Below are 144,179 nucleotides of genomic sequence, written 5' to 3'. Positions count from 1 at the left end.
AGTTAATGGTTTTTTTTCTTCCCCAAGGTAATATCCTCCCTTGCCTGATGCTTAGCTTTGGAGAGAGAGGGGGGTTAATATCAAAACCAATAGCATCAGGCCCCTTTGAACGTAATCTAGAACGGAGGGGGTATCGTGGAACAGAGCATGAAGGAGAGCTAGATGACGAGGGTAGAGGGACCTCAGATATGAAGGGTTGTGGAATAGAGAAGATAAGAAGCAGAAACGACAAAGGGCAGAGTTGATTAATGGGAGGTTGAAGGGGTATATGGGGATGGGGGGATGCCAGGGTTTGAGGAGGGCTAAGAGAAACATCCAAGGGAATCATGAATCTATCCAAAGAAGAGATGGTAGGAGAGCAAATAGATCCAGTTACGATGAAAGCAAAAGAGTGAGGAGGAATAGCCATGCCCTTGGAAAAGGCATCCCCTATGGCCGCCTGAGCTCTCATCAAAGGTGGAGAAGGTGGCCGGAGTGGAGCTTTACCACTCTTCTTCTTTGCTTTTTTCTCGAGACCTTTGTCTACTTCTGTGATCTTCTGCTGAGCTTGTTCTTTTACCACTGTAAAGGTCTAAGGAGGGTCCTGAGTGATTAAAATATCTGGGCTTTCCCTGCTGGCCTCTGACCTTCCTTATTGATCAGGGGGCAATCTTTGTATACGTGGCCTACCTTGTGACATCTTCGACATTGATAGGGGACTCCTTCGTTGTCCAATTGTTGTTTCGAGTGACAGACCTCCATTGTATGGTAATATGCTCATGTAATCCCCCTCTGGTGTCCATATGCACTAAAATCCTAGCATAGGCCATCTTGCTCGTGGATTGATTGGTCTTATCGTACTCCATAGAGGTGCCAAGGGAATTGCCAATACGACGAAAGATGTCTTTGAACCAGAAATGTTATCGGAGCCCTGACAGTCTGATCCAAATAAGGCCAACCCCTATCTGCTCTGTTTCTGGATAAAAAAGAGGTGTCCATCTCTTCAGAAGAACGGGCGCGTGCTCGAAATGCCAGTAAGATGATAAAACCAAGTTTGTACGGTCAGACCTAGTGAACCTTAACGCGAACCAGCCTCTTACGAAGGTCTGCACCATGGGGAGGTCAGCCAAATGTTGTCCCCATACCTCAGAGGCCTATTGTTTCAGACGGTCCACTGTGTAGCTTCAGCCCCGAATTCTTCCGACCAAAACTCTATCCGCGAGATCCATTGTTTCACCCAACTAAATGTCCTCCTCGAGCCTGAGTACAATGTCTCCTAATTTAGATCTGAGGCATTTGGATTTTCTGAGAAACCTTTGCTTCATGCATGAGTCCTCTTGATGATCGGAGCTATCCTTGGGTACAGAGGGGGCCTCGGGAGGAGGAAGGGGTGCTGAAGGGAGAGTGCCCGAAAGAGGAAGGATATTCGAGTAACTGCCAGAAAATGGAGCAGGAGAAAGAAAAGTGTGTAGGGGATCCAGATCTGCGATGGAGGATGAGTCGGGAAGTGAGGATGGGAGTCCAAAAGATTGTGGGAGAGAGTATAGATCTGGATAGTTTTCCCCTAGGGTTAGGGTTAAGGCAAATTGAGGCGAACCATTGTGTGGAAGGAGACAGCGGGGGAGTCGAAAGAGATGGCCCGGTTTGAGGGTCATCTGGTAGAGTCACTAGGTGATTTAAGGGACCCGAAAATGGAGGAAAGCCGACAAGGGTTTCGTTCAGGTTGCAAGAAAACGGGATCAGACTTTACCTTGCTGAATGCGGGGTCATCCAGATTGAGTTTCCCGCTAGAGTATCCTCCGAATAATCTACCAAATTGAGGTCCATCGCTGTCAAAAGAAGCAGTTTGCCAGCTGCCCTTAGGTAGACTGGCAGGGGAGCAGCAAGAAAATGGGCGAGGGTATACCGCAACTATGTCGCTGATCATAATTCAGGTTGACGATCACGGAAGTGAGGAAACAGTGAAGAGAAACTAGCCTACCCGTCAATGAAAAGTGCAAGTCTTCAGGAGCCTGCCTGCTGCAGCGTAATACTGCAGCCACAAACCCTCACGCATATTCACCTTCGTGCTCCATCCTCTGGTCTTTTCGAGTTTTTTGAGAATCATAGAGGGTTTTCATACACTATATTATGATATATATTAATATATTATGATATATAATTAACTCTAGATATATATGGAGGGAAGAAAAAAGATATAGAGATAGAGAGTGACATGGGAGGGGAGACAGAGGGAGGTGGGAGTGAAAGGGAGAGAGTCGAAGGAAGAGAGGGAGGATGTGAGAGGAGAAGGAGAGAGGGAGGGGGAGAGTGAGGGAGGTAAGAAGAAAGAAATATAGAAAGAAAGGTGAAGAGAGAGGGAGGTAAGAAGAAAGAAATAGAGAGAGAAAGGTGGAGAGAGAGAGGGAGTGATGTAGATGATGATTTCTAATCCTATTTGATTGCTTGCACTAGATGCATTGATTTTTGGTGTAGATGTTGCTTTCTATAATATTTGATTGCTTTTTCTTGATGTATTGATCTTTGTGTAGATGATGTTTTCTAATCCTAATTGATTTCTTGCACTAGATGCATTGATCTTTGTGTAGATGATGTTTTCTAATCCTAATTGATTTCTTGCACTGATGCATTGATTTTAGCATAGATGTTAATCTCTAATTGATTGCTTGCACTAGATGCATGAATTCTATTGTAGATGTTGATTTCTAGGCTTATTTGATTGCTTGCATTAGATGCACTCATTTTAGTGTAGATGTTGTTTTCTAATCCTATTCAATTTCTTGCATTAGATGGATTAGGTGTTGTTAATCTTGAGGCTGTAAATTATTTAAAACATTTTTCAAGATTAAATGGAGGGGGGAATAGGGGGAAGAACATTTCTTGCAATAGATGCATTTATTTCAGTGTATATGGTGATTTCTAATCCTATTTGATTGCTTGCACTAGATGCATTGATTTTATTGTAGATGTTGATTTCTAATTATATTTGATTTCTTGAACTAGATGTATTAATTTGAATGTAGATATTAATTTCTAATCCTATTTTATTTCTTACACTAGATGCATTGATTTTAGTGTAGATGTGGATTTCTAATCCCGTTTGATTTCTTGCACTAAATGCATTGATTTCAATGTAGATGTCGATTTCTAATCTCATTTGATTTGTTTCATTAGATGAATTGATTTCAGTGTAGATGTTTTTTTCTAATACTATTTAATTGCTTGCATTAGATGTTAATCTTGAGGCTATATATTATTAAAAAAATATTTTTCAAGATATATTTAGTAATACCTAGAGGGACACTATTAAGAATTGTTTAGCTGTCAAAAGTTGCGATACCTAGAATTAAAATGAAATAGATGTGCAGAATCAATCTTCCTACAAAGTGCAAATTAATCCTTAACAAGATCGCCTCCCTTCTTCATCGCCAACTAATTACTAATAGACAATTACATATATTCAAAATTACTAATAGAAAATTGCCTACAACAATGCATTCAAAATATTTATAAGAGGAAAAAATATATTTATAAACATTCAAAACAAATCAAAATATTCTTAAAAGAGATGTAATAATTGTTTGGATGTAAAGATTTTATAAAATATGTTCACTCATTAAAAAAATTAAAAAATACATAATTTCTTGATCTTGCAAAATAGAAGATAGATAAAAAAATCATCAAAATATTCTTGAAGGAAATAAATTATTTCAAACATTAGAAAAGAAACAAATTATTTCAAGAGTAATATTGACATAGTAAATTATTAAAACTACTCATCAAGATATATTTAGTAATACCTAGAGGGACACTATTAAGAATTAATTATTTGTCAGAAGTTGTGATACCTAAAATTAAATGAAATAGATGTAGTATCAATCCTCCTACAAACTATTGAAAATATTGTCTCTCTTCTTCATCACCAACTAGTTATTAATAGAAAATTACATACACATATAAAAATATAACATAACAATTGTAACATTCACAAACACTACCATCCAAATCCAAACATGTAAACACACAAACCACTCAAAACATCCAAAAACAGATGTACAAACCATTCAAGGCAAGCAACACAAACTAAATTAAAGAAGAGAATGATATGGTCATGCCAAGAAAAGAAAACATAATGTGAATTTTAAAGTTAATCTCAAACATATATATAATAATGATGATCTAAAAATGTGACATTGTTGCCCTCAATTGGAACCAACTTAGATCCATCTAACACTGGATCTATCATGTGCCGAGAGGGATCAAATCCCTTGAGGTGCAAACCTTTCCTAATTTTCTACACTCCAAAAATAAGGTTTTCACCTCGAGGTATTTGATCCCTCTGGATGCATGATAGCAATTTTATTAGAAAAAAAATGATCATTGAAACCCCCATAGAAACTATAAAAAAGTAAGAGAAAAATGGATGAAATCACTACCCATACCTACAAGTATGTGGCTGCTAGTGAGAACTCATTAAACATGGATAAAAATAGAACTTTGAGGGGGACAAAATATATAATTTTTCCCGAATTCAAGTCAAGGAATCATGCATAAGGCCATCAAATCATTGCAAGATAAAGACAAAGCCAAAGATAATAAGGCAATTGTGACAATTCAAATTCGGGACAAAATATGAGAAAACCTAAAATTCACATACAATAAAACTTTACATGAAACATATAAGACATCCCTCTTTCTCCTTGCCTTATTCTAGAATTTCCTCATACACCATAATGTCAAAATCCTAATATTTCCTCATTAACCTAACATCTTGCTCCCTATAAGACTTCCCCAAAATAATAAAATGAATAGAGTATAGTATATGACAAAAAAATACAACAACTTGATCCTCCGTTATATATACACTAGGTGAGGAAGGGTAACATAATAAGGAAATAATCCCATGCAAGTGAAACACCTTCCAAGCATGATCCTCCTTGAGGTCAATACCCATTCTCTAAGATGGTGCACTATTTAGCAAGGTATAAAGTCCAAAGCTTCCTCTTTGATGCTTTACTATCTAAGTTCCATTAGGCAAGAAAATTCTCCTCTAACTATGTGCCACATGTCCCCAATGTTGTTTCATGTATACCAATGTGGTCACAAAAGCTCTAATTCTTCTCAATATATGTGTCTTTACCAACCTACATAAATTTTTATCCTCAACAAAAGAATTCCTAAGCCATGTTTCGAACCCCCAAGGTATATATCACATGGTCCCAAGCTCTAAGGGTTAATTCCACCCCCCTTACATGTTCATTAATATCATCTAAAGTGTAAGTTGGGGATTTACTAGAGAGGTGCACACATTTTCAAGTAACGAATGCTTCAATGCCAGATATAGAGGCTCATACTTTTGGTTGTTGGTATTTCAAAATAGGTATGCTATTCTAGCAAGATGGAGGAAGGATATTTTAATTTTTCTATGGTAATGGATATACAAATTTTAGTTTCATAGCGAATTGATGGGAATTAGGAAAATATGAAAAATCTTGTAGAAAGGGATTGTTAGCTTATGTGATTACTTGAGAAATATTTCAACTTTCTAGGAGATCAGTATGTATCTTATCCTCTCTGCTGGGTGTGTGTTATACTCTTTCCATGACTAGCCCCATGGGTGGGGGGGTCATAGAGGGGGTGATAACCCCCCTATTCGTTGCTTCGGGTGTAGTAGGGGGGTGGCAGACCCCCTCTATGGGGCTCGGGGTAATGCCCTTGGGATTTTTTTTTTGGATCCTATATTAGGTCGGCAGACTTACCTATGGTTTTGTGCGTGGTTTTCGTACATGGTTTTGGGCATAATGGTTTTTTGCCCATGGTATTTTGTAGATCCGGTCAAGGGAACTACAATTATGTTCTAATTCAGGGTTAATGGATTGGGGTTTATGGATGCTTCAGCATGTATATATATGTATTGTAACATTGAAAGGAACATAATGAAAAATCAATTTGGTAGTCTCGGTTTTGGTATCCAGGGGAAAATATTTATGTTTATTTGTTTTATGTTCTATGCTCTCGCCATTGTTTATTTTTTGTTTATGGGGTCCGGGGTAACGCCCCGGAAAAGTTTGGTTTTGGACCCTATGTTAGGTTGGGTGGACCCACCTATGGTTTTGTGCATGATTTTCGCACATATTTTTTGGACGCGATGGTTATCGGTCCATGGTATTGGACGCGATGGTTTTTTGGTCCACGGTATTAGATGCTTCGGCATGTATAAATATGTATTATAACATTGAAAGGAACATACTGAAAAATCAAGCTGGTAGTCCCGGTTTTGGGATCCAGTGGGAAAATCTCTGTGTATATGTGTTTTATGTGTTATGCTCTCGCATTGTTTATTTTTCTGTGTTTTAGAATCTGTATGCAAGTAATTTCTGTATGGGGTTAAAAACTACAATGAAATTGTATTATAGACCCAAGTTAAATAAACGAGTATGCTTAATAAATTGTCAATAATACATTCTACTCAATGTTCACAAATATTTTAAAATAAAATTTCAGTGTCTTACAAGACGCCTTCAGATATTGCTTTCCAAACTCTAAGTTTTCAGGAGAAATCAATAAAAACAAGAAGTAAATGGAATTAGGACACTACACTCATTCATATTGTCACATTGAAAGATTATCAAATCCTTGGCCTCTCCAAGGTTATTGTTCATCATTCCAAGCATATTTTCATGGGATCAAGGATATTCTTTTGCAATAGACTCTAGGTATTTGGGTGGGAATAAAGAGTTATATTATATAGTTAGAATTAATAAATTCAGGTTAGTTCAATGAGAAAGAATGGCAAGAAGTCAAAGAAGCATAAAGGTATATTTATGGACTATATAAATTTATTCAAGAAGGATAGTTCTATAGAAGTTATTGTGGTAGGGGTTCATAAGATATTTGATTCTAGTTCGCCGTTTAATAGAGCTAACAAAGAATGCAATGTGAGGACATATGTAGACAACATTGCGGTGCAAATATGGCAACCCTAGAATCAATGAGGAATAGAATCTAGTGGCACACCCTGATAATTATTTATTTGTAAATTACTCATGTAGCTATCAATCAATTCCCCACCGGATGCAGGTGCATAGATGGAGAACAAATTTCAAGGAAGATTGGATCAAGAGCTTGCCAATGTGATGGGATGATCACGTGATGATGTTGGGTGAAATTTTAAATGTTTTGTAGATATTTACATTTGGAAATGGTTTTTTTTTTTTTTTAGAGGAAATATTTCCTAATGTAAATGTAATTTTGGTTTCCCATATTTTGTGAGAAGGGGAAACAAATCATCACTTGTGCCTCTTGGTTATTACATGTAGCTTTATTTTCAGAGAGGAAGAGTGTTTGAGAAGAGTGTGTGCAGCAGAGGAGAAGTGTAGTGGAAGAATAGAGGAGAAGCTCTAGTGCTAGGAGAAGAGGCAGAGGATGAGAGGCTTGGGCTACACATACCCACATTATAAATCTAGCCAATTTAATGTATGTCTAGATTTGATTAATGAATAGTTTGTTTAATTCCTCCATGCTTATTTATTTCTCTATCTGTATAATGTTAACTTGATTAGTTAAGGGAAACACTTGTTGAGTCGATTTATAGTAAGAATCTGAATGTGGTTGAGAAATGTGTCATGGTTGTATGCCTTTGTATCAAATTGATGCTTTGGTTGAAATGTAATTTGGAGTTGAATATAATTACCTATGCATATGGGTCAGAGATCATGTGAGGAATCATGGTTGCCATCATTGTATGCTTATGGATTGTGTTCCATTTTTGTTTGATCTATGTGTATTACTTATCTTTAAAAGTGTTAATCTTACTCAATTGAGTTGTATTGAGAATCTGCACGTTGGAGCCTCCATCGTGGTGTGGTGTCCCTTGGCGTATTAATTTTTGTTGTGTCAGCTTAAAACTTGAGGAAGAAAGTGCCCATGCATTCTGGAGATTAGTGGGTGTGTGGGTTTTGTGATGTGGAACCCATCAGTAAAAACAAAGCACCATTATTCAGATGCAGTCATGCCGTATTGACTAGAATATGATGTCTTAGTTTGGTTATATATTCCCTTGAGGTTAGAGTGAGCAACCACACATGTAGATTATTGTTGTGTTGTTGTGGTCATAGAGTGTTTATGCATGGAGAAAACCAGAGCACCATGTTTTATTAGTATGTTGTCCAAAAACTTGCAAATTTGTTTCAACTCGATAAGTGTGAGTTAGAATGGTAAATCCCCATGAAGGAGGGCATATGCGGTCGTGTGTAATTTTAATGAGTGACTCACGGCCGTATAGATTCAATTGAGAGCAATGCTGAGTCAGTTTAGTTTCCTGGAATACAAAAAGATGGAGTTCCAAAAGCGCTGGAAAAATATTTTGGAGTGCCTATAGGTTTTTTAAGAGCGTTGTAAAAATATTTTGTAGCGCCTACACCATGTTTTTTTAGGGTTGCGTGTGATTTGTTGAAATCTTATTTTGGCCAGCATGATGTACCATTGATAATTTGAATCCCATGTGAGTTAGTCGAGGTGAGAAGAAGGGTTTGAAGGCTTGAGAGAGGCCTCATACAATTTTGGAAGAGGAAACCTCCATTCATATTTTGGCTACATACTTCAAACTAATTTCTGAATTTCTAGAATTGGATTCTACAACACAGCGTTATGCTTATGAGTTGGAGTATCCTAGGTTATGAGCATCTAGGGAAACCTGAATTGTCCCCATCAAGTGGTATCAAGCTCAACGATGTTTTTGGATAATGTCAGAGCCACTGGAAGGTTTAATCTTTACAAATCTTGGAGAAAGATACAAGAAACTCGTGGATGAAGCAAAGTTTACAATAGGTTGAGGTAAGTATGTTGAATTGAGATTTTCTAAGTGTGAGCTATTGTGAAAACTTAGTGGAGAGTGTCTACCTTGAAGTAGAACTAATTTCTCCTTGGTGATGCAATCAAAATAAAAAAGATTGGATAGTGGATACGCTTGCATGTTTGAAGACAACTTGACCATCAAAAGAGGTTGAAGAGAAAAGGAACCTTATAGTAGTAAGTGAGGTGATTGAAGGGGAGTGAAGATTTGATATTATCTTGAGAAAGAATAAGTGCATTGGTTGGAGAGGAATAAATTTAGCAAGTAGTGGAAGATGAGATATCGTTATAGATCTTATAAGATTTAATATAGTGTTTTTTCTAACTTGGTCATTAAAAAAGTTGTGTTTGCAAGATTGAATTAGTAGTAGATGTCATAGCAAGTAAGCTATGTCAAAGGAGAAGGAGCAATAAAAGCACTTGGATGAAGAAATGATGACACAACTCGACAACAAAACTAAGAAGAGTGAGTGGTTGAATATGCAATAACAAAGGACTTTGAAAGCTGAGGAGCAAGCATTTACAAGAAGAGGTTCTAATTTAGAGAAATTAGATAAGAGAAGATACCAGGAGGATGACTGGTATGGGTGACAAGTAGCAAAATTGTTACAAGAAGGTATTTTCATAGCTCACTAGTAGGCAAGGAGAATTTAGCACGAGAAAGAGATGAAGATGATTTTTATTAGTCATAGTAGGGGTTTAGAGGAAAGTCATAAGCAAAAGAAGAAAAATGCCAAGGGAATTGGACCCAAAGGAATGAGTGATGAAGGATTTGGAGAGGAGAAGGTTGGGTTGAGGATAGAACTCAATCATGTGAAACAATTGTTATGAGGAAGTAAAGATGACTTTAGTTATGAGTAGGAAGAATGATGTTGAACAGGAAGTTCTGTATCAACAAAGGGATGACAACAGTAAGAATATTTTTGCAACAGAAATTGTGTGTTCAAGTGAATATTGAGCAAGGAGGTAATGGTCGCATTTTTAAAGTTAATTGTGGATTTAGTGTTGATTACATGTAGTAGTGATGAATGTTTGTAGTTGAGGATGATGACAAGGAACCTTATGGTAGAAAGTGAGGAAGAACAACAAAGTTCTTAGAGGAAGAGGGTGAGTCAATTGCATGCAGAATCTAGAAGAGAAAAGAGTGCTCAGATGAAGATTCTAGAGCAAGGATCCAGCAAAAATATTGGGAGAAGACTAGGCAAGGAAGATCTTAGTATGGTATTTACAAACAGGTTGATGGAGTCAGCGTGTTGCAATGGCTTGTGTGCAAATCACTGAGCAGGGATGAGCTCATAGAAGAAGGATATTTTTTATTATTGAAAGTATTTTCTTTACTAACCTTTGTAGTAACAACATAATCTACTTTCGTTGTTGAAAGTGCAACAATTTTTTGCAAATTTGAAACCTAATTGACAGTTGTTCCACCTATAGTAAACACATACCATGTGGTGCTCCTCCTATTATCTTTGTCACCTGCCATATATGCATTAACATATCCCTATAGAGAAATGTTTAAAGGTCCAAAACATAATGCTTTATTTTTGGCACCTCTCAAATGCTCGAGAATCCACTTCACTTCCATCCAATTCTCTTTTCCTGGATTATTCATATACCTGGTTACAAATCCCACTACATATGTAATATAAGGTCTTGTGTAGACCATTGCATACATTAAGCTTCCAATAGCTAATGTGTAAGGAAATTTACACATATAATCCATCTCTTCCTAGGTCTTGGGACATATCTCCTTACTTATTTTTAAATGGCTAGCCAAAGGTGTACAAACTAGTTTTTCATTCTTCATATTAAATATTTCCACCACCTTCTCTATGTACCCACTCTGAGACAATGTTAATTTACATTTTTTCCTGTCTCTCGTTATTATCATACAAAGGATTTGTTTTGCAACACCCAAACACTTCATTGCAAATGAATTTAATAATTTTCCTTTGAGCAAATTTATTTCGTGCATGTTAGATCCTGCAACAAGCATGTCATCTATATACAATAGCAATATAATATAGCTTCCATCATTTTTCCTTTTAAAATAAACACAATGGTTAGAGTCACATCTAGTATAACCTTGTTCAAACATAAACCTCTCAAATTTTAGATACCACTGCCTTGGAGCCTGTTTTAATCCATACAATCTCTTCTTCAATTTTCACACTTTCTTATTCCCTTTGATCTCATACTCTTGTGGTTGTGTTGTGCTCTACAACAACCCCCCATTTCATATCATTTTTATTCCCAAAACTATCATATGAAATGGGTCCCTTTAGATTTTAATTGGTATCAATATTGTATTATTTAAAAGGGTCCGAAAACCAAATGAAAACATTATAAAAAACCTTTTTGAAAAACCCATTTTGATCAAATAAATCAATCTTTTATCATTGCGATAAAGCGATCGCAAGATCGCATATCGCAATGACATAAGGAACATAATTAAATGGTACATTGGTTTTCGCCGATGCGATATCGCTATCGGCTATCGGTAATGCTCTATGCACATTCTTAAAGCACCCCCAGGCCATTCCCCCGATGCGATGTGATATCGCTATCGACAATCAACGATTTACTATCCATGTCTCATGTAATGCCAATTCCCCCGATGCGATGCGATATCGCTATCGGCAATCGGGGTTTTCAAAAGGTGTCAATATAAGAGGTTTAAGCTTTCCTCGATGGCCGATTGCGATAAAGCGCAGATTTCAAAAAAGCCGTTAAAATGAAGGGATATCACGATCAATTCATATTAAAATCTTGATCTGTCCAACAATGATTCACCTGCGCTCAACCGCCAAAACATCTACAACACGCTTAAATGAATCATTCGGCCGATTAATGATATAATGGGCATTTAAGGATTGGCAGGTTTTAAATGGCCATTTAATGTAATTGTAAGTCCTCAAATCTTCCCATGGATTGTATCCGCGCCCATTTTAAAAGTTAATCTCTCACCACGCATCGGTCAATATATCTCATCCATTGAAGTTTTCATTGCCAATTCTTTGTGTTATGTTTATTTTCGCTTCTGTGCAGAATTCATCCAAAGAAGAAAACTCAAGCAAAATGGGGAAGAAATCTAAGAAGACCACAGGTGCTTCTGTTGCGCCAGCCGCAGGACAAGTTGTCGATGATCCCTCAAACAAAAAAAAAGGATTGATTTCGGATACTACATGTTCTGGTCTCGGCAGAACTACTTGGCAAAGCACCTACAACTTGATTGAAGTTGAAGAACCCAAAGTGACAACAGTAGAAGCTACTGCAGATTCAACTCGGAAATCTGATGCCACTCTAAAGGACTTAGCTGACTCCTTCCTTCATCAGATAGCAGCTAGGGAACAAATTCTCCCATACATAGATGTAGTGTGGTGGGAAATTGAGGAAATCCCAATCCTGGATAGAACCTTCAGCACCAGAGACGAGAGAATTTTCAGGTCATTCAAAGCTAATGATCTAAGGCAAATGTATCATTTTCCTGAGCCAGAGAAGACATACAATAAGGCGTTCCTGAAAAAATTCCGAAACAAGAACGAAGTTGAATCCGAACCCATCCGGGATTGGAGACAAAATCCGGCAAAGCACAAACATGAATCTTCCGGTAAGTACTCGGTTGATTCCTTGGCTTCTCCTTATTGCTACGCTGGAATAATGATGTGTAGATTGTGGGGATTGCATGACTCTTCTAATTTCACTATAGAAATGGTTCCCTTAATGGAAGCTGCATGCAACAGTATAATAATGGATTGGGCCACTATTCTCTCAAATAAACTAGCCAAAGCTGTTCTTGAGTTTAGGAATAAGACTCGCATCTCTGAAAGGATAATTCCCCCATTTTATTACAGTGCCTATATTTTAGATACCTTGTGTTTTAATTCTGAATTTCCCGTGCTCGGCTGGAGGTGGACGCCACAAGACTCCATGCCTATTCACATTTACCACCAGAAATTATGGAAATCCTCTTACAAGCACCATATGTACCAAGTCTGCAATGGCTTTATGTCGCCTATTTATTATTCTATTTTTAAGAAACCCATTCCCAAGATTTCCTACCAAGTTGGGATTGATTTAACAGTAGTAGGGAGCTGGTTTGGAGAGGAGAAGTTCACTTATATAAGAGTTTTCGGTAGCCAAGCCGAACCTCATGTTATCCCTTTATACATACCTGATAAACTGTTGGCAAGGGAAATCTCTTACCAGATTATTGCTGAGAGTGTTACACAAACTCTCAAGAAAAATAAGAAGCAGGGCTGGCCCTCTTTTCCTTTGAGATGCGGTGTCTATACCTTGCATGATCTCAAACATGTAGAAAAAGAAGCTACAAAGATTAAATCATTGACTCTAGCAACTCTTCCAAATAGGCAATTTGATCCAAACAAAGTTGCCTATAATGCACTAGAACAGGCCAAATTGTCAAAATTTGATCATAAAGAAGATATGTTTGACGACCTATTCTCTTCAGCTGAGTCAATAATGCAAGTTAAAACATTGGCCAAAATGAAATATCATGATGAAGGGTTGACTGAATTTAACAGACTTAGAGAACAAAGGTTGCAAACTCTGCCTCTAGATCTATTAGCAACAACCCCAGCAACATCGTCAAGTGAACCTGAACGGCAACAGTCAAAGGAACCTCCAGTTACAACAAAAGAACAAGAGAAGCCACAGGAGGAAAATCAGAAGAAAGAGCATGAGAATCAGCAGAAGAAAGAGCAAGAAAAAGTGCGGGAGGAGACCCAAACTGAAAAGGAAAAACAGACCAACATTGAAATAAATGTGGATACTCATATCGATCCTAAATTGCTCCAGGAATGGAAGCAATTTGATTCCATTATGAGTGGTCTGGAATGTTCAAAGGACACTGACAGTTCAAAGGCAACAGACACACAGGAAATCACTTCACCACAGGTTCTAAGTGGAACCAGCGGCCCACCCATTTCTAAAGAGATAGAGATAATACCAAAGGACCCCTCCGACCAAATCATTTTGCAGGTAGAAGAGATTCCTCCCCTGGATGTCTTCTACAGCCCAAGGCATAAAGCTGTAGTTAAACGACAAAGGAAAAGAAGAAGGACTGATCAACCTTCCCTTTTCCCAAAACAGACGGTCATGGGCAATGTGGTTTGGAAGGAGGAATTTGACCCCTCCGATGACCTGACAAAACTGTCTCAATATGCTAGAGCTTATTCGGCAGCGACAATAGATAAGGCATCAGAGGTAAGCCTTTTATTGAAAACAAAGGATCAGGAGATTTTCTCATTACAGGCACAACTAACTGAAGCAAAGCAAAAAGCGGAGCAGGCAGAGCAACAATTGTTGACACAGCAGCAATTAAACAATCAACTAACTCAACAATTGCAGGCAGAAAAACAAAGGATTGACCACAGCGCAATCCAAAAGCAGAAAGAATTGTCAAAGGCCTTAGTGCAATTGAAGGTAGCGAATGAGAAAATGCTGAAGTCAAAAGATGAACAAATCTCTTAGCTATCAGCACATATTGAAAAGACAAAGGGCGTTCCACAAGTAGCTGAATTTAGAGCAGAAGCACTACAGATAAATACTGCATTGATAGCCCAAATTAAGCTTCTATGTCAACAAACCGCCCAAGCAGAGCCACTGTGCGAATTAGCGGCATCCATAAGTAATAAAGTAGACAAGGCTAGGACTGAATTGGATCAAGCTGAAGAAACAATAGCTGCATTTCTCGACTGGCAAGATTTTGATCAAGGACAAGCGACGAATTTACCAAGAATCTTAGAGTCACATAAAGATATACTCTTTACAGAATGGCAGTCCCAGTTAATGAAAGCAGAGAGGGCGGTATCAAGATGCAAATCAACTTCAAGCAATTTAGTTGAATTAGTCAATAACACTCTCTACTTATCAAACATGATTTCCCAATGCACACCAGGAAAGTTGACAACGATGAAAACATTGGAGCAATCATGTTATCCAGATCTAGAGGAAAAGGGGAGATTAATCGCTGGGATTAACGGCTTAACCTGGGACACCTATTGGTTCTTCTTGGTAAAGCCGCACACACAGAGATCCACCCTCAAGTGCCTTATGGATGCAATCGGGTATATTATCCCCGATATTCAAGATACCACCTATGCCGCCCAGCTCAGCTCGCGCCTCAACAGACCACCCGAAGTGGAGCCAATGCTTGCTATAAGTCAGCTCAGATTTAAAGGCAAACAACCTACTTGATGATTCATGCCGCCGACTACCAGATTGCTGAAGAAAATAGGATCAAAATCAATTGATACCAATTAAGTAGGATTTCTGTTTTATAGATAGTTAGATTAATTAAGTATTTATAGACCCTTTCATTGTTTTGGAAAGGGTCGTAAAGTTTTGTACTTGACTTAAAGACTGAAGTTGCACTATTGTGCTTCAGTCGTATTCTTTTATGAAACTGGACCAGTTATTCTAAATTTGACAAGGAAACTTTTATGCAATTGTGCACTATTGTCTTTGTTTGAGAGTGTTTCTGCGTTGAAGGAAGAATCTCAAGTAGCGATTGATATTGGGAGTGTCTAGCAGCTCATATGGTACTTTTATCCATGTTTGAATTCATTCTTTTCGTATGAATTGTTATTTGATTATCTTTGCTATTATCGAATATATATGTGCATTAACAGCAGTTCTGTATTTCTTCCACTATTGGATGTTTATGGTGTGCTTTCCTTTTAATCATATATGTGTCGATGATATAAATGACAAGTGTAGTAATATTTCTTTAATCGCTTTGCTTAACTATTTAAGTAAAGTAATCCTTGAATGCATTAATGTCCATGTCTGTTAGATGGAGTCATCTATATGCCTGTCCATAGACACAGATCATCAAGCGCTACACTTTAAAGTGCAATAGTTCCCGGGATAAATAATAGTTCTTTTATTTTGCTGGTAGATTTAGTTATTCACCTATCATTATATTAGTCAATCAATTATCCATTCATCCCGTTTATTCATAGCTGGGAAACTGGTCCCATTATCCCCAGTCGGAGCCACCATTCCAAATGGAAAAGGAGATGTACTAAGGTCCGGACCGGGTGGTTATCCCCCAATGTTGTTGCAGCGATTTTCGAGGCCTCAACATTTTTGGCGCTAGAAATAGGGCTCAACTGTGAATGGCACACAAACCAAAATCTGCAAGCCATTCTAAGAGTAATTCTCCCTCTGTATCCCCTCGGACTTCCCAATTGCATGCTGGTTCTCCAGTATCCAAACAAGAAGAAGAGGAATCAACTACCACTGCTCAAACTTATCATACTCCAGAATAATTAAGTCTTGAATCCCCTGAAGTCCAGTCTCTTATCCACAAACTTCAGAGCTTCTCGATTTCACCACAGAAATCTGAGGTATCACAAAGCAGTGCGACTTCGCAGTTCAATTTACCTCACCCTCTCACCAGACTTCAGAGTGAAAAGCTCGGTATTGGACCCACTAAGTTCCCTTTACCCAAAAGGAAAAAGGCGAAGAAATATACTTAAGGATCTGACAATGAAGAAGCTTTCATCCACATCCTCCATTGCATCTTCCTCTCTGCAAAGTCAACCATCCACTCCCCCATTACATATTGTTGTTCATCAGGGATTAGGAGCTTTAACATCCCAACCTGCTCACTCCTCAACATTATTTCCTTCCCAGACATCTGGAATTCCAACAGTAGTATCATCCACTACTGCCATTACAATGGCAGATCCATGGACCAGGCCTGGTGCAGTCAATATGCCTACACCATTGCATCCATTACCAGATGCTCCTGGAAAATGGCTACCCAAGTTTAACCCAGATGATGGGACCCAGGCTGAGGAACACATTAATAATTTCATGTTGGCAGTCAACTTGAAAGGAGTAACAGAACAAGATGTTGTTGTTAGACTTTTCCCTTACACCTTGCAAGGATCAGCAGGATCTTGGTATTTTTATTTACCTTCTGGTTCCATTACCAGTTGGAACACTTGCCAAGAGCAGTTTCTTACCAAATATGGAGATGATAGGTCTTTGGCTACCCTAATAAACGATCTCTCCAATCTTAGGATAGAGCATAAGGAACTAATTAAGGAATTTAATGCTAGATTCAATAAACTCCTGAATAAAATCCCAACGACCTCCAAACCAAGTGAACAAATTCGAAGCGAATGGTATATAACCGCCCTACCTGCCAATATAGCCATTTTTGTAGATAGGGCTGTGAAACCTACCTTAGCCGAAAATATGAAAGAAGCACTTGCTGTGGAGAAACGTATCAATGCTCTAGAAAAGAAAGCTGCTCTGGAAGACATAAAAGCCAAAAAAGTCTCTTTCAAAGATGACTCAAGGAAGAAAACCCCAAAAGACCCATATGACATGGAGGGTTTGCAAAAAGTCCTAAAAACTTTGTCTAATGAAATGGTTGAAATAAAGAAACAGGTAGCCGAAACCTCAACCAAAAGACCCTTTAGGACTTATAAGAAAACTGAATCAAAGCCACTGAATGTCATATCTAATGCAGATTCAGAGCAAGAAGAAGAGGAAGAGGAAACAATCTCACCAACTGATGATGAAGAAGTAGTAGAATGTCATGGAATGTGGGATTTTATACTCCCCAACTCCGATACCGATAATGAAGAAGAAGCATTCCCGGTCACTACTAGGAGTAAAAGTACTTCCGAACTTGTTCAGGCAACGTCAAAGAAAAGGAGTGCAGGAGCTGCTACAACAAAGGAAAAAATACCTGCAAAGAAATCACATGCAACAGTTCCCCAAGACCAACCTTCAACTTCTAATACTCCTTCAACATCAAAAACATTAGTGGTATCCGATTCAATGGAGTACAATATTGATGATGACATGAAGAAAACTAAAGCAAACATTACTATGTTTGAACTTAGTAAATTAAAACATCAGCAGAAATTGCTTCTCAAAGAATTGAATGTTTTTCCTTCTTCACCTCTTCCCAGTGCTAAAGCTGCTAATGGTTCAGGGCAACCTCCTCCTGGTATGGTTGAAGCTACCGACTCGGTTCTGATTGGAGATAGATCAAACTCTCATACTCCACCTTTCCTTCTAACCTATGAGATCTACAACAGAAACCTGCACAACTGTTTGATTGACTCAGGGGCATCTTCTAACATAATGTCAGCTTCAGTTTGTTCCAAACTGAATATTGAACCCCAGAAGTCTGCTATTCACATTGTACAGTTGGACAGGACCAAAGTACAGGTTGTGGGAGAGATTAATTCTGTAACTATCAGGTTATCTGCTGATCCCAGAGTAGTACAAAGGATTGATATCCTAATAGCCGATATACCTGAATTTTACGGTTTAATCTTGAGTATGGATTGGTCTGAAAAGCTACATGGGTATATTTCTACTGATTGGTCACATATGTGGCTTCCCTATAAGGGTAAGCCAAATCAATGATCGAGAAAAACATATGACCCATACAATTACTGAATTTGAGCAAGAAAACCAACCTGTAGCATTTAATAACAACATTTTGTGGAATTATTCATCTGAGTCATTCTTTGGTAACTTTACTGCCCAGTCATCCCCTTTCTCAGTAAACCATTTTACATCTCAGATTGAGAATTTTTCACAAATAGATAGGTCTAGATGTTTCAATGATACTGAGAAAACTGTAAATACAATTGTTAATACTTCTTTATTTTGGTCGTTATATTTCGATGGGTCCAAGTCTAGTGAGGGCTCAGGAGCAGGATGTATTTTGGTTAGCCCACAAGGAGAAAAAATGATGTTGTCTTGTAGGCTGGAATTTGAATGCACTAACAATACAGCCGAATATGAAGCCTTAGTCCAAGGACTGTATAAAGAAATCGGCCTTAAAGTGCAATATTTAAAGGTATTCGACGATTCTGAAATTATTATCAAACAGGTGAGAAATACAATTCATTGTCTTTCAAATCATCTTAAACATTATCAATCGCTAGTACAAGAACTCACCTCACACTTTTCGACATTCAATATTTCCTCCATCCCTAGGTCTCAAAACTCGGCAGCCGACCTGCTAGCTAATGTAGCTTCCAAGCTCCTACCTTCTGAAGACTACAACCCAGATAGATTTTCAGTAGAATTGCTTTTTAGGCCATCAATTCCTGACAATGTCACTAATTGGAGAGTATTCAACCATGATGAGGATATTTTACAATTCTTAACTTCTGAAAAGTCCTATGATAATCAAATTATTGAGGAAAATGAGCATGACTTTCAAATGAGAGAAACACCTCAGGAAAATTCAATTCCTAAGCCTGTGGTAAAGCTCGAGGATCTTTATGATATTAAAGACAGGTTTAAACCTGTGACTAATGCAAAGCTCCAAAGCTCTACCCTAAGGTTTGAGTTGATAAATCTTGGTACTGAGCAAGCTCCTCAAAATATTAATTTAGGATTAAGACTTTCCTTGGAAGAGAAAGAGGCATTCATTAAACTGTTAAGGAAAAATAAACAGGTTTTTGCTTGGAAATATGATGATTTGAAGACATATGATACATCTATTATCCAGCATACCATTCCAGTGCTTCCTGATTAGAAACCAATTCAACAGAAGTTAAGAAAAATACATCCAAGCTTAGAGAGTCAAATAAAAACTGAACTTAACAAACTCTTGAAAGCCAAGATTATTTTTCCAGTCCGACACTCAAACTGGGTCTCCAATATGGTGCCAGTCAGAAAGAAAAATGACGACATTCGGATTTGTATTGATTTCAGAAATTTGAACAAAGCAAGACTAAAAGACAATTTCCCATTACCTACCATGGAGCAAATACTCCAATCAGTAGCAGGCTCTGAATTAATGTCCTTTCTAGACGGTTTCTCAGGATATAACCAAATTTTGGTTCATCCTTATGACCAACTTAAAACCACATTCAGAACAAAATGGGGAACATATGCATATTAGAAAATGCCTTTCGGATTTATTAATGCAGGAGCGACATTCCAAAGAGCAATGGATACAACTTTTAAAGGGATGATTAATAGAACAGTAGTCGTCTATCTAGACGATATTACTGTATTATCTAAAGAGAGGTCCAATCATTTGCATGACCTAAATCAAATCTTTCAACGCTGCAAAAGATATGGTATTTCTCTTAACCCTAAAAAATCTTTCTTTGCTCTTGACCAAGGAAAACTCTTAGGCTTTATTGTATCTAAAAATGGCATTTATATTGATCCTGATCGGATCAAATAAATCTTTGAAATCCCTTTCCCACATAATAAGAAATCCATGTAGTCATTTTTAGGCCAAATCAATTTTGTTAAAAGGTTTGTTCCAGATTTTTCTCAAATTATTTTGCCACTTCAAACTATGATCAAGAAAAATTCAGTCTTTAAGTGGGGATCACCAGAAAAAGAAGCGTTTGATTTAATCAAGCAATCAATAATCAATGCCCCAGCCTTAAATACTCCCAATTTTTCTAATCATTTTACATTATACACTATCGCATCCACCTCGTCTTATGCAGTAGTACTCACGCAGCTCAACGATCACAATTTGGAAGCACCCATTTCATTTTTTAGTTCAAATCTTCAGGGTGCTGAATTGAATTACTCCGAAGTAGAAAAACAAGCCTTTTCTGTATTTAAAACGGTCAAACATTATAGACCCTTCCTTTTGAAAACCCACACAAAAGTTATAGTTCCTTTCCCTGCAATTAGGCAACTATTAATCCAAAGAGAACTGGGTGAAAAAAGGGCAAACTAGGTCACAACGCTTCAAGAATATGACTTAGAAATTAAGCCAGCAAAGATTGTTAGGGGCCAAGGTTTTTGCAGGTTATTGGCAGAAGCATCCAACATTCCAGAATCAAGTGATACAGATCAAACTGAAGAAATCAACCAGATAAGTGTTACTGATTCTGAGTCTCAATATGCAGATTTAATCTTTTATTTGAAAAATGGTTATGCACCTCCTAACCTGTCTTACAAAAACAAAAGGGCCATTAGGTTAAAAGCGAAAATTTTTACAATTATTGATGATGTGCTTTTTAGGCAGAATTATGATTCAATCTTATTAAGATGCCTTGAGAAACCTGAAGCACAAAAAGTTTTGCAGGAGTTACATGATGGACCAGCAAGAGGACATTTTGGAGCTGACACAATAGCTCACAAAATTATTCATGCTGGATACTATTGGCCCACTCTGTTTAGAGATGCCCATGAGTATGTAAGGAAATGTCGCAATTGTCAAAATTCTAGTGGAAGACAACGAAAATCAGCTTTCCCACTGCAACCAGTCAACATTGAACAACCATTTGAGCAATGGGGATTGGACATCATTGGGGAAATTACTCCACCTTCTTCCAAACAGCATAAGTATATCCTTACTGCTACCGATTATTTTACTAAGTGGGTTGAAGCAATTCCTTTGAAGACAGCAAATTCTGAAGCAATCATTGAATTCATAGATCAATTCATCATTACCAGGTTTGGTGTCCCAAATGCTCTAGTTTTTGATAATGCATCTTATTTCTCAGGCAATGATATGTTTGATTTCACTATTAAAAGAGGATTTAAATTGAAATATTCTGCTAATTACTATCCCCAGGGTAATGGTTTAGCAGAGTCTACCAATAAAAATCTGATCAAAATCATTAAGCGAACTATCGAACAGAATCATAAAAACTGGCACAAATCCTTAATTTTTGCATTATGGGCTGATAGGATAACATAGAAAGATTCTATAGGATCTTCTCTGTTCAATCTTGTGTATGGAAAAGAAGCAGTACTACCCACAAATCTTGTTCTTCCTTCTTTAGCCCTAGTTCAATTCATTGAGAAAAGTCCTTTCTTCTATTCGGCTTAGACATGATCAAATTCTAAAATTAGAAGAGGAAAGAGAAAAAGCCAGGGTTATTCATGCCAAACATCAGCAAATCATCAAGGAAGCTTTTGATTCAGTCTCATCCGGTTCAAAACAATTTCAAGTCGGTGATTTGGTTCTGAAATGGGACAAAGCCTATGAGGACAAGGGAAAACACACCAAGTTCCAAAAGATGTGGCTTGGACCATTTTAGATCTATGAGAAGATAGGCCATTCAACCTTCATATTGCAAGATTTATCAGGTTTGAGAGATTCTCTCCCTGTTAATGGCATTATCTTGAAGAAATTATTTTATTGAGGAGGTAACCCCTTCTCCTTTTAGTTTAATAGAGTTTTGTAGTTTGTAGGATTTTTAGAAAATAATGTTGTAAGGTATCCTCCATTGACCTTTGCTGTGTTTGAAAACTTGATCCACAAAAGTAATATGATATTTGCTTTTAAAATAATAGAAGTCTTAACCGAAAGGGATAATTTCTAGGAAACTGGGTATCATTGTATTCTGAAACCACACTTCAAGTTCTGTAAACTCCTCTCAAAGTTTAGAAGTATTGTAAATCATTTTCTGTTTTCAAATAGGTCACAAAAGGTTATCAATATCAAGATAGAAGCTAATCCAACTTCAACATCTTCAACTCTTACCTTGTCATCCATCTACTCTTAAGGAGAAAATTGTCCATCCCATTCACCAAAGTTTATGATTATTCAGAATGTTATTCTAAAATTTTTTGATATAAAAGATAAGAGGTCTTATTACAAGCCTGCTTACCATGATCATAGGGAAATAGTCTAACCGACATTACCAAGACTGCATACCATAACAGGGTAATGGCTTAAAGAATTATAAGACAAGGGGTCTCATCACGAGCCGACTTGTTCGGTTAGATTACTACCAGTGAATGGCATTGTCAATAGATGGCTATCAAACCATGACAATGGCTTTTTATCTTATCAATAACCAAAAAAGGAAAAGAAATACAAAATATGAAAACATATTTTGAATTCATTCTGTTAATCACACTCTTAATTGGATGGGACAATGGACAACAACATGGTTAAAAGGTATCCCTGTCGAAACTATGAACGTTTGCTGGCAGCAGAGGCTCTACCTATGACAGACGAGTTCACTATAAAAGCTGATTTGGAAAGGTTTTCTGTTTTATCATTATAAACCAATAAAGGCCTATTTAAAACTTAGAATGTATCTATTTTCTTAAAAAGAGAGGAAATTAGCAAAAATAGTTTCATTTTACTCGGAAAACATATATACCTAGCTATATTAGAATTTTCCCCTTTGATTAGAACTCTATTTTGAAAAAGTTTAAGTATTTTTATACTTTTCATAGATCACTGTTTCTTCCAGCGAATCGCCAATTGTTGTGCTCTACAACAACCCCCCATTTCATATCATTTTTATTCCCAAAACTATCATATGAAATGGGTCCCTTTAGATTTTAATTGGTATCAATGTTGTATTATTTAAAAGGGTCCGAAAACCAAATGAAAACATTATAAAAAACCTTTTTGAATAACTCATTTTGATCAAATAAATCAATCTTTTATCATTGCGATAAAGCGATCGCAAGATCGCATATCACAATGACATAAGGAACATAATTAAATGGTACATTGGTTTCCGCCGATGCGATATCGCTATCGGCTATCGGCAATGCTCTATGCACATTCTTAAAGCGCCCCTAGGCCATTCCCCCGATGCGATGCGATATCGCTATCGGCAATCGGCGATTTAATATCCATGTCTCATGTAATGCCAATTCCCCCGATGCGATGCGATATCGCTATCGGCGATCGGGGTTTTCAAAAGGTGTCAATATAAGAGGTTTAAGCTTTCCCCGATGGCCAATTGTGATAAAGCACAGATTTCAAAAAAGCCGTTAAAATGAAGGGATATCACGATCAATTCATATTAAAAGCTTGATCTGTCCAACAATGATTCACCTGCGCTCAACCGCCAAAACATCTACAACACGCTTAAATGAATCATTCGGCCGATTAATGATATAATGGGCATTTAAGGATTGGCAGGTTTTAAACGGCCATTTAATGTAATTGTAAGTCCTAAAATCTTCCCATGGATTGTATCCGCGCCCATTTTAAAAGTTAATCTCTCACCACGCATCGGTCAATATATCTCATCCATTGAAGTTTTCATTGCCAATTCTCTGTGTTACGTTTATTTTCGCTTCTGTGCATAATTCATCCAAAGAAGAAAACTCAGGCAAAATGGGGAAGAAATCTAAGAATACCACATGTGCTTCTATTGCGCCAGCCACAGGACAAGCTGTCGCTGATCCCTCAAACAAAAAGAAAGGATTTATTTCGGATACTACATGTTCTGGTCTCGGCAGAACTACTTGGTAAAGCACCTACAACTTGATTGAAGTTGAAGAACCCAAAGTGACAACAGTAGAAGCTACTGCAGATTCAACTCGGAAATCTGATGCCACTCTAAAGGACTTAGCTGACTCCTTCCTTCATCGGATAGCAGCTAGGGAACAAATTCTCCCATACATAGATGTAGTGCGGTGGGCAATTGAGGAAATCCCAATGCTGGATAGAACCTTCAGCACCAGAGACGGGAGAATTTTCGGGTCATTCAAAGCTGATGATCTAAGGCAAATGTATCATTTTCCTGAGCTAGAGAAGACATACAATAAGGCGTTCCTGGAAAAATTCCGAAACGAGAACGAAGTTGAATCCGAACCCATCTGGGATTGGAGACAAAATCCGGCGAAGAAAAAACATGAATCTTTCGGTAAGTACTCGGTTGATTCCTTGGCTTCTCCTTATTGCTACGCTGGAATAATGATGTGTAGATTGTGGGGATTTCATGACTCTTCTAATTTCACTATAGAAATGGTTCCCTTAATGGAAGCTGCACTATTCTCTCAGATAAACTAGCCAAAGTTGTTCTTGAGTTTAGGAATAAGACTCGCATCTCTGAAAGGATAATTCCACCATTTTATTACAGTGCCTATATTTTAGTTACCTTGTGTTTTAATTCTGAATTTCCCGTGCTCGGCTGGAGGTGGACGCCACAAGACTCCATGCCTATTCACATTTACCACCAGAAATTATGGAAATCCTCTTACAAGCACCATCTGTACCAAGTTTGCAATGGCTTTATGTTGCCTATTTATTATTCTATTTTTGATAAACCCATTCCCAAGATTTCCTACCAAGCTGGGATTGATTTAATAGCAGTAGGGAGCTAGTTTGGAGAGGAGAATTTCACTTATATAAGAGTTTTCGGTAGCCAAGCCGAACCTCATGTTCTCCCTTTATACATACCTGATAAACTGTTGGCAAGGGAAATCTCTTACCAGATTATTGCTGAGAGTGTTACACAGACTCTCAAGAAAAATAAGAAGCAGGGCTGGCCCTCTTTTCCTTTGAGATGCGGTGTCTATACCTTGCATGATCTCAAACATGAAGAAAAAGAAGCTACAAAGATTAAATCATTAACTCTAGCAACTCTTCCAAATAGGCAATTTGATCCAAAAAAAGTTGCCTATAATGCACTAGAACATGCCAAATTGTCAAAATTTGATCATAAAGAAGATATGTTTGACGACCTGTTCTCTTCAGCTGAGTCAATAATGCATGTTAAAACATTGGCCAAAATGAAATATCATGATGAAGGGTTGACTGAATTTAACAGACTTAGAGAACAAAGGTTGCAAACTCTGCCTCTAGATCTATTAGCAACAACCCCAACAACATCGTCAAGTGAGCCTGAACGGAAACAGTCAAAGGAACCTCCAGTTACAACAAAAGAACAAGAGAAGCCACAGGAGGAAAATCAGAAGAAAGAGCATGAGAATCAGCAGAAGAAAGAGCAAGAAAAAGTGCGGGAGGAGGCCCAAACTGAAAAGGAAAAACAGACCAACATTGAAATAAATGTGGATACTCATATCGTTCCTAAATTGCTCCAGGAATGGAAGCAATTTGATTCCATTATGAGTGGTCTGGAATGTTCAAAGGACACTAACACTTCAAAGGCAACAGACACACAGGAAATCACTTCACCACAGGTTCTAAGTGGAACCAGCGGCCCACCCATTTCTAAAGAGATAGATATAATACCAAAGGACCCCTCCGACCAAATCATTTGCAGGTAGAAGAGATTCCTCCCCTAGATGTCTTCTACAGCCCAAGGCATAAAGCTGTAGTTAAACGACAAAGGAAAAGAAGAAGGACTGATCAACCTTCCCTTTTCCCAGAACAGACGGTCATGGGCAATGTGGTTTGGAAGGAGGAATTTGACCCCTCCGATGACCTGACAAAACTGTCTCAATATGCTGGAGCTTATTCGGCAGCGACAATAGATAAGGCATCAGAGGTAAGCCTTTTACTGAAAACAAAGGATCAGGAGATTTTCTCGTTACAGGCACAGCTAACTGAAGCAAAGCAAAAAGTGGAGCAGGCAGAGCAGCAATTGTTGACACAGCAACAATTAAACAATCAACTAACTCAACAATTGCAGGTAGAAAAACAAAGGATTGACCACAGCGCAATCCAAAAGCAGAAATAATTGTCAGAGGCCTTAGCGCAATTGAAGGCAGCGAATGAGAAAATGCTGAAGTCAAAAGATGAAAAAATCGCTCAGCTATCAGCACAGATTGAAAAGACAAAGGGCGTTCCACAAGTAGCTGAATTTAGAGCAGAAGCACTACAGATAAATACTGCATTGATAGCCAAAATTAAGCTTCTATGTCAACAAATCGCCCAAGAAGAGCCACTGTGCGAATTAGCGGCATCCATAAGTAATAAAGTAGACAAGGCTAGGACTGAATTGGATCAAGCTGAAGAAACAATAGCTGCATTTCTCGACTGGCAAGATTCTGATCAAGGACAAGCAACGAATTTACCAAGAATCTTAGAGTCACATAAAGATATACTCTTTACAGAATGGCAGTCCTAGTTAATGAAAGCAGAGAGGGCGGTTTCAAGATGCAAATCAACTTCAAGCAATTTAGTTGAATTATTCAATAACACTCTATACTTATCAAACATGATTTCCCAATGCACACCAGGAAAGTTGACAACGATGAAAACATTGGAGCAATCATGTTATCCAGATCTAGAGGAAAAGGGGAGATTAATCACTGGGATTAACAGCTTAACCTGGGACACCTATTGGTTCTTCTTGGTAAAGCCGCACACACAGAGAGCCGCCCTCAAGTGCCTTACGGATGCAATCGGGTATATTATCCCTGATATTCAGGATGCCACCTATGCCGCCCAGCTCAGCTCGCGCCTCAACAGACCACCCGAAGTGGAGCCAATGCTTGCTATAAGTCAGCTCAGATTTAAAGGCAAACAACCTACTTGATCATTCATGCCGCCGACTACCAGATTGCTGAAGAAAATAGGATCAAAAACAATTGATACCAATGAAGTAGGATTTCTGTTTTATAGATAGTTAGATTAATTAAGTATTTATAGACCCTTTCATTGTTTTGGAAAGGGTCGTAAAGTTTTGTACTTGACTTAAATACTGAAGTTGCACTATTGTGCTTAAGCCGTATTCTTTTATGAAACTGGACCAGTTATTCTAAATTTGACAAGGAAGCTTTTATGCAATTGTGCACTATTGTCTTTGTTTGAGAGTGTTTCTGCGTTGAAGGAAGAATCTCAAGTAGCGATTGATATTGGGAGTGTCTAGCAGCTCATATGGTACTTTTATCCATGTCTGAATTCATTCTTTTTGTATGAATTGTTATTTGATTATCTTTGCTATTATCGAATATATATATGTGCATTAACAACAGTTTTGTATTTCTTCCACTATTGGATGTTTATGGTGTGCTTTCCTTTTAATCATATATGTGTCGATGATATAAATGACAAGTGTAGTAATATTGCTTTAATCGCTTTTTTTAACTATTTAAGTAAAGTAATCCTTGAATGCATTAATGTCCATGTCTGTTAGATGGAGTAATCTATATGCCTGTCCATAGACACAGATCATCAAACGCTACACTTTAAAGTGCAATAGTTCCCGGGATAAATAATAGTTCTTTTATTTTGCTGGTAGATTTATTTATTCACCTATCATTAGATTAGTCAATCAATTATCCATTCATCCCGTTTATTCATAGCTGGGAAACTGGTCCCATTATCCCCAGTCGGAGCCACCATTCCAAACGGAAAAGGAGCTGTACTAAGGTCCGGACCGGGTGGTTATCCCCCAATGTTGTTGCAGCGATTTTTGAGGCCTCAACAGGTTGTTGCATATATATTTACTCCTCTGATTCCCCATGGAGAAAGGTTGTCTTTACATCTAACTGCTCAAGATGCAAATCTTCTATTGCCACTAGACTTAAAATAGTTCTTATTGAAGTCATTTTAACAAAAAGAGAAAATAATTCATCAAAGTGTATACCTTTATTTTATGCAAACACCTTCACCAAAAATATAGACTTATACCTTGTTTTAACTCCATTTTCTTCCCTCAACTTATAAACCCATTTATTCTTCTATGTTGTTTTACTTGCAAGAAACTTGATTAAGTCCCAATTCTAGTTATGCATCAAGGACTCCATCTCTTCTTCCACGACTTGCTCCCACTTCTTCCTGGTTTATACCTGCAATGGTTCTTCATATCTTTCCGGTTAACCAGAATCAATCAACAATACATAATATAATGAAGGAGAGTATCTTTCATGGGGTCTACTTATCCTAGTATATCTTTTAACACCACTTTCAGGTGTTTGAGGTGCCTGTTGCTATTGTGGTTGTTGTTTTGGATGTTCATCATTATGATTTTTAGGCACCTTTACCTTTTTTGTTATCTCATCAAGCACTGTGTATTCTTTGTTTTCTTCTTCCTGTTTTTGTCCTTTCTTTTGATCCTTATACAAGAACTTTTCATTGAATATGACATCTCTTCTCCTAATGATTTTGTGATTTTCATAATCATATAAGTGATAACCAAAATCATTTACACCATATCTAATAAAGGTACATTTCTTTGATTTCGCCTCAATGTTTGGTCCATTTTATTTATTGATGTGGACAAAGGCTTCCCAACCGAAAGTCTCAAAAAATGATTAGTTTACCTTTTTACATGTCCATGCCTCCTCTAGAATACCACCATCCAAGGAACTTGAAGGCCCTCTCTTTATTAGATAAAAAATAGTATGTACAACATATGCCAAAATTTGTAAGGGAAATACTGCATGCTATCTCATGCATCTTTCACACTCTATGATTGTCTTGTTCATCCTTTTTGAAATACCATTTTCCTGTGGTTTTCTTGGAGCTGTTTTTTTCGCTGTGAATTTCATGATCTAAATAGTAGTTATCAAACTATTTTCCGTAGTATTCACCTCCATTGTTTGATCTAAGACACTTCAACTTCTTTCCTATATCATTCTCAAGCAAAGCTTTCCATTCCTTGAAAGTATCAAATACATCAAATTTATTTCGAAGACAATAAATCCATGTTTTCCTAGTTGCATCATCAATAAAAGTAACATAGTAGCGAGAGCCATCGAGAGATGATACCTACACAAATCCCCATACATTTGTATGCACAAGCTTTAATTTTTCTCTCTTCTTGTCCTTTCCAACTGTGATAAATATGAATTTATTTTGTTTTCTATAAACACAATTTTCACAGAAATCCAAATCAACATGCTTCAAACTTGGTAACAAATTTCTTGAGTGAACAATATGCATCCTTTATCACTCATGTTCCCAATCCTATGATGCCAGAATGTCGTATTTTCTCATGTGGAGGTTAAAACATTAACATAATTGGAATTTTCATTGCATAAATACAATGTACTAACCTTTTATCTTTTTGTTATTACCAGGGCTCCTTTAGTGGCCTTCCATGTTTTGTCTATAAAAGTAGTTACACAACCTTCACCTACCAATTGCCCTATTGAAATTAGGTTTTTATTTAGATCTAGAACATGCCTTACCTCCTTCAATAACCATTGGTTTCCATTTTGTTTCTTTATAAAAATATTACCCATTCTAATGATTTTACAAGGTTTATCATCACCTAAATGAACATGTTCAAAATCTCCTTGAACATAGTCATGAAAATGTTTCCTATCAGGTGTAGCATGGAATGATTCCCCTGAATCAAACATGCAGACATCAATAATATTCTCTAATGAAATAAGCAAAGCATATTGCAACACATTACCTCTCAAATTCGCTTCATTATTATTCTCTTGTTGTCCATCTCCTTCTTTTCCCTTCCGAGATTTACAATCTTTCTTTAAGTGTCGTTTCTTCCCACATTTCCAATGAACTATCCATGACCTCGATTTGGATTTGACTTTTCTTGACTTACTGTTATTTCCTGGGATCCTTCCTCTTTCCATTTTTCTTCCCCTAGTCTTTGCAGTCAAAACATTACTTGATGTGTCACTAGATCTTTTCCATTGCATTTCCTTGATAAGGATGAAACCAACAAAATCATTAAATTTTAAAGTACTAGATCTAGAGACAAAGTTACTAAAATCCATAACTATGCCATTCCAATTTTCTATAAATGCGCACAAAAATAATAGAGCCCTAACTTCATCATCAAATTTTAGCCCTACGTAACTTAACTGACTAGTATTTGTATTAAGCTCATTTAAATGATAATCAAAAGATCTACCTTCTGACATCTTCATATTAAATAGACGCTTCCTAAGAAATACCTTATTTGAAGCTGATGGTTTTTCATATAGTTTGGCCAATGACGTCGCTAAACCTTATGTTTTCATTTCCTTTGAAATGTTAAATTCCATCGACACTGCCTGTATCGTTCCTAGTACCTTTTTGTCAAGAATCTCCCATTTCCGTCTGTCATACTCATCGATTTCTTTTATTTTCCGCTCAATGGTAAGTAAAAATCTTTTTGATACAAATAATCTTCCATATACAACTTCCACAACTCTAGTTTTGGTCGGTAAATTTCTTGACCCTAAACCTACCATCTTCTTCCATTGCTCCCACTCGAACCAGGAACCCTTCTCTCTTGTGCGCTCATCATGCAAATAAACCTTCAACTATGATACCCATTGTTAGAAATTAATTAGCAGAGCAATGAAATAAAAAAATATTGTGAAAACACAAATACATAAATGTGTAGAACAAGGGAGACACAAATATATGTGGTTCACCCAATTTGGGCTACGTCCACAGAGAAACAACCACACCTTCCTTTTATATTATCCAACAAAATGAAGAGATACAACCTACAACATACCCAATCTAATTTCCTCTTTGCTGTCACACAGTCTCCTTTCTCTTGCTCGCTCAGAATAATAATACACATCCATAATACAATTCCCTCATATAAATCCATGGGTTGTCTTATATGAAAAAAACCTAAATTCAACATAACTTCCAGTGTCAGATCATCCTCTTAATGAACGACCCATATTGAATACAAAATTACAATATTTTACAAGTCCCCCCTTGGACCCCCTAGAAAGAAATAGTGTGGAGCCTGAATCAGGAAGATAATCAGGCTCCACATCCAACAACTAAGACAAAGATAAATCCTCAGTGGACGAAAAGCTTGAGGGAGTTGAGTTGCAACCATGGAAGAATAGCCTAAGGGTGATGAAGTAGATGAAGATTTGAGGAGCATCCTAAAGACAAAAAATTTCATCCAATGACTGAGTTAGAATATGAAATAGAAAAAAGGAAAGCAGGAAGGTATAGTTGGTTATGTGAAGAGACAACCTATGATTCTATGAAAATTTTTGGTAAGTTTGAATAGTTCGACAACGAGTAAAAGTTCAAAGTTTTTATTGGAAGCAGTAGAAGAAGGTACAAGTTGATTAAGGATCATGTAAGAGATTTGTTTCACTTTGCAGGTAGTCGTAGAGGAAGGCGAGGATATTATCAGCAACCCAGAGCAGAGAGCGCTCACAAGTTTTTGGAGAAGAGAACTAGGAAGATGCAAAAAGCCCAAACTTAGGAGGAAGTTTGGTGACGTATCATGTAGCAAGGTGGAGACTTGTTATTGCAGAGTCGTGTTGCAGCTCATGAGTTGAGGTTGTCACAAGAAGACAAGATGCATATGACCAGGATGTCTTATATTTTCATACCTTGGCAGTCTGATGAAGGTGGACAGATGGAGCAAAAAGTTTGAGGAAGAATGGACCGAGAGATTTCCAATGTGATGGGCTGGTCACATGATGATGTTGGGTGAAGTTTTAATTTTTTTTGAAGATATTTACCTTTAGAAATGGTTTTTTTTATTTAAAGGAAATATTTCCTAATGTAAATGTAATTGTAGTTTCCCATATTTTGTCAGAGGGGGAAACAAATCATCACTTGTGACTCTTAGTTATCCCATGTATCTTTCTTTTTAGAGAGAAAGAGTCTTTGAGAAGAGTGTGTGTAGTAGAGGAGAAGTGTAGTGGAACAAGAGAGGAGAAGCTCTAGTGATAGGAGAAGAGAAATAGGATGAGAGGCATGGGCTACACATGCCCACATTGTAAATTTGACCAGTTTAATGCATGTCTGGATTTTATTAATGAACAATTTGTTTAATCCCTCTGTACTTGTTTATTTATTTTTCTGTATAATGTTAACATGATTTGTCGAGGGCTGCACTTGTTGAGTCAATTTATAGTAATAATATGAATGTGGTTGAGAAACGTGTCATGGTTGTATGCCTTTTTATCAAATCAATGCTTTGGTTGAAATGTAATTTGGGGTTGAATATAGTTACCTATGCATATGGGCTATAAATCATGTGAGGAAGCATGGTTTCCATCGTTGTCTGCTTATGGACTATGCTCCATTCTGGTTTGATATCTGTGTATTGCTTATCTTTGAAAGTGTGTACTTACTCCATTGAGATGTATTCAGAATCTGCATGTTGAAGCCTCCATCATTATGTCCCTTGGTATATTGATTCCTGTTGTGTCAGACTAAATATTGAGGAAGAAAATGCTCATGTGTTTTCGAGATTAGTGGGTGTGTGGGTTTTGTGATGTGGAACCCATTAGTAAAAACAAAACACCACTGTTCGGATGTAGCCACACTCTGTTAACTGGAATATGAAATTTTAGTTTGGTTATATATTCCCCTAAGGTTAGAGTGAGAAACCGCACCTGTAGTTTATTGTTGAGTCATTGTGGTCGTAGAGTGTTTACACATGGAGAAAACTAGAGTACCCTGTTTTGTTAATATGTTGTCCAAAACCCTGCAAATTTGTTTCTACTTGGTAAGTGTGAGTTGGAATGGTAAATCCCCATGAGGGAGGGCATATGAGGTCATGTGTAGTGTTAAGGAGTGACTCAAGGACATGTAGAGTCGAATTGGGAGCAAGTTCGAGTTGGTTCAGCTTCTTGGAATACGAAAATACAAAGTTCTAGAAGTGATGGAAAAATATTTTGCAACATGTTTTTTAAGAGTGTTAGAAAAATATTTTGCAGTGCCTACTACAAGCATTTTTAGGCTACATGTGAGCTCTTGAAATCTTGTTTTGGCTATCATGATGTGCCATTGATAAGTTGAAGCCCATATGATTTATTTGAGGTGAGAAGAAGGGTTAGAAGGATTGATAGAGTTATCTCATAACATTTTGGCAAAGGAAACCTCCATTCATATTTTGACTGCATACTTCAAATTAATTTCTAATTTTCCAGAATTGGATTCTACACATAGATTTGTGCTTGTGGGTTGGAGTATCATGGGTTATGGCAAGCCGGGGTAACCCAACCTATCCCCATCACCACTTCAATCAAAGCACATATCAATGCAAATCCATTTGAAAATATAAGGCAATATGCTTGGCCCTAAACAACTTAGATATATATATATATATATATATATATATATATATATATATATATATATGAATGTAGTAGTAGGTATATAGGGGTTGACTTTAAGTCAAATAATATTGGATTTTAATCATTCTAGTTGAATTGATCTATAAACTTCCATGGATATTCCATTGGAATAGTTAATCACAAAATATATAATAAAGTACTACATCTACGCTATGTATATTAATTTTCCTTTAGATTTTAGATTCTTTTATAGTTGATTTTATGTTTAAATTAAATAAATAGTCAAAATGCAAGAAAGGGATAATAGAAAGAAATACGCATACACCATTCACCATAGAGACAATATTTTCCCCTAGGAAACCCTCATGAGAGAAAACCAAGCTAGGATGTGAGGCTTCTCTATTATATTTTCTCTAGTATGGAAATATGTAAGTACAAAGGAAGGGGTACCCTCTAAGGAGTTATCTAAGACATTTGGCTTATATAGATGTTAGAGAAATTTAATCCCCTCTATTATACTCTGTAACATCTCACTCTGAGTTTCTCTATTAAAACATGGAAAAAATTACAATAGCATATAATGGAAGCCCTACTGCTCATAAAAACCCATATTTAACATAAACCAATAGCCAACTTGGGGGAAGATTTGACTCCCTCAACCCTCAACTAGTGTTACTATTTTGGACCTTCTAGAGTCTTCTTTAAATCCTACACATGTCTAGCCTACATATGCATGAGTAATAGGGGTTGAAGTTGCATCCTCTCATACCATGGTGGTTAACACAATATGTCAACTTGCGAGAAGTGTAACTTTTGCATACAAACTATGTTTGATGCAATTCTTGAACTATTGGAAAGGTAATTGAGTGTATAATAATTTCAAAGTGTGTGATGCAAGTGATAGTTATTTTAACACCAAAAAGTCTATTTTAATTCCTCAAAATGACTCCACAAGGTTTTAGATCATAGTTTTCCAAAATGGGCATCGTAATTAAAATGACCCTACAAGTTGATTCCTCCAATTATTTCCACCACAAAATCATCAACATAGATAAAAAATAATATAACGATCCAACATGGATAATATTTCCCCATTTACGTAGACTTGTCCCCAAAATATTTACTAAATGAGGTGAGAAAATTTTTCCTCTACCTTCTCCTTGAAGTACCATTTAGATTTACTTGGAATTTGTCCTTTTAGCCCAATATTCCAAAGGTCATGTTGTCCCTATCTTATATTTTTGGACATATTCTAAAAAATTGTGTCCTCTACCAACTCTACCTGATCATATAGTTTTAAGTCCTCTATTGAAAGTGGGACCTTCTCCTCCTCTTCATCCAGTATGGAAGGCTCGTAGAGTTTGAGTTTATCCACATTCACTAATAATCAAATTTTCATGTACGAGGGTAGAATAAGTCTATAGCCATTATCTCCCACTCAAAATGACTTCTTTATTCTATGTCAATCATGCTTTTCCTAGCCTTATATTTATTCTCTAACTTCTTAAACATATCATATACTTGTAAATGGACTCACATAATCTTCTCAAAATTATCTTTTTCTCTTCTTGTGACTTCTATGAGGCCCTCCCTTACTCCTTATTGTTATCCATATACAACATCCAAGAGTGAAGGTAGTAAATATCCAAAGTAGGTTTCAAAAGGGGACTTACTGGTAGACGTGTGGGCTTCTCTATTATAAAAGTATCCTATATATATTGGGCTTTCATCCTAGGCATTTGGATGCCTCTTATTGTAGCCCATCAAAAGTTGCACCAAAATCTTATTTACTACTTCTTTCTTCCTATTTGTCTATGGATGGAATGATGTTAACCTCTTCAACTTTGTGTTGAGCTTCACCGACACCATAGTCCAAAATGCAATGAGAAATATAGTGTCCCAATTCGAAATTATGCTCCTTTGTATTGGAAAGTGAATCCAAACCTATTCAAAGAGAAATTTTGCTACTTCCTTCCCTTTAATGGTATTTTCATATGGAATGAGGATTCATATCTTACTAAAATTTTCAACTACCACAAATAGGTAGTCAAGTCCCTTCTTGGTTATTAATAAACCTCCCACAAAATTCATGGAAATAATTTTTCAAGGATATGTGGGTATTGTTAGTGTCAGTATTTCCAGCCTTCCTACAGTGATCAAATATGCTCTTACAAAGTGGTTTCAGAGTGTCAAGGTCAAATTTTGTCATTTTAGTGAGTCTTCAAGCAAAATTTGGTCACTAGGCATTAGGTCTAGGGTATGCTTTCACACTTTTCAAAGTTGTCCAAATGTCAGTCCATGTCATCATTCAGCTGAGCCTATCATCATTCAGAGGGTTGCTATCATCATATTAGGTTCCATTGGGTCATGTTACACCTTATTCATGCTTCAGTTGTGCCTAGGCAAGGTCATTTCCCTCTCCTAGGGTTTTGAAGGAAATTTCTCTTGGATGGTCAAATCATCGGCAAAAATTGTATCCAGATGTTCATACACCTTCCCCTATCCTTAAAGTACCTTACCAAATACTTCCCATCACTGAGATCCCCCAAATTCCTCATTTTTGCACAAACCCTAGTTTCTAGCTACAACCTGGCAATTTTCTAGGTTTGGCCTGTGTCTTGCCCTTTTGGACCCCTTCCCCTCGCTCAATCTTTGAGATTCCAATTTCTCCTGTTTCCTAACATCCCTCCCTACTTCCAAAACTTTCCCCAAGAATTTAGAAGCCCCCTATCCCCTTCATTTCGCTCCATTTCGACAAAATTCCTTATTTCACACATCGGGACAAGCCGCACTCAAATGATGTTCCAGAGCAATAAAATATGAATTTTGGAAAAATGAGAGAGGTTTTTGTCCATAACATGCCAAAGAAGAAAAACCTCCTTCACTTTTTGCACAGGTGTCATGGTTTTAGAGAAATGTCAAAATTACAATCGTCGGATCCAAGGCGGTTGGCCAAAGCACAAAAACGAAGGAAAACGCCCGATCCACTCCAAATTTTGGCCAAAGCCTCTTTGACTGAGCATGGTACTTGATTGGTGACTCCCAGCCCAAATTTCAAGAAATTTGGAGAAAATTTTGTCATTTGTGAATTTTTTATGCAATTTGCAGGTTTTTCCCATTAACGGGTCTCACCCCCCGCGCGACCCTTCATCATGGCAACTCCATTTGGAAAAAACTCAGCATTTCCAGATTTTTCATGCAAAGTTACACATGCTCATGGATGGACTTGAGATTTGGTGAAGTTTTGGGCCTCCAGAAAGTCAAAAAACTAGCAAAAAATGACTTTCTGCCACTTTTTTGAATTGCAGAAAGCAGTCTTGGGAGATTTGATTTTTGACAGGGCAAATGAACTCCAAATTCAAAAATTCCAGTTGGGTTGGAAGGTTGGACTCTTGAGGGAGAAGCTATCATTGTATTATTCACTGTATCTCTGCAATTTTTGGCTAAGGAAGACCAGGGTTTTGCAGTCCTCTTTGGGATTCTTGTGGACTCATGTGTTGATGGTGTGTTTCTCAATGTACTTGTAAGCTTGTTATGTGACTCATTTCCTTTCTTTTACTTCTGCACATTAAACAAATGAAGTGTTAAAGTAAGAATTCATGCCTGCCATGCTCTGCTTTTAAGTTTGTTTAATTTCAATGTTTTCTACTGTCTAAAGAGAATTCAAAGTTATTGTTTGCTCTCTTTAGCTCCTCACCTTTCATTTCTGACCATTCACCTCAACCAAAGGCATCAATACTGTCTCCTACCTCGCCCCAAAGAACCCCCTGCAGAAACTATGTCCAATCCCCGCACCCAAAATTTCCCTCTCCTCAATTTGCCACCAAAAACCCAAAAACCTCAAATCAAACTCTTTGATCAATTTACTAGCCTAATATCAGTGTTACCTTATTGGTCATCTCATCTATTGAAGATTTTACCGAGATAGACCGGAGAGAGCCTTCTTCTGCCTCGTAGGGCTAGCTACGAGGCTAAATGGTTTGATGTTGCCTTGAGGTTTACCTTTCTCAGCCTGAGGTGAAATTTCAAGTGCTAACATACTGGCGACCATACTGGGGAGAACAAACTTGTTTGTGGTTTGATGTGTTCGTTTCATAAGTCTTAGACAGAGCCTGAAGTTATGCCAGGTAGCCTTCGAAACGCTTTTGCTTTGCATAAGCGTTAGTAGATAAACGCTGCTTCAGTCAATCTCCGTGAGCTTGTGAATGTAACACTTCATTTGCATTTTACCCCAGTACATGTATCAAGTTCAGATCTGATTGTTGATAGTGGACAACGATCAGACACTGACAAGGCTGAAATCATTCACTGGCGACTCCTTCACTGAAAACTCCAGAGATCATTGCTTCATAATGACTTCACTGCAGAGAGATCAGTAGCTGTGAGATTTTCAAGATGGACCGAATCACAAGAAGATACACTCCCTTGAGCCGAGATCATATTCCAGGTTTTCCGAATAAAATTCCGAAGGTAGATTGGTCAAGGAATCTGCCTATATTTAATGATGATGGTAAGAAGGATGCTGCTTTACATCTAGTTAGATTTCACATGCATATTCGCAAGTTGAAGGTTGATTTTCCTGAAGATTGCTTGATGAAGATATTCTTGGCCACTCTGGAGGATGCAACTCAATCATGGTATGAAATTTTGCTGCCTGCTTGTATTTACTGTTTAAAGGATTTTCATGCCTTGTTCATTGAAAGATATCAAGCATCTTATCCATCATTAAATTTAGTTCAAGACTGTTGCAAGCATGCTTATAGTTTTATTGAAAGCCTTGAGAAATATTATGAAGATGATAATTTTATGGATGTTGAGATCATGGAAGCCCTGTATGAAAAGCCGTTTCAGCAGCACATAGAAATCTTAGAGGATACTTGTCAAGATCAGCAGGTTGAAGATGGCCATATAGTTGTAATTGATGAAAGAGAAGAGCTTGTTTCAGATCTGCCCACAGAAGAAGACAACGTGCAGGGTAGCCAAGATTCAATTTTAGAATGTAATGCAGTCAACTCAACTATTTCAGATCAAAATTCAGATCATGGTGACCAAGAATACCTTGTGTTGAATCCTATAAAGAAGAACTCGACTGTTGAGATCAGCTGGCATGAAGAAAACGAAGTTACAAATCTAAGTGCTCCCACCTCACCGGAACTAGATCTTCATGAGGAGGTCATTTAGTCAGCTCATGAACAACAAGGTGAGATCTTTGCTCAAGCAAGTGAAAAAGTTTTTCTGCATGAATTTGTGGTAGACGATATAAATGATCATCTTGTGCTTCAAGGACCATCTGAAGTTTCTTCTCTTATGATTGATGAATGTAATAAGGAACATGATAACCTGGCCCTCATGTCATATACAAATTACCTACAACACATTCACACCACAGAAGATCAAAACATTCAGGATTTCCTTTCAGATTCTTCATATGTTTCATGTGCTGAAATGTCTTTCCAAGAAGAGATCTGCTCATCTATTTGTTCAGAGTTTTTTGAAGCCCATGAGCTTTTACTGAAGCACATGATGAAAGAAGATCAAAATTTGAAATAAAGGATTACTTGTTCTTTCAACAGAAGGTGGCAATGGCAAATCTTCATGTTTTTCACGATCCTCTAGCAAGTTTGTTGCAGCGAGCAGTGACAGTGTTTATTGCGATGTTCAGTGATGAAGGGGATCATGGTCAACTATGTTTTTGTTGGAAATAATACTGAGAGGGGGGGTGAATCAGTATTATCAGATTAATCAACTTTTTAAATGCCCAGAAACATATACGCTACTTCAGTTAAGTGAACCAGCGTGTACACGCTACTGTGACGAAGTAAAACAGCGTATAAGCAGAAAACTCACAATTTAGTTGGCTTATTCTTCAATTAAGTGCATCAGGACATTATTCATCATATTAACAGTAAACATGTGCAGTATAACAGAACAGATAAAAAGCCACACACATGAACACCAAGATATAAGGTGGAAACCCAATGTGGGTGAAAACCACCTGCTGCAAGTTGTCTCTATCTTTCTTAATATGAAACTTCAGTTTACAATCTTTTGTACTGGTGCAGCCTTATACCAGTATGCAGGCTACAACCTGCAGAAGGCTTCAACCTTCTCTCGTTCTCCAAACTTCCTTGGAAGGGAGCTCCAACCCCCTTTGCTTTTGTACTAGCCAAGATACTAGTACGTAGGTGCTGACCTACAATCTTCCTTCTTCCAGGTATCACTTTTCATACATTTTCAGACTTGGATATTCCTGAAGCACAACATTACAATCTGAAGACCACAATTCATTCAATTTTCACAACAGATCATTGAAGCATAAAACAACCCAACTTTGAATCACTGAACCACTGAACCCTGTCAATCACCAGTTACCAGAACACAGAGCAGACTACAGAACTCTGTAATAACAGTCAGACCCTACTGTAAACCCAAATCAAGCTTCAAAAGATATACGCTACTTTAATGAGCAGAACCCGCGTATACACGCTCTTTTACCGAAGCCAACCTGCGTACAGATCTAAAAATAAACTTTCTCAATTTGCAGCTGTACCAGACATTAGTTAGACTCAGAACGTAACATTGCGACAATATGCAGATCTAGAAATACGCATAATCAACCATATCATGATAGTGCATGTCAAACCATTAGATCCCGATCTATCCTTAGATCTAGTCTTCCATTAACCGATGTGATCTCTCCTTGGCTTAGATCAACCAACTCAGAACCTGCATATCAGATCTCTTTCTCTCTTAGATATTCATGCCTTGTCGAAAGATGATGTTTGCCTAATGATCTTCTTCTCCTTATATAGCCTTAGGCCTTTCTCAATACCAAGAGCCAAAACCATAGTAACACAATACCATCAACTTTAAAACTAGGGATCGACACGCCCGTCGAGACATAATGGTCCGAAATCATAGGCACAACTTCCAAGGACTAACCACCATGAACCAAAGGAACCTTTCCACATACACGCGCTTTTTCTGAATCGAACTTGCGTGTACACGCGACTTGGGCTTAATGAAACAACGTGTATGAGCTTCCTTGGCATGCTGTACTGAGATCTGTCTTCTGATTAAGTTGCCATCACCTGTACCAACCTCTGAGCACCTGTACCATCCACTGAGTGAGTTGCCATCAAGGACAACACTTGAATCATAATGCCAACAATCTCCCCCTTTGGACTTGATGGCAACCACCACACCAAGTCACTCTCCCCCTTTGACATCAAGGGCAAAGGGTGGACCAAGATATTCTCTTCCTTGGTATTCCTTCTGCTGTCCATACTGCTGTCCATACTCCCCCTGAGTACATGCTGAAATCTCCAAGTGTGCTCCCCCTTTGTGTATGCCAAAGTGTACCAATCTATCCATCCTGCTCACCAAGTGCTGTTCATGCTCCCCTTGACTGTAGGCAAGATCTGCAAAAGATGTTCTTCAAGAAGAACAAAGACTTATACATTAAAGAAGACCTTCCTATCACCAAAAGACTCAACATACATTCATCACCCAACCTAGTGGGGATATACCAATATTGACTCATCCACCTAACCATGTGAAGATACATGATAATACATGAACATTTCATCATTCATCCCAGGCATAGTGGGGAAACCAACAAAGGCCGTTACATGACCTTGACACCATAAAAGAGACAAGAGAGATACATGACATAGAGACAACAGATCTAGACCAAGACTTAGGAAAGACACCAGCAGCATCTGATAAACATCTTGTTAGATCAGCAACTAGAATTTCTTTCTGAGCTCCTTCTCCTTAAACCAACAACCAAAACATCTGAATGCCAACAATGCTTTATGAGACTTTTGAGCTGCTCCCCCTGAACCTGTGCCTGTTGCACTCCCTGAAACTGTGCCTGAATACTTCTGACATTCCTATTGCTGTTCAGAACTTCAGAGTTTTCCCTTGCTGTTCAGAACTTCATATACGCGTTTTATCCTGTATAAAACAGCGTATGTACGCGGATATTCTTTCTGCAACAAGCGTCCAGCATACACGCGACTTACTCAGCATAAATCCGCGTGTATACGCTCATATCCCTTCCGTAACCTGCGTATACCAACTTTTCTGTAGAACAAACAAACTTCAACAACAGGATGAAGCATCAACTACTCCCAGCTTTTGTCTGAGATATTCAAAAGTTTCCCTGGGCAGTGGTTTTGTGAGAATATCAGCAACTTGCTCCTTAGAAGGAACATACTCCAATTTGACCTTCTGCTCAAGCACTTGTTCCCGAAGAAAATGGTACTTGATTGGTATGTGCTTGGTCTTTGAGTGCATGACTGGATTCTTTGAAATGCTGATTGCACTTGTATTATCACATAAGATAGAGACAGGTGGAGTGCAAGTGATTTGAAAGTCCTGCAAGGTCTGCATCATCCAAAGAAGTTGTGTGCAACAAGATGCTGCAGCCACATATTCTGCTTCAGCTGTAGATAAGGCAATCGAACTTTGCTTCTTGCTGAACCAAGACACTAATCTGGAACCCATGAAGAAAGCACCTCCACTTGTGCTTTTCCTATCATCCACACTTCCAGCCCAATCTGCATCTGTGTAAGCATGAAGAGTGAGATCTGTATTTCTAGGATACCATAAGCCATAGTTTTGGGTCCCTTGAAGATATTTGAAGATTCTTTTGACTGCCTGAAGATGGGTTTCCTTTGGGTTGGCTTGAAATCTTCCAACCATTCCTACTGCATGAGTAATATCTGGTCGAGTACCTGCCAAATAAAGCAAACTCCCAATCATGGATCTATAAGTGGGTTGGTGAACTGCTGCTGATTCATCATTTGCACTGAGGCTGCATCCTGTAACCATGGGTGTACATACTGGTTTTGACTCTTCCATGCCATACTTCTTCAAGATCTGCTTGAGGTATTTGGTTTGAGACAAGAAGATACCTCCTTCATTTTGTTGGATTTGCAATCCAAGAAAATATGTCAATTCTCCAAGAAGTGACATTTCGAACTCTTTCTGCATAACCAAGGCAAAGTTTTGACTCATAGTCTCTTCATTGCTGCCAAAAATAATATCATCTACATAAACAACAAGAATTAGCAATTTGTTATTTTCAACTTTTATATAGAGATTGCTATCTGCTGATCCTTTTGAAAAGCCTTGTTGGTGAAGATATTTGTCCAACCGATAGTACCAAGCCCTTGGGGCTTGTTTGAGCCCATAGAGAGCCTTTTTCAATCTGCATACAAGGTTTGGATCATTCCCAAGAATGAACCCATCTGGTTGCTCAATATATACTTCTTCTTCTAAGTCTCCATTCAGGAAGGCTGATTTCACGTCCATTTGAAATACCTTGAAGTTTTGAAAGCTTGAGAGAGCAAGGAACATTCGGATGGCCTCTAGTCTTGCCACAGGAGCAAAGGTCTCTTCAAAATCTATTCCTTCTTGCTGTGCATACCCTTTACAAACAAGTCTGGCCTTGTTTCTAATTACTTCTCCATTTTCATTTAACTTATTCTTGAAGACCCATTTTGTTCCTATTACATTCTTATCTTTTGGTCTAGGAACTAATTCCCAAGTGTTGTTCCTTTCGATTTGCTCAAGTTCTTCATCCATTGCTTTGACCCAACATTCATCTTTGCATGCTTCTTTCACATTTTGTGGTTCAATGGAGGAGAGTAGAGCCAAGTAGCTTGAAGCTTCTGCAAGTGTCCTTCTTGTTTGTACTCCTGCTTCTTTCTGCCCCACAATCTGAGTTTCTGGATGATTCTTTTGGACATATCTGGATGGAGTCTTCTCTTCTATTCTTGTCTGCTCCTCTGGTTCTTCTTGAGATTCTTCTTCTTCTTGAGGTTCTTCTTCTTCATCATTTCGCCTTTGAGAGTAACCTTCATCTTCTTCATGATGAACTTGCCTAGGAATATATCCCTTCTCATCAACCACTATATCAATACTGTCAACAATTCTGCCAAGTCTTTTATTGTAGCACTTGTATGCTTTGCTATGTGGAGAATAACCAAGAAGAATGCCCTCATCTGCTCTAGGTTCAAGTTTGCCAAGTTGCTCATCAGTGTTCTTAATATAACATTTGCTCCCAAAGATTTTGAAATGCTTCACGGAAGGAGTTTTACCACTCCAAAGCTCATGAGGTGTTTGAGTGCTGTTTACTCGGACATTTGTTTTGTTAAGAATGATAACAGCAGCATGTGCGGCTTCTCCCCAGAAGGTTGCAGGAGTACCTGATTCATCGAGCATAGCACGAGCCATTTGTTGGATAGTTCTGTTCATTCTTTCCACAACCCCATTTTGCTGAGGAGTTCTAGCTGTAGAGAATTCTCTTCTTATCCCATGTTCATCGCAGAAATCAAAAAATTCATTTGATGTGAACTCCCCACCTCTGTCAGATCTGAGGCACTTGATTTTGTGTCCTGATTCATTTTCGGCCAATGCTTTGAAGGATTTGAATTTTTCGAATGCTTCATCTTTGTGCTTCATAAGCCCTAACCAAACAAACCTTGAGAAATCATCAATGAATAATATCAGATATTCTTCTCCTCGAGGTGTCCTTTTCCTAAATGGACCACATACATCTGTATGGACTAGCTCAAGAGGCAAGCTAGCTGATCCTTCCTTCTCTGGAAAGTTAGTTCTGGTCTGCTTTCCAAACTGACAAGATTTGCATATGGTGTTGTCTGGAATTTTGATATCTGGAAGATCGCGAACTGCCTGATATTTGCATGCTTTCCTTATTTGTGAGAAGCTTAGATGTCCCAACCTTCGATGCCATAACCAGTGCTCTTCATCCTTGCTAAGATAGCATTGTTGTTGTCCTTCTTCAAATATGTACAGATTATTTGGAGTTCTTTTGCCTTTGAGAACTGTTTTACCTGTATCAAGATCACGAACAAGACATCCATTCGATCTGAAAATAACCTCTGTTTTTTGATCACACATCTGGCTGACACTTAGAAGATTATGTTTCAATCCATCAACATACAAAACATTTCCAGCCTTGACCTTTTCTTTCAAAGGAGCAATACCTTTTCCTTTTATAGTTGCAGGAGTATCATTTCCAAAAGAGACTTTCTTTCCCTTTTCTAAAGTAGAATAAGATTCAAGTTTTTCTTTATCACCTGTCATATGTTTCGAACATCCACTGTCAATGTACCATAGATTTTCCTGTCCTTCTGCATAAAATGCTATCCCACATCTTTCTGTTTGAGGTTCCTTTATTCTCCATGTTTTGGTGCTTGTGGCTTGTTCCTTTTTCTCCTGAAACCTGCTCCTGCATTCAGAGTCTTTATGACCAAAATTATTGCAAATAGAACATTCAACTTCATTTTCAAGCACCGAAAAGTTGTTATAGGTCCTTTTTGTAATCCCTGTCATACTTCTTTGTTTTTGAGCTTCCCTAGTCATGATTGTTTTATATGCAACACATTGAGCTGCTCTGTGACCAAAGTTGTGGCAAGAAAAGCATTGTCCATTGAAGAAGCTTCTGCGGTTATTGAATCTACCAGCCAACTGATTGTAATTTCTATTTTCATCTATTCTTGAGCCAAACTGAGAAGATTTTACCTGTGGTTGGTTGTAGCTTTTGTTCATCCTTAAGGAGGATTGTCCCTGATAGTTTCTGTTTGTAACTCGTCCCTGCTTTACCTGATTATCTTCATTGTTCTTCCGCTCATTTCCTCTTGCTGCATCAAGATAACTTTTTGAGGTGGATGCTTGAGAGGTTTCTCCATTATAGCCCAAACCTGTCTTGTTTAGAGGAGACCGCTGCACACTGATAATCTCATCCAAAGTTTCAGATCCTTTGACAAATTTAAGATTAATAGCTTTTGTTTTCTCAATTTCTTTTCTGAGACCAACAATTTCACCTTCTAGTTTTTCAAGATGTTTTTCCTTTTCATCAATCTGAAATTGCAAAGTATCAATAATCACATTCTTTTCTTCTATGCCTCTCTTGAGTCTAGTGATTTCATTATAGAGATTATCCACATCTATAGCATCCTCATAATCATCATCTTCAAATGCCATTAACAGCTTATATTTATTACCTTGTTCATCTTCATCACTGTTTGATAAGCCATCACTATCTTCATGGGTGTAGTAGCTTTTCCTATTTGCACTTTGTTTCTTGTTCCATCTAGCAGGTTCTTTTCCTTTATCCTTATAAGGACATTTTGCAGCATAATGACCTACTTTCCCACAAGCAAAGCATTTGAAAGGTAGCTTACCTCTGAACCTTCCAGAACCCCTTTGAAGATTTCTGACAAAATTTGATTCTTCTTCCTCTTCTTCTGGAACATGGCTTGCTTCATAGTAATCTTCTTTTCCTGATGCCTTAAAAGCAGCTTCCCTTCTGTCAGATGGACCTCCCTTTCTCATTTCATAAGCGGTTAGAATTCCATGTAGCTGAGACATAGTGAGAACACGGAGATTTTCTTTTTCTTCTATTGCAGATACTTTAGATTCAAACTTGGGGGATAAAGATCTTAGAACCTTTTGAACTACTATAGTTTCTCTTATTTCTTCACCCAAATTTTTCATACAATTAACAATCTCATCTACCCGGAGAAAATAATTAGCCACACTTTCATCATTATACATCCTGAGAGTCTCATATTGAATCCTGAGTGTTTGAAGTTTAGCTTGCTTTACCTGTTCATCTCCTTCATAGCTAGTGATCATTTTGTCCCATATTTCTTTTGCTGATTTGAAGTGCATGACCTTCATGAATTCTGTTTGAGATATACTTCCTAATAGAGTACTGACTGCTTTTGCATTTGTTTCATATGCCCTTTTCTCAGCTGGATCTGTAGGAGTAGCTGAAGGAAAAGCATAGCCTGTTTCTACAATGTCCCAAACTTCTGTACCAAGAGATTGAAGATATGCAGTAACTCTTACCTTCCAATAATTGAAATTTGTTCCATCAAAAACCGGTGGCCTGATTGATGCTTCTTTCTCGTAGTTGCTCATGATGAATGATCTTCCTTCAAGCGATCAAGCTTCTCTGAAGGACCTGCTCTGATACCAATTGTTGGAAATAATACTGAGAGGGGGGGTGAATCAGTATTATCAGATTAATCAACTTTTTAAATGCCCAGAAACATATACGCTACTTCAGTTAAGTGAACCAGCGTGTACACGCTACTGTGACGAAGTAAAACAGCGTATAAGCAGAAAACTCACAATTTAGTTGGCTTATTCTTCAATTAAGTGCATCAGGACATTATTCATCATATTAACAGTAAACATGTGCAGTATAACAGAACAGATAAAAAGCCACACACATGAACACCAAGATATAAGGTGGAAACCCAATGTGGGTGAAAACCACCTGCTGCAAGTTGTCTCTATCTTTCTTAATATGAAACTTCAGTTTACAATCTTTTGTACTGGTGCAGCCTTATACCAGTACGCAGGCTACAACCTGCAGAAGGCTTCAACCTTCTCTCGTTCTCCAAACTTCCTTGGAAGGGAGCTCCAACCCCCTTTGCTTTTGTACTAGCCAAGATACTAGTACGTAGGTGCTGACCTACAATCTTCCTTCTTCCAGGTATCACTTTTCATACATTTTCAGACTTGGATATTCCTGAAGCACAACATTACAATCTGAAGACCACAATTCATTCAATTTTCACAACAGATCATTGAAGCATAAAACAACCCAACTTTGAATCACTGAACCACTGAACCCTGTCAATCACCAGTTACCAGAACACAGAGCAGACTACAGAACTCTGTAATAACAGTCAGACCCTACTGTAAACCCAAATCAAGCTTCAAAAGATATACGCTACTTTAATGAGCAGAACCCGCGTATACACGCTCTTTTACCGAAGCCAACCTGCGTACAGATCTAAAAATAAACTTTCTCAATTTGCAGCTGTACCAGACATTAGTTAGACTCAGAACGTAACATTGCGACAATATGCAGATCTAGAAATACGCATAATCAACCATATCATGATAGTGCATGTCAAACCATTAGATCCCGATCTATCCTTAGATCTAGTCTTCCATTAACCGATGTGATCTCTCCTTGGCTTAGATCAACCAACTCAGAACCTGCATATCAGATCTCTTTCTCTCTTAGATATTCATGCCTTGTCGAAAGATGATGTTTGCCTAATGATCTTCTTCTCCTTATATAGCCTTAGGCCTTTCTCAATACCAAGAGCAAAAACCATAGTAACACAATACCATCAACTTTAAAACTAGGGATCGACACGCCCGTCGAGACATAATGGTCCGAAATCATAGGCACAACTTCCAAGGACTAACCACCATGAACCAAAGGAACCTTTCCACATACACGCGCTTTTTCTGAATCGAACTTGCGTGTACACGCGACTTGGGCTTAATGAAACAGCGTGTATGAGCTTCCTTGGCATGCTGTACTGAGATCTGTCTTCTGATTAAGTTGCCATCACCTGTACCAACCTCTGAGCACCTGTACCATCCACTGAGTGAGTTGCCATCAAGGACAACACTTGAATCATAATGCCAACAGTTTTTGGATGCCCAGTTACCAGTATCTATTGTTGATCATGAGATCTGATTGGGAGAACCAGTCAAAAAGGCATCTGCTTGATTGGTTACATTGGCATTATGATATAGTTTGATGGTAGGTTGTCTTGTAAGAAACATAGGCGGTTATGTACTGCCATCAAGTTTTAAATTTTAAGTTCAGGTCTTGAGTTAGTTTGTTAGAGTCAAGTTTTTCCATCATTTCAATTTGTCATCGAGTCGGTTTGAGTCAAGTTTCAGTCACTTTTTAGTCAAGTTTTCATTCAATAAATGTGTCAAAGGTTTTGTGTTCTCCGTTCAAAATAATGACTCCATTGCCCAATGATTGTAAGGCACTGGTCTGCTCTCCCAGAGGTCTAAGGTTCTTGGCACCTCCAAGGAGCTACCATCCCCATTGGAGTCAATGTTAGTGTCAGTATTTCCAACCTTCCTACAGTGATCAAATATGCTCTTACAAAGTGGTCTCAGAGTGTCAAGGTCAAATTTTGTCATTTCAGTGAGTCTTCAAGCAAAATTTGGTCACTAGGCATTAGGTCTAGGGTTTGCTTTCACACTTTTCAAAGTTGTCCAAATGTCAGTACATGTCATCATTCAGCTGAGCCTATCATCATTCAGAGGGTTGCTATCATCATATTAGGTTCCATTGGGTCATGTTACACCTTATTCATGCTTCAGTTGTGCCTAGGCAAGGTCATTTCCCTCTCCTAGGGTTTTGAAGGCAATTTCTCTTGGATGGTCAAATCATCGGCAAAACTTGTATCCAGATGTTCATACACCTTCCCCTATCCTTAAAGTACCTTACCAAATGCTTCCCATCACTGAGATCCCCCAAATTCCTCATTTTTGCACAAACCCTAGTTTCTAGCTACAACTTGGCAATTTCCTAGGTTTGGCCTGTGTCTTGCCCTTTTGGACCCCTTCCCCTCGCTCAATCTCTGAGATTCCACTTTCTCCTATTTCATAACATCCCTCCCTACTTCCAAAAATTTCCCCAAGAATTTAGAAGCCCCCTATCCCCTTCATTTCGCTCCATTTCGACAAAATTCCTTGTTTCACACATCGGGACAAGCCGCACTCAAATGATGTTCTAGAGCAATAAAAGATGAATTTTGGAAAACTGAGAGAGGTTTTTGTCCATAGCATGCCAAAGAAGAAAAACCTCCTTCACTTTTTGCACAGGTGTCATGGTTTTAGAGAAATGTCAAAATTACAATCGCCGGATCCAAGGCGGTTGGCCAAAGCACAAAAACGAAGGAAAACGCCCGATCCACTCCAAATTTTGGCCAAAGCCTCTTTGAATGAGCATGGTACTTGATTGGGGACTCCCAGCCCAAATTTCAAGAAATTTGGAGAAAATTTTGTCATTTGTGAATTTTTTATGCAATTTGCAGGTTTTTCCCATTAACGGGTCTCACCCCCCGCGCGACCCTTCATCATGGCAACTCCATTTGGCAAAAACTCAGAATTTCCAGATTTTTCATGCAAAGTTACACGTGCTCATGGATGGACTTGAGATTTGGTGAAGTTTTGGGCCTCCAGAAAGTCAAAAAACTAGCAAAAAATGACTTTTTGCCACTTTTTTGAATTGCAGAAAGCAGTCTTGGGAGATTTGATTTTTGACAGGGCAAATGAACTCCAAATTCAAATATTCCAGTTGGGTTGGAAGGTTGGACTCTTGAGGGAGAAGATATCATTGTATTATGCACTGTATCTCTGCAATTTTTGGCTAAGGTAGACCAGGGTTTTGCAGTCCTCTTTGGGATTCTTGTGGACTCATGTGTTGATGGTGTGTTTCTCAATGTACTTGTAAGCTTGTTATGTGACTCATTTCCTTTCTTTTACTTCTGCACATTAAACAAATGAAGTGTTAAAGTAAGAATTCATGCTTGCCATGCTCTGCTTTTAAGTTTGTTTAATTTTAATGTTTTCTACTGTCTAAAGAGAATTCAAAGTTATTGTTTTCTCTCTTTAGCTCCTCACCTTTCATTTCTGACCATTCACCTCAACCAAAGGCATCAATACTGTCTCCTACCTCGCCCCAAAGAACCCCCTGCAGAAACTGTGTCCAATCCCCGCACCCAAAATTGCCCTCTCCTCAATTTGCCACCAAAAACCCAAAAACCTCAAATCAAACTCTTTGATCAGTTTACTAGCCTAATATCAGTGTTACCTTATTGGTCATCTCATCTATTGAAGATTTTACTGAGATAGACCGGAGAGAGCCTTCTCCTGCCCCGTAGGGCTAGCTATGAGGCTAAATGGTTTGATGTTGCCTTGAGGTTTACCTTTCTCAGCCTGAGGTGAAATTTCAAGTGCTAACAGGTACACCTAAGGGATTGTATAGACATTTCTTCCTATTTTTAGGCTTGTTGATACAATAAATTATACATCCACTAATATATCATGCTACATATTCTTGCCTTTTGGGCTAGTACATATACCTTTGTAAGTTGGAAATTAGATTCCCAACACAAAAATTCACCGTAAAATTGGAGATGTGAGCTTTTCTGATAAGATATAGTGGTTCACCTTTAGAAACACAAAGCTTGTGCAACCTATAGATTAACCTCATTCTAGAGATGATAGTCAAGCCTTTTTCCACCATCTTCTACATGAATATGGTTCTATCATTGTCAAAATAGCTCCTTGATGTCCTCATATTCTATGTATTCTTATTTGTATGCATCATGGATGAAAGGATCCATGTGCATAAGAGTTCCCAAATATGTATTTTTTGAGTTCCTCGTTATTTGTCTGATCGAAAGATAAATTTACATTATTAGATTTAAAATTGTTAAAAAATTATTTAAAATTGTTAAAAAATTATTTAAAATTATTATAAAAATTTATTTAAATTTATTAGGTTTTACCTTCATGGAGTGTAGCTCAATTGGTGATCTCATGGGTTATTATCATGGATTAAGTTTAAAGTTTAGTAAGGATATAGGTATGGAAGGGCCATTATTGAAACAACGAACAGGGTGACAAAAGGGTACTTATTGAAACATCAAACAGTGTGACAAATGGAGTATATGCATTTTCACCTCTATTTATTGGAGTATATGAAGGGGAGAATCCTTCATGGTTGTTTCATTTGACATATCTCCTGAGGGTGTTTTTCTTATGTGGATGGGTTTTATTATACGTTCCATCAATTCCATTTCCTTAATGTCATCTAGGAGATTGAATCCCTTAGTAACCTCTCTCATCACATGTTTTCCCGGCTAGTTGGTTGCTTGGGTCGACCGGAGAGGAGGGGGTGTTACATTTTTCATTTGGGTTCAGGAGCATTTTCATGGGCCTCCAAGAAGCAGCCTATAATGTCAATGTAGACAACAAAAGTTGAATATGTTGCAACAAAAACAACAATAACAACAACAACAACAACATGTCAAGCAGTTTGGATAAGAAGAATGTTGAGGGATTTATACCATGAACAAGAAGGAACTACAACTATTTACTACGACAACAATTCTGCAATTGCACTATCAAAGAATTATAAATTCATAAGAGGAACAAGCACATTGACACTAAATATCATTTCATTAGAGAACTAATTAATAATGGGGATTTTTTTTTGTAGCATTGCAGATCACAAGAGCAATTTGTAGACATCTTCACAAAGACATTGGCATAAAATTTTGTCCATATAAGAGAATGTTTGGATATAGTAAATATCGATGGTTATGATTAAGGGGGAGTGTTGGAAAATTACTCCTAACCACCACGTTAAAGAGATTGACAACAACCATCCTTATGGTACATAGGCAAATCAAGGAAATAGATTGATATTATAGGTTGCAGATTTTGTTTTCAAGCTCAAGGACAAGAACGTAAATGAATTTATAAGCAAGAGTACACACTTCCCATTCCACAACACATCATATAATTAAGAATGAATGGAATTTTAATGCAGGGTTGGTAATATGTATGGTCCATATATCTATTCCAAAACTGGTATCTATGCTCTACAAAATCTACAAGTTTAGAAAAATTAATTTTTTAGCACAAACGCCCATCCTATGTTTTAATGCTTTGAATTGTCATGAATTAAATATTAAAATGTATGTTTAAATAAATAAGTATGTAGAAGCCTTTAGTTTTAGTTGTGAAGCTAATATTGAGAAGTAAGGAAAGAAAAATGTGGAGCAATTTTTTGTGGGTGTGTAGAACAAAACAATTACTGGGATTTAGAGTGTCTTATTGTGCAATAACTAGAGGAGTGTAAATCTCCATAAGAACTCTTTTTTTTACTTGGTTAAGAAGCCACAACTTCCATATGAATGTATCTTCATGTATTTCAAATATAATGAAAAGTATTTTTGACTATTGCACCATTCACTCTTTTTACTCTGTTTTGTCGTGTGTAAAATTTTGAGCTTTTTAACTTTGTCTTAGTTGCACAAGTTAAATTGTGAATTAAACTTCGTGACATTGACTTGAGGAGTTTCCTCTGTCTAAAATTACACGAGTTGACGAAGATGAGGATTATGGATACATGATTCCCTTGCACGACTATCTCTCTTGCGAGTAGGGTCGAGGCTCGAGTTAAGTTAGGAGTCCTATCAAGGTGCCAAATGATGACAACCTGTCTTCCAATGCTCTAGTTCCCGAGTTAAGTTCAGGTGTCATGTCAAGATGTCCCATGCCAGATGACAACAACCTCTGTCTTAATAGGAAGGAACCTTAAAGTGAGGTATATTGAATAAGATTTGAAACAAATTAGAAGGCAAATACACTCTTTTTTATAATGGCTAAACCAAAGCAAATCTCTTTGACATTGAATTCTAATTTTATGTTATTGTTAGGAAATTGATTGATGAATAATCCAAGAAAATGTAACTTCTTTTTTCAATGAAAAAGCTTCATCTTCCTTCACAGCGCGGTTCCCTACTTTCAAGTTGAGAAGGAACTACGTTGTGAAGGAAGATGTGGTTTCAGAATTTGAAAGTGAAATTGATTTTCCTTGGAAATGTGGTGGCCTTGATTCCCATAATATATCTTTCAATCTATCGATGACATTCTTGTTCTCCTTTATCATATTTTTGTGGGATAGTTCTATGATGGTTTTTTGAGGAAGAAATCTGTCATCCATGGCTTATTGGAGCTCATATGGCTTCACAAAGGATAATTTACTCCATTGAACAAAAGAAAGAGAATAATGGAATTTAAGAACATGATAATATAAAGGGAAGGTTGAATATAAACTCAATGATACTTGTGATGGAATTCTACGAATTTTGGACACACATCCCTTCATCCACATCTAGTGAATCAAAGGTTGATTTTTCTTATTCGAAGTAGAGATACCCATGTTTTGAGGAGCCATCTTAGATTAAGACAACATCTCAAAGGTAACTTAAAGCAACAAGTAAGGTAATTAATTCTATATTGATGAGATAGATTGATAGGTAATGGCTAGCCTATCAATAAATTTAATAATATGTGGGAAATATGTGAGAACTCATTTTATGATTTTTATGTTTTTGGAATTTTAGATGAGTATATTGAGCCTTCATTGAGTGTAGCTAACTCAAAATAAGTATAGTTATGTTTTTAGAATTAGCTACTTTAACAAATGATAGGTGAAGTTAGGATATCCAAGAAAATCATTAATCGAGATGCTGAATATGGAGATAAAGATACCCAATATGTGAGAGTGTGCTATAGGAATGACACAAAGGTCCTAGAAATAACATAGATATTGATATTCTTGTTATTATATTGCAGTTGAGAGAGAAGAGAGGTAGGGAAAACAAAGATAATGTTCGTGGGAACTTTTTGACAACAACAAATATTGGAGTAGTAACTGAGATGGATAGATATACGTAAAGTTTTTCTAAAATAAGCATATTGTTATCACCTAAAAAGTGACCACCTAGTCATATTTTATTAGGTTGATCGAAATACACCATGTAGTATAATGGGTTTTACACATTAAAACCCACTTTAACCTTAGGAAATACTTTAGTGAATCAATTTTGCTAAATTATTTCAATTTAATTAATTACCCTTTAGAGAGTAATTAATTTAATTTCACATTATTCTCATATATTTCACTAACATGAAAATAAATTAGAAATTGATTTAATTTCACATTATTTTCATATTACCCATTTATTGTGAAAACAATTAAAAATATTTTCATTCACTTTTATCGTTTCCATAGGAATACTTATTTTAATTATTTATTTATTCCTTAATCATTTCACTTTTCCCCCGAGAAATAATTATTAAATCATTATTCAATGATTATTTCTAACTCATTTGACCATATCACTAAAAAATAATTAAAAATTCATATTTATTTATTAATTATTTCACCTATTTTCCTTAATTAACTCAATTAATTATTATTTTTTGAGCTCATTAAGTAAATAAATATTACTGACCATTTTGTTAATATTTTGCTATCCCAAAAACAATAAAATACTCATAACAGTTAGATCTTGATTTGGTCTACCAAATATATTATTATTTGGCCATATCAAGACTAGCTAGTATTTTGTTATAAATAGAGAGGTTTTTCTCCACCATTTTCCACATGATCACCTCTGGTCATGGAACCTAAAATCCTAGACTACTTGACTTCTCCATTAGAGTTCGGCCTTATCCATTTTCCAATTGCATACCAATAGGAAGAGAGAAAGTCATAACAATCTACACCAAAGGGAGAAAAGAAATTTCCCGTGGAGGATGAGTTTATGGCCCAGGTCGGTAAATTTTTCTCTACAGGTGTACTCCATATTTTTTAATTAAAAGCAATTTACTTTTCCATTGGGAACATTATTGTAGTGTTTAATGTGTGTGTTTTTAGTTTCTGATCTATATTGCATATTTTTTCTAACTATTTTTTTGCAAATATGAAGACCTTTATTTTACATTGAGATCTAGGGTTCCATTCATTTCTATTGTTGTTAGCCTATATAGGTTACCATCAGTAGAAATTATATTTTTTCTCACTTGTTGCAAAAATCAAAACTAACATAGGCTCATGACCATGAGTCACACATTGTAGTTATAGCAACTGTACTTGTCATGTGTAGTGGTCCTTTAAATGTTTGATGTACTTGGAATCCTCATAAGTTGAAATGTGTAACATGAAAAGGGCATATCTTTGTAAGACCTAAAAATACATCCATAGCCCTCTGACATGTGTTCCTTAGTGGAATGACAATTTCTTGTCCAATTTAGCTTAGTAGCATGTGTTATAGAGTTCTCTAACACTTTGAAAGAGTGTGACATGCGTTGGATGGATACACTTGGGTGGAACATATTGTTTTTAGACTCCATGAGGTGAAATGTTATATTTAGAGGGAGTTCATCAAGAAGTTGGATGAACCATGTAGGTGAAGGACTTCCTAGTAAACAAATGATTGCAACATTTGGGTACCCATGCATTTTGGTGGATGGTTGTTCCTTTATATGGACATCTAATATTTGATGATGTTTGAATGATAAATATATAAGGTGTAGGTTTTAGGTTGTACCAGACATAGATCTTGCAAAACAAGAGGATCTTCAATGTGGTGTTTGTTATAGAGAAAATATAAATGAAGACTTGAACAGATGAAAATTAAAGAAAAGTGGTATTTAAGGAGGAGTGTTAAAATATCTTAGTACTTCTTGTCTATATGTATGTGTGATCATTATTGGTAGAGTTCTATGCGTCATGAGAGATAGAATTTATTCCTATTGTTTAGGAGTTTTTCAAGGCCTAGTCAGTTGAGAGATTCTCTCGAATTAGATAGTCTCCTAGTTTGGTGTTTCAATGAGATATTTTCTCAATTGAAATATTGTTTTCAGGATAGTTCTCCTATCTTGAGATTAAGTTTCTTGTATTAATATTTTTAACATTATTATTGTGAATAAAGCGCACTCAACAAAATTAATTTGAATGTGTAAGACAAGAAATATGATCAAACTTATGAAGATCTTATTCTCTAGTTTGGAAATCTAGATATTACTTACCACTATGTTTAAAAACTACCAGCGGGTATTGAAATGAAACTTGAATATCTAAAAATGAGAACTGATTTTGAAGATCATAGTCCCACTCTCAACAACATGAGAGAATTCATAATCAATATCCTTGTCTACCCACAAAGGCATTTTGAAAGTAAACTATAAATATGAAAAAAGAATTGCTATAAGAAAATCTATGGTAGGCTTTGTATATGTCATATATGGAATCACGGTAGTTTAATTATTAATTATAATTAAATATAAACATAATTATTATTTTTTATTATTTTGTTATTTATTTATTTTTGTGTAATGTGATGGATTCAAAATATTTTATTAATAATTACAATTTATTTTACTTTTATTTTTATGTAGTTTAACTGTGTCAAAATGTTTAACGGGATAGGACATGACATTACAACATCTCTCCATATTGGGTTGGAGAGCGATTGTTGGCACAATATAAAATAACGATTATTCCTCACCCAATTACTACATCTACATTTTTACTTCGTTTTTCCAATTTGATCATGTGCACATGTAGTTACTACTCTTATTAATTATTAACTCTCCTTAATATTTTACAAACCCACTTTTGTTTTCCCACTTCAATTTGAATTTGAATTTTGTGTTCCTCTTACTTCTCCTTAATTTGTGGATGCAGTAGTAATTAGTTTTTAGTTACTTAAAATTAATTTATTGTGCATTTAATATACATTCTAAAAATATTTGTTTGATAATATGATTAGTTTAAATTATTTTATTTCTCATTGATAGGAAATGCATAATAACCTATATGCTCAATCATATAACCATTCATTTATTTAAGTTTTCTCATTTGTAACTATTAGACATAAGCTCTAAGTTAGTTATTTTTCTTATATATGTTCAACTTTAGTTAATGAAAAGGATGCCATCTTCATGCACACCCTAAATTAAAACATACAATTAATCATATCATATACTATAATACCTTGACTCAACTTAGAGTCGACAATATTAATGCAACCCTATGTCAATGTACACATATGACTTCTCTAATACAATAGGAAAATAGTATCATGTAAAAATTAATCCTACCAATTATTTGGTGGATCTTATTATTTGACGACATTAAGTTTAAATGCTAGTAATGATTTTCTTAGAGTGACACAGAAGTCATAAATAATAACACATGTGAATATACCTAGTCAGTTTGCAATAAAAATACCATCAAGTAATAATACCCTATATGTTACTTCAAGCATTAGAGTTCTTATCTAATCGAAAGAATTGTTATTTAACTAACCCAAGTTATTTGGTCCAATTTCTATTGTTAATTAACCATATTTAGTTGTGATACAGGTGGATATTGGTGACCACCTACCTATTCCACTTAGACCCCCAACACCGTTTCCTTTCAGTCTCTTATTTTCCAACATATTTTTTATTCCTAACATTTTTCTCGGGTCTTGAACTTTTGGATATTTTTTGAGGTGGTAAATAAAATTATTTTGAGAAATAGGAAGACCCATAATTTGTGCCAAGGGTTTGCAGTTAAAATTTTTTGTCCTCAGATAACTCTTTCTAATGAGGTATTGTATGTGCCAAACTAAGATTGTATGCCAAAGTTATGACCCCAGGAAATTTGGTTTCATTTTTATTCACTCTCATAGTATTGGAAAGATCGTGGCCACATCTATGACCCCTAGAAGCGGTTCCTCCACACAGTAGAAGCAAGTGGATAAGATCATGGAAGAATACAAGGACATCTTCTCCTCACCTATAGAGTTACCTTTGCATTGTTAGGTTAAGCATTCGATTTATTTGACCCAGAGCATCACTTGAAATGGGGCAATACATTGTCGCCCTCTTCTAAAAAATGGGAAATCAAGTGACAAATCCAGGAGTTGCTGCAAAAATGGAACATCCTACCAAGTTCATCACCTTATGGGAGTCCAATTGTACTCATACAGAAGAAGTATGGGACCTGGAGACTCTGCAATGATTATCAGGCACAAAATAAAATCATTGTCGGGAATAGGTATCCAATCACACAATTTGATGACCTTCTCAACCATCTAAGGGGGGGAATACTTCATCAAGATTGATTTGAATTTTGGCTATCGCCAAGTTCCAATAGAACCCACAGATGTATGCAAGACCACCTTCAAATACAAGGAGGGTCTTTTTGAGTGGTTGGTCATGCCCTTCAGGTTGAAAAATTCCCTTGCAACTTTTATGAGTTTGATGAATGACATCTTGCATCCTTTCACCAACTCATTCATAGTTGTATATTTATATGAAATCATCATCTTCAACAAGAGTTGGGAAGAACACTTGCAACATATTTGGTCGGTCCTGCAAACCTTGAAACAACACAAACTATGTGCCAGCTTGGATAAATCCACCTTTGGCATGAACCATGTATAGTATCTAGGCTACATCATTGATGAGCAAGGCATGCATGTGGATCTGGCTAAGGTCCAAGTCATTCTGGATTAGCTAGGCCCAATAACTCTTATAGAGCTTCACAAATTTTTAGGCGTTTCCAATTTCTATCGAAGGTTCATGTTGGGATTCTCTCATATCACTTGGTCATTGAGTCAAGTTACCAAGGGCGGAGTGAAAGCAAAGCTTTTTCTGGTCCAAGTCCCAACAAAAGGCATTCGTTGAGGTGAAAAATTTCCTTTGCTCTACGCTGGTACTCACATGCTAGATCCGCAACAACAATTTGAATTTGAGAGAGATGCCTCCGACTATGTTGTTGGTGCAATTCTCACCCAGCAAGGGCATCCAGTGGCCTATCATAGTGAGACACTCTTTGATACGATTTAGAAATATCCAACCTATAATAGGAAGATGTATCCCATTGTGTAGGCTTGTTGGAAGTGTAAACATTACATTTTGGGAAATAAGACTATTATCTCTTAGAGGAAACCTGGCTGCGGGAAAACCTCCATGGTAACCTCAAACCTATTTTAGTTTGAAATCCGACCCTTCAACATGCAGAGGGATCTCTCCTTAGAACTCAACTACTCTAGGTCACTATAGTAGTAGGTTTTGCAATTGAGTTCTATGGTCAGATTTAGTGTGTAGGATGAAAATTTGGTTTGGCTATATATAAAACACACCATTGGGCATGAAGTCCAGTTTTACAAATGATGCTACAGATCTAATGAGCAAGACACAAAAAGCATGGTAGCAATAACTCCATTGATAATTTGAGAAATTTGGAAGAAGAAAACTGAAAAGAAAATAGAATTATAGCTAATAGGAACAACAAGTACTAATGACAGAGAAATACATGAAAGGAGAATTAATGAATCCCAATTTAAGATAGTAACATTTTCCATACATGAAGAATATTTTTCATAACAAAGAAATAACAGATAGGGAACTACAACACTTGAATTTTCTGCAAATACTCATCAAACTGTAATATATTTAAGATCTTCTCAAATACACCAGAATGTGAATGTTTTTACAATAAAATCAAACCCCTCTTCATTACACAATCCATGTCTTTTATAAAACACAAACTAACTAAAAACCAATTTCTAGCAAAGCTTTAATTACAAAGTCTAAATAATCACAACGTACATCTCAAATACACGCATATAAAACTTTTCAATCCTATATGAATCTAAATATCATGTTGTTGCTGAAGTCATGGCTGGAGATAAGGATCAACAAGTCGAATTTGGTGAGGTCGAATCCAAGTCAACAACTGTCCATGAGATTTTTCCTCATGAAATGATGAAAAATAGGGTCTAGTGATTCCTTCGAAATTCCAAAACTGTGATAGATGTTAGAAAACAGAGAGAGGTTTTTCTAAATGGGTCTTCTTTGGAAGAAAACCTATTTCGATATTTTTAAATTCGTTCTCATTTGACTAGAAATCATGCTTGAACTTATTGTTTTGTACAAGAAAAACAAAGTTTTAACTAGTGATTTCGTTGAGAAACTGACTGTCATCATTTCCTTTCTGCTTGTTTTTCGAATTCCTTGACAGTGGGAATGTCAAAATTTCTCTTGTCAAAAGTTACCAATTTAAAACCAAAGTTAACAAAATTACAAATGAAATGAGTCCAATGGTGGAGAAAGGAAATCATTACAATTTCAGGAAAAACATTACGATTTGGGGAAAACATGTTTTAAAGCATGATTAATAAAAAAACCATACACCGATGGTGGTGGGAAAATCTGTGATTTAACATCACACTTACCCATGGCACACTTTCATGCCTCACAATTTCCGCTGACATGGCCAACGTAATTCCAAAATTTAAATTTGAAATTTGTTTTTGGCACTGACAGTCAACTTGTCAATTACCTTGGAAATGCTGATAAGCTCGTTGTTAGCGCATTTCTTCAGAAAACATTATCAGAACATTAAAGCACTAATAGCACCTGCTATCAATGATTTTCCTGTTTATTACAACTAAAATGATGACATTGAAATTGGAAACATTTTCTAAAAAATTAAAAAAATAGAATAAATGTGATAACCAAGACGATCATCCGCACAAATCATCAACCTATTCATTTTGTACATACACAAGAGAAGTTGCAGAACAATCTCCGTTGTAAGTGGTCCACATATCTGAAACAATTTCATTTGAAAATTAAATATAATAAGAGCAACACCAATAATGTTGCAAATTGAGTCACTTAGCCCCCAGTGGTGGCACTGACCATTTTTCTTAACTCTTATGGGCATGAGACTTGTAGACATCCACAACTGTACAAAAATGATCCAAAATTTTCTACCACATACCAAACATTGATGGATGGAAATAAAGTACCAAGTTTCCACCTCTAGGATGCATTGTTATGCTACCTGGGGCACCTTTGTGTTCCTTCAAGTGAGTGTGCCAAACTAATTTTAGAGGCACACTACAGTTGGTTTTCACGACATTTTGGTTTAGACAAAGAAATGGTAGTACTACAAAAGTATTTTTATTGGTTGAAACTCTAACAGGATGTTGGAAAATATAACAGATCCTACACTACTTGTATAAACAACATCATGATCAACATTGGGTGTTGTAAAAGTTTCAAGTGGGAGACAAAGTATGTTTGCATCCATAGAAGGAACACCTTGTTGTAGCCCATTAGAAGCTTCTATTACTTCAATATGGGTCTTAAACCATCACCAAGGCCATGGGTGATAATGCTTTCAAGCTAAATATCTGTCCATTCCTTGGCTTGAACCTAATATTCAATGTGGACTGCGGCCATACTTTCCACCATTGTTGGACACATTAGACATTATTGAGCAACTCACATCAATTGATCTCAATCTAGAATGCTTTGAATAGGCTACAATTGATTGTATCATGGACACACAGGTTCAGACCGCTCGCTAATAAATGATCCAACTGTGTCGGTTTGTCAAAGTCGACTAGCCCCTGCACCAAGTCAAGTGGATCACTAGGGACCAGGTTCAACAAAGTTTCCCCATCTCATATAGGCATTCAACGCAATGGGGACCATTGCTTCCTAAGGGAGAAGGAATTATCTAGGTGGATATTGGTGGCCACCCAAATATTGCACTTGGACCCCCCAACACTATTTCCTCTTTTCTAGCATACTTTCTATTTGCCTATTTTTTAGCACACTTTCTATTTTCCAACATACTTTCTATTTTTCTTTTTTCCAACATACTTTCTATTTTTAACAGTTTTTCGAGTCTTGAACTGTTTTAAGTCCCTAAATGACGTTATTTTGGAAAATGGACAAACTTGTAGCCTTTGGTATGGTTTTGTAGACAAAATTTGTTGTCCACATATAGATATTTTTAACAAAGTATTGTACGTGAAAAACGGAGATCATATACCAAAGTTACAAGCTCAGGAAGTTGATATTCCAACTAACCCCAAATTAGCCCATAAAATTTTGGTGCTTCATCTCCTAGGGTTAGGTTTTTGGATGTTTATGGTTTTCCTTTGTTTCTTGATGATAGAAAGGCATGAGAGCCTCATTATAACATAGTTCACAAGGCATGTATTCATCACATCTCTTCTCAGAGATAAACTACCATTTCCTAAGCTAGTTTGTTTCTCTTATGTATGTATGTAGTTTTTAACAATTGTGATTTATTAATTGAAGTTTTGTTTCATTGTATCTCTATGTTCTTGTTTAAATCAGTATTTCATTTCCTTCCTTCATAATCCATATCAATTCGTGTGTAAATTATCATTAACAAGACATAAGGTTTTGATTAATTTAAGGGATTTCCCTCCTTGTTTCTCCATATTTTTCCTTACCCTAGGATTTTTCATTTAATCTTTAATATCAAGTGGCAACTCCGCTCTCTTCTTTCTCCTTTTTAGTAGAATTTTTACACATCGGTGGACTTTCATTCTTGTCCTCATACTGCATGAAGCTACATGAATTAGTTCATTCACTAGATCAATCATAGCTAAAATGGTGGACATTATGAAGTGTTGGAGGGAAGGACCACTATAGTTGAAATCCTAGATGATTTTGATTTTTCCACTTAAGTTTCATTGTCCATGCATTACAAATAAAATTAAAATCCCTCTTTATTTCTAAAATAATTCTTAACCTCCCTTTTTTAGAAAGATGGTTGTCACATGATTGTGTTTCTTACCTTTGAAGAAATGTAAGAGGGTAATATTACCATAAATTACCTACAGTTTAGAAGCATTTTTTTATTATAGTAATATGTTGATGCTAAGGAAAACATGCTTCGAGATGATATTTTTTAATACTTTAAAGAATTAACTATACTAGCTAAAAAAATTATGTCAGCGTTCATATATAAACACAAAAAAGTTGTCTAAAAACATACTAAAAAAATTTCATCTTCTCCCAAAATATACTCAAATTAATATTATTTGCTATTAACACAAAATAATTTATTTTAATTCTAAAACCCATTTTTATATAAACACATTTATTTTTTATTCATTAACCTCATTGATGGGTGTTTACATTCTTAGCATCCACTTGTATTAGTTTGGTGTAGTAATTGTTACTCTTCCTGGTATTTTGGTGGAAATAAAATCCATAAAAATTATGTCACCCATCAAATATAAACACAAAAAAATTGTCCAAAAACATACTGGCATTTTTTTTTTATCTTCTCCCAAAATATACTCAAAGCAATATGATTTGTTATTAATCCAACATAAAGATTCTTAATTTAAAACCCATTTTTACATAAACTCATTTATTTTATATTCATTAACCTTATTGATTGGTGTTTACATTCTTGACATCCACTTGTATTAGTTGGTGTAGTCATTGTTACTCTTGTATTTTGGTAGAAATAAAATCTACCAACTATAAAGTATATGTTTGTAATTGCATCTAGTTAGATTGAATATATAATTGTATGAAATTGCACTTTGTATCTAAGTACATTGAATGCACAACCTTATGAAATTGTATTATGGAACAAGTTAAATAAACAAGTATGCTTAAGAAATTATCAATCACACATTCTACTCAATGTTCACAAATATTTTAAAAAGAAAATTTCAGTGTCTTACGAGATGCCATCAAATCTTGCTTTCCAAACTCTAAGTTTTCACAAGAAATCAATAAAAACAAGAAGTAAATGGAAATTAGGACACTACACTCATTCATATTGTCACGTTGAAAGATTATCAAATCCTTGGCCTCTCGAAGGGCATTTTTCATCATTCCAAGCATATTTTCATGGGATCAAGAATATTCTCTTGCAATAGACTCTAGGTATTTGGGTGGGAATAAAGAGTTATATTACATAGTTAGAAGTAATAAATTCAGATTAGTTCAATGTGAAAGAATGTTGAGAAGTCAAACAAGCATAAAAGTATATTTATGGACTATATAAATTTATTTAAGAAGGATAGTTATATATATGTTATTGTGGTAGGGGTTCATGATTAGGATTTAAATAGGAACGCAACAATTTACAGATATAACCATAAATACAGAGATATAGTGGAAATAATACTTCATTTCATTAATGTAAAATACTGAAATATGCTTACAAACAGAAATGGAAATAAACCAGCTAAGGTGATGGTAGTTTATCTTTGAGAAGAGATGTGGTGGCTACATGCCTCTGAATTGTGTTACAATGAGGCTCGAAGGCCTATTTATTGTTGATAAACAATGGAAAACCCTAAACATCCAAAAACCTAACCCTAGGAGATGAAGCGCCAAACTATGGGCCCCGTTTTGGGTAATTTGGTACATCAACTTTCAGGGGTCGTAACTTTGGCATACGATCTCCATTTGACGTGCACAATACCTCGTTAGAAACATCTATCCGAGGACTACAAATTTTGAGTTAAAAAAATTAAACAATGACCCGTGTTGCTCCTGGTTTTCCCAAAAAACATTGTTTAGGGCCTCAAAATGGCTCCGAAAGTTCAGGCCCCAAAAAATTGCCAAAAATAGTAAATTGTGCTACAAATAAGGAAACTGAAAAACTAAAAGAGATAGTTGTGGGGCTCCAAGTGGGAGAGGTGGGTGGCCACCAACATCCACTTGGATAAGTTCATAAGATATTTGAGTTTAGTTCACCATTTTATGGAGCTAACAAGGAATGCAATGTGAGGACATATGTAGACAATGTTGCGTGCAACTATAGAAACCTTGGAATTAATGAGGAATAGAATCTAGTGGCAGACCCTGATAATTATTTATTTGTAAATAACTCCTTATGTAGCTATTGATCAATTCCCCACTGGATGCGTGCATAGATGGAGCATAAAGTTTGAGGATAACTGAACCGAGAGCTTGCCAATGTGATGGGATGGTCACTTGATGATGTTGGGTGGAATTTTAAATGTTTTGTAGATATTTAAATTTGGAAATGGGTTATTTTATTTAGAGGAAATATTTCCTAATGTAAATGTAATTTTGGTTTCCCATATTTTGTGAGAAGGGGAAACAAATCATCATTTGTGCCTCTCGGTTATCCCATGTAGCTTTCTTCTTAGAGAGGAAGAGTGTTTGAGAAGAGTGTGTGTAGTAGAGGAGAAGTGTAGTGGAAGAAGAGAGGAGAAGCTCCAATGTTAGGAGAAGAGGCAGAGGATGAGAGGTCTAGGCTACACATGCCCACATTGTAAATCTGGCCAGTTTAATGTATGTCTAGATTTGATAAATGAATAGTTTTTTTAATTCCTCCATACTTATTTATTTCTTTGTTTGTATAATGTTAACTTGATTAGTTAAGGGCAACACTTGTTGAGTCGATTTATAGAAAAAATCTGAATGTGGTTGAGAAATGTCTCATGGTTGTATGCCTATGTGTCAAATTGATGCTTTGATTGAAATGTAATTTGGGGTTTAATATAGTTACCTATGCATATCGGTTAGAGATCATGTGAGGAATCATGGTTTCCATCATTGTCTGCTTATGGATTGTGTTCCATTTTGGTTTGATCTTTGTGTATTACTTATCTTTAAAAGTGTTTTCGTACTCCATTGAGTTGTATTGAGAATCTACAAGTTGGCGCCTCCATCGTGGTGTGGTGTACCTTGGTGTATTGATTCCTGTTGTGACAGCTTAAAACTCAAGGAATAAAGTGCCCATGCATTCTGGAGATTAGTGGGTGCGTGGGTTTTGTGATGTGGAACCCATAAGTAAAAACAAAGCACCATTATTCGGATGCAGTCACGCCCTATTGACTGGAACCAGATGTGTTATTTGGTTATGTATTCCCCTGAGGTTAGAATGAGCAACCACACATGTATTTTATTGTTGTGTTGTTGAGGTCATAGAGTGTCTACGCATATTAGTATGTTGTACAAAACCTTGCAAATTTGTTTCTACTCGATAAGTGTGAGTTAGAATGGTAAATCCCCATGAAGGAGGGAATATGTGGTTCTGTGTAATGTTAATGAGTGACTCAAGGCCGTATAGAGTCAATTGACAACAAGGTTGAGTTAGTTTAGCTTCCTGGAATACAAAAAGACAGAGTTTTGGAAGTGGAGCACGTACAACAAGCATTTTTAGGGCTGCGTGTGAGCTGTTGAAACCCTATTTTGGCTAGCATGATGTGCCATTGATAAGTTGAATCCCATGTGAGTTAGTTGAGGTGAGAAAAAGGGTTTGAAGGCTTGAGAGAGATATCTCATAGAATTTTGGCAGAGGAAACCTCCATTCGTATTTTGACTACATACTTCAAATTAATTTCTGAATTTATAGAATTGGATTCTACAACACAAAGTTATGCTTGTGGGTTGGAGTATCCTAGGTTATGGGCATCTGGGGAAACCCGACCTGTCCCCATCAAGTGGTATCAAGATCAACTATGTTTTTGGAGAAAGTCAGAGCCATTGAAAGCTTTGATCTTTACAAATCTTGGAGAAAGATACAGGAAACTCGTGGATGAAGCAAAGTTTAAAATAGGTTGAGGTAAGTATGTTGAATTAAGATTTACTAAGTGTGAGGTTGTGCAAACTTAGTGGAGAGTTTCTACCTTGAAGTAGAATTTATTGCTCCTTGGTGATGCAATCAAAATAATAAAGATTGGATAGTGGATATGATTGCATGTTTGAAGACAACTTGACCATGAAAAGAGGTTGAAGAGAAAAGCAACCTTATAGCAATAAGTGAGGTGATTGAAGGGGAGTGAAGAGTTGATATTTTATTGAGAAAGAAAGAGTGCATTGGTTGGAGAGGAATCATTTTAGAAAGTAGTGGAAGATGAGATCTTGTTATAGATCTTATAAAATTGAATATAGTGTTTTTGTTAACTTGGTCATTAAAAAGGTTGTGTTTTCAGGATTGAATTAATAGTAGCTGCCATAGAAAGTAAGCTATGTCAAAGGAGAAGGAGCCAGAAAAGCACTTGGATGAAGAAATGGTGACATAACCCGACAACAAAACTAAGAAGAGTGAGTGGTTGAATATGTAGTAACTCGCGACTTTGAAAGCTGAGGAGCAAGCATTCTCAAGAAGAGGTTCTAATTTATAGAACTTAGATAAGAGAAGATACTAGGAGGATAACTCGTATGGGTGATAAGTAGCAGACTTGTTACAAGAAGGGATGTTCATATCTCACTAGTAGACAAGGAGAATTCAAGAAGAGGAAGAGATGAAGATGATTTTTATTAGTCATAGCAGGGGTTCAAAGGAAAGTCACAAGCAGAAGAAGAAAAATTCCAAGGGAGTTGAACTCAAATGAATGAGTGATGAAGGATTTGGGGAGGAGAAGGTTGGGTTGAGGATAGAACTCAATCATGTGAAACAATTTTTACAAGAAATTAAAGATGACCAGAGTTATGAGCAGGAAAAATGGTGTTGAAAAGGAAGTTATGTAACAAGAAAGGGATGACAATAGTAAGAAGATTTGTGCAACAACATTTGTGTGTTCAAGTGAAGATTGAGAAAGGAGGTAATGGTATTTTTTAAAGTTAATTGTGGATTGAGTGTTGATTACATGTAGTAATGATGAATGTTTGTAGTTGAGGATAATGATAAGGAACCTTAGGTAGAAAGTGAGGAAGAACAAAAAAGTTCATAGAGGAAGAGGGTGAGTCAATTGCATGCAGAATCCAAAAGAGAAAAGAGTGCTCAGATGAAGATTCCAGAGGAAGGAGTTAACAAAAATACCGGGAGAATACTAGGCATGGAAGAGCTTAGTATGGTATTTACAAACAGGTTGATGGAGTCAGCTTGTTGCAGTGGCTTGTGTGCAAATCACTATGAGCAGGGATGAGCTTATAGAAGAAGGATATTTTTTATTATTGAAAGTCATTTATTTACTAGCCTTTGTAGTAACAACATACTTGCTTCCGTTGTTGAAAGTACAACAATGTTTTGCAAAATTGAAACCTAACTGACAGTTGTTCCACCTACAACAAACACATACCCTGTGGTGCTCCTCCTATTATCTTTGTCACCTACCATATCTTCATTAACATATCCCTATAGAGAAATTTTTAGAGATCCAAAACATAATGCTTTATTTTTGACACCTCTCAAATGCCCGAGAATCCACTTCACTTCCATCCAATGCTCTTTTCCTGAATTTTTCATATACCTAGTTACAACTCCCACTACATGTGTAATATTAGGTCTTGTGTAGACCATTGCATACATTAAGCTTCCAATAGCTAATGTGTATGGAAATTTACACATATAATCCATCTCTTCCTAGGTCTTGGGACACATCTTCTTACTTATTTTTAAATGGCTAGCCAAAGTTGTATGGACTAGTTTTTCATTCTTCATATTAAATATTTCCAACACCTTCTCTATGTACCCACCCTGAGACAATGTTAATTTACATTTTTTCATGTCTCTCGTTATTGTCATACAAAGGATTTGTTTTGCAACACCCAAACACTGCATTGCAAATGAATTTGATAATTTTCCTTTGAGCACATTTATTTCCTGCATGTTAGATCCTGCAACATGCATGTCATCTATATATAATAGCAATATAATATAGCTTCCATCATTTTTCCTTTTAAAATAAACACAATGGTTAGAGTCACATCTAGTATAACCTTGTTCAGACATAAACGTCTCAAATTTTAGATACCACTGCCTTGGAGCCTGTTTTAAACCATACAATCTCTTCTTCAATTTTCACACTAAATTCTCATTCCCTTTGACCTCATATCTTGTGGTTGTTGCATATATATTTACTCCTCCAAATCCCCATGGAGAAATGTTGTCTTTACATCTAACTGCTCAAGATGCAAATCTTCTGCTGCCACTAGACTTAAAATAGTTCTTATTGAAGTCATTTTAACAACAAGAGAAAATAATTCATCAAAGTGTATACCTTTATTTTGTGCAAACCCCTTCACCACAAGTCTAGACTTATACCTTGGTTTAACTCCATTTTCTTCCATCAACTTGTAAACCCATTTATTTGCTATGTTGTTTTACTTGCAAGCAACTTGACTAAGTCCCAATTCTGGTTATGCATCAAGGACTCCATCTCTTCTTCCATGGCTTTCTCCCACTTCTTCCTGGTTTATACCTGCAATGGTTCTTCATATATTTCCAGTTCACTAGAATAAGTCAACAATACATAATATAATGAAGGAAAGTATCTTTCAGGGGGTCTACTTATCCAGTAGATATTTTAACACCACTTTCAGGTGTTTAAGGTGCCTGTTGCTATTGTGGTTGTTCATCATTATGATTTTCGGGAACCTTTAATTATTCTGTGATCTCATCAAGCGCTGTGTATTCTTTTTTTTCTTCTTCTTGTTTCTTTCCCTGCATTTGATCATTATACAAGACCTTTTCATTGAATATGACATCTGTTCTCCTAACGATTTTTTTATTTTCATAATCATATAAGTGATAACCAAAATCATTTACATCATATCCAATAAAGGTACATTTCTTTGATTTCACCTCAAACTTTGTTCTATTTTCTTTATTGATGTGGACAAAGGCTTCACAACTGAAGGTCTCTAAAAATGATTAGTTTACCTTTTTAAATGTCCATGACTCCTCTGGAATACCACCATCCAAGGAACTTGAAGGCCCTCTCTTTATTACATAAACAATAGTATCTACACCATCTGCCAAATTTGTAAGGGAAATCCTATTTGCAATCTCATGCATCTTGCACACTCCATGATTGTCCTGTTCATCCTTTTTGATACACCATCTTCCTGTGGTGTTCCTGGAACTGTTTTCTCTCTATGAGTTCCATGATCTAAACAGTTGTTATCAATTTTTTTTTTTTTTTTTCCAGTATTCAACTCCATTTTTTGATCTGAGACACTTAAACTTCTTTCCTATCTCATTCTCAACCAAATATTTCCATTTTTTGAAGGTATCAAATACATCAGATTTATTTTGAATACAATAAATCTAGGTTTTCCTAGTTGCATCATCAATAAAAGTAACATAATAGTGAGATCCACTGAGAGATTATACCCAAGGAGATCCCCATACATCTATATGCAAAAGCTTTAATTTTTTGCTCTTCTTTTCCTTCCCAACTGAGATAAATTTGGATTTCTCTTGTTTTCTATAAACACAATTTTCACAGAAATCTAAATCAACATGCTTCAAACCTAGTAACAAATTTCTTGAGCGAAGAATATGCATCCCCTTCTCACTCATGTTCCCAAGGCTATCATGCCAAAATGTCTTATCTGCTCATATGGAGGTTAAAACATTAACACTTGTTTTATTGCATAAATACAATGTACAAACCTTTTCTCCTTTTGTTATTACCAGGGCTCCTTTAGTGACCTTCCATGTTTTGTCTGTAAAAGTTGTTACACAACCTTTGCCTACCAATTGCCCTGTTGAAATTAGATTTTCCCTCAGATCTAGAACATGCCTTACCTCCTTCAATAACCATTGGTTTTCATTTTGTTGCTTTATAAAAACCTTACCCAGTCTAATGATTTTATAGGGTTTATCATCACCTAAATGAGCATGTCCAAAATCTCCTTGAACATAGTCATGAAATATTTCCTATCAAGTGTAGCATGGAATGATGCCACTAAATCAACCGTATAGAAATCAATAATATTCTCTAATGAAAGAAGCAAAGCATATTGCAACACATTGCCTCTCACATTCGCTTCATGATTATTCTCTTGTTTTCCATCTCCTTCTTTTCCCTTCCAAGATTTACAATCTTTCTTTAGGTGTCCTTTCTTCCCACATTTCGAGAAAAATATCCATGATATGGATTTGGATCTGCCTTTTCTTGACTTATTGTTATTTCCTAGGATACTTCCTCTTTCCATTTTTCTTCCCCTAGTCTTTGTAGTCAAAGCATTACTTGATGTCTCACTAGATCTTTTCTGTCGCATTTCCTTGCTAAGGACAAACCAACAAAATAATTAACTTTAAAGTACTAGATCCAGAGACAGAGTTACTAAAATCCATAACTAAGTCATTCTTATTTTTTAGCAATGAGCACAAAAATAATAGAACCCTAACTTCATCATCAAAATTTAGCCCTATGTAACTTAACTGACAAGTATCTATATTAAGTTCATTTAAATGATAAGAAAACTTAGATATACCTTTTGACATCTTCATATTAAATAGATGCCTCCTAAGAAATATCTTATGTGAATCCAATGGTTTTTCATATAGTTTGGCCAATGACATCGATAAACCTTATGTTTTTGTTTCCTTTGAAATGTTAAATTCCATCAACACTACCAAGCACAATTGTATTGTTCCTAGTAACGTTTTGTTGAGAATCTCCCATTTTGTGTCTATCATAGTCATCGAATTCTTTTATTTTCTGCTCAATGGTAAGCACAAATATTTCTGATACAAATAATCTTCCATAACTCATAGTTTTGGCCATTAAATTTCTCAACCCTAAACCTACCATCTTTGCCATTGCTCCCACTTGAACCAGGAACTCTTCTCTCCTGTGAGCTCATCATCCAAATAAACCTTCAACTCTGATACCTGTTGTTATAAATTAATTAACAGAGCAATGAAATAAACAAATTATTATGAAAAATCAAATACATAAATGTGTAGAACAAGAGAGATGCAAATATAAGTGGTTCACCCAATTTGGGCTACATCCACAGAGAAAAAACCATACCTTCCTTTTATATTATTCAACAAAATGAGGAGATACAACCTGCAACAGATCCAATGTAATTTCCTATTCACTCTCACATAGTCTCCTGTCTCTTTCTCACTCAGAATAATAATACACATCCACAATACAATTCCCTCATATAAATTGAGGGGTTGTCTTATATGGAAAAAAAACCTAAATTAAACATAACTTCTACTGTCAGATCATCCTCATAATGAATGATCCAGATTGAATACGAAATTACAATATTTTACAAGTCCCCCCATGGACCCCTTAGGTAGCAATAGTTGGGGGGGCAAGCCTCCCTGCACCCCTCATTGGGGATTGGTATTCAAATGTGGCTGAAACAAGACTTATGAATCATGAAGATAATTAGGCTCCACATCCAACAACTGAGACAAAGATAAATCCTCAATGGATGAAAAGCTTGAGGTAGTTGAGTTGCAACCATGGAAGAATAGCCTAAGGGTGATGAACACATGTGATGAAGCAGGTGAAGATTTTAGGAGCATCCTAAAGACAACAAATTTCATCCAAGGACTGTGTTAGAATATGACATAGACAAAAGGAAAGTAGGAAGGTATAGTTGGTTGTGTGAAGAGGCAACCTATGATTCTAAGAAAAATTTGGCAAGTTTGAATAGTTTGACAACAAGTAAAAGTTCATAGTTTTCATCGGAAGCAGTAGAAGAAGGTACAAGTTGATTAAGAATCATGTAAGAGATTTATTTCACTTTGCAGGTGATAGTAGAGGAAGGTGGTGATATTTTCAGCAACCTAGAGCAGAGAGCACTCACAATTTTTTGGAGAAGAGGACCAGGAAAATGCAAAAAGACCAAACTTAGGAAGAAGTTTGGTGAGGTATCATGTAGCAAGATGGATACTTGTTACTGTAGATGCATGTTGCATCTCATGAGTTGAGGTTGTCACAAGAACACAAGATGCATATGACTAGGAGGTCATATATTTTCATATCTTGGGAGTCTGACATAGGTGCATAGATGGAGCACAATGTTTGAGGAATACTGTACCAAGAGATTTCCAATGTGATGGGATGGTCACATGATGTTGTTGGGTGAAATTTTAATTTTTTTTATAGATATTTACATTTAGAAATGGTTTTTTTTCTTTAAATGAAATATTTCCTAATGTGATTGTAATTGTAGTTTCCCATATTTTGTGAGAGGGGGAACAAATCATCACTTGTGACTCTTAGTTATCCCATGCATATTTCTTTTTAGAGAGGAAGAGTGTTTAAGAAGAGTGTGTGTAGTAGAGGATAAGTGTAGTGGAAAAAGAGAGGATAAACTCCATTACTAGGAGAAGAGAAATAGGATGAGAGGCCTAGGCTACACATGTCCACATTGTAAATTTAGCCAGTTTAATGTATGTTTGGATTTGATTAATGAACAATTTGTTTAATGCATTTGTACTTGTTTATTTCTTTTTCTGTATAATGTTAACATGATTTGTCGAGAGTTGCACTTGTTGAGTCAATTTATAGTAATAATATAAATGTGGTTGAGAAATGTTTCATGGTTGTATGCCTTTGTATCAAATCAATGCTTTGGTTGAAATGTAATTTAGGGCTAAATATAGTTACCTGTGCATATGGGTTAGAGATCATGTGAGGAAGCATGGTTTCCATCGTTGTCTGCTTATGGACTGTGCTCCATTTTGGTTTGATATATGTCTATTTCGTATCTTTGAAAGTGTGTTCTTAATCCATTGAGTTGTATTAATAATCTGCACATTGAAGCCTCCATCATGGTGTCCCTTGGTATATTGATTCCTGTTGTGTTAGCCTAAAGCTTGAGGAAGGAAGTGCCCATGTGTTTTACAGATAAGTGGGTGTGTGCATTTTGTGATGTGGAACCCATTATTAAAAACAAAACACCATTGTTCGGATGTAGTCACACTCTATTAACTGGAATATGACATGTTAGTTTGGTTATGTATTCCCCCAAGGTTAGAGTGAGAAACCATGCATGTAGTTTATTGTTGTTTCATTGTGGTCATAGAGTGTCTGTGCATGGAGAAAACTATAGTACCCTGTTGTGTTAATATGTTGTCCAAAACCCTACAAATGTGTTTCTACTTGGTAAGTGTGAGTTAGAATGGTAAATCCCCATGAGGGAGGGCGTATGAGGTTGTGTGTAGTGTTAATGAGTGACTCAAGGCCATGTAGAGTCAATTGGGAGCAAGGTCGAGTTGGTTCAACTTCTTGGAATATGAATAGAAAAGGTTCTAGAAGCACTGGAAAAATATTTTTCATCGCCTACAGGTTTCTTAAGAGTGCTGGGAAAATATTTTTTAGCGCCTACAAAAAGCATTTTTAGGGCTGCATGTGAGCTCTTGAATTCCTGTTTTGGACAACATGATGTGCCATTGATAAGTTGAAGCCCATGTGAGTTAGTTGAGGTGAGAATAAGGGTTGGAAGGATTGGGAGAGATCTGTCATAAATTTTTGGCAAAGGAAACCTCCATTCATATTTTGACTGCATACTTCAAATTAATTTTTGAATTTCTAGAATTGGATTCTACAACATAGATTTGTGCTTGTGGGTTGTAGTATCCTGGGTTATGGTAAGCCGAGGTAACCCGACCTATCCCCATCACCACTTCAATCAAAGCACATATCAATGCAAATCCATTTGAAAATATAAGGCAAGATGCTTGGCCCTAAACAACTTATTATAATAATATATATGAATGTAGTAGTAAGTATATAGAGGTTGATTTTGAAGTCAAATACTATTGAATTTTAATCATTCTAGTTGAAAAATTAATCTATAAACTTCGATGGATATTCAATTGGAACAATTAATCACAAAATATACGATAAAGTACTAAATCTACACTATGTATATTAATTTTCCTTTAGATTTTAGATTCTTTTATAGTTGATTTTATGTTTAAATAAAAAAATATTAGAAATGCAAGAAATGGATAATAGAAATAAATACACATACACAATTCACCATAGAGACAATTTTTTCCCCTAGGAAACCCTCTAGAGAGAAAACCAATCTAGGATGTGAGGATTCTCTATTATATTTTCTCTAGTATGGAAATATGTAAGTACAAAGGAAGGGGTGCCCTTTAAGTCGTTACCTAAGAAATTTGGCTTATATAGATGTTAGAGAATTTTAATCCCCTCTATTATACTCTCTAACATCTCACTCTGAGTTTCTCTATTAAAACATGGACCAAATTACAATAACATATAATGGAACCCTTACTCCTCATAACAACCCCATATTTAACATAGACAAATAGCCAGTTTGGGGTGAGATTTTACTCCCTCAACCTTCAACTAGAGTTACTATTTTGGACCTTCTAGTGCATTCTTGAAATCCTACACATGTCTAGCCTGCATATGCATGAGTAATAGGGGTTGAAGTTGCATCCTCTCATATCATGGTGGCTAACGCAATAGGTCAACTTGCGAGAAGTGTAACTTTTAAATACAAACTATGTTTGATGCAATTCTTGAACTGTTGGAAAGGTAATTGAGTGTATAATAATTTCAAAGTGTGTAATGCAAGTGATAGTTATTTTAACCCCAAAAAATCTCATTCAATTCCTAAAAATGACTCCACAAGGTTTTAGATCATAATTTTCCAAAATGGGCCTCACCATTAAAATGACCCTACAAGTTGATTCATCCAATTATTTCCACCATGAAAGCATCAACAAAGATGGAAAATAATATAACTATCCAACATGGATAATATCTCCCCATTTACGTAGGCTTGTCCCTAAAATATTTACTAAATGAGGTGTTGATTTTTTTCCTCCACCTTCTCCTTGAAGTACCATTTAGCTTTACTTGGAAGTTTTCCTTTTAACCCAATATTTGAAAGGTCATGTTGTCCCTATCTTATATTTTTGCACATATTCTAAAAAATGTGTCCTTTACCAACTCTACCTGATCATATAGTTTTAAGTCCTTTATTGAAAGTGGGACCTTCTCCTCCTCTTCATCTAGTATGGAAGGCTCGTAAAGTTTAAGTTTATCCACATTCACTAATAATAAAATTTTCATGTATGAGGGTAGAATAAGTCTATAGCCATTATCTCCCACTTAGAATGACTTATTTATTCTATATCGATCATGCTTTGCCTAGCCTTATATTTATTCTATGAATTCTTAAGCATATCATATACTTGTAAATGGACTCACATAGTCTTCTAAAAAATTTCTTTTTCTCTTCTTGCGACTTCTATGAGGTCCTCCCTCACTCCTTCTTGTTATCCATATACAACATCCAAGGGTGAAGGTGGTAAATATCCAAAGTAGGTTTCAAAAGGGGACTTACTAGTAGAAGTGTGGGCTTCTCTATTATAAAAGTCTCCTATATATATTAGGCTTTCATCCTAGGCATTTGGATGCCTCTTATTGTAGCCCATCAAAAGTTGCACCAAAATCTTATTGACTACTTCTTTCTTCATATTTGTCTATGGATGGAATGATGTTAACCTCTTCAACTTTGTGTCGATCTTCGCCCATGCCATAGTCCAAAATGAAGTGAGAAATCTAGTGTTCCAATTTGAATTTATGCTCCTTTGTATCAGAAAGTGAGCCCAATCCTATTCAAAGGGAAAACTTTCTACTTCCTTCCCTTTAATGGTATTTTTATATGGAATGAGCATGCATATCTTACTAAAATTTTCAACTACCACAAATAGGTAGTCAAGTCCCTTCTTGGTTATTAGTAAACCTCCCACAAAATTCATGGAAATGATTTTTCAAGGATATGTGGGTACACCTAAGGGATTGTATGGACATTTATTTCTATTTTTAGGCTTGTTGGTACGATAAATTGTACATCCACTAATATATCATGCTAGATATTCTTGCATTTTGAGCTAGTACATATACCTCTGTAAGTTGGAAATTATATTCCCAACACCAAAATTCACGATAAAATTGGAGGTGTGAGCTTCTGTGATAAGCTATAGTGGTTCACCTTTAGAAACAAAAATCTTGTGAAACCTATAGATTAACCTCTTTCTAGAGATGATAGTCAAGATTTTTGTCACCGTCTTCTACATAAATCTGGTTCTATCATTGTCAAAATAGCTCCTTGATGTCCTAATATTCTATGTATTCTTATTTGTATGCATCATGGGTGAAAGGATCCATGTGCATAAGAGTTCCCAAATATGTAGTTTTTTATGTGGGTGGCCTTGAAATTAGGTATACAAACCTACTTGTGTTTCCCTACTTCAAACTTGGTAAATAGATGAAACTTCTATAAGAATCCCATCCAATTTTAATGCTTGGCTTGTTGTATATTAGTATGGGCCTATTGATACTGTACTAGTTTCCGATCTATGTGGATGATGGTCTCCTTTCCCCTTAGATAATGTTTCCAATTTTTAGGATCTTTTAACAAGGCATAGAGCTCCTTGTCATAGGTAGGGTAGTTGAGAACTACCACATGAAATCATTCGAAATGATAGTATATAGGATTTTATTTCATTAAGACCACTCTCATGGGATACCCACTTGCATCCATCTCCACTTTTAAAGGCTCCTGCAAGTTTGGTAACACTAGAACTAGTGCTTGAATTATTTTTCTTTTCAACTCATCCAAAGTGTTCTATTAAATTTTCCCACATTGGAAACTCTTTTCTCTCACTATTATGGTGTGGAGTTGTGTAACTATTACTAAAAATGAAGTTATGAACTTCCACGCATACTATCTTCCCCAATAAAACTCCTAACTTTAGAGACTTTTGTAGGAACTAGCCACTTCATTATGGCTTCCATCTTCATGGCATATATCTTAATCTCCTCTCCACAAATCACATACCCTAAATACACCAAATGCTACTAGGAAAAATAAATTTTCTTGAGATTTTCCAATACTTTTTGCTTTTTAAAAGTATCTAGCACTTGCATGAAGTGTGAAATGTTCTCCTCCTACATATAAACAATGATCATCCAAATAAATGATAATAAATGAATCTAGATATGGGTATAATGCATCATTCATTAGCTTCATAAATGTAGTTTTTGCAATTACATAAACCAAATGGAATGACCAACCATTCATACAAGTTGTGCCTAGTTTTAAAGGCAATCTTTCAGGTCTCATCTTCTTTTACCGTAACCTAGTGGTACCTAATTTTTGCAGGTTGCAACTAATCTAAAAAATCATCAATAATGGGAAGAGGGTACATTTTATTAAGAATAATCATGTTTCATTGCCTACAATAAATTCACATTAACAGATTCCAATCCTTAGTTGGAACAATTATGACAAGTGACCCACAAAGTGAGGTGTCTAATCAAATCACCCCTTGCTCTAGTAGCTGCTACAACTGCTTCTTCAATTCATTTGCTTTTAGAATGAGCAAGATCTATATATATGATCTAGACTTATGCAGGAACGCAAAAAAATACATATATAAACATAAACACAGAGATGCAACAAAAATAAAACTTCATTTCATTAATATCAAAGTGTTGAAATATGCTTACATACAGAATGGAAATACACTAGCTCAGGTGTTGGTAGCTTATCTTTGAGAAGAGATGTAGAGGCTACATGCCTCTGAATTGTGTTACAATGAGGCTCGAGGGAATTTTATTATTGAACAACAAAGGAAAACCCTAACCCCAGGAGATGAAACACCAAGAGTTTGTGGGGCTCGTTGGGGTTAGTTGGGTAGGCAACTTCCCAGCATCGTAACTTGGTCATATGATCTGTGTTTGGCGCATACAATAGCTTGCTGGAAATATATCTCCTAGTACTACAGGATTTTCCACAAGCCCTATTGTGGACCTCAAAAAAACATCGTTGAGGGGGTCAAAACAGCTTCAAAATTTTAGGATCTGAAATACTGCTAAAAATAGTAAACACTAATATAATCAAGGAAACAAATGAAACTGACTGGAGGTCTATGTGGAATAGGCCAGTGGCCACAAATATCCACCCGGATCAATATAAAACCAAATATGTAATAATGGAAAATCTGGAAATAATTAGATTTCATGCTCCACTTTCTGCTTGGATGATAACACTTTAAGCTCCTAATATTCTTATAGCAACACTTCCAATTGATGCTTATATTCTTTAATACACCCATCTAGGGATAATTTTCTATTATTAAATCATAATTAGATTAATTTTCTTTTAAGAAACGAAAAATATAATTCTTACTGGAACTAATCAATTTCCTATTTTGGTTTGCTACTAGTGAAATCTTTAACTTGACTTTATGCAGGTTAATGATGAAGGATTTCTTATCCTTAATTAGGCAGGGTTGGTTGGCTCTTAACATGAATATGTCATCCCTCATATGCATGTAGGAACTTCAGCCTCCTAGACACAATTTGTCATATATTAAGTAGTACTAAATCTAATTCCACTTCATCAATATAGTTAGCAATTGCAACAAATTTAACCTTCCATTGTTTTGTTACCTTGATAGTTGCATTATTGTTCACTAATCCCAATGGATATGAGTTAGGATTATTAAAGATATCCAATCCAAATTTTTTGACTAAATCCACTACTATGAAATTATCCTATGAACCTACGTTGTACAATCCATCATCTATCATGGTCTTCTTAATCTGGATCTTACTGCTAAAGAGTTTTCATATCTCATTCTTTTCTTGGTGATGAAGACTACTCAGATTTAGCCCATTACACAATGATGTACAAGAAATTTTCTCATCTACATCGGAGATAATTTCAAATTCATTTCTTGAATCTATATTTAGAATATTCTTTTTCTTTAGATATTTCTTATGAATCTTCAAGTTAAGTTCTAGATGTAGTTCATGACAAATTTCCTCAGTCTAACCATCAATGTTGCAAGGAATATAATGGTCTCTAAGATATTTGCAATGATGTACAATGGGTTTTATCTTCTTATGCTTCTCCCCTTTCCACTTATTATTCTCCTCCTTATAATATTTCTATTTCCCTTTCTACTTCAAACCACATGGTTGTCATTTCTTTTGGCCTATGCTTTCAAGATTATTTGTGTACACATGCCTCATCTGTTGTCCCTAGATTGGAAAATAATACTCGTTTTCATAAAAGGATATGAAAATTCCATAGATATTTGAGGATTAAATCTATGTTTTTGGGAGAGATATCCAACATGATGGTCATGTTGTTGAACTCAATGGTGTACTCTTGTACACTCTACTTCTGGCTACCTAAAGTAGTTCCATTAGATACAATAGTTCTCTATATATGATAACATAAAATTGTGACTTAAATATGGGTTTTGATGTCTTCCCACTTATTTTTTAGTGGGTCACCCTCTAACTTAGGCATTCCTATATATATTTCCCACTAGGTCAAAGCATGGTCCTCTAGCTTCAATATAGAAAATGTGGCTTTATGGTTAATTTCACTTCCAACTTCAATAAGTAATGTGAATGGTTAAAAACAATAGAACTAGGTCGTTCTTTCTGAAGCTCTTCCTTGATTCCTTTTTTGGGTCTTCATGATATCCCAATTTCCCCTTTGATATGACCTCTAAGTTTGAGCCTCCATCCTCTTCAAATAACCAAAGATAGCTTATTATATCTACCATGAGGAGGTTCATATTATGAATAATGTCAACAACTTATGCTTCTAACCTCATAAACATATCTTCTATTGAATTATGTGGGTTATTGTGAATAGACCTTTTGGACATGGAAAGGGTTCTACAATTTTCTTCTCAAATATATTCCTAGATCTCTGCATCTTCCCAAAAAATACCCCAAAGAGACATACTCTGATACCAATATTATTTTTAAACTACCTTGGATATTCCACTAGAATAGTTCATCACAATAGATCTAATAAAATTACTGAAATAGATATTTTATAGGCTATTTTTCTTTTATATTTCATATTCTTTAATAATTTATTTTATACTTTAAAAATGAAATAATTGAAATGCAAGAAATAGAGAACAGAAAGAAACACACGCACACACACACCATCCACAATAGTCATAAAGTTTTACCCTAAGAAAGTCATACAAGAGAAAATCCAAATAGAAGGTGACTTTGCTCTCCTCTTTTTCTCATGGTATGGATATATGCAAGTACAAAGGAAGAGGTACTCTCTATGGTGCCACTAAGACGTGTCTTATAAGAACACCACAGAAATTTAACCCCATCTATTCTATACCCTAGCTTTCCACTCCCAGTTTCTCTACTTAACTATGGAATAAAGTGCACTAGCATAGAATGGAACCCCTACTCCTCCTAGCATTGAGCTAGTATTTAACATAACCCAATGGCCAACTATGGGTAATATTTGACTCCCTTAACCCTCAACTATAATTACTATTTCGAACCTTCTAGAGTTCTCTTAAAATTCTACATGTGGCTAGCCTTATATGCATGAGTAATGGAGGTTGAAGTGGCATCCTCTCACGCCATAGTGGTCAACATGATAGGTAAACTTCTAGGAAGCATAACTTTTGCATATGAACTTTGTTTGATGACATTCTTAACCTTTTGAAAACCCTCTAAATGCAAAAATTTTCAAGGTCTATTCTAAGCAATAATTTTTTTGACCCTAAAATATTTCATTTAATTCCTCAAAATAGCTCTAGAAGGTTTCAGACCATAATTCTTCAAATTAGAACTCGTCATTAAAATGACCTTGCAAATCGGTTACTCCAATTTTTTCCACTCTAAAAGCATCAATATAGATAATAAATAATATAATAATGAAATCCAATTAAAAACTGATCACAATTCCTTAAAATTTATTGTGTATTTTATAAAATAACATATGGTTTTGTTTAAATTGGGTCGTTTATTATAACCTAAAATGGCAATTTCTAACCTATTCTTTGTTGGAAGTCCCTTAGATATTGATGACATGAAATTTCGATGGCCTTTCTAGGGAAAAACTAATATCAATTGATTAGAGTGACATTTTCAATATAATAAAGAAAAAAATTATGCTTGTTATGCAAATTACACACTTATCTTTCGCACAAAATTTCAATTTTTTTAAACTCAAAGTTAACCAAAACATTTAAAATGTTTATAACAATGTTTATTACATAATTTGTTTATATGATTTCTACGAAAACGATAATTCTTTTGTATAAATGACCACGACCCCCAAACAACATGGTTAGATTTATCTATTTTGTAAAATTTTATTTTTTTGCTACCCTTATGTGTTGATTTATGACTTTCTAAAGTAAACACTTTCCTTCAACCTTCATTGTTCTTATGTAGAAATAAAATTAAATGTCTATACACCACTTCAAAACTATATAGTACCTATACAAAAATTTAAAGTCAACATATAATACATATGATTTAATGGTTTTTAAACTAAATAAATAAACAAAATAAAAATCAGAGATGTATTGAGAACACATACTCATGAATTAGTTCAACGTATATAAATGTGTAACTTAGGAAAAATCCAATGAAATTTCATGGATTTATAATGAAATTTTGTAATATTTAGAATTTATTGTTCCAATGTTGTCGTAGGTAAATTATACCAACTTTGATCATTGATATGAAAGTATTATATGCACGGTGTGTAAAAAGAGAATTACAAGGAGGTGAAAACTTTTAGAAAATATGGGTAATTTTTTGCATTTATTTTTTTTTGGTTAGTTTTTGGTACATGGTTTTTTTACAAATAATTCTTCATTCCATGGTTTTTTAATTTTAGTTAAGGAATTAAAATTGCAATATAATAAAATTCAATGGATCAGGAATTTTGAATGTTAGTATCCTACATATTATATTATAGACAATGAAGGTGAATGATGATAAAATATGGAGGTGTGGTTCTAAACAATTTGTCAATTTGTTCATTTTATCGATTTGGGTTTCTAGGGTAAACATTTGTGGAATAGGTGATTGTCATTGCTTTAATTTTCTATTTGTTAATATTTTTCTGTGTATATTGAATTATTGTAAAATGTTTAAAAATTACATTTCATTCTAGAGTAGCTATTGGCTTCAAGGGAATGCCTATGTGGCTAAGGGTTTGGTTACCTTGGGTTTGTGATAAACCTTGTTGCAATGGGAGCTTTGTTATGGTGATTCTTGTGCTAGAAAAGAATGGTGGTTTTGAAAATAGAGATTAATAAATTCAATCGGGAAATTTTTGAGCCATTGATGCTCAAGATGGAATATCTTTTGGTTGAAAAATATCAGTGGGTTTTTGTGGATCTAGATAATTCATCGACAATAACGTCAACAAAAGACTAGGCAAAGTTAGATTGGAAGGAAAAGAGCATAATCTAGTTGTGTTGCTCAAATTCAAAATTATTGAATTTTTTAAGAGAAGTTATAGTGAAGGAATTACGGGATAAGTCAGGGGCTTTGTATCATTCTAAGTCCCTAGTAAACAATATTTTCCTAAGGGAGAAGTTACACACTCTGAGGATAAATGATGGATAATTAGTAATAGAGAATCTAAATGCTTTCAATATTGTGGTAAGTTAGTTATTATTTGTTGATATCAAGATTTATAATGAAGATAAGTGCATTAGTTTGTTGTCTTGTTTACCATACTTGAAAGATAATTTGGTTGTAGTAATAGGTAGTATTTCAACTACTTTAAGTTTTGATGATGTGGTCTCATCCTTGTTGTCAGAGGAGATGAGGTGGAAAAACATGAAAAGTAAGAGAAGAAATGCCTTATTTGCAATAGGATTTCAACATGATAGAAATAAAAATATGTCCTCAAGCGGAAGGGTATAAATATAAATGTATATCTAAATCTCCAAGGAAATTTGTAAATAAATGTTGGAAAGAAGGGAATTTCAAGAAGAATTTTAGACTCAAAAGCATTAAGAGAGGGAAGGTATTTGATGGTGTCTCCTCTAAAGAATATAAAACCTCCTCGAAGGAAGGAGGGAATGTTTACTTAGCTACCTTATGAATACATGTAGATCATGATGTATGGTTAATCAATTTGAATGCCTCTTTTCATATCACTCCCATAGGGAGTGTTTTTTCAAATATGAAAGATATAATGGAGGAAACATTTTCCTTAGAGATGAATCTATTGTAAAGATCAAAGAACAAGGGAAATTATAACTGATTCTTAATGATGGAAGAGTTACAAAACTACCCACTGTTTTACACATTTCACAACTAGCTAAAAACTTGATATCTATAAGCAGAATAACTAATTTGTTTGAGTAGGAAAACTAAAAAATGCTTCAAGGAGAAATGGTGTTGCTAAGGGGAGTTCAAAATGGAACTCTATACAAGTTATAGGGAAGAACCATCACTAATGGCTACAATATTTCTATTATTCATGAGGATGGGAATGGAGAAGATATAACTTCTATTATCTCTAGAGAAGAGATGATGTTGTGGAATCAAATATGAGGGATATTGGAGAGAGGGGTCTTAAAGCACCACATAGTAAAGGTATGGTTAAAGGTATGCTTGATTTCACTATAGACCTTGATTTTTATGAGCATTGCATTTATAGTAAATAGAATCGGGTACAATTCACAATAGGTGCTACAAGAGCTAAGAAAATTTTAGAGTTAGCACATTGTGATGTGTTTGGACCTATGCGTGTTCCATAAATAGGAAAATTTGTGTGTTGTTTTTCATTCATAGATGGTTTCTTGAGGAATTTGTGGATTTATTTCCTTTAGAACAAATCTAATGTGTTTGGAAAATTTAAAGAATTCAAGTCTCTTTTGGAGAATTAGATAAAGAAGATATCAAGGTGTTGAGGACAAAAAATGGTGGAGAATTTTATAAGAATGAGTTGAAGGAGTTCTATAAGCAATGCAACATAGAAAATTAGAGGAATACACAATACACACATCAATAGTATGGTGTTGCAAAAAGGATGAATAGTGAACTATTGGAAAAAAGAAGAAGTATTCTTAGTCATAGAGTTAGAACAAGAATTCTAGGAAAAGGTAGTGAATATTGTGTGATACCTTGTAAAGTGATTCACCCTCATCAACATTGGTTGACAAGACTTTGCACAAGACATGGAATACTAAGAAACCCTTTGACTTAAACATCTCATATTTTTTTGTTGTTGTGATGCTTATGTACACATTCTAAAGGAAAGTAGGAATAAGTAATACAATGAAGCTAAAAGTGAATCTTTATTAGTTATAAATATGGTTTAAAATGTTACAAGCTTTATAATCCATAAACTTGGAAGGTTGTTTATAGTTGAGAAGTTGCCTTTAGAAGGTCAAATATGTTGCCAAATAGGATGTTCTACCAATGGAAAAATAATCAGAGGTAGTGAAGTTCAAGTTGTAGGATGAAAATTTTTACCAACGAAAGGAACATGATTCAGAAGAAGAATAAAAAACTCTAGTATTGAGAAAATCGGTTTGAGAAGGAAAGAAACCAAAAACATATATTGCACCTAATTTTCTCTCTATTTTTTAGTTGCCTATTTCTTAAGATGATCCCATAACTATTAGGGAGGTAGTGAATGCAAGGCATGGTAAATTATGTAAGAACTCCATGGTTGAGGAAATGAGAACCTGAATGAGGCCCTAGATCTAGTTGAGATACTAGCTAGAAGAAATAACATTGGTAGAAAATGGTTGTTTAAGAAGAAATTGAATCCAATAGGTAAAGTAGAGAAATACAAAGCTTGTTTAATAGTGAAAGGTTATTCCTAAGTAGAGGGACCATAAGGTTTTAAAATGAAATGTAGGAAAGAGCTACTGTGCAAGCTAAAAAAAGTCCTTAGATGGGTTAAAGCAATGTCTAAGGATGTGGTATCAAAAATTTGATACTTATATATTAGGGCTTGGTTTCATAAGGAGAAAATCTAGTCAAATTTTGCACTTCAAATTGGTAGGTGATCATTCTAATTATTTTTACTTATACCTGGATGATATGTTGCTAATTGGAAACAACATAAGGATGTGAAAACCTATATTTCCTCTAAATTTGACATGAAATATATTGGTGTTGTAAAATTTATTTTGCATGAATCTTAAAACATATTGACCTAATAAGAAACTCTCATGCTCAATATGTTTTAGCTATCTGCAATTATTTTTTGTTGTAAATTTTATTTTGCTTGAATATTAAAACATATTAAGCTAACCCAATCCCTGTACATGTAAAATTATCTGCAAATTATTTTCCTGGGGCATGGGAAAGATAATAGGACATGTCTTTTGTTTCTTATGCTAGCATTATTGGTAGTTTGATGTATGCAATGCTCTGTACTAGACCAAACATTACACATGTAGTGTGATTTTTTAGCAAGAATATATCAAAAGTAGGGAAGGAATATTAGAAAACTATAAAAATGGTTTTGGAATATTGGAGTGACACTACATATTATGGAATATACTACTAAGGAAGACCTATAAAAGACATAGTGTTATACACACATGGATTTTTTTACATCGACTAGGCTATAGATATCGATTTTTGAAGATATATAAGTGGCTATGTTTCTAAACTATTTCGAGGTGCAATTCGTTTGATGAGAAAGAGGCTTTCTGTAGTGGCACCCTTAACTATGGAAGATAAATACATGGAAACCACTCATGCAAGTAAGGACATTTTATAATTACAAATAATGTGTTTAGGTATTGAGTTTCCACCGGAAGCTATAAGGTTAGAATGTGACATTTAAAGTGAATTATTTATGTCAAAGAACATGAATTCATTCTAAGATAAAACATATTGATGTTCAATACCACTTTGTGAGAGACATGGTTGAGGCGAACAAGGTGTTGTTGGTAAAGGTGGACATTTTGAAAAATGTTGTAGATCTATTAGCAATGTTTTTAAGCATTAAGAAATTCTCTTGGTGTAGAGAAATAATGGGAATTATTTCTCTTGGAAGTTTGATCATGTAATATTGTGATTCCATATATGCAAACAAGAAAACAAGTGGGATAATGTTTACTATGTGTTATATTCTTTACATGACTAGTGCCATCCATAATTTGTATGCATGGGAACCCTTTTTTTGGGGGTTTTGAAAAGGGGGGATGAAATCCCCCTTGCTTGGGGTTTGATCTCAAATAGATACATAAAGTTAATAATTTGGTATATTTTTAGGATCGCTTCTAGGAGAACGATGGTTCAAATTGGTTCAAATGGTCCTCAATTCATTGTTGATTGAAGGTTTTCAATTTATTGGCTTAATTTGTTTACCTCCACTTTATTTTTGTGAATACTACTCTGTTATTCCACAAATATGTCCATTATTGTTGGGATGCTTATTTATGTGGTATGTGCTTGATTTCTTCACTTACTAATTTGGTCATTCTTAATACAAAACCTAAATAGACTTCCTTATTGTTAAAATCCTAAATTCAATTTGTAACCAATTAAAAGAAATTATATATATATATATATATATATATATATATAAACTTTCCCTTTCTCATTTATCTTTATAAAATAACAAATGAAAAATATCCCCAATATTATTATAAATATTGTAGTACTTAATTAAACATTTTAAATTATTGAATTAAGGATTTTGTAATCCATATCAATTTTTGAGATAATTTCGGTGTTGTTTATAATGAGAAGTTCAAATCTCAGTAAGACCGGCTCTTTGTGCTATCACAGTGAGGAAATGCAGATTGAAGTTTATTCTTCCACATTTCCATGCTCCCTGCCACATACTACAGTCTCAATGCTAATATTATCTTGGTGTAACTACCAACAAATCATTATATTTTCATAAGAGCATATAATATTTAATTAAACATTTTAAAATTATAAAATATAATTTATAAATGCTTGTAATTACTTGAATTTTAATATTTTAAATTTCAAAAATTTTGTTTAAAAAATATTTTAATATTTAATAAATAAAAAATTAAAATGAATAATTTCAATTTATAATAAAATTTATAAATATTAAATGGTTGTAGCGAAAAAGAATAAACCATGTTAAAATATATGTACTTAGTAAGACTTTTTGTCAACCAATTTGATTTGAGTTGAGTAAAATAATAATAGTTGAGCCGAGTCCATGAAAATTAACTTCATAAAATTGTATCACTTCACGTGATCATCCAGATCCAAAGCCTTAATCGTTTTTCGATGCCATGATGCAGTTTCGGGATGAAAGATGAGTTCCCAAGTAGGCCAGTAACGCAAATTCTGCTTCACTGTAAACACTTCGGGTTGACCATTCAAAGCAAGAGATTTGATACGAACACATTCCTCATCTTCCAATTTCTGTGTAACTTCTTTAAATGTTTGGAGATCGGGGATGGGCTTTCCATTGATTTCAACGATCCACATGCCTTCGTCACTGCCAAATCTAAACATAGGGTTGACATCCCAATATGATGCTGACACATATACCCCGAGCCCTTGTTTTGGCATAAAGCCCAGCGCACGGACAGATGCCGGTGGCTGGTGAACAGCACAGCCGCACCAACCCACGATATGTTTAGTGTCAAAGCCATCTCTAACATCGGTGCCCACAAGAAGTTCCAATTCCGAACCTTCCCGAAATATTGTCATTTTTAAATTTCCTTGATTGACATCCTTGGACGCATCAAGACGTTGGCAAGCTTTCTCTATATCACCGAAACTGGTAATTGGCTCCCCGTCTATAGCTAATAGCATGTCCCCTTCCTCTAAAGTGTGTTGAGCCCTTGATCCAGCCCAACAACCCTCTACTTGTAACACTTGGAGTCTGATGGGATCCCTTTGTGCCAACTTTCTAATCCATTCCTCGCTTAATCCGAAGCTACGGGCACTTGAAAGTAAAGTGGAACCAAGTTCAACCTCTAAAATGCGGACAAGAGGCATACGCAATTTTATTCCATTGATAACCAAAGGTGGTGGACCTTCCGGAGTTCCATCATGTATAATCTTATGTAGCACTTCACTAACGGTGTAAATAGGAATTCCTCGCCCTCTCACATACCAATTATCAGCATTCGGATTCCACTTAGAGAATCTGCACCATAATGCCCGAACGCTGGACTGCTCGTCTATTACTACACCAGAAAACCTATCCTCGAAATCTTTATCCAATTCTATGACATCCACATTCAAGTCTCTAAGCTGAGGACAAGAATCATCCGAATGAGTCTTCAAAGCGGTCGCCGGGTTTGTGACAAAGCAGTTTATTGAAACAGTTTGTAAGCCCTTTTCCAAACCAAAAAGACTTACTGCATCACCTCTACGCAAAGCGGGTTCAGGAAGAAGAACAGCTGCACGTACAGCTGCAGCCCCAGATGGAGTTAGCGCAGCAGGATCATATGCCACTAATGCATAATTGTGCAGAGGGTGCAGAAAAACAACATCTCCGGGTATCTCTATTGGGTACGCAAGAAATTGTAAAGTGACATCTGCTCCACAAATATGCACTGTAGTCTTGTCAACCAAAACTATTCCCATGGTGTCAGAATGATAGATTACCACCCCTGTTCCACTACAAAGCTTATCAATCATACCCTCAATAAGGGCAATTGATGGCATACGGCCCCGAACGAACACAATGCTTGCATCAATTGTAGCACTGGAATCAAAACCTTGGCAATCTGACACATTCTTGCCAATTACTTGAGATGAATTATCCCCTTGATCGTCATGTCCATGTGGTTGTATTGAATTATCCCCTTGATCATCATGTGATTGGATTGTCGAAGTAGATGTAAATGAAGACATGGCAAGACTCGTTTTCCATAGTCCAGTGACATCGTCTCGAGTGTAGAGTTCAGGTTCTGGAAACCACTCATTCCTATCAATAGTTATCAGAACAAATTCAGGTCGATGACGAGACTTCATATATTCAAGCGGAACCCGTGCCCCTCTAGGAAGCCTGGACAAAATAGATATAAAATCCTCAACACTTTTGATTTTCTTCTGTGCGAATTTTTTAATGATGGCATGGGTAGGCACACCTGCGGTTCCCAACATATACCCAGGTTTCGCAACATACGGTACACCACACTCAAAGCCAAAATTCCTAGCCTGTATGTAGGACAGAGGATGAATCACGCCACCACTGACTTGCAAAAAATATTTCGGAGTTATAGAATGTAGGTCTTGGACCTCCAAAGTAAGCTTTAAAGGAACACCACACCTCTCAACCTCTAGGTCGATGGTCTTTCCAACATTATCATCCAGCAGTGTTTCCAACTGCAAGAATCGTGTAACAATCTGACCGTTCACACGTACAAGTATATCACCTTCCTTTAAAGGCGTCTTGTGAGCACTAGCAGGACCTCCAGGGATCAACCATTCTATAACAAGAATTCCCGTCTCCAAGGGAATGGTGTGCCTCACAATCTGTTCCGTCTCCCGTCGAAGACCTAACCGACGTGCCGCATCAAGTCCTACGTGATTAAGGCTCATCTGAAGCGTTCCTCGAGGAATATGAACTGCCCTACCATCCTCGCAGTTCTGTATAATTGTCAATGCCCTTGCCACTCGATCCAGTGGAAGAAAAAATGCGCCACTACTTTCATTTAGGTAGCTTTCATTTTTTCCACCAACTGTATTTAGTCCAACTGCTTTACCATCACAATCAATTACGGGTGAGCCAGTCGACCCTCCTTTTATCCTTGTAGCTGCCTGCATATAAAAGGTATTGAAATCATTGTATCCATTGTTCGAATAAGAAGGAGCCTGTCGATCCAATCGGGCCAAGGTCCCCGCCATAATTGAAAGATTGTCTAAACTGTCATTACCCACCACCCGAATATCCAATCCAACAACTGCAGCTTCTGTCGCAAGAGGGATTTCTTCACATTTCATAAACTCAAGCGCTGCTGGATCAAAACGGAAAAACCCAAAATCGTGAACAGGGTCACGGTACAGGGGATAAACTGGCAGCACTTCTCGATTGTAGAACATAGCTTCAGCAACAACAGGGCCGGACCTGATCACAAGTCGGGTGGTGAGAATGATCCCCCGTTGTTTATCGACAATGAAACCGGTGCCGGTTCTGCTGTGTCCATCCTCCGTATCGAAAGCTCGAGTGGAAGTGGTTCGAAGCACTACCACGGCTTGAACAGCTTTGTTTAAAGTATTCTTCCATTTCTCTGCCCTATCAATTTCCATGGCCACACCAGTTTACTCCTTTTTTCACCCTCTCTATCTACCTACTGATTAAAGGGCTTCCTCGCAATTTTCGATCAGTCAAGATTAAAGGGCTTCCTCACAATTTTCGATCAGTCAAATGAAACAATCACGAAAGATTCTCCCCTTCACATACTCCAAATACTCCAATGGTCACACCGTTTGCTGTTTCAATAAGTACTTTCTTATTATTCTGTCAAGTGTTAAATACTTATTATTTACAATCTTATTATTTACAATTTTTTTTTGGAAATAATTAAATAGAGAAATTTTGTCGACCCGTTTTGAACTATTGGGTGTGGTTTATTTTCGAGACAAGATGATGATGATAAACCACATTGGATGATTCCAAACAAAATAAAATTTCTTCTATATGATTATTTCTGAAAATGTATTTTTATTAATATGAATCACAAAAATCTAAACTCACTTATTATCTATTTTATAATTATTAATAGTTAAATTAAAATTTTATATTTTAAAATAAACCTATTATAATTATAAAATTAAATATACAAAACTCAATAATTCACTAAACCATTAATTTTTATAAATAATATTAACTTTTATAAATAATAATTAAGTAATTAACAACATTAAATATTATAATATAAAACTCAAATAATAATAATAACAAAAAATTTAAAATTTTATAAAATTCAACATATATAGTATTGAATATTTTATTATCGAGTACAAATAAAAGTTAATACATTTAGATATTGATAGAGATAGGGTTTTAAAACCTAACCTACACATGTTTTAATTGATCATTAATTAAGTTAATTACTTAAATACAAATAAAAATGTATATGTAAACTATATACTATTTTATACTAAAATTAATTAACATTTTATAATGAAAGTAGCTACATTATTATTATAAACAATTTATGATAATTGTGTACACTATCAATGATCGTGTGGTAATGGATGGTTTTAGAGCTAAATCGGATCTTTTAATGTTATATTGGGGAATGGTTGGTCTTAATGCTACATAAGTCTCCTTTTTCTTTGAATGCTTTGGTATCATTTTCAATCTATTGTTAGGTGTATAGCTTGGTGAAGGGGTTGAGCTTGGATCATTTCATGGATTTGTTTGTTCTTGTCATATATTTCTTGAAGTTGGAAACCTTCGCTTCTTAATAACTATTATGTTGGACTTTCATTTTAATTATAGTTATTGATACCCTTTGCATGATTTCTCTCATAAATTACCAAGATATTTTGCAAGTATATATTAATACCTTAATTGAAATAGAGATATAGGGTAAGATACGTTGTTTATGGGATTTTATATCATTGTGTGATCTTTGTTTTCATTTTTCCTTTTGATTTCTAGGATAATTATTGTTATTTAACTTGTTTTTGTGTAGTTAGATGTTTTCCTATTGTAGAAAGCATGGAATGAATTTGTAGTTTTCATTTTTAGTTAAGAAGGATAATCGATCTTGCTTAATGTTCAACAATGGTGAGATTTAGCATTTCTTGATGCTTCCAATTTGTAGATGATACACTATTGCTAAGAGACACTTGTGAAGAAATCAAAGAAACTAAAATGAATTCTTGAAACATTTTCATTAACTTTGTGGGATAGATAAACTAATATAAATCTCATATTTTCTTCTTTAATACTTTTTAATGTCCCCTCATAATCATTAGCTATGAGGGAGGAGTCCTAGCTTTTTTAGATCCCCAGGAATATGGACAAAGAAAAACAAAGGGATCATTATAATAAAATAAAATAATAACTAAATAAATAGGGATCCATGGTATTGCCTATGTTTTTCAAAGGACAATGGTATTATTTAAATGGAAAATGGGACATAAGAGGGCGTGAAGAATTTATTAGAGAAGTCATTTGATTAACTAGTTGTGAAAGTCTGAAAACTCTCGTAGGGAACCCAACTTTGGCATTGCAATATACATCCTAGTTGTTGGCATTGGATTCGATGTTCAAAAGCCACCCTATCCAATTAATTCAATGGCACATTAGAGTTTATGAGTGCGGAGTTAGCAACATTGGAATTAGGACAAGTCATATTAAATTGAATTGAAGTTTGAAGCAACCAATTAGGAGCGTTGGAGTTGAATCTAATTCATGGTAAATTATATGTTCCAGGAAGGGCCATAGTAATGATTGAATGGGTAATCGATTTTATTGTAAAATCAAAATAGGCTAAATATTTGGTTGAGTGGGGGATAACACCAAGTAACTATATTGTAATCGAGAGAGTAGTGATTTCATTAGAGGACGAAGGACACATTCTTCTATCTATTAGGCTAGATCACCGCATCCATAGTAATTTATTTAAGAAAAAGGAGTCGCACCCATAACACCCATATCAAATGTAGAAATTGAGTTTCTTAGTGCCCAATCCACATTGCCTAGTCAAGGTCAAGACCATAATGCTAAGATCGGGAGTTACATTCTTAATCAGGGTGGTGTTCTTCCAGGATTGGAAATGTAGTTGCATGTGGTCAAAATTCAAAGTTGAGCATCATATCGCCAAATTGATGATGGTCGTATCTCTAGGATCGGGAGATCCGTTAGAGAAATTTTGAGGTCAAAAGTAGGCCTCAAAACAAAAATGTAAAACCAAAATAAACTTTATAAGAACCAATAGGATTGAAAATGATGATATCAACCATGGGGGATGATTCACCGTTTTTGGAATAAAAAAATAAAAATATTAAAAAATAAAAAAAAAATAATAATGTTTTTTCTAACTTATCTCCCTACTGTTTTACTCAAATTTCGAGCGAGAGCACTCGTTGGATGAAAATTTTAATTCCTTGTCCAAGGAGTGTATGCAACATGTGTACTCCTTGGATGAAGAATTAAATTTTGCATCTAATAAGTACCCCACTATAAATTTGAGTAAAATTGTAGGGAAATAAGTTCAAAAGGCGAGTTGAAAAAATAGTTTTTTCTTTTTTCCCTCTAATATTTGATGATGTAATGTAATCTTATTTTATTATTTCCACTTTTATATTATAATATTCCTTAGGAGGCTCATTTTGGACCTCAAAATTTCTCTAATGATATTTTGTGGCCAAGCCTACAACCTAATTCGATAGAATGACCTTTGGAACACTTAGCTAGGTTTTGTCTAAAGAAATTTTGTAAACATTTCCTCCTGGAATTTTGAATGAATAAAATTGGAATTATCTTTCTAGAATTACTTATTACTTTTGGGTTTTATATATTATGTTGCTTTATATTTCATTCATGAATTTGTATGTGGATTTATTTCTTAGAATGAAGTTTCCTTAAACCATAAAAGCTTCTTGCAAATTATACTAGTATTATTATAGTGGTATCAAAGTTGGTCATCCTTCCAACTTGGTAGGGTTATCAGTGGATGTTTCTAGAAGATAAGGGGAACATAACCTTCAGGAAGAAGAAGAACGAGAAATAATAGATGGGGGATCATGAAAATGAGTTGTTGGGAAGCTTTACAAATATATTGAATGATCTAGCTAGAGGGAAATGAGAGATACTACAAGAATTAGAACATTGACAACGTAAAATGGGTCGAGAATTAGATTGTGAATGACGTGAAATGGGCCAAGGATTAGAACATGGATGACGTGAAATTTCCCAAATGCTAAGAGGGGGTCAACATGAGATGGATTTAGCTCTAAAAGAAGTTGCACAAATTGTGGCTAGTGTCTATGATAGTTGGTCAAATCAAGGGGACAAAGGTTTGCAAAGAAATTGCAGTTTGTTTGGAGGGCATGTAATCATAGTGGGGAGGCCAGTAACTCCACATTTTTTGTTACCCTATGGATAAAGGTAGCTTCATCAATGTATCTCTTGCTCAATTTCATGGAAGAGGAAGTAGATAATCAAGAGAAGAGAAAGTAGATAATCAATAAAGACGAGACACAAAATTTATAAATTATATAAGGGAATATCAAGCAATGGGAGTGGAATTTCAAGCTCAAATGTCTCTTTAGGAATATTGTGCTATTAAACACATATTTTGAGAAAAGGACTCCAGTAGATAATGGATGAATAATGGTATACAAAATAAGGCTCGAAAAATAAAGATACCAGCCTTCAATGGTACATTTGGGGGGTCAAATAGAGCTTGGGTATAGAAGCTCGACACATACTTTTCGCTCAATCCCATGAGATAATTGAAGGCAATCTAGTATACCACTTTGCGTCTAGAAGGTGAAGCTCAAAAATGGTGGTACCATGGGTTAACAACACTAGGATATTCCAACATCAAATCCTACATGGAGTTCATGGAGGGATTAATCCAAAGATTTTATAAGAAGGAATTAGAGCCACACTTTAGAGAATTAGCTCTACTTAAGAAGACTAGGAGACATGATAGTTATATCATAGATTTTCAAATATTAGAAGTAATCGTGACAGATATTTCCCAAAACTAGTTAGTAATGTTGTTCCTAGAAGGGTTGAGTGATCCTTTGTGCAAATGGGTGAAATATTTTTAGCTTAACACACTTTAGGAGGCCATCACTAAAATGAGGGATATGCCAACTCTATGCCTAAGAGGGCACCAACCAAGTTAATTCCCCCACCCAAGGGGAAAGAAAGGAAGACATGGCAAGAGAAATGAAGAATGGAAGAATCTAGAGATGAATTATGGAGGAAAAAGTTGTGTTTTAGCTGCAAGGAACCTTGGGTTCCAGGACATTGGTGTTTGGTAAAAGGGAAGCTTCGCTACATCAAGGTAATGTTAGATAACGATGAGGATAAGGCGAAGTAGGTATCATCTCAAAGGGAGGAACATTATAGCAACAACGATAATGAACCACTACTTAGAAAACCATCTAGACCCATGATAACCAAGATCTCAATCATGCTATGATATGCCACCTTCAAAGTAAGGGGAGTCATAAAAGGGAAGTGGGTTATGATTCTTATAAATGAGACTCCATCCATAACTTTATTGATGAAACTTTAGTGGCAAGGACACATTTGGAAAAATGGAATTTGAAGGGCTTGATGTCAAGGTGGAAGGTGGCCAACGGATGGCATGTTTAAAGAAAGTTCCTCAAATGGAGTTGAAAATGGGGAACTATAGATTAGTAGAGGCTTTCTACATGGTGGAGTTGGATTACACAAATGTTTTGTTGGGAGTGCAATGGATCATCACTATTAAGAGACATTAGAAGGGATACAAAACTATGGAAATGGACTGGTTACACCAAAGTGGAAACAAGTTTGGCTCAAGGGCATTACTACAAGAGATCTGAAGGTAGTAACAACAAAAAAATGGAAGTTATCTGTTTTCATGGTGATATAGCATGGGTTGTGCAGTGTATGGTCTCCTATAAAAGAAAATCAGAGGAAGATAAACATTATCCAGTGATAATCCAAGCCCTATTGGACAAACATGAGAGGGTCTTTGAGGTTATCCCTCCTAGTAAACCTCCAGAGATAGGATTCAAGCATATTATATAATTAGAGTAAGGATCCATGTCAGTAAGAACTACTTCATACTGACAGCCCAAGAAGTTTAGCGAATAAATTAGAAATACTATCAAGGATTTGTTAGAGATATGACACATTAGGCTTGACGAAATTCATCTTATTCCTCAATGATGTTAGTAAAAAATAAGGACAGAACAATGAGGATGTGTATTGATTACTAGGATCTTAATAGAAAGGCTATCAAGAACTGATATCTGATAGCATGCATATATTGAGCTTCTAGGTGAGCTACATGGAGCTGTATATTTTTCTAAGATCAATTTAAGATATAGATACCACCATATTAGATTTTGGGAATAAAATATTTCGAAAACAACATACAAGTGTCACTATGGACATTTTGAATTTCTTATCATGTCGTTTGGGCTAACAAATGGACCCGCCACATTCTATTCATGCATGAATCATATTTTTAGGAGGAAATTACAGAAGTATTTGTTAGTCTTCTTTGAAAATCTCATTATATACAACAAAACTTAGGAGGAATATTTGAGACACTTAAACAAGGTATTAGGCATATTGGAGGAGCAATCATTGTTCACAAAGGAGTCCAAGTATGAGTTTGGTATGATATAAGTATTATATCTTGGGAATATCATTAGTGTAAGAGGAGTACAAGATAATTAGGAGAAAGGGCTATCATTGAATGGCCCACGACCAATAATCTCATGAAGTTTAGAGGATTCCTCGGAATATGCAATTATTATCAGCGGTTCATCAAGGGATATTCTCAAATGGTTGCACATCTAACCAATCTTACTAGTAAGGAAGATTTAGGGTGGGTGGAGGATACAAAATGCACCTTTGAGAAATGCAAGCAGGTAATGATCTCTTTACATGTTCTTGAACTCCCATATTTTTCATGTCCTTTTGTGCTAGAGTGTGATGCATCAGGAGGAGTAGGAGTAATTTTGATGCAGGACAAGCCCCCAATTTCTTTCGAGAGATGAAATATGAGAGAGATAGAAAGGATTTATTCTATATATGATAAATAAATGTTATCCATCATGCATTCTCTTGCAACGTTCTCACAATATTTGGTGAGAGAAAAGTCCATGGTCAAGTCCAACCATAATAGTTTGAGATATTTCTTGGGGAAAAAAGATCTCAATGTGTAACACCCTCCTCCCACATCTACCCAAGTAGCCATCCAACCAGAGTAAACATGTGACAATAAGTTACTATGATATGACCTAACTCCCTATGTGTCAGTTAAGGAAGTGGAATCGATAGAAAAACACCACACATGCCTTCCACATCAACAACATAACTACCAGGAGCCATCCCAACCACTAAGGTAACTAGCCCCTGAGACCAACTAAATTTTTAGTTCATCAAACCCTTGGACCCTCCCTTGATATGGACAAGGGTGCATATGGGAGGCTCCATAAGCTTCCACAACAAGGGAAAGGGAGATTCTGGGGACTTTATTCCATGGAAAATTTTAGGGGCTTTCGCCTAGTGGGCTAATTTTCCATGATTTTTCCACAAAAAGATTTCCAATTTTTATAAAAGATGATTCGCCTAATTTTTCTAATATAAAATTATTTTACCATAAAAATCACCAACATTATATAGAGACTATATATAAAATCATTATAAATTTGAATAATTTTATAAATATATCAATAAACATTTTGAAGTTTACATATTAGGGATTAGTGAGATTTGCCAATGTTTTTAAACTTCAAGAAAAGTTTCCATCCTTAAAATTTTCCTTGCTTTCTTTCCTAGTGTTGAGCTTGTGGCTTTGGGATTCATGCCACTTTTTTAGGCTCAGAGCCTAGGTCATTTCCCACAACTCAATGACACCTTCAGAAATGAATTTACAGGACAGAACAATGATACATTTGCAAAAACATCAACAAGGACTAGATTGGACCCCTTCTAGCCATGATAGACATTTGGTCAAACATATCACAAATATGAAATCTACAAGTCTTAACAATAGAGCTGAGCATAGGGGTCTCATACTTATATGAGATTCGCTAAGAAGAATTGATACATTGTTCATTCATTTACAAATAAAAACATGATGAGAGCCATACATAGCCACTGTCATAATACATGTTTATAACCAACATAATAACAACACAAATACCAAGGAAACAACAACCATATAATCCACATATAAACTAGTATAATACTCATGAATTAACAAGGAGAGATAGCCTCATATTAATGATGCAAAGGCCAACTAGATTTGGGACTTCAACGAACCAATTGACCATAGATTGGTTGAACCAAATATTTTTCATCCAATCACCCCTGTGACATATTCCAAGCATGAATGTTGGACTTAAAAGCAAACTCAACCAGTGCTTCCTGAGGCTACAACACCTCATCCTCGTCAATAGAACCAGGGTTTATCGTAATCCATCCCAATTCACTAGGCCATAAAAAAAAAATGGATGCCACTGGATTTCTCCATAAACACATAACTATCAGTGCATAAGTAAACATAACAACATACTAGCTTCCTTACCTTGTCATACTAATACCAAGCATGTTACCCTGCAACTGCTCACACATGTCAACCACATGTTCCAAATATCAAGACAATCATATCTATCAATTTGAAATCAAAATTTACCCAGACTAACAATCATGTCATAACCCAAATCAACTCACATTCATCAGTCATAATACATAATGTTACACTCAAGTACATATCAGTTGTCTCAACACATATGTGTTAGTACAACCATCTTAAAACAAGATCATTTCTTCATGCAATCTTATAGACACATACTTATGTCATATAGTTAATTAACATTAAGGGAATTTTGAGGTCTAAGATGTGCCTCCTAAGGAAATTATAAAATAATAGTGGAAATAATAAAATAATATTAGATTACATTATCAAATTTTAGTGGGAAAAAGTAAAAAACTATTTTTTCAACTTATCTCCCAATGGGTTTACTCAAATTTCGAGCGGAAACACTTGTTGGATGCATAATTTGATTCCTCATTCAAGGAATACCCGTGTTGCATACTTTCGATGGATTTGTCTACACAAAAATGAGAAATACATGAAAAATGTGATTGCAATCACATTTTTCATGTATTTCTCATTTTTTGTGTAGCAGTGATCAAGGTGGATATTGGTGGCCACGCGCCTATTCTACCTAGGCCCCCCAGTCGGTTTCATTTGTTTCCTTAATTGTAGCATAGTTTACTATTTTTTGCAGTTTTTTGGGTCTTGAACTTCCAAAGCCGTTTTGAGGCCCTAAACAACATTTTTTTGGCAAACTTTCTCAGCATTTGCTAAAGCAATCATGTCAGCAGCCGTAGTCCTTGGATAGATTGTTGACACCTAATCATAGGGATAGGGTGAACAATTGTAAAACAATGTTAATAAATAATAGAGAAAATGGAGAGTCATTGGGAGATGAAACTCAACAGTCACTCTCTCTTGTATATAATAATGAACAACCTAAATGAATAATACAATCTCATTTTGAGGAGTTACCTCCTGGCCTGACATGGTATCAGAGCCAACTCTATTTTTAGCATTCCTTCCCTTGTAACTCCCTTTCTGCCTATTCTGCCTATGCTCTGCCCATATTGCAATATTGACATCTCTGACTATACTGTGGTGCAATGAGTGCATATTTGGTGATATCACATAGGTTAATGCTACTCCAATTATTTCAAAAATCGTTCAAGACTGCGTTTTTGCCTAATACGTTGCATATGGGAGCGCTGCGTAGTGAACACTACTTGACATTGTAATGCGATATTTATGCATTCATTCCTACGTCAAATTTTTATGAACTTTAAACTGCATGTGCATTCATTCAATCAAGCATTGCTAGCAACCTCTATAGCACGTTGTCTCATAATTTCCATAACTGTGCTCTACGCCGTGATTCCATCTGTTGTTGCAATCTTCGCAAGTGCTTTTTCAAATCCTGGCACCGAGGAACCCAACATTCAGATTCCTTGCAAGCTTGAGCATGCAATTGTAAGAGATACCACATCTTCTTGCAAATATGACAACATCCTGAAGCAAGAACTCTACACTTCATTTATCATTGCGTATATGCAACTTATTTGCATCACTCATTTTTCTCACCTGGTAACAACATTCCATTACAACTTGTTTGCAACTACTCCCTCCATACGCTGCTCCCTCCCTCCATACACTGCTCTCTCCCTCCCTACTAGCCATATATACGCTGCTCCCTCCCTTTATACATTGCTCTCCCGCTCCCTCCTGGATCCAATACGCTCCTCTGCCAATATTTTGCTCTCCAGTATCGCTGTAGACGTGCTCAGGCATCTCCATTCTGGTTTTATTGGGTTTTGAACAGACAAGAGTCCTTTAAAGCCACAGAAGATGGAGTCCTTTAAAGCAATGTTGGAAGATATTTTTTTTTACCAGAACTACATTTTTGACCAGAACTGCATTCATGATCAGAATTGCACTTTTTTTCTTAAGAATTTTCTATTACACTGTAGAAGTGAAAATATTTTATGTACTAGCAACAAAAGTATATTTTATTTTACAGTTCACAGTTTTTTTTTAAATTCACTCATTAATATCTATTGTGGGAGTGTTCCTTAATGGGAAGGAAAATTATCCTAAGTGGTCTCAGAAAATCAAGCACACTCTCATTTTTAATGAGTTGTGGAATGGACTGTGTGTTGGAGATGGAGACAAAGAGCTAGAATAGCCTACCTCAAACAAGGAATTCGCCATTTGGGAAAATAAGAACAACAAGGCTTATGCATTGATAGCCGCATCACTAAATGAAGAGATGAGTCACCATATTTTTCCATTTTCAAATGCTTTCGAAGCCTTACAAAAACTGAAGGAACTCTATGACTCACACTCTGCACTTGAAGTTGTTCAACTCATGATTAAATTTCTTAGCCTTGAATTACAAAATCATGATCCTCTTGCTCTTGCATTAGGAGTAAAATCTATTATGCATGATATCGAAGTCACTAATGTTGAATTGGACATTCCTCTGATAGCTTTTCTCAAGGAAATTTATCTCACTTACTCAAGAGTCATTACAAGCAAATGGAAACCTCAAAGATATTACCTTTGACTCCCTTATGAAAAAAATTGCTGAAAGAGAGAAAGATTTTGGGAAGAAGACAACTCCTCAGTATTTTGAAGAGGTTGTGTGTCTTACACATGGAGAGAAGAATCTTTCTCAATATTCTTCTAGAGGAAGAGGTGGTCGAAGAGGAAGAGGAAGAAATTTCAGAGGCAGGGTGGGCAAACACTCTCATTGACAAAAGTCATATTTGCATTGCATATGTTGCAAAAGAGATGGATCACATGATGCATCCACATGCAAGTTGCCTTGGGACAAAAGTGAGCAAGAAAGAAACCAACCCAAAGGTAAAACTAATGACAAAGAGAAAGGTAAAGCACCTGAATCCGCTCACTATGTTGTGGTACATTGTAACATTGGAATAAATGAAGACTTATTTAATGCTTCACTTGCTTCTTGGAAAAATGATTGGTTGCTTGATTCAAGAGCAACTTGCCACATGAATTTTAGAAGAGATCTTTTTGAAGAATTTACTGACAATGTTGATGGAGCAGTATACTTTGCAGACAAATCAAAACTCAAGCCATCAGGGCTTGGCACAATCAAACTTAAATTTCCTAGTCTTCCAGACTTTATTTCGCATCATGTTTTATATCTTCCACAACTGAGGAGAAACTTGTTGTCCTTGGTCCACATCTGCCAGCAAGGACACTCCATTCATATGTTTGATGGTAAGGTTGAGGTGAGAAAAGCATCAGACCACTCAATTGTCATGAAGGGGATAGAAGAAGAAAGGCTTCTCAAGTTGCAAGGTACCTCTGCTCGTGCACAAAATTTCTCATACAATTCTCATTATGAAGAATATACATTTCCATCAAGTTTATTATGGCATGCTAGATTTGGAAACTTGAACTATAACAACCTCCTCTTGTTGAAGATAAATGGCATTATTGGTTTGCCTACAATTCCTAGGACACTTAAGAAATGTGATGCTTGCATTCTAGGAAAGCATAGCAAACATTCTTTTCAAGATTCACATTCCAAAGCACATAGAAAACTTGAACTCATTCATTCAGATTTATGTGGTTCAATGCCTGTTCCTTTTGCAAATGGAAATAAATATATGATGACATTTATCGATGACTACACCAGAATGTGTTGGGTTTATTTATTGATGAATAAATTTGATGCTTTTCAAACATTCAAGAACTTTCGTACATGGATTGAAAATGATGCACAATCTCATATTGGCTATATTCGCACTGACAATGGAAAATAATACACTTCAAATGAATTTGAAAAATATGTTCGCCAACATGAGATCAAACATCAAACAACTATGCATTATAATCCCCAACAAAACAGAGTAGCTGAAAGAATGAATAGGACAATCCTAAATATGGTGCATTCCATGATGTTTTTCTATGTGTTGTATATGTAAAGAATACATTTCCATCTAATGCTATTAGAAACAAGACTCCTTATGAAATGCGGTATGGGCACATTCCTTCGGTAAAGAATCTCAGGGTCTTTGGTTCCACATGTTATGCTTTGATACTAAAGGTACATAGAAACAAAATTGGTGCAAGAAGTCATAAGTGTATCTTCGTGGGGTATTCAAACACCTCCAAAGCATACTGTCTCTATGATGAAGTCAATAAAAAGTTTTTTGTATCTAGATATGTAATCTTTCTTGAATCATCCAAACTGACAATGTTGTTGAGCAGCAACTTGATCACTTGGATAGATTCGAAAATGTAAAATAATTTCAAGAATTTGATAACCAGATTCCACATCTTGAAGGGGGGATTCCTATACTGGATCAAACTCGTGGAATCTTCTTCTGAAGCACTCTCTCCCCTGCATGAAACTCCAACAATGGGTGATACTTTGAATGATGTTATTGACAGAATTGGGAGACTCAATCTTGATTCAGTCACAACTCAATCAACGGAGAAGCCTGGACCATCTTAGAAAGGTCCCCCAAAGTGGCTGACAAAGACACTTGAATGTTTTCATCCTGATGAGGTTGGAAAGACAGGAACTAGAAATTCAACCCGACAAAATGGAGGTGATGTAGATGACTTTGATTCAACTATTGATATGGATGTTTTTTATGATTGTGAATTCAATTTGTCTACATATTTTGAACCATCTTCCTTCAAAGAAGTTGTTTCTCATGATGAATTGAAAGAAGCGATGTAAAAGGAGTATGATGCCTTGATAAGAATAAGTATAAAGCTGATGGCTCACTTGACAAGCACAAAGGCAGGCTTTTGGCAAAAGGTTTTGAACATAAAGAAGGGGTTGATTATGAGGAGACTTTTCCCCCCACAAAAAAATGGGCTACCATCCGAATACTCTTTTCCTTAGCAGCTTAGAACGGTTGGAAAGTCCATCAAATGGATGTAAAAACTACTTTCTTGAATGGAGATCTAAAAGAGATTTTTTTTGTGTCCCATCCTGAAGGATTTGTTATGAAAGTATATGAACATAAAATACGCAAACTTGTGAAATCCTTGTATGGCCTTAAACAAGCACAGCGATCCTGGTATGAAAAACTAACTGAGCATCTTCTGAAACTCAATTTCAAACATTATGATCTTGATGATGCAAATTTGTTTGTCAAGATGGTTGACAAAACAATTGTATATCTTGTGGTATATGTAGATGATCTTTTGATGATAGGGAACAACGAGAGCTACATTGCATCCATAAAGAAGGAATTGAGGAAAGGTTTTGAAATGACTGATTTGGGCTATGTTCATTACTATCTCAGTATTGAAGTAACTCAACATCCTAAGCCCATATTCCTTTCTCAAAATAAGTACATTGGAGATCTGTTGAACAGGTTTGGCATGGATGAATGCAATCCTCTGACTACTCCAATGGAACAAAACTTAAAGCTCACATCCATTGAAGGAAAATAATTTTAGGATGCAACAAAGTATAGATAGCTTGTAGGAAGTCTCAACTACCTGACTACTACTAGACCAGACATTTCATTTGTTGTTGTAATCCTCTCCAGGTTTATGCAAAAGCCTTGTGAGGGACATTGGTCTACTGCAAAAATAGTTCTAAAGTACTTGAAGGGAACTCAAGACTTTGGACTCAAGTATACACAAGTGGGCGACTTTAGCTTGATTGGATACTCTGATTCAGACTTCGATAGAGACAAAGAAAATGGGGTATCTACTTTGGGTTATGCTATGAATCTTGGATGAGGAGCTGTCTCTTGGAGATCATGCAAACAATTAGTTCCAATAGATTCCACAACAGAGGAAAAATATGTGGCAGGAGCTAAGGAAACAAAAGAAATTGTGTGGCTCAAGAAAATTCTGGAATATTTACAGGTAAAACAAGTACATTTGACTCCACTCATGATTGACGATACCTTGGAAATCAAGTTGGCCAAGAACCCAAAGTTCCATGATCAAATGAAGAACATCAATACAAAATATCATCTGATTCGACATCATGTTGAGGCCAAAATAATCCATCTTTGCCATTGTTCCAATAATGAGCAGATTGAAGACATCTTCACCAAAGATCTTGGAAGAGAAAAGCTTGAAAGATTCAGAACGATGCTTGGAATCACCAATATCCCTTTAGATTAAGGGGGGGAATTTTGACACCTAATCATAGGGATTGGGTGAACAATTGTAAAATAGTGTAAATAAATAATAGAGAAAATGAAGAGTCATCGGGAGATGAAACTCAACAGTCACCCCTTCTTGTATATAATAATGAACAACCTAAATGAATAATACTATCTCATTTTGAGGACTTACCTCTTGGCTTGATAGATATCTTTCCAACGAGGTATCATATGCATCAAATAGAGATAATATGACCAAGTTACGACCCCGGGAAGTTGGTTGCACAACTAACCCCAACGGGGCCCATAAACTCTTGGTGTTACATCTCCTCGGGTTAAGGTTTTGGTATTTTAGGGTTTTCTCTTATTGTTCAATAATAAAAAGGCCCTTGAACCTCATTGTAACTCAGTTCAGAGGCATGTAGTTTCCACATCTCTTCTCAAAGATAAGCAACCATCACCCGAGCTATCTTATTTCCATTCTATTTGTAAGCATAGTTCAATATCTTTCTATTAATGAAATGAAGTGTTTTTTGGCTACATCTCTGTGTTTATTATTATATATATAATTTGTTGTGTTCTTGTATAAGTTTGGATCAAGAAGGGTCCATCAAAAGTATGAAACATGGGTACTCCTTGGATGAGGAATTAAATTTTGCATCCAACGAGTATTCCCGCTCGGAATTTGATTAAAAACTTAGGGAGATAAGTTGAAAATATGAGTTGGAAAAATAGTTTTATTATTTTATTATTTTTTAATCTTTTCACATTTTTACTCCAAAAATGGTTAATCATACCCCATGGTTGACATAATCATCTTGAATACTGTTGGTTCTTATAAAGTTAATTCTGGTTGTACATTTTCTTAGGAGGCCCATTTTAGACCTCAAAATTCCCCTAATGACATTCAAACACCTATAAACGTACCATGTTATATTAATCGATGACATAATAAACACCAAACAAACAAACACCAAATAGACGACATAATAAAATAAGCAAGCACCAAATATATGACATAAGAAAACTCATACCTTAATGTATCTCAGGGGAGGCTATCTTGTTTGCACAATCAATCTAGATTAGCACGATATAACTTCGCAACACATCAACTCAACCATAAATAAGGTCATGATATCCATAACAATAGCTAGCCAATAAAACCCTCCTCCCACATCTACCCAAGCAACTGACATGCAACAATAGACCACTATGATATGATTCAACCTCCTAAGTCATGTCAAGGAAGTGGAGCTGACAGAAACGCACCATATAGGCATTCAACAACAACATTAACACTCTCATGAACCAATCCGACCTTTCTACCAACCAGCCCCTGGGTCCCACTGAGGTATTGGACTACTTTACCTCTGGATGCTCTCATGCTATGGGCATGCCAACATCCAGGGACCTCTGGACACTCTCACAAGCCTACAAGCCAGCGTCCAGGGGCTATTTTGAACAGTGTTGTGCCAGCGTCCTATCGTAGCGACTATAACCACCCTCAAATTTTTTTCCTTTGTTTTGTTTTGGATCCCCCCTCCTTGAAATCATAGAATATATCCTACACTGATCAAGTACTTGTGTTTATTTGATTTTATCTGTTTCTTAACAGCTTGTGTGCACTCATTTTTTCCATTGACTAACCACAAGCTAACCCAACACTTGGTTCACATCCAGTCATTGAGATGTCAGAAAAAATTGTGTAATCCTGGAGGGTAGTCTGTCTTCTCCTTGATAATTACATAGAGGAGCCTAGCAACTACCCTACACTCAAAAAATGCGTAGAGCAGGCCAAATGACACTACTCTTCATAAATGCATAGAGCAGGCCAGCCATCACTGCTCTCTAGAAATGCATAGAGAATGCGAGTTGGCACTACTCTCCATAAATGCGCAGAGCAGGCCAACAACACTAGTCTAGAAAACTGAGAAAAGTTGGCTAGCTAGTGAGGGCCACTCAGCCTAGAAACAACGCAGAATATTTTGCCTCAGTGACTATCCATTTCTTGTGCTGGTAGGTTGCCTGGTTCCCTCTAGAGCTGCACAATCCTTCCTTGCATGTTGGGAAACTTTTCCAGGAAAAGACAAAAGTAAAAAACAAAAAAGCATCCCCAGATTTTAGGGATCTATTTTTAGCAATGGGAGTTACATGAAAAGTTGATTTTAGAAACTCCCCACCAAGTGTCACTTTTTCCTAGATTTGTGGCATGCACATCATAAAACCTAAGTTCACCAAATCTATTTAAATGATGCCTCAGAGCTCATTCTTCATATTTGATCTTGGAGCTCTAGCATTCTCGAGGCATCTAGGAACCTTAGACACAGTTGGCATAACTTTTCCAGGTAAGTTTTTCTTTTCATGCCTTTTATGGCTTTTTCTACCACTTTTTATTTCTCGGCTTGTATGGGTGTTGTTTTCCTTGTTTTATTGAACCACCACTAGTGTTTTAATGTATTTCAACTTTTAGAAGTGATGTTGCAAGTTTTTCATTGCATTTTCTTAATGTCACATGCATAATAATGTTACTGCACTAACAGTAACCATTGCGGAAACTCTCTTCATGAGCTTCATGGTTTTGTCATTTGACTGATTTCTATACTTACCTTAATTGCATGTATGTCTATTCACTCATATCTGCACCAGCTTTGCACACACATCCAATCCTTCATGTTTTTCAGGATGCCCTTGGGTAGATCTGGGCTGCCTTGGCCCAGATGCAACCCAGATCTTGTTTCTCCCAGCATGCTCTGCACATTCCTGACAATTAAGGCTCTACCTTGCCTCCAGGAATTGCACATAGGATGCCCACCTCGGCTCCCAGTTGTGCTCTGCACAATCTTGGGAAGTAGTGTCTCAGTCCTGCCCACTAGAACTGTGCAATGCGCAGTTCCAGCCAGCAACCCAGCTTGACTAAACTACGCATTGTGCAGTTTCAATCAGTAGTGAACCTCTATGGACTATGCATTATGCAGTTCCGGTCAACAGTGAGCGTCACTGGTAGCTGAGACTACACAATGCACAGTTTGAGTTGATAGTCTCCCAGCCTCTAAGAGTCAATGCTACGCAATCTTTCCCAACAGTGACCAGTTTGTTTCCCAATTGACTCTCGAGTTTCTTTATGTATTTTAGTTGACATTGCCTTGTCGTGAGTGTCTTCTCGATCTCCAGGTACCACAGGTTTTTGAGCAGCTTTTAGCCAGCACATGTATCATGGCCTCCAAGAGAGTTGGATCAAATGACACAGTTGAAAGCAATACTAGAGATGTGGTTGAGAAAGGGTATATGAGCTTTCCTGTGTACACAGACACACACCTATTCATTGAGAAAGACATCAAGATCACATCATAAGACATCAACACTATTTTTGCAGGTAGCTTTGAGGAGAATCTGGAGGATTGATAGGTCTATGTTAATACTCATAAATCTGGATTATACAAGATTTCATGCAAGTATCCCACCTTCCCATGAACAGATGTGATCCACTGGATTGTCTCACAAATTGACCCTGAGATGATGATATTGAGTAGTGTCAGTGGAGTAGAGCTTGCGTTCTTAATCATAGAAGATTATCAGTAGATATATCATTTGTCGTTGTCGGTGAACATGATAGATGCACCGTTCTACACTCCCAACAATATCACGAATACAAGATACATCTTGAAACGTTGGGTAAGGGAGCCATCAAAGTTCAGGATGACACTCAACTAGATCTACAAGGCGAAGACACTCAAGAAGGCTTACCAATTCTTGGTCATCTTTGCATGCCGCTTGTATGGTCAAGGGAGTATGAAGACCTTCTTGCATAGTTGGGATGTTATCTTGGATCAACTTGCAAGTGAAGGGAAACCATTCAAATGGTCCCACATGTTGTCTCTCCAGCTGAAAGTGCATGTATCCAATGCCTGGAGTCCACCCAAGGATCATTAAGTAAGATTCTTCATGTTTGCCTACCTACTCGATGCAATTTATGCCCGTCACAGTTTCTTGGCATGGGTTGCGCATGGATACCTTAAGAGAATGTTGTGCGCGTATATTGCAAGTTGCTCTCAGAGTGCAGCTACTAAGGAGTCATGCCTAGACTATCTGACCACTTCATTGTCCCTTTGTACACGATGATCTTTGGACAAGATCTTCCTTGCATGTGTCAAGCATCAACGAAGGTGTTGGTGAACATTGCAGATTGGTATGCCTCACTTGATGGCATCTTAATTAGGATGTACAACATGGAGAAGGCTCTGCATTTGTTGCCGAGGTTTTCCACGATAAAGCTTGTCATGCAAGAGGTTGCATACCACATCTCGACAGGGTTATCAACTGGATTGCACAAGAAGAAGAAGGTACCATGTGTTACATAGTGTTTTGTCACACCTCCTTCATTTCCCTGTGACATACTCTAAAGTGCCTAAAGCATGACCATCATGCAGTGTACTCATTTATATATGCAGTTCAGATCCCTCCTAAGATATTGATTGGAAAATGCCTTGATATTTCCCTGAAGAAATAGCTCTAAAACCCTATTTTGAGACTCATCGCTCTTATGAGGTTAAAAACCGTGATGGTCGTTTGTTGCATCAAACTTGGCCTGTGATGGCATCACTTTGTTCCCTTGCATATCCGCGATGACCCCAAAAAGGTAATTTTACCAAAGAGGATGAGAAGCTTCTAGAGCAGTGAGATGGAGGTGGTTTCACATAGATGAGGTTGAATCCTCCTAATTTGACCTCTTGATCTCATCCCTATGACCTACCTCCTTGAGATGTGGGCCTAATCCTATCTTTGGAGGATTCCTAACTCCCTCTCGCAGCCTATAAATTCCTCTTCTCCCATTCCTAGATGGTTTGGGTGGGTCTATGTCTATTTTCACCCCTATGTTGAGGTTGTACCTAAAGGCTATTCATAAGACTTGGAGAAGGAGTGCTTGAAGAGTTTCTTAGCTTGGATTTGGATTACCACTCAAGGAGAGCGTTTCAACATCAAGGCTTTGGTTATAAGCTTCCCTTTATTTCCTAATAATATACAGCTTCTGGTTCATCTTCCCAAAATATACATGTTCATGTTTTTATTTAGCTTGACATTCCTTGATCAGTTAAGTAGGTTGTTATTGGATTTTCTATTGGTTTTGGTATGCTTTGTTGTCTCTTGATCACTTATGTAGTTACATAAACGCTGAGAGAAGCAGGAATAGTTCTGCGACACAAGCAGTTCGAGGCCCTCAACAAAGGAAATTGGAATAGCATCAGAACAAGCTAGGCCATCTCTTTCATTCTACTTTTCAATTATAACCTAGGAAGATGTCTAGTTGATTGTCACTTCAGTTGCTAGACCCACTCATTGGGCTAGAGGGATCATCTCTATCCGCAGAGAGGATTAAACTTTTCAACAAAATGGCGACTCCACTAGGGAACCTATGATCCTTTCCTTCCCTTCCTTCACCTTGGATTTTTGATGAGTTTGACCAACCATCAATTTTCTAGCTTGTTTGCTTTTCTATAACTATTTTCACTTCTGGTGACTGCTTGAGGACATTAATTTTTGTCTGGTCTTCAAGATTTTTTTTTTCTTTATTTTTCTCACCGATCGTGGGTTTACCTCTCATAGCTGCAATGGCATCACGGATGTTTTAATTACAATCACGATGATCATTGTTTTTCCTATGACAGGCATGATGATCCAAGAGTATAAGAGAAAATAGGGTTTTTTTCTTCTTTTTTTCGGCCTTTGTTTCCTCTATCAATTATTTTCCAAAGTGTCTATGGTGTTTTTTATTGATTGTTTTGATTAATTGGCAAAATTTGTCTCATTGGCTTTGAAGTGAAATATGATTGATTTCTAGGGTTTCTAGTCAATTGGTCATCACTTACTGCTTGTTGGTGTTGTTGAGATTCTTGTTTTGTTGATTGATTGAATGTTGTTTTCTGTGGAAATCCTTGAAAACATCATTTTGCATTTGTTTTAGCTTGTATCTCAAAATCCACTTTTTGTGAAAATGCATTGGGTTAGTTGCATTGGAAAGTTATTTTTTGAGATTCATAATTGAAAATAGATTACATTTTTCGATTATTGAAAGCTAAAATCCGTATTATGTGCATCAAATCATTCAAAACGAAAAGAAAAGAATAATTCCTATAAGTGCATCTTTGTAAAGTAAAACCATTTTGCTTTCGAAAAGTTGCATTTAGGATAGTTAAAACTGGAAATCAATTTTACTTTTGACATTTCATTTAGTGAAATGAAAGATTAGATTTCGTTTTCACATTTTTCATTTGGAAGACGAAAGTGAAATTTAGTGGAAGGCATTTTGCATGATGCATTCTGTTTGATGCATTATTGATTGAAATTTATTCCCTTGGTTGGTCTAATTTTCATTGAAATGGAAAGTTTTCCTTTTCTCATATAGTTTCATCATAGGTGTTCAGGTGACATCATTTTTAGCCTCAAAACTGAAACATAATTGAAGATAAACTTTCAAATCTATCAATTAATCTAAGGAGAATTTGAAACATTAACACTTCATACTTAGTGGTCTAGGCTATAGACATGTTCCGACATCTTTAAAACTTAGCAGATGTCATTCGCTCTTGCATTAGACAATGCTAGCACAGACTTGTGCTCCCCCTACCATCGAGTATATAAACGGAGACCCTATAGGTTTCAAACCTTTATCCATAGGAAGCCGAGTCTGCCACCCTATAAACGTGTTACATCAAACATAGCATTCAGGGGGATTGCCTGCACGTACGTCAAGTTCTTGGTAAATTTATTTCTTGAGTTGTATATTGCAGTCCACAATTACTTGGTACTCCTTTTGCCTAGAGTTACCTGAGTGGTAATTTAGATCTTTTCTAACTCCTTAAATTTGAAAAGATCATCGAGCACTTGTCCTTTCGAGCTTGCTAAACCAACGAAAGCGACTAGAGTCACCTTTTCATCCTTTTCTCGACTCTTAAAACCTGAAAAGGCCAAGTTTTTGTTTCAAATTATAAAATTAATTGATCGCGGAGCAACATCCTTCTTGTAGAAATACTCCTTAGTAGATCTTAGGTTGATACCAATGGAAACATTTCCTAATTCTATCAGTCAAGGAAACCCTACTGATGGGAATCCTATTCCTTTTCCTTTTTTCAGAAACACTGGTGCTACCTATATGGCGATATTGTCCCTTCCTAGATTGACCATTGGTCAGCTAGTTTGGTTATTTTCGACCTCGGTGGTTCCAAGTGTCCAAACTTCTTTTCAACCAAGTTCTCCTCCACATGAACAATATCAACCTCATGTTGATCCTAAAGTTGACCCCTTCCCTTCTTCACCTATTTCTTCACCTCGTTCTTCCTCTTGACTTAGTGAAAGTCTAGATTCTAGTAACTAGGAAGCTAAGAAGAAGAAGAAGAGGACCAAGAAGAAGAAGCAAAATAAGCAAGGGGAAAACTAAGCATCCATTGCTATAGATGCAACTGACATAGGAAAATCTTCCAATCAACCCCAGAAAATAAACTTCCCTTGCATGTTATGTAAGGGTGACCACCTTCTTCGAAATTTTCCTGGTATTCCCAAGGTCTTAGAAGTGTGGTCTACAAGTTCACATCGAACTTTATTATCAGCCTCTGGAGATCGTGTTGGTAACAGTAAAGCTCATGGGAAAAAGGGAAAAATCAAATTTCCATGTAAGTTGTGTGAAGGTAATCATCCCATTCACCTTTGTCCTCTTATGGATGAAGCTTCCAAAGAGTTGGAAACCCTTATAGCTTCTCAAACTCGTCTTCCGGTTGGTTATTGAAATCTTTCCCCTGATCCTTCACTAGTTGATCTAGTGATTGATCAAAATCTATATTTGGTCAAATCCTCTCTCTCTGAATGTGAGTCTCGTGAGTCTATTCTTGACCAACCATTGGTTGAGAAAATGGTAGACCTGACTCCACCTTTAGTTAATGTACCTTTTTGGTAGAGAGTGAACCTCATACTGCTCAAGTTATTCTAGTTTCTTTAGTTTCGAATGAACTGGAGGGAAATCCTCTTGTTCCTGAGGTGCATGAGAGTAGTTCTCTTGTTCCCATAAAGCAAGAGGGTCATTCTCTCATTCCTACGGCACCCTTCCAAGTAGTTTAGTCACTTCTTTTGATTAGAGTCAACTCGCAGAATATTTTCTTCCATCTTCTGTGCCTTTTCAGATTACAGTACATGCATACCATGTGACTATGCCTAGCACAGTGTTGATGCCCTGAAAATCGTTGTATCAACATTGGGGGATAACCACCCGGTCCAGACCTTAGTACAACTCCTTTTCAGTTTGGAATGGTGGCTCCGACTGGGGATAATGGGACCAGTTTCCCAGTAATGGATAAACGGGATGAATGAATGATTGGTTGATTAATCTAATGATAGGCGAATAACTTAATCTATCGGTGAAATAAAAGAAATACTACTAATCCCAGGAACTATTGTATTTTTTAAAGTGTAGCGCTTGATGATCTATGTTTATAAACAGGCATGTAGATGACTCTATTTAATAAACATGGACTTTTATTCATTCAGGAATTACTCTGATAAATCGTTAAACAAAGGATTAGCGCAATATTGCTACACTTTGTATATCATCGATACATATATGACCAATGGAAACACATCGCATAAACATCCAATAGTGGAAGGAATAGAGAAATGCTGTTAAAACACATATATATTCGATAATAGCAAAGGCAATCAAATAACAATTCATATGAAAAGAATGGATTCAGACATAGATAATAGTACCATATGAGCTGCTAAACACTTCCAATATCAATCGCTATTTGAGATTCTTCTTCCAACGCAGAAATACTTTCAAACAAAGACAATAGTGCACATTTGCATAAAAGCTTCCTTGTCAAAATTAGAATAACTGGTCCAGTTTCATAAAAGAATATGGCTGAAGCACAATAGTGCAACATCAGTCTTTAAGTCAAGTACAAAACTTTACGACCCTTTCTAAAAACATGAAAGGGTCTATAAATACTTAATTAAGCTAACTATCTATGAAACTGAAATCCTACTTAATTGGTATCAATTAATTTTGATCATAATTTCCTCAGCAATCTGGCAGTCGGCGGCATGACTCATCAAGTAGGCTGTTTGCCTTTGAATCTGAGTTGACTTATCGCAAGCATTGGCTCCACTTCAGGTGGTTTTTTGAGGCGAGAGCTAAGCTGGGCAGAATAGGTGGCATCCTGAATATCGGGGATAATATACCCGATTGCATCTGTAAGGCACTTGAGGGCGACTCTTTGAGTGTGTGGTTTTACCAGGAAGAACCAATAGGTGTCCCATGTTAAACTGTTAATTCCAGCAATTAATCTCCCCTTCTCCTCTAGATCTGGATAACATGACTGCTCCAATGTTTTCATCGCTGTCAATTTTCCTAGTGTGCATTGGGAAATCATGTTTGACAAGTAGAGAGTGTTATTAACTAATTCAACCAAATTGCTTGAAGTTGATTTGCACCTTGAAACTGCCCTCTCTGCTTTCATTAACTGGGACTGCCATTCTATAAATAATATATCTTTATGTGACTCTAAAATTCTTGGTAAATTCGCCGCTTGTCCTTGGTTAGTATCTTGCCAGTCAAGAAATGCAGCTATTGTTTCTTCAGCTTGATCCAATTCCGTCCTATCCTTTTCTACTTTCTCACTTATTGATGTCATTAACTCACATAGTGGTTCTATCTGGGCGATTTGTTGACATAGAAGTTTGATTTGTGCTATCAGTGCCGTATTTATCTGTAGTGCTTCTATTCTGAATTCAGTTATTTGTGGAACGCTGTTTGTCTTCTCAAGCTTTGCTGATAGTTGAGCAATCTGCTCATCTTTGGTTTTCAACATTTTCTAATTTTCTGCCTTCAGTTGTGCCAAGGCCTCTGACAATTCTTTCTTCTTTTGGATTGCGCTGTGGTCAATCCTTTGTTTCTCTGCCTGCAATTGTTGATTTAGTTGATTGTTCACTTACTGTTGTGTCAACAATTGCTGTTCTGCCTGCTCCGCTTTCTGCTTTGCTTCAGTTAGCTGTGCCTGTAATAAGAAGATTTCCTGGTCTTTTGTTTTCAATAAAAGACTCACCTCTGATGCCTTGTCTATTGTTGCTGCTGAATAGGCTCCAACATATTGTGACAATTTTGTCAGCTCATCAGAGGGGTCAAATTCCTCCTTCCAAACCACATTGCCTGTGACTGTCTATTCTGGGAAAAGGGAAGGTTGATCAATCCTTCTTCTCTTCCTTTGTTGTTTTACTACAACTTTATGCCTTGGGCTGTAGAAGACATCAAAGGGAGGAATCTCTTCTACCTGCAAAATAATTTGATCGGAGGGGTCCTTTGGTATTATTTCTACTTCCTTTAAAATGGGTGGGCCGCTGGTTCCACTTTGAACCTGTTGTGAAGTGGTTTCCTGTGTGTCTGCTACTTTTGAAGTTTCAGTGTTCTTTGAACATTCCATAATATTGATAATAGAATCAAATTGCTGCCATTCCTGGAGCAATTTAGGATCAATATGAGTATCCACATTTACTTCAATGTTGGTCTATTTTTTCTCTTTATTCTGGGTCTCCTCCAGCACTTTCTCCTGTTCTTTCTCCTGCTCTTTAGTCTGAGTTTCCTCTTGTGGCTTCTCTTGTTCGTTTGTTGTAACTGGAGGTTCCTTTGACTTTTCCTGTTCAGGTTCGCTTGATGATGTTGTTGGGGTTGTCACTAACAGATCTAAAGGCAGAGTTTGCAACCTCTGTTCTATAAGTTTGTTGAATTCAACCAACCCTTCATCTTGATATTTCATCCTGGAAAATGCCTTAACCTGCATTATTGACTTGGATGAGGAGAACAGGTCATCAAACATATCTTCTTTATGATCAAACTTTGCCAATTTGGCCCGTTCAAGTGCATTATAGGCGACTTTATTGGGATCAAATTGCCCATTAGGAAGAGTTGCTAGAGTTAATGATTTTATCTTTGTAGCTTCTTTCTCTTCATGTTTGAAATCATGCAACGTGTAGACACCGCATCTAAAAGGAAAAGAGGGCCAGCCCTGCTTCTTGTTTTTCTTGAGGGTCCGTGTGACTCCCTCGGCAATGATTTGATAAGCTATTTCCCTCGCCAGTAGTTTATCAGGTATGTGCAAGGGAAGGTCATGAGGTTCGGCTTGGCTACCGAAAACTCTTATATAAGTGAACTTTTCCTCCCCGAACCATCTTCCTATTGATGTTAAGTCAATCCCGGCTTGGTAGGAAATCTTGCGAGCAGGTTTATCAAAAATAGAATAATGAATGGGTAACATAAAGCCATTGCAGACTTGGTATAAATGGTGCTTATAAGAAGATTTCCACAATTTCTGATGGTATATGTGAATCAGCATGGGGTCTTGTGATGTCCATCTCTAGCCGAGCACAGGAAATTCAGATTTAAAACACAAGGTATCTAAAATATAGGCACTATAGTAGAATGGGGGAATTAACCTTTCAGTAGCACGGGTCTTATTTCTAAACTCAAGAACAGCTGTTGCTAGTTTATCTGAGAGTATAGTTGCCCAATCCATTATTTCACTGTTACACACCGCTTCCATCAAGGGAACCATTTCTATAGTGAAATTAGCGGAATCGTGTAACCCCCACAATCTACACATCATTATTCCAGCATAACAATAAGGAGAACATAGGGATCAACCGAGTACTTACCGGAAGATTCATGTTTATGTTTTGCCGGATTTTGTCTCCAATCCCGGATTGGTTCAGATTCAATTTCATTCTCTTTTCGGAATTTCTCCAAGGACGCCTTGTTGTAATACTTCTCTGGCTCAGGAAAATGATACATTTTCCTTAAATCATCAGCCTTGAATGACCCAAAAATTCTCCTGTCCCTAGTGGAGAAGGTTCTGTCCATGGTTGGGATTTCCTCAATTGCCCACCGTACTACATCCGTATATGGGAGAATTTGTTCTCGAGCTACTATTCGATGAAGGAAGGAGTCAGCTAAGCCCTTTAAAGTACCATCAGATTTCCGAGTTGAATCTGTAGAGGATTGTACTGTTGTCACTTCAGGTTCCTCGACTTCAATCAAATTTTAGGTACTTTGCCAAGTAGTTTTGCCGAGACCAGAACATGTAGTATCCGATATCAATCCTTTCTTTTTATTTGTTGGGTCAGCGACGGCTTGCCCTGTGGCTGGCGCAGCGGAAGCGGCTGTGGTTTTCTTAGACTTCTTCCCCATTTTGTTTGAGTTCTGCTTTGGAAGAATTCTGCACAGGCGTGAAAATAAGCGTAACACAGAGAATTGGTAGTAAAAATTGAATATGAGAGAGATATATTGATCAATGTGTGATGAGGGATTAACTTTAAAGTGGCTACGGATACAATCTATGGGAATATTTTAGGACTTACAATTACATTAAATGGTCGTTTAGAACCTGCCAATCCTTTAAATGGCCATCATATCATTAATCGGCTGAATGATTTGTTTAAGCGTGCCTGGATGTTTTGGCGGTTGAGCGCAGGTAAATCATTGTTTGACAGATCAAGCTTTTAATATGAGTTGATCGTAATATCCCTTTGTCTTAACGACTTTTTGAAATTTGCGCTTTATCGCAATCGGGCATCGGGGAAAACTTAACTCCTTATATTGACACCTTTTGAAATCCCCGATCGTCGATAGCGATATCGCATCGCATCGGGAGTATGGGCACTCTAGGAAAACATGCATAGCATATCGTCGATCGTCGATAGCGATATCGCGTCGCATCGGATGTATTACCTGGGGTGCTTTAAAAACATGCATAGCATATGCCCGATCGCCGATAGCGATATCGCATCGGGGAAAATGAATGGGCCGTTAAAGTATGCTTCCTATGTCATTGCGATATGCAATCTTGCGATCGCTTTATCGCAATGATAATTGATTGATTATTTGTATTATTAAGATCAAAATGGGTTTATTGAAAAGGTTTTCATAATGTTTTATCATTTTGTTTTCGGACTTTTTTTGAATAATACAATGTTGATACCAATCAAAACTAAAGGGACCCATTTCATATGATAGTTTTCCAAAATAAATAATGATATGAAATGGGGGGTTGTTGTAGAGCACAACAATTGGCGACTCGCTGGAAGAAGCAGTTATCTCTGAAAAGTATGGAGATACTTTAAATTTTTCAAAATAGAGTTCTCATTAAAGGGGAAAATTCTAATATAACTAGGTATATATGCATTCTAAATAAAATGAATCTATCTTTGTTAATTTCCTCTCTTGTTTAAAATTAGATACATTCTAAGTTTTAAATTGGCGTTTATTGGTTTATAATGATAAAACAGAGAACCTTTCCAAATCAGCTTTTAGAATTGACTCGCTTGTCATAGGTAGAGCCTCTGCTGCGAGTAAACGTTCATAGTTTCGATAGGGATACCTTTAAACCATATTATTGTCCATTGTCCCATCCATTTAAGAGTGTGATTAACAGAATGAATTCAAAACATGTTTTCACATGTTGTATTTCCTTTCTTTTTCTGTTATTGCTAAGATAAAAATCCATTGTCCTGGTTTGGTGGCCAGCTATCGACAATGCCATTCACTGGTAGTAATCTAACCGAACAATGTGGCTCGTGATGAGACCCCTTGTCTTATAATTCTAAACCATTACCCTGTTTTGGTATGCAATATTGGTAATGTCGGTTAAACTATTTCCATATGATCATGGTAAGCAGGCTTGTAATAAGACCACTTATCTTTAATATCAGATATTTTAGAATTATACTCTGAGTAACCATAAACTTTGGTGAATGGGATGGACAATTTTCTCCTTAAGAGTAAATGGATGACAAGGTAAGAGTTAAAGATGCTGAAGTTGGATTAGTTTCTGTTCTGATATTGATAACCCTTTTTTGGCCAATCTGAAAACATAAAATGATTTAAAATACTTCTAAACTTTGAGAAGGGTTCACAAAAATTGAATTGTGATTTTGGAATGCAATTATACCTAGTTTCTTAGAAATTATCCCTCTTATGTAAGACTTCTATTATTTAAAAGTAAATATCCACACTACTTCTGTGGAGCAACTTTCAAATACAGCAAAGGTCAATGGAAGATACCTTACAACTTTATTTTCTAATGGTCCTACAAACTACAAAAATCTATTAAACTAAAAAAGGAGAAGGGGTTACCTCCTCAAATAAAGAATTTCTTTAAGATAAGGCCATTAACAGGGAGAGAATCTCTCAAACCTGATAAATCTTGTAATATGAAGGTCGAATGACCTATCTTCTCACAGATCTGAAATGGCCCAAGCCACATCTTCTAGAACTTGGTGTGTTTTCCCTTGTCCTCATGGGCTTTGTCCCATTTCAGAACTAAATCACTGACTTGAAATTGTTTTGAACCGGATGAGACTGAATCAAAGGATGACTTGATGATTTGCTGATGTTTTGCATGAATAACCTTGGCTTTTTCCCTTTCCTCTTCTAATTTTAGAATTTGGTCATGTCTAAGTTGAATAGAAGAAGAAGGGCTTTCCTCAATAAACTGAACTAAGGCTAGAGAAGGAAGAACAAGATTTGTTGGTAACACTGCTTCTTTTCCATACACAAGGTTAAACAGAGAAGATCCTATGGAAGCCTTCTGTGTTATCCTATCAGCCCATAGTGCGAATATTAAGGATTTGTGCCATGTTTTATGGTTCTGTTCGATAGTTCACTTAATAATTTTAATCAGATTTTTATTTGTAGACGTTGCTAAACCATTACCCTGAGGATAGTAATTAGCAGAATATTTTAATTTAAATCCTCTTTTAATAGCGAAATCAAACATAGCATTGCCTGAAAAGTAAGATGCATTATAAAAAACCAGAGCATTTGGGACACCAAACCTGGTAATGATGAATTGATCTATAAACTCAATGATTGCCTCTGAATTTGTTGTCTTCAAAGGAATTGCTTCGAACCACTTAGTAAAATAATCGGTAGTAGTAAGGATATACTTATGCTATTTGGTAGAATGTGGAGTAATTTCCCCAATGATATCCAATCCCCATTTCTCAAATGGTTGTTCAATGTTGATCGATTGTAAAGGAAAAGCTTATTTTCTTTTTCTTCCACTAAAAGTTTGACAATTTTGGCATTTCCTTACATATTCATGAGCATCTCTAAACAGAGTGGGCTAATAATAGCTAGCATGAATGATTTTATGGGTTGTTGTGTCAGCTCCAAAATGTCCTCCTGCTGGTCCATCGTGTAATTCCTGCAAAACCTTTTGTGCTTCAGGTTTTTCTAGGCATCTTAATAAGATTGAATCATAATTTCGCCTAAAAAGCACATCATCAATAATTGTGAATTTTTTTGCTTTCAATCTAATGGCCCTTTTGTTTTTGTAAGACAGGTTAGGAGGTGCATATCCATTTTCCAAATAAAATATTAAGTCAACATATTGTGACTCAGAATCAATAATACTTATCTGGTTGATTTCTTCGGTTTGATCTGTATCACTTGATTCTGGAATGTTGGATGCTCCTGCCAATAACCTGCAAAAACCTTGGCCTCTAACAATCACTGGTTTAATTTCTAAGTCATATTCTTGAATGTTGTAACCCAATTTGCCCTTTTTTCACCTAGTTCCCTTTGGATCAATAGTTGCCTTACTGCAGGGAAAGAACTATAACTTTTGTGTGGGCTTTTAAAAGGAAGGGTCTGTAATGTTTGACAACTTTATATACAACAAAGGCTTGTTTTTCTACTTCAGAGTAATTCAATTCAGCACCCTGAAGATTTGAACTATAGAATGAAATGGGTGCTTCCAAATTGTGATCATTAAGCTGTGTAAGAACTGCTGCATAAGACAAGGTGGATGCAATAGTATACAATGTAATATGATTAGAAAAATTAGGAGTATTTAAGACTGGGGCATTGATTATTGATTGCTTGATTAAATCAAACGCTTCCTTTTCTGCTGATCCCCACTTAAAGATTGAATTTTTCTTAATCATAGTTTGAAGTGGCAAAATAATTTGAGAAAAATTTGGAACAAATCTTTTGACAAAATTGATTTGGCCTAAAAATGACTGCATGGATTTTTTATTATGAGGGAAAGGGATTTCAGAGATTTCTTTGATCCGGTCAGGATCAATATAAATGCCATCTTTAGACACAATAAATCCTAAGAGCTTTCCTTGGTCAAGAGCGAAGAAATATTTTTTAGGGTTAAGAGAAATACCATATCTTTGGCAGCGTTGAAAGATTTGTTTTAGATCATGAAAATGATTGGACCTCTCCTTAGAGAATACAGTAATATCATCTATATAGACGACTACTGTTCTATTAATCAACCCTTTAAAAGCTATATCCATCGCTCTTTGGAACGTCGCTCCTGCATTAATAAGTCCGAAAGGCATTTTCTGATACGCATACGTTCCCCATTTTGTTCTGAATGTGGTTTTAAGTTGGTCATCAGGATGGACTAGAACTTGGTTATATCCTAAGAAACTGTCTAGAAAGGACATTAAATCAGAGCCTGCTACTGATTGGAGTATCTGCTCCATAGTAGGTAATGGGAAATTATCTTTTAAGCTCGCCTTGTTCAAATTTCTGAAATCAATACAAATCCTAATGTCGCCATTTTTCTTTCTGACTGGCACCATATTAGAGACCCAGTTTGAGTGCCGAACGGGAAAAATAATCTTAGCTTTCAAGAGTTTGTTAAGTTCAGATTTTATTTGACTCTCTAAGTTCGGATGTATTTTTCTCAACTTCTACTGAATTGGTTTCTGATCGGGAAGCATTGGAATGGTATGCTGGATGATGGATGTATCATATGTCTTCAAATCATCATATTTCCAAGCAAAAACCTGTTTATTTTTTCTTAACAGTCTAATAAATGCCTCCTTCTCTTCCAAGGAAAGTCCTAATCCTAAATTAATGTTTTGAGGAGTTTGCTCAGTGCCAAGATTTATCAATTCAAACCTTAGGGTAGAACTTTGGAGCTTTGCATTAATCACAGGTTTAAAACTGTCTTTAATATCATAAAGATCTTCAAGCTTTACCACAGGCTTAGGGATTGAGTTTTCCTTAGGTTTACCTCTGATTTGAAGGTCATGCTCGTTTTCCTCGATGATTTAATCATCATAGGACTTTTCAGAAGTTAAGAACTGTAAAATGTCTTCATCATGGTTGAATACTCTCCAATTAGTGACATTGTCAGGAATTGATGGCCTAAAAAGCAATTCTACTGAAAATCTATCTGGGTTGTAGTCTTCGGAAGGTAGGAGCTTGGAGGCAACATTGGCTAGAAGGTCAATTGCCGAATTTTGAGACCTGGGAATAGAAGAAATATTGAATGCCAAAAAGTGGGAGGTAAGTTCCTGTGTCAGCGATTGATAATGTTTGAGATGGGTGGAAAGACAATGAATTGTATTCCTTACCTGTTTGATAATAATTTCAGAATCTCTGAACACTTTCAAATATTGGACCTTGAGGCCAATGGCTTTATATAGTCCTTGGACTAAGGCTTCATACTCTGCTGTGTTATTTGTGCATTCAAATTCTAACCTACGGGACAACATTGTTTTTTCCCCTTGTGGGCTAATCAAAATACATCCTGCTCCTGAGCCCTCACTAGATTTGGACCCATCGAAATATAACGACCAAAATAAAGAAGTATTAACAATTTTATTTACAGTTTTCTCAGTACCATTGAAACATCTTGACCTATCTGTTTGTGAAAATTTTTCAATCTGAGATGTAAAATGGTTTACTGAGAAAGGGGATGCTGGGCAGCGAAGTTGCCAAAGAATGATTCTGATGAATAATTCCCCAAAATGTTGTTATTAAATGCTATTGGCTGGTTTTCTTGCTCAAACTCAGTGATTGTATGGGTCATATGCTTTTCTTGATCGATCCTTATTTGATTTGGCTTCCCCTTATAGGGAAGCCACATATGTGACCAATTAGTAGAAATATACCCATGTAGTTTCTCAGACCAATCCCTACTCAAGATTAAACCATAAAATTCTGGTATATCAGCTATTAGGATATCAATCCTTTGTACTATTCTGGGATCAACAGATAACTTGATAGTTACGGAATTAATCTCTCCCAAAACCTGTACTTTGGTCCTGTCTAAATGTACAATATGAATAGCAGACTTCTGGGGTTCAATGTTCAGTTTGGAACAAACTGAAGCTGGAATCATGTTAGAAGATTCCCCTGAGTCAATCAAACAGTTGTGCAGGTTTCTATTGTAGATCTCATAGGTTAGAAGGAAAGGTGGAGTATGAGAGTTTGATCTATCTCCTATTAGGACTGCATCAGTAGCTTCAACCATACCAGAAGGTGGTTGACCTGCATCGTTAGCAGCTTTAGTACTGGGAAGAGGTGAAGTGGGAACAACATTTAATTCTTTTAGAAGTAATTTTTGTTGATGTTTTAATTTGCTAAGTTCAAACATGGTAATGTTTGCCTTAGTTTTCTTCATATCATCAACTACATTGTAATCCATCGAATCAGATACTACCAACATTTTAGATGTTAGAGGAGTGTTTGAGGTTGAAGGTTGGTTTTGAGGACCTGCTGCAGGTGGCTTCTTTGTAGATACTTTTTCCTTTGTTGTAGCAGCACCCGCACTCCTTTTCTTTGAAGTTGCCTGAACATGTTCAGAGGTACTTTTACTCCTAGTAGTGATAGGAAATGCTTCTTCTTCATTATCTGTATCGGAGTTAGGCAGTATGAAGTCCCACATTCCATGACATTCAACAAATTCCTCTTCTTCATCAGTAGGTGTAACTATTTCTTCTTCTCCTTCCTCAAGATCTGAATCTGCATTTGATATAACATTTGGTGGTTTGGATTCATTTTTCTTAAAATTTCTAAAGGGTCTTTTGGTTGAGGTTTCGGCTACCTGTTTTTTGATTTCAACCATTTCATTTGATAAAGTCTTGAGGACCTTTTGCAGACCCTCCATGTAATATGGATCTTTTGGGGTTTTCTTCCTTGAATCATCTTTAAAGGAAACTTTTTTGGCTTTTCTGTCTTCCAGAGCAGCTTTCTTTTCTAGAGAATTAATGCGTTTCTCCACAACAAGTGCTTCTTTCATATTTTCAGCTAAAGTAGGTTTCCCAGCCCTGTCTACAAAAATAGCTATATTGGCAGGTAGGGCAGTTATATACCATTCACTTCGGATTTGCTCACTTGGTTTGGAGGCCGTTGGAATTTAGTTCAAGAGTTTATTGAATCGGGCATTAAATTCCTTAATGGGTTCCCTATGCTCTATCCTAAGATTGGAGAGATCGTTTCTTAGTGTAGCCAAAGACCTATCATCTTCATACTTAGTAAGAAACTGCTCTTGGCAAGTGTTCCAACTGGTAATGGAACCGGAGGGTAAAGAAAAGTACCAGCATCCTGCTGATCCTTGCAAGGTATAAGGGAAAATTCTAACAACAACATCTTGTTCTGTTACTCTTTTCAAGTTGATTGCCAACATGAAGTTATTAATATGTTCCTCAGCTTGGGTTCCATTATCTGGGTTAAACTTGGGTAGCCATTTTTCAGGAGCATCAGGTAATGCATGCAATGGTGCAGGCATGTTGACTGCACCAGGCCTGGTCCATGGATCTGCCATTATAACAGCAGTAGTAGATGATACTACTGTTGACATTCCAAATGTCTGGGAAGGAAATGATATTGCGGAGTGAGCAGGTTGGGATGTTAAAGTTCCTAATCCCTGATGAACAACAATATGTAATGGGGGAGTGGATGGTTGACTTCGCACAGGGGAAAGGGAGATGGAGGATGTGGATGAAAGCTCTTCACTGTCAGTTCCTTCAGTATATTTCTTCGCCTTTTTCCTTTTGGGTAAAGGGAACTCAGTGGGTTCAATACCGATCTTTTCGCTCTGAAGTCTGGTGAGAGGGTGAGATAAATTGAACTGCGAAGTCACACTACTTTGTGATACCTCAGATTTCTGTGGTGAAATTGAGAAGCTCTGAAGTTTGTGGATAAGAGACTGGACTTCAGGGGATTCGAGACTTAATTGTTCTAGAGTATGATGGGTTTGAGCAGTGGTAGTTGATTTCTCTTCTTCTTGTTTGGATACTGGAGAACCAGCATGCAATTGGGAAGTATGAGGTGATACAGAGGGAGAATTACTCTTAGAATGGCCTGTAAATTTGGGTTTGCTTGCCATTCACAATTGGGCCCTCCTTCTAGCACCAAAAATGTTGATGCCCGGAAAATCGTTGTATCAACATTGGGGGATAACCACCCGGTCCGGACCTTAGTACAACTCCTTTTCCGTTTGGAATGGTGGCTTCGACTGGGGATAATGGGACCAGTTTCCCAATAATGGATAAACTGGATGAATGAATGATTGGTTGATTAATCTAATGATAGGTGAATAACTTAATCTATCGACGAAATAAAAGAAATACTACTAATCCCGGGAACTATTGTATTTTTTAAAGTGTAGCGCTTGATGATTTATGTTTATAAACAGGCATGTAGATGACTCTATTTAATAAACATGGACTTTTATTCATTCAGGAATTACTCTGCTTAAATCGTTAAACAAAGGATTAACGCAATATTGCTACACTTTGTATATCATTGATACATATATGATCAAAGGAAACACGTCCCATAAACATCCAATAGTGGAAGGAATAGAGAAATGCTGTTAAAACACATATATATTCGATAATAGAAAAGGCAATCAAATAACAATTCATATGAAAAGAATGGATTCAGACATAGTTAATAGTACCATATGAGCTGCTAAACACTCCCAATATCAATTGCTATTTGAGATTCTTCTTCCAACGCAAAAATACTTTCAAACAAAGACAGTAGTGCACATTTGCATAAAAGATTCCTTGTCAAAATTAGAATAACTGGTCCAGTTTCATAAAAGAATATGGCTAAAGCACAATAGTGCAACATCAGTCTTTAAGTCAAGTACAAAACTTTACGACCCTTTCTAAAAACATGAAAGGGTCTATAAATACTTAATTAAGCTAACTATCTATGAAACTGAAATCCTGCTTAATTGGTATCAATTAATTTTGATCATAATTTCCTCAGCAATCTGGCAGTCGGCAACATGACTCATCAAGTAGGTTGTTTGCCTTTGAATCTGAGCTGACTTATCGCAAGCATCGGCTCCACTTCAGGTGGTTTTTTGAGGCGGGAGCTAAGCTGGGCAGCATAGGTGGCATCCTGAATATCGGGGATAATATACCCGATTGCATCTGTAAGGCACTTGAGGGCGGCTCTTTGAGTGTGTGGTTTTACCAAGAAGAACCAATAGGTGTCCCATGTTAAATTGTTAATTCCAGCAATTAATCTCCCCTTTTCCTCTAGATCTGGATAACATGACTGCTCCAATGTTTTCATCGCTGTCAATTTTCCTGGTGTGCATTGGGAAATCATGTTTGACAAGTAGAGAGTGTTATTAACTAATTCAACCAAATTGCTTGAAGTTGATTTGCACCTTGAAACTGCCCTCTCTACTTTCATTAATTAGGGCTGCCATTCTGTAAATAATATATCTTTATGTGACTCTAAAATTCTTGGTAAATTCGTCGCTTGTCCTTGGTCAGTATCTTGCCAGTTAAGAAATGCAGCTATTGTTTCTTCAGCTTGATCCAATTCCGTCCTAGCCTTTTCTACTTTCTCACTTATTGATGCCATTAACTCACATAGTGGCTCTGCCTGGGCGATTTGTTGACATAGAAGTTTGATTTGTGCTATCAGTGCCGTATTTATCTGTAGTGCTTCTATTCTGAATTCAGTTATTTGTGGAACGCCCTTTATCTTCTCAAGCTTTGCTGATAGTTGAGAAATCTGCTCATCTTTGGTTTTCAACATTTTCTCATTTGCTGCCTTCAGTTGTGCCAAGGCCTCTGACAATTCTTTCTGCTTTTGGATTGTGCTGTGGTCAATCCTTTGTTTCTCTGCCTGCAATTGTTGATTTAGTTGATTGTTCACTTGATGTTGTGTCAACAATTATTGTTCTGCCTGCTCCGCTTTCTGCTTTGCTTCAGTTAGCTGTGCCTGTAATAAGAAGATTTCCTGGTCTTTTGTTTTCAATAAAAGACTCACCTCTGATGCCTTGTCTATTGTTGTTGTTGAATAGGCTCCAGCATATTGTGACAGTTTTGTCAGTTCATCAAACGGGTCAAATTCCTCCTTCCAAACCACATTGCCCGTGACTGTCTGTTCTGGGAAAAGGGAAGGTTGATCAGTCCTTCTTCTCTTCCTCTGTCGTTTTACTACAGCTTTATGCCTTGGGCTGTAGAAGACATCCAAGGGAGGAATCCCTTCTACCTGCAAAATAATTTGATCGGAGGGGTCCTTTGGTATTATTTTTACTTCCTTGAAATGGGTGGGTCGCTGGTTCCACTTTAAACCTGTTGCGAAGTGGTTTCCTGTGTGTCTGCTGCTTTTGAAGTTTCAGTGTTCTTTGAACATTCTAGACTACTGATAATAGAATCAAATTGCTGCCATTCCTGGAGCAATTTAGGATCAATATGAGTATCCACATTTACTTCAATGTTGGTCTGTTTTTGCTCTTTAGTCTAGGTCTCCTCCCGCACTTTCTCCTGTTCTTTCTCCTGCTCTTTAGTCTTAGTTTCCTCCTGTGGCTTCTCTTGTTCTTTTGTTGTAACAGGAGGTTCCTTTGACTATTCCTGTTCAGGTTCGCTTGATGATGTTGTTGGGGTTGTCGCTAACAGATCTAGAGGCAGAGTTTGCAACCTCTTTTCTCTAAGTCTATTGAATTCAACCAACCCTTCATCTTGATATTTCATCCTGGAAAATGCCTTAACCTGCATTATTGACTCGGCTGAGGAGAACAGGTCATCGAACATATCTTCTTTATGATCAAATTTTGCCAATTTGGCATGTTCAAGTGCATTATAGGCGACTTTATTGGGATCAAATTGCCTATTAGGGAGAGTTGCTAGAGTTAATGATTTTATCTTTGTAGCTTCTTTCTCTGCATGTTTGAAATCATGCAATGTGTAGTCACCGCATCTAAAAGGAAAAGAGGGCCAGCCCTACTTCTTGTTTTTCTTGAGGGTCTGTGTGACTCCCTCGGCAATGATCTGATAAGCTATTTCCCTCGCCAGCAGTTTATCAAGTATGTACAAGGGAAGGACATGAGGTTCGGCTTGGCTATCGAAAACTCTTATATAAGTGAACTTTTCCTCCCTGAACCATCTTCCTACTGATGTTAAGTCAATCCCAGTTTGCTAGGAAATCTTGGGAGAAGGTTTATCAAAAATAGAATAATGAATGGGTAAGATAAAGCCATTGCAACTTGGTATAAATGGTGCTTATAAGAATATTTCCACAATTTCTGATGGTATATGTGAATCGGCATGGGGTCTTATGATGTCCACCTCCAGCTGAGCACAGGAAATTCAGAATTAAAACACAAGGTATCTAAAATATAGGCACTATAGTAGAATGGGGGAATTAACCTTTCAGTAACACGGGTCTTATTTCTAAACTCAAGAACAGTTGTTGCTAGTTTATCTGAGAGTATAGTTGCCCAATCCATTATTTCACTGTTACACGCCGCTTCCATGAAGGGAACCATTTCTATAGTGAAATTAGCGGAATCGTGTAACCCCCACAATCTACACATCATTATTCCAGCATAACAATAAGGAGAACATAGGGAATCAACCGAGTACTTACCGAAAGATTCATGTTTGTGTTTTGCCAGATTTTCTCTCCAATCCCGGATTGGTTCAGATTCAATTTCATTCTCTTTTCGAAATTTCTCCAAGAAAGCCTTGTTGTAATTCTTCTCTGGCTCAGGAAAATGATACATTTTCCTTAAATCATCAGCCTTGAATGACCCAAAAATTCTCCCGTCCCTGGTGCAGAAGGTTTTGTCCATGATTGAGATTTCCTCAATTGCCCACCGTACTACATCCATATATGGGAGAATTTGTTCTCGAGCTGCTATTCGATGAAGGAAGGAGTCAACTAAGTCCTTTAAAGTACCATCAGATTTTCGAGTTGAATCTGCAGAGGCTTGTACTTTTGTCACTTCAGGTTCGTCGGCTTCAATCAAATTGTAGGTACTTTGCCAAATAGTTTTGCCGAGACCAGAACATGTAGTATCCGATATCAATCCTTTGTTTTTATTTGTTGGGTCGGCGACGGCTTGCCCTGTGGCTGGCGCAGCGGAAGCGGCTGTGGGTTTCTTAGACTTCTTCCCCATTTTGTTTGAGTTTTCTGCTTTGGAAGAATTCTGCACAGGCGTGAAAATAAGCGTAACACAGAGAATTGGTAGTGAAAATCGAATATGAGAGAGATATATTGATCAATGCGTGAGAAGGGATTAACTTTAAAGTGGCTGCGGATACAATCTATGGGAATATTTTAGGACTTACAATTACATTAAATGGCTGTTTAGAACCTGGCAATCCTTTAAATGCCCATCATACCATTAATCGGCCGAATGATTTATTTAAGCGTGCCTGGATGTTTTGGCGGTTGAGCACAGGTAAATCATTGTTCGACAAATCAAGCTTTTAATATGAGTTGATCGTAATATCCCTTTGTCTTAACGTCTTTTTGAAATTTGCGCTTTATCGCAATCGGGCATCGGGGAAACTTAACTCCTTATATTGACACCTTTTGAAATCCCCGATCGCCGATAGCGATATCGCATCGCATTGAGAGTATGGGCACTCTACGAAAACATGCATAGCATATCATCGATCGCCGATAGCGATATCGCGTCGCATTGGATGTATTACCTGGGGTGCTTTAAAAACATGCATAGCATATCCCCGATCGCCGATAGCGATATCGCATCGTGGAAAATGAATGGGCCGTTAAAGTATGCTTCTTATGTCATTTCGATATGCGATCTTGCGATCGCTTTATCGCAATGATAGTTGATTGATTATTTGTATTATTAAGATCAAAATGGGTTTATCGAAAAGGTTTTCATAATGTTTTATCATTTTGTTTTGGACCTTTTTTTGAATAATAAAATGTTGATACCAATCAAAACTAAAGGGACCCATTTCATATGATAGTTTTCCAAAATAAATAATGATATGAAATGGGGGGTTGTTGTAGATCACAACACACAGTCATAGACGAAAAGCATCTGTTATCATTCTATCATCAACTACTTGGCAAGCTTTATGTTCTCCTCAGCTTGTCCCCGTCACCCAGAATATGTTGTCTTTTAACATAGGAACTAGTCAATCGTTAGGGATCCTTCCTAAGTTTCTTATTACTTTGGGAGGAAATACTATCTATATAGACATGATGGTTACCAAAGGCCCTTTAGATTTTAATCTACTCCTTGTCCGTGACTATGTTCATGTCATGTGAGCTCTTGTTCCTTCCCTCTTTCGAGTGATGTGTTTCCCACATGAAGGAAGCATTGTGATCATTGATCAACTTACATTCATTGGTCTTGAATCAACTCCCACTCAACCATCATCCCTAAGTGATTCTTATGTGCAAGAAATATCACCGTCGTCACGGGTTAATTATGTGGCTACCTGTTCCATGCCCACATCTATTGATGATCTAATAGGTGATGTAGTACATCATGTACTAGGGGCATTGGAGCCCAATTTTTAATTTAGGTCCCCACAGAACATAGTTCCTTGTCTTGTGTAAAGCTCCTTAAAAAATGAAATAAGGGATTTGGAGCAGAGTTCCTTATCTTGTGTCAAGATCCTTAAAAAATGAAATAAGGGATGTGAGGATAGTTCCTTGTCTTGTGTCAAGCTCGTTAAAAAATGAAACAAGGATCATGGAGAAGAGTTCCTTGTCTTGTGGCAAGCTCGTTAAAGAATGAAACAAGGGAGGGAGGAGAGTTCCTTATCTTCTGTCAAGCTCGTTAAAAAATGAAACAAGGGAATGGAGCAGATTTCTTTGTCTTGTGTCAAGCTCCTTAAAAAATGAAAGAAAGGATATGAGGATAGTTATTTTAATATGTCAACATCGTTAACAAATGAAATAAGGGCTGGAGAAAAGTTCCTTGTCTTGTGTCAATCTCCTTAAAAAATGAAACAAAGGATATGAGGATAGTTCTTTTACTGTGTCAACCTAATTAAAAAATGAAATAGGTCCCCATGAGGATAGTTCTTTTACTGTGTCAACCTCGTTAAAAAATGAAATAAGTGTCATGAGGATGGCTCTTTTCTTGTGTAAATCTCATTAAAAAATGAAACAAATTCCCTTCCCGTTCGATTCTTTGATTAGATCTTGTAAAATCCCAGTCAAGTCTTGCACTTGATCTCGTAAGTAAACCTTCATTCCATCTACCTGTTAGTAACCTGTAGCCTACTTAGGTGAATGAAATGAATCTTGGGGGGAATGTACCTCAAATTAAGTCATTTCACTGGGGGCATGCAAACTTATCTCAAGCATAGTTTATCTTTGTTTCAAGCTTATGTAAAAATGAAACCAAATCCAAGAATAGTTTGTTTTCATTTCAAGCTTGTGTAAAAATTAAACCAAATCCAAGAATAGTTTCTCTCATGTTTCAATCTTGTTTAAAAATGAAACCATTCCCACTTTGCTGTCATTTTTCTCACCTGATTTTTCCCATATGAGCCTTGGTTTGTCCATTCCATCGCCACCATCTCTTTAGCGCTCATTTGCTTTCACTTCATTGTTTTACCCTTGCCTGAGGAACATTTATGATGAGTGGTCTTATTAGCCAGCCTATTGACCATTACATGTTTTGAGTAGTTCCATTATGACCAGAACCAATTTATATCCTTTTATACCACTTATTCCTCCAAAAAGAGTCATCTTTCAGCTCTTTTATAACTCTCGAAAAATGAAAATATTGTCGAGTACTTGTTTTTTCGAACTCGTAAAAGTAAGTGAAACGAAATCTACTTAGTATAAGTTTAACCCTTTTCCGGACTGAGATAGACTATTGTACGAAAAAGGAACACCTTAGTCGAACATGGCTAGGAGGTTCTCTCGAATATTGTTTTCTACCTTCTTGGATTTGAGAGAAAAATTATGAAAAGGGACCTGATGGAGTTTTCTTTTTTTGTCTCCTTTTCAAACTCTCTAAATATGAAAAAGATGTTGAGCTACTCTTCTATCAGACTCGTAAAAGTTAAACAACAAAAGATTTGTCGCCATGACGAGACCGAGCTTCTCCTTCCTAGGGCTCATAAAACTTACTAGGATGGATTCATCCGAGGGATGAACTTATACGACAAGCATATGGTATCCTCTTCAAGCTTGTGTAAAAATAAGGAGGTACGCGCTAGAGATAGTAGGGGAAAGTGAAGATGAACATCCTTTGTATTGGTAGCATGTCGCTCTTGAACATGACACTCTTCTGCTCTCGTGTCGGGTTTGGGATATCCTCACTTAGTCACTTATCCTTTCGGGCTTGGGTGATCCGTTTTGCCTCTTATTTTACTATTCCACCTTGTCATTATGACCCTTGGTCCTATGTTGAGTCTAATGCTGCCACACTCCAGAGTCGCGTCACCAATATGTTTAAGAGAAGTCCAATCTATAGTTATTACTTATACACTAATTGAGTCATTGTTACAGTCTTGAAAATTATTCCTCGTTATTCCTTGTTTCATGTCGATGATGGGGGATTCATCATTACCCTCTTTTGACAAGTTGCTTCCTGTCAACTTTAGCTCATTATCCATGAAGTTGACTAAGAAACTCCCTTTCAATACCTTAGAGATTTCATACCTTAATGGAAAGTTTTCGCATTCTACAACAAGTTTTCATCATAAGCCTTTGATCGGATGATTCCACGAGTGTTTGATTTCAGCTTCGTTATCACATTCATGGATTGTACTCATGTAACTTGAGAGCCATTATCATTATGGGTGGTTCCTCTCGTGCCTGTTAACGGTTTACATCAATGGTTAGTAATCAGGTGGTTTTCTAGCATGTTCGACTGCGACACGTTCATTCGCATGTTAGAATTTGTACTTTGATCGGGTTGGGATGGAGCGCAAGACCCTGAGTCTTCTCTGATATGACTCAGGCTGCGTGGAGTTATATGTTATTCATGATTGTACACATTTTTCTGCTCTACAAATGGTTGTGACCATACCATGGGACTTTACATTTATGATGATCCTTCTATACGGATAGTTGTGACCATACCGTGGGACTTCATATTTATTATTATCCTCATTATCTCGATGGATGTTCCCATACGATGGATCTTTTCATATAGTTTTCATCATTCGTATGGCTGTGTCCATGCCGTAAATGCATGTCTTGATCTTAGATCTGTATATGTATATGCGTCCTTGATTTCTAGGTCTCCTGACAGTGCATGTCCTTGTCCTTGCAAGAGCTCGTAAAGCATCTCAGCCACACTCCTGGTTATGCCTTCATGCTTTAGGGGGCATATGTTACATAGTGTTTTGTCACACCTCCTGCACTTCCTAGTGATATACCTCGAAGTGCTCAAAACATGACCATCATGCAGTGTAATCATTTATATATGTAGTTCATATCCCTGCTAAGACTTTGATTGGAAAATGCCTTGATCTTTCCCTGAAGAAATAACTCTAAAACCCTATTTTGAGACTCATCGCTCCTATGAGGTTAAAAACCATGATGGTCGCTTGTTTCATCATGCTTTACCTATGATTGCATCACTATGTTCCCTTGCATATCTGTGATGATCCCAAAAAGGTAATTTCCCCAAAGAGGATGAGAAGCTTCATGATCTAGAAGCTTCCAGAGCGACGAGCTGGAGGTGGCTTCACATAGATGAGGTTGAATCCTCCCAATTTGACCTCTTGATCTCATCCCTATGAGCTACCTCCTTGAGATGTGGGCCTAATCCTATCTTTGGAGGAGTCTTAAATCCCTCTCCCAACCTATAAATTCCTCTTCTCCCGTTCCCAGATGGTTGGTCAAGTTAGTGGTTGGGTTGGTCTATGCCTATTTGCACCCTTATGTTGAGCTTGTGCCTAGAGGCTATTCATTAGACTTAGAGAAGGAGTTCTTGGAGAGTTTCTTGGCTTGGACTTGGATTACCACTCAAGGAGAGCCTTTCAACATCAAGGATTTGGTTGTAAGATTCCATTTATTTCCTAATAATATACAACTTCTGGTTCATCTTCCCAAAATATACATGTTCATGTGTTTATTTAGCTTGACATTCCTTGATTAGTTAAGTAGGTTGTTATTGGAATTTCTATTGGTTTTGGCATGCTTTTTTGTCTCTTGATCACTTTTGTAGGTACATAAACATTGAGAGAAGTAGGAAAGTTTTTGTGACACAAGCGATTCAAGGCCCTCAACAAAGGAAATTGGAATAGCATCGGAACGAGGTAGGCCATCTCTTTCATTATACTTTTCAATTATAACCTAGGAAGATGTCTATTTGATTGTCATTTCGGTTGCTAGATCCACTCATTGGACTAGAGGGATCGTCTCTGTCAGCAAAGAGGATTAACCTTGTCAACACCGTAGCCTATGCTAACTTTGAAAATTAGGTTATACGTGATCCAGAGTTTGAAAGAAGCGAGCCCTGAGGTCGAGGACTTCAAGAACTTTAAGTTCAACACCAAGAGTTTCAATCTGTACGATCCACATGGCTTATGCAGGGACCAATGTACAAGAGTGTATTATTCTTGGATGCACGGGGTGTGTTATTAGCCAGAGGAAGACCCCTAGAGATATTGCTATAACTTCTCTAGACTCAATGAACTAGTTAGCATGGCAGTAGTGTGCCTAACAGCACTCAAGGTCATAGTGCCATAGGGAGAAACAACAACAGAAGCAGCAAGCAACAAACCTATGTGAGACAGAGGCAAGAGGAAGATTGTCGAAAGCTTAGAAATAAAGCAAAGCTACAAGTTGAAGGTAGATCCAATTGTCGAGAGCGTAGCTTTGGAGATAGAAGTAAAGAGGCGAAAATGAAACAGGAGAGGAGTGCAGAAAAGGAGAGATAAGCAAAGACTGGAAGAGATGGAGAAGAAGTTGCAGGAAGTAGAGTAGAAGCTCAAATAAGAATAAGGGATGCACAAAAGAGAGAAGGAAGTGTAGCATGAGTAGGAATAGGAGGAAGTGCAAGGTGCACAAACAAAGCAAACTACGTTGATACAGGTTGAAGACTTAGGACCAGCAACATATGAGGAACAAGGTGAGCATCTATAGGAACATGATCTTGCTCAGCATGATGAATCGATAGTAGAACAGATGGAAATGGAGATGGAGCAACTGGAACAAGATCAGGACACTGCCCTCATGCCAAAAGAAACCAAGGTCACCCCACAGGCTTTACCAGCTCCAGCAGCAGAGAAACCCCCAAGTGAGAAAGGGGGAACAAATGTGTACAACATAGTCTTTGATGAGTAACAACACAAAGTTGTACAAGAATGTAGAGCACACACCCCAGATGAGTATGCATCACCTACGCAATTTGAAGAATGGGTGACTATGTCAGATGTATGAAGACATCCAGATGCCTTGGTTGATGCTACAAAGGCTTATGCCGAAGGCACGAGATCGAGTGTGAATTTCTTAATAGAAAAAATGAGCGTATGGCTAAGGAGTTTCAAGTAGCTAGGAAGAGAGAGGAACAATCAACAGGATCCGCCAGAGCAGAAATGAAGAAAGCGATACTTGCTAAAGTATTGACTCTTAAGACATTCAGGTGGAGACTGTATGAAAAGTTCATCACCATGCACTAGGTAGTCATCCATCTACATGGTCATCAGTAGCGCTGCATTAGGATAACGTGAACACTCACAGACATAAATGTCATTGTTGATCATGTATAGACATGGATAGTGAGATACAAGGGAGACCCGCTTCACTTGTACAATATGATGAAGCCACAGGTAGATTTGGACAAAGCACACATCCAAATTCTGATTTGGAACTATAAGGAACTCTTACTGCTCATCACCATTGTTGAGGCTTCATACGAACGGTTTTTCAAGAGTTTGGATGTCATAGTGAGAAAGTATGGCACCCCGTCAATCAGTGTGCTCATCAAGGACAGAGAGAACTAATTCAGACTAGAGATTGATGCATACTTTGATCAGTTGATGCTTATGGCCACCAATGCAGATTTGGTGCAAGTCGACGCAGATAACATGTGGATGTACATTGTTGGTTTAGCCTTGCTCAGGACTAAGCTACGTATGTTACATGACGAGTTGGATAGGGGTTCCAAATCAGTATACCCGGAAGAAATGGGGGCAAGAGTTTGTTTATAGGAAGACATCATCAAAGAGTATGCGGACACCATTGCGCACTATCAAGCATGACATTAGTTCGTCACCGAGGATCATGGAGAGGACGTTGATGGGTTGGTCTTTCTACAACCGTCTAAGTCTTAGTATTGTCTTATTTAGCTGACTCAAGCCTATTTTTGTCCCAGATGCGTATATTTGGAAAACGTATTATTATTATAAACATGATGTAAAGTGAAATTCAAAGTGTCATTAGTGGAATGCAAATAGTCATTTGTAATGTAAAGATTTATGTAACGAAGTTGAAGAGTCATGAGGGTAGTCCAAAAGTCACAAAGGGTAATGTCAAGGGTCACCCCACCCTTTGTTATAAATATAACCTCATAAATCATAGAAGAGGCTTTTGGGAGCCAATATTTTGCTAGGAATTTCTTAGAGAGGGCTTGGAGAGTATTGTGATGAGTCATGGCTTCTCCACAGTGCAAAGTGAGTACATCTCTTTGGAGGAGCAGGCGGTGTTGACTGTAACGTTCCACTATTGGGGCTAGTGGTTGCCATGGTTGTATGTGTGGATGGAACTTTCACTTTTACATAATATAACAGAGCCAACACATTTTCATGCATATATTTTTATTGTATTTGGACTATTATGGTTGCTTTAGCAATTTTTTTTTATTTAACTTATGCATTCATGTATGAACTACTTTGTATATGATAGTATGAATCTTGTTTTTTGTTTAACCTGTCACCCTAGATTGTGGAATATTCCGCTTCAAACATGTGATGTCATTTTTCTCATGTGTTCCTTTCAGACTGGGTACTATACAACTTTCTAAGGGACACACTTCCTTTCCCTTTCGTATGTTAGAACTTCCCCATGCATCTCTCTTGACTCTCTGTAAGGTCACACACTGGCCTTCGACAAAGAAATCATGCTTACATTTGTGCGCTATCAGAGTCAAGGAATTTATTTACTACCCACTATTGGGACTACTACTGCAAATGCTCTGAGGTCTATTTCGGACTTCTTATCAGGGAGATCCCCTAACATGTTGGCGGGTCCAACACTGTCAACACATCCCTAGAATTTGAGCCACATTTTCAGGTCTAGAGCCCACGCCACAACCCATAATTGAATGACATATTCAGAATAGTAAAATAAGAGAGAAATGATAGTACAAATGCAATTACGTGAATAAGACCTTGACTAGAACCCTAGTAGCCATGACAGAAATTTCGTTAAACATATCATGAATATTTAATCTACATGTGAAAATAATAGATCTAAGCATAAGGATGCCATACTTAGCTGAGAATCACTAAGAAACATTTATGCCTCAACACATCAATTTCCATTTCATCTATTACGTCATAGATACATTTTTCATTCATTTAAGTAAAAACATGATGAGAGCCATACATAACTACTGTCATAAAACATATATATATAACGAACATGATAGTAGTAGAAATACCAATGAAATCATAACCATATAAACAACATATAACCAATATAATACTCATAGAATCACAAGGAGAAATAACCTTATATTGATGATTCAAAATCCAAACCTGGGATGGGACTTCCACATTCCACCCAACATAGAATGGTTGAGCCAAATCTCTATTCAATTGTTCACCCCCATGTCATATTCCAAGCATGAATGTAGGATCTCATAGGACACATCAATAAAAAACCATCCAAGGCTTCCAGAGGCCATCCACCTCAACCCATCAAATAGTGATTCCACCTCATGGTTGGACATCACAAAACCATCATCAGGTTGGTCTCTATCCAGGCCTTCTAGGACTTTGAGAGAATTTTTCCAACCAAGGCTTCTAGGATTAGTAACTCAACCCACAACTTTTACCGAGCTTCTAGAGCATTTGTCCAACCAGGGCTTCCAGGACTAGTAACTCTACCCACTAAGGGCTTCCAAAGAATTTTTCAAAGCAATGCTTCCAGGACTAGTAACTCAAACCAAGCTATTATAGGGCTTCTAGAGCATTTGTCCAACCAAGGCTTCCAGGAATAATAACTCAACCTAAGCTAAGGAAACATGAGAAACAACTAAAACAAAACAAGGAAAACAAATCCACAATCACCATGGCTATCTAGGAAATGGCAAGGCTAGGCAATCGACTATCAATCTCGGCCATCCTCCATGCCAATGACAGATCACAACCAACAAACCACATGCATGCCAAAACTAGTGAGGAAAAAATACATGCAACTCGATACTTGGAAGCAAAATCCTTTGTAGTTGTTGATCCTGTTGGAATTATGATGCATGTGTTGTAATTGATGGCAACCCACTCGTAGAATAACAACTCACTTATACATTACTAGATGAAGCTACAAAAGAGATATCAGATGTGACAGAATACATGGGATGCAGGATAGATCAAAGGAATCAGATAACAAGTTCTCAGTATGGCAAGTTAGCTTTGCCATCAAGTCCAAAGGGGGAGATTGTTGGCATTATGATACAAGTGTTGTCCTTGATGGCAACTCACACAGATGATAGATCATAGTGCAGCAGGTCAGTAGCAAAGAATTGATGATCAAAATACTCAGAATGGTAGAAAATGAGATATCCGCAGGCTCCTGTTCATAAAGTTGCGGTCATCGGCAAGTTCCGCAGGTGCACCGTTTAAAGAGTGCGGACATGTTCACAGGTGTTTTGAACAAAAGGTACGAACCTAAAATACACAGACTTTCATGCAGAGAAAAACGCGCACGTGGGAAATCATATGTTTGGTCCATGGTATTTGTCCGATGTTTTTGATCCTATGGTTTTGGTTTGTGGTTTTGCTTCTAAAGTATTGAACCCAGGTTTTGGATCCCTAGTATTGGATTCCTATGGTTTTGTACCATGGTTTGAGTAAGGCCTTGTCTATAAAAAGGAAAGGAGATCAATTGGCTAGGCACTGATGTGTTGAATATCTTAAGTAGAAAAAGATCTGAAATTTTGGTGATTGGTTGGTGAGTGATAGCTAGATCTGAATCAAGGAGAAGCTTGAGTATTATAGAAAAATCTATTGATGGGTCGAGATCTCCTTGGCGCATGATCAAATATGTAGATCTGATAGTCTGGAGTATGCTTGAAGTCTGAAAAATTGTCTATACCCATAGGACCGCAAGTGTAGACAAGGCGCAAGTGCGGAGACCTGCAGGCCAGAGACGGATGCTGGTGCGGAGCACCGCAGGCCAGAGACGGCTGCAGGTGTGGAGAACCATAGATCAGACACGACCGTAGGTGTGGAGACCCGAAGGTCAGCCACAACCGCATGGGCGGAGATCCACAGTTTTCAGATAGCAGAAGAGCGGATGTTCGCAGATGTCTATTGCATTCAGAGAAGTGTTTGATTGATTCTATATTGGGGTTTCAGTGATTTAGTTTTGAGTGATGTAAAGATTGATGTTGGTTGAATAATATTGATGGGTCCAGTATGAAAATGGGATGAAACGTGGCCTTTCAGATTATGATGTTGTGTTCCATGAGTATCCAGTCTGAAAATGTATGAAATGTGGTACCTGGAGGAAGAAAGAGAATGTCATAACCTTATGTAGGTCGGCACCTACGTACTAGTATATCAACTAGTACAAGACTAAGAAAATGAGTAAAGGTTGGAGCTTTTCGGTAGGCCTGTACCTACGTACTAGTAAATGAATCGGCTAGTACAAGAGCTAAGGGGGTTGTAGCTCCCTTCCAGGAGTATCTGGAGAACGAAAGAAGGTTGTAGCCTTCTGCAGGTAGAAGCCTATGTACTGCGATAAGACTGCACTAGTACAAAAATATTGTAAAAGGAAGTTTTCTTATTAAAAGAAGATAGAGAGGACTTGCAGCAGGTGGTTTTTACCCTTATTGGGTTTCCACCTTATATCATGGTGTTCAAGTGTGCTTCTTGAGTGTGATGACCTGTTCTATTTTACTGCTTCTGTTTACTATTCATATGGTTAAAAATGTTCTAATGCACTCATTAAGAATCAACTAACTGAATCATAAGTTTACTGGATATACACTGGTTGCATTAATCATAGTTGAGGAAGTATATGAATCTGAATATGGAAATGAAAAAGTTAGATTGATTTGATAATACTGATTCACCCCCCCCTCTTAGTATTATTTCCAAAAATTGGAATCAGAGCAAGTCCTTTAGTTGAAGCTTGATCGCTTGAAGGAGATCCTTAGAACAATGGGAAAGAAGCTCAAGAAGAAAGCACCTAAGAAGAAGAAGACATCTCAGAAAGACTATGACAATGGGAGAATTGATTGGGGAATATGTGGAAGAAGCACTTCAGATTCAGAGTCATTTTAGAATGAAGATGAACAAGAACTATCAGGTATGAATTTGTTATCCTCTAGTGATACAATTATCTATCCATTTGAAGATGATGAAAGTGGTAACCAAACAAATGAATTTGCTCTTATGGGTGAGAAAGAAAGGTATCAAATAGAGACAGAATTTAAAAGGCTTACAGACAAAATCAGATATCAACAAGATCTGTTGAACAAAAGGGAATGTGCCTTCAAAGAAGAAGCTACCAAACTAAAAGTTCAACTAGAGGAAAGAAACAAGGTAAGGAAGGTATTCAAGGACAAGGTAGTTCAATGTCAAAAGTTGCAGGATGAAGTGACATCATTAAGAAATGAAGTCAATGAAAGGAGCACAACAATCAAGAAACTCAGAGATAGATCCAGTTATTATGAAAGGCTTGAAGCTACGATCCTCTCGCTAAAGGAAGATCTAGAAGAAACAAAGAAGAAGAAAAAAGGACTACTCCAATCTCTTGAAAAACAAGAAAACGAAGTTCTTCATCTAAGACATCAGTTGGAAGAAGGAAGAAATGATGAAGAAAACATGAAGAAGCAGTACCTTGAAAAGGAAGAGCAACATCAGGATGAACTAAATATTCTAAAAGATAAATTATAAGAAAAAGATAAGCTCTTACGATTTCAAGATAGTACTAAGATCTTGGATGATATTCTTAGTAGTCAAATGTTTCCTGCTATCAAAACTGGTCTTGGTTTTCATGGATCTGTTGAAGGAGAATCTAGTTCACAAAGTAAGACAAGGGACTCCAATGCAAAATCTGAAATTCTCAACAAGGAAATGAGAGGTCAACCCCATCAACAGCCAAGGAAAGAAATTCTTCAAAGAAAATATTTTACTCCTCCGATGAATAATGTTGAATGTTATGTATGTCATAATCTTGGACATGTTACAGCTAGATGCAGAAGAAGAATAGTTCAAGACCATCACACAGAAATATCATCACGTTCCAGGTACTTTAAGGGATATTGTTTTCTTGCAATATGTTTGGTCACAAAGCTGTTGATTGCTACAGGAGGAATATGAAACATAATAGATGTTATGCATGTAACAAGCTTGGACATATAGCAAAGGAATGCAGGAACAAGCTACGAGCACCACACCAAAAGGAGAAAACATCATCACACTTGAAGATATGGAAGAAGAAGGAAGTACAGTAAAAAAGATGTGGCACAACACCATATACAGACATAACAGACTCAGGGGAAGCTGAAAGTGTAAAACTTCAATGCCTTGATACCTCTTGCTGATATACGCATGATCAGATCTGACAGTAAACAAGATGGCACAGGTTCAGGGGGAGCATACACTTTCAATAATGCATTGTTGGCATTATGGTTGGTAGTCCTTGGTAATGATGATTACATGGCTAAATGATATATCTTGCTATGATATAGTTGTGAGTTGTCTCATATGATTCTTGGGATTACATAGTTGATGTTCAGATCAGATTTGTGGTTGATTCTCTGATGATGCATATATGGTGCTTACCTTGAATTCACATTACTTGATGATGAGTCACTCATATGTTGTTGTCATCATATGCATAAAGATCATATAATACAGTTATGATGCAGGATTTCTATAGTTCTTGGTGCTCATATGGATGAGGATTGTTGCTGTTGATGATATCAAGAAGTCTTGACAAATGATCTTGAGCTCAAGATACATAGTGCTGGATACATGGATGATTACTCAAAGTTGCATGGTTGGAGACATGATGATGATGAGTTCTTACCTATATGATGACAGATTGATACTTACATATGTTGATTGATATTCCCAAAGTGATGATACTTGGATCATGCAGATCTTGATGTTGATGAGATGGCTATGGTGTTTTTCACATATGATTTGGTTGTTGGTCTAGATGTTGTTGACAGATGCTTATGGAACAGATCATACATTGTGTATGATAGTTGCTGATGACTATCATGCATATCATTCAATGTATAGGTCATATCAAGACTCATGATGTAATAGTTGTCTCTGTCTATTGTAGTCATTTGATGAGTCCCTTTTTGGTCATATGATGTAATTTGTACCCCCACTATGCATGGGAAGGATGATGTAATATTTCAATCATGTATTGGTATCTGGTGTATCCCCACTTGGTTGGGTGGATGAGTCAATATTGGTATATCCCCTCTTGGTTGAGAGATGGATGTATGTATGAGTCCTTGGTAATAGGAAGGTCATTTTAATGTATAGAGTCATGTTCTTCTTGTAGAAAATTCCTTTGCTTACAGTCAGGGGGAGCATGAACAACACTCTTCAGCAGAACAAGAGGTTTCAGCATGTACTCAGAGGGAGCATGGACAGATTGGTACGCCTTGGCATATACAAAGGGGGATCTCATTCAGAGATTTCAGCAAACACTCAGGGGAGTATGGACAACGAAATGTTTATCAAGAAAAGAGAATATCTTGATCCACCCTTTGCCCTTGATGTCAAAGGGGGAGGTGATTTGGTGTTGTTGCCATCAAGTCCAAAGGGCGAGATTGCTGGCATTATGATACATGTGTTGTACTTGATGGCAACCCACTCGTAGAAGAACAACTCACTTATACATAACTAGATGAAGCTACAAAAGAGATATCAGATGTGACAGAATACATGGGATGCAGGACAGATCAAAGGAATCAGATAACAAGTTCTCAGTATGGCAAGTTAGCTTTGCCATCCAGTCCAAAGGGGGAGATTGTTAGCATTATGATACAAGTGTTGTCCTTGATGGAAACTCACACAGATGATAGATCATAGTGCAGCAGTTCAGTAGCAAAACATTGATGATCATAATACTCAGAATGGTAGAAAATGAGATATTCGCAGGCTCCTATTCACAAAGTTGCGGTCATCGGCAGGTTCCGCAGGTGTGTCATTTAAATAGTGCGGACATGTTCGCAGGTGTTCCGAACAAAAGGTGTGAACCTAAAATACATGGACTTTCATGCAGAGAAAAACATGCACGTGGGAAATCGTATGTTTGGTCCATGGTATTTGTCCGACATTTTTGATCCTATGGTTTTGGTCCGTGGTTTTGCTTCTAAAGTATTGAACCCAGGTTTTGGGTCCCTAGTATTGGATTCCTATGGTTTTGGACCATGGTTTGAGTAAGGCCTTGTCTATAAAAAGGAAAGGAGATCAATTGGCTAAGCACTGATGTGTTGAATATCTTAAGTAGAAAAAGATCTAAAAATTTGGTGATCGGTTGTTGAGTGATAGCTAGATCTGAATCAAGGAGAAGCTTGAGTATTATAGACAAATCTACTGATGGGTCAGGATCTCCTTGGTGCATGATCAAATCTGTAGATCTGATAGTTTGGGGTATGCTTGAAGTCTGAAAAATTATCTATACCCGCAAGACCGCAAGTGCAGACAAGGCACAGGTGTAGAGACCTGCGGGCCAGAGACGGCCGCTGGTGCGGAGCACCGCAGGCTAGAGACGGCCACAGGTGCGGAGAACCACAGATCAGACACAGTCGCAGGTGCGTAGACCCGCAGGTTAGCCACGACCGCAGGGGCAGAGATCTGAAATTTTCAGATAGTGGAAGAGCAGATGTTCGCAGATGTCTATTGCATTCAGAGAAGTGTTTGGTTGATTCTATATTGGGGTTTCAGTGATTCAATTTTGAGTGATGTAAATATTGATGTTGGTTGAATAATATTGATGGGTCCAGTATGAAAATGGGATGAAACATGGCCTTTCAGATTATGATGTTGTGTTCCATGAGTATCCAGTCTGAAAATGTATGAAATGTGGTACCTGGAGGAAGAAAGGGAAGGTCATAGCCTTCTGTAGGTTGGCACCTACGTACTAGTATATCAACTAGTACAAGAGCTAAGAAAATGAGTAAAGGTTGGAGCTTTTCAGTAGGCCTGCACCTATATACTAGTAAATGGATCGGCTAGTACAAGAGCTAAGGGGGTTGTAGCTCCCTTCCAAGAGTATCTAGAGAACGAAAGAAGGTTGTAGCCTTCTGCAGGTAGAAGCCTGTGTACTGGTATAAGACTGCACCAGTACAAAAATATTGTAAAAGGAAGTTTTCTTATTAAAAGAAGATAGAGACGAATTTCAACAGGTGGTTTTC

The 144,179-nt window shown here is 36.7% G+C and overlaps 1 pseudogene; it reads right to left on the bottom strand.

The window, feature by feature from the left end:
- Positions 1-87,437: 87,437 nt before the first annotated feature.
- LOC149207829 (protease Do-like 7 pseudogene) lies at positions 87,438-90,464 on the bottom strand (annotated as a pseudogene).
- Positions 90,465-144,179: the final 53,715 nt, after the last annotated feature.

Source organism: Pinus tabuliformis, chromosome 1_2 (assembly GCF_031772625.1).
Source record: "Pinus tabuliformis cultivar Carrire ecotype Pingquan chromosome 1_2, CPIR1, whole genome shotgun sequence".
In the NCBI taxonomy this organism is placed as follows: Eukaryota; Viridiplantae; Streptophyta; class Pinopsida; order Pinales; family Pinaceae; genus Pinus; species Pinus tabuliformis.
The sequence above is the reverse complement of the archived record's forward strand: the minus strand, read 5'-3'. Positions and strand labels throughout refer to the sequence as shown.